This window comes from Micropterus salmoides, unplaced genomic scaffold (assembly GCF_014851395.1).
Source record: "Micropterus salmoides isolate LMB-PRFRI ecotype aquatic unplaced genomic scaffold, ASM1485139v1 Ms_hic_scaffold_1, whole genome shotgun sequence".
In the NCBI taxonomy this organism is placed as follows: Eukaryota; Metazoa; Chordata; class Actinopteri; order Centrarchiformes; family Centrarchidae; genus Micropterus; species Micropterus salmoides.
Window position 1 is genome coordinate 14,948,406 of NW_024040040.1, and position 121,896 is coordinate 15,070,301.

The following is a 121,896-nucleotide window of genomic DNA, read 5'->3' on the forward strand; positions in this document are numbered from 1 at the left end:
TCAGACCTTGAGCTTTTACTTTCCATCTGGAAGCTGAGGTAAACAGTATTTGCAGCATCAGAGCACAGCAGTTGCTGAAGCCTAGTCCTTCAGAGAGACATTAGCTGGCATCCCGCCACAGAGAGAGGGAGACAATGTGGAGTCATACTTACAGCGCCAGTTATTTGTGTATACTTGGATGTGTATGTATTATGTGGATGTGTGTGCCCGCCGAAGAGCTGGAACTGTGCCATGTTGAAGACACAGCACCATACAAGGACAAGTCATGCTGGAGGATCAGGCTGTCTGCAGGGTGGCACTGCTGCAGCTCTGTGATGGTTCGACTCAGGTGGAGTTTAGAAAACAGAGGCTGATATTTTAGAATAACTGATTTTGTGGCTTTAGTTCAGCATCTGTAAAGGAACTGTCTGATATTTTGGGAAATGCACCTGCTTCGTACAAGTGCTCCAACCTAAACAACAAAATACCTTCCAAAATGATCGATATGACTGATCTAAAAACTGTTACTGTTTTCTGATCTGCCGCCTCTATGCCAGAGAGAAAGAAAGAGTGTGGTTAAAAAGAAACGTTGGCTGTTGGTAGAAGACAAGATGTGAACAGTGGCATCCTGTGTCAAAGTCACTTTAGGCATTTAAAACTATTTTGGTTATGTTTAGGGAAAGATCGCAGTCATCTGAGCGGACATGCATGAAAGAAACCAACATGACTATGCAGCTTATGCTACCTCTGCCTTTCGCTCGCAGAGACAACCGTCATTGGCACGACCACAAGAGGCCACTTGTATCCTGGTGAGGGAAGTGGTGAGTCCCACTTTGTGCCTTAAGCAGAGTCGTAAAATGAGACGTTGCGGTTTTAGCAGCAGTTGTGTGTTGGGAGTGTTGTGGTTTCCTTGACAAACAACTACCTGAAGAAGCACCTGTGAGCTGTGTGCACTACTCTAACTCTAAACAAATGCCCGGACTGGATGGATTGGAACTTTGAATTTACTGGAAGTTGTATTATTCACTCTTGACAGCTGGCACTTTTCACTTGCCTTATGTCATTGTGGTAAGCTAGGCTAAATACGTACTGTACCTGTAGTGGACGCACGGGCTCTGGGTAAGTCAACAAACAAGCTGACCCTAAAATGATGTTCAATTTGAACATTTCTTACAGTTGAGTTTTAAAAAGTTACAACAAAACTTAATGTATTCCAGTGTTTCAGTGTTTTCCTTCAAATGTAAACCTGCTGGGTTTTAGGCCAAACAATTGCATCAGAATGTTGATTAAACTATTGTTTGTATCCTCTTTGTAATGTGAAGAAAACTGACACCTCTTTGTTTAGTGCCAGAAGGACTGTTTTTTTTAACCGTTTCATTGACACTTAAGATAGGGTCATTTTTATTCACCTATTTTTTTATTAAATTTTCTTGTTAATTTTCATCGGATCCAGCCTCTCTTTTCTCAAAATCTGAAAAAAAACGCAACATTACCAAAAACATAACATTCAAGATCCACAATTTCAGTCCAGCCTGAAACTACACACAACCATTGTGCCAACCAATGGCCGTTATCACTTCTACAGCAAATAATCAATTAGGCCGCATCATATCCACCTCAGAGGAGGTCAACGTTGACTGGACCACATTTCATTTGAAATAAAAGTACAATCCTGTACAATCAGTCTATTTCATTTCCTGCTATCTGTCTCTGAGTGTGGGTTGCTCTGTCAGTGTTTGAATGTTTTATCAACTAAGTGAGTCTACAGAAGATGAAAGTGACTCTGAAATGGTCTAACTGCTCTGAAGTGAGTCCATATCTCTGTGTATATATGAGAGAGAGAGAGAGAGAGAGAGAGAGAGAGAGAGAGAGAAGTAAGTAAGGTCAAATATCTTCTACCTAATAATAAATCACGCCCCCCCCACCCCATCTCAAATACACAATCTCTCACCCCATCCCCCACCCATGCGTTGACATAGTTTCCATGGTGAGGGGAAGGTGTTGACCAGTCATCGTTGCATTCCTGGGAGCATGCTCTCTCTCTCTCTCTCTCTCTCTCTCTCTCTCACACACACACACACACACACACACACACACACACACACACACACACACACACGGGGTGGGGGGTGGGGTACTCATCAGTACTCATTTCTTTTTACTTAAATAAAAGTAGCAATACCACAGTGTAGAAACACTAAAAGTCTTCCATTCAAAGTACAAACGCTTTAGCATCAGGCAGATTGGTCCATTTCAGAATAATGTATATTATGAAAAGAAGATAACTATTAATGCATTAATGTGTGCATGTCTTATGTTGCAGATGGTAACAGCTGATTACTATATATATATATATATATATAAAGTTGCATTAAAATGGAAATACTCAAGTACCTCAAAACTATACTTTAAACAGTACCTGAGACAATGGTCCCTGGTGTATAACACACTTGGGCTGACTTTTTCTCTGATTACCAAGTGGAGGTCAAAACGGTTCATCCTCTCAGGAAGGTGAACGGTTTGGTCTGATGGTGGCACTAAAAGGGACACATCATTATCATTAATCCTTTGAGAACTTCAATAATAAATAATAAAGAATATCAAGTTTCATTGATATCTGTGCATTAGTTCTCCAATTCTTAGGTAAAAAAATAACCAAAAGAAGGCGCTAGAGGTTCATCTTCTGGAGAGCACACATGCTAAGTAACTTTCATTGCAGTCTGGCTAGTAGTTGTTGAGTAATGTTGGATATCAGAAACCTAAAATTATTTTTGGCCTCTACATTTTGATTTAATACTTAATGTTCAAGTGTTGGCTTTAACAAAGTATTTGCTTTCCTGGCCCCAAACATTTAAGGTCCCTGAGAAGTATTACTGTATGTACTTGGACTATTTTTTCCCCTACAGCAATAGCTGATGAAGGGTTGATCTTACGAATTCAGGCCTGCAAAAAAGAAACACGGTATATGTCTATTGTGCTGCATTTTAATTGTTTATGTTTTTAATTTCTCAAGATATCGGTTGATAAAAGCCAAACTAGAGACAAACCTCTTACAAAACACACACACACACACACACACACACACACACACACAGGATGGTTTGAATCTTTATCTAACCGCAATAATCCAAGGCAAAGCTAAAGGCCTGAGGGGTCTCAGCTTGTATAAACACTTCAGCATATTATCCCTAACACTTCACAGTAGCGCCACATGAATTTGAGCCACTGTAAAGCATTGTGGGTGCAGTAGCACCTGTGGGAGGTGAAAGAAATGAGCATTTATGTGAGAAAGCAGAAGGCCTGTTTCACCTCTCCATGCTGCAAAGTTGAAAGTTAATTGAAGTGAACCACCTGCTGCTGGTGATGAGTGACTCAGCCACAATGACACCGTCAGTGAGATCTCACCCGGGGCTGACTGCTCTGCCATCCTGCAACCTGCTCACCCAGCCTCATCACAGAGTGTGGAAAATTACATGCTTTGGGTGTTGGTGTGGGTTTTTGGATGTCTTCACATCACAGTATCAGTGTAATGTAGACACACCCAAGCAAGTAACACTGCAGTAGCTCCTGTAGGGAAACAGCTGTGACTCATATTAGAGCTGACCTCTGTGCTGGGAAATGATAGGCGGTCATGCTGCTGTGAATTTAAAACTAAAAACATGGATGTTGAACCAGCCTGCTCCACAGCACTACTAGGGGCCAAAAACTCTATGCAATACCTTTAAAATCTGTTATTCTATAAAGTTCCCCATCTTTGAAAAACACACTGCCAGTTGCATACAGAAAGGTCAGATCCTTTGTTTATCAGCATTTCTTCTTAACATCATTTTCAATACACCCAAGTGGTTTCCCAGGAAAAGGATTTTGTTAAGAATTCCCAGAAATAATGTATGCAAAACGAAACGTCGCAGAGCCACCAAAGTCTAGCACTCAAACAATTCATTGAGTTAGTCCATATAACTACATACAGCACACTGTTTTGCACTAACAATTATAACTGTTGCACAATGCGCTTACTCTGGACAAAGGAAGATGATGTGATTTGATGGCAAAAGAGGAGGGAGAGAAAAGATAGTGAGGGACGAAGAGAAGAGACAGAAAGTGTCAATAGCATGGGCTTATTTCAAGCTAAAGAAAAAACAACTCTGTACAGGTTGTGTCTACTGTAAAACAGAACTATGCTTCAGCATCTGAGCAGAAAGCACCCGGTCTACACATCGAGTCCACAGAGCAGACCCAAAACAAGGCAACAGAAACGTTAGCATTTAATGTAAATCAAGATTGCTAGTTGACATGATGGCTAGCAAAAGGTAAGACACAATCCTTAGATGTAAATGTGCGTTTGTTGTCATTGTTCTCCGACTTGTTAGTTTGTGAGTATGGGTTGTAACGTTACAATGATATGAGTAACACAGCTGATCCAAATACCGGGGGCGCCCAGCAGAAGTATTTCTTATCCAATTACTCAATGCATTTTAAAGGATATTCCTTTTAAGATGATAAAGAAAGAAACCATTTTCCAGAAAATTTTTTAGTTCAATCCCCTGGAAACTAATTTTTCCACTGGTGGGAAGCCAGTGAGGGATAGTTGTCGCTGCAACATTGTTTCTAGAGACCTCAGGAGTCACGTTATGGCAGTGTACAATTAAGTGTTGTTGTAGCTTGACCCATACTAGAGACGCCAACTTTATAGAGGTGCAATACATTAGTATTGCACCTCTATAATGTTTCTCTAGAGTACTTATATCAAAAATGGGTGAAAACCTTAGAGACTCTGGCACACTATCAGTTACTCAATATATTCTCAATTATATTCTATTATAAGAATAATCATTTGAGCATCAACACATCGGGAAACAGCAGCTTTTGGGGATGTGGGATGTAAGAACTGAATGAAAATTTGTTTAATAAACTGATCTGCTTATTTCCAATCAAGTATTTTTTGGTGAGTAAAACAGTGATTTTGGCAAAGAGCGAAAAAACACCAAACTATTGTGTCTAAACGGGCGAGAAACAGACAGCAGAGTGGTGTGATGGAGTTGCTGTAAACATCAGCGTTGATTACAATGAAAACGAGAAAACATGTCGGCTCTCGTAGACTCTGGGGAGAACAGGCTTCTTACTTCTTTCTGTGCTCTGCTAAATTTTTCTGTCAGAAATTTTTGTTATGTGGAGCAACCCTCAAGCCGTGACACGTTCGAATCGGAGCCGGGGGTAACACCACAAAATGTGCCATCTCCTAAACAGCGGGAGTGTACAGTGGTGAGAACGAGAATAAAAATTATCCTGTGCTGATTTTCATCACACACACACACACACACACACTCTGCTGAGTTAATTAAGGAAGACAATGGCTGAAGTTGTGACAAGGCCACATTACCAATGATCCATGAGAGGCATGGACACACACACACACACAGACAGAGGGACGAGAAAACTGGGTCAAATGGACCCTGAGAGAGAACGAGTGCACGTTAGAAGAGTTAGAGCCAATCGACACTGGATCTTTTCTTTACCCTCATCTCCATCTTATGTGTAAAGAGAACAAATGGTGGAGGGGGTGGGGGGAAGAGAGGCCTGTTAAAGAGGTGTAAAAATCAAAACCCAGGAGTGCGGCCGAGGTTTCAACCCATCTGCATTTCTAATGACAGCGAAAGAGAGATTGGTGTGATGAGGAGAAGTGGAGAGAGATGCAATAAAAGGCGGAGGGAGAAATTTAGAGAAGAAATGGAGCAAACAGCAGAGAAGTGGAGTGAAAGAGAGATTGGTGACAAATAGAGAGAGAGAGAGAAAGACTATAAACAGGCAGAATATAAATCCCATAAGACTAACAAGAGGATTGGTGACACAGTAAGAAAGACATGGAGGGAAGAGGAAGATATAGCCGTGGTCCAATGTTGAATTATAAAACATTTATTCTGCTAGAAGTTTTTGAAGTTGTTTTTTTTTTTTTTTTCTTCAGATGTTTGGAAGCATAGAAAACCCTGATTGATGGCTTGCCCAGAGACGGAGAAGAAAACCAAATTGGCCCACATTTGTCACAAGTCTCAGAGCAGGAACTCTGATCACGACCACATCAGATCCTCTGGAAAAATTCAGCAGCCACATTTTAACAGGAAGTACGTGGGCCAGTTGAGGGACTATCTCCAGAATTAAGTAACTATTGGTATATGCTTTACCAGGAGAAGCATGTCATACAAACACTTAAATGTTGCTTTGGATAAAGCAGAGGGACTTCAAAAGGAAGCCCAGCTAGCGCCCCCCACAGGCTGCGGTGTTCATTGCATCTAAGAAAACTAGTGTTGAATGGAACGAACAACATACATTATGGAGGCGTACAAAGCGTGCAGCCAAAGTAATTATAATTTTATAATTAGTGAAAAAAAACTTAATTTGCATTTAATTAATTAATTAAAACACTTACGTACAAAAAGATTAAATTAATAATTATAACCATTTAATTAAATGTATTGAAGTATTTAATTTATTTAATTAATATCAGACAGCGGCAGCAGCAGGAGCTCTGATTGGCCAGCTAATGTCTTCAAAGCAAAGTGATGCACATAATGCATAATGCAAGCTAAACATTACAGCAACAGTTAACGTAAAGTAGAACTTAAATTTAAATACATTTAAATGAACTTATTTGGGTGAAATCAGCTAGGGGCCTGAAATTCTTGGCTGTTGCTTAAAGTTCCATCTGTCGTTTGAGCACTGGTCAGCAACTGGACTAATGAAGGAGAGAAATCTAACACCAGCTAGCAAACGTCCTTTCAAATGCCAGATGAACCCAGCGTGTGCAGGAGCTGCTGATGTGCTGAAATAACTTGAACAAAAATTCTGTACTAAAGTTAGTACGGTAGGTTGCTAGCCTTCACTTTTAAAGTAAAATAAAATTTAAAAGCATGATGGGTCCTCGTATGCTTTGAATGAAAAAGGGACTGATGACTTAAACTGCTAACAGTTGAGCTCACATTATGTTGGCTTGTTGAAAATAGTGTCGACGTGCTCCAGTCAGTAGTGCACTATTAAAGTTGACGGCGCAACTCCTAGCAATACCGGCCCTGAAAGGCCAGTCAACTGCTGTCAAGGGGGAAACGCACATTTAAAGACTTTTATAGATATGTCCAAAACACCATGGTTTTGAAAGACATATATGCACAAGCTGTTGTATCATTATAATTTCTTCATACAAAAAAATTAAAATTGAATAGCACCTCCTTGCTTCCTCTCAAGGAGGAAAAACTCACTGACACATTATCTTTTTTTTTAACCTGTACACAAACAGAAATGCAAAAAAGACAAGTTATAGTTTTGAGGGGGAATTAAAACTTTCTTTGTTTATTTTTGTCAAATAAACTGATGACAGCTCTTGGACTGTTTTTCTACAGTCTGTCAGCCTGTTTGAGCAGTAACTGAAAAGCATTTTCAAGACAAAGCAGCACAGACTCGCTTTTGCTTGTTGGTATAATATCAAAAACTTCAACTCATCATCATAATCATCATCATCCCCCCCAGAACATACAAAATCATTTACCAAATGAACACACCTTACAAATCTATTTATTAAAAAACATAATGATTCATCATACTCATTGCAATAAAATGACAAAATAAAAAAGGACACTGGAGAGGCCTTGCAGTGACATGTTCAATGTGTGTATCAAAGCTACGTGTGTGTTGTATACCATTAAGAGCAATATGGCACAGAGCCCTATAATTCACCTGTGTGCTCAAGTACTGTGAATGTGTGGTGTTGTTTTTGTAACCTATTTTGAATACTGCAACAGCAACATCACGGAGAGGCGCACACACCCACAAACACATGGAGACTTATTGGGAGTTTCTGAAGTAACTGTCACCATCAATTGAGCCAAAACACACATATTGAATATTTCTCAAATGGATTTTCAGCTGAACCCCTTCGTGAATAAAACAGAATAGCAGCACTGATGGAACGTCAGATTTCTTAGTTTTTTTCGTTTGCTGGATGAAGCTTGCAGATAACTGCATTCAGACTAAATCTGGTTCAAAAGGTTTAACTTTGTGTCAGACGAGTGCTGCCATTCTAAACGCATCTGAACAACTGAGTAGAAAAATATTATAATTTTAGGGTTGTCTTGGTGTTTCCTGTAGCTGATGGTGTTGTTATGAAATAATAATAATGAAGTTATGAAATAGACCCATTCAATATCACCAATGAGAGATATTTATGAATATAGGCATTGCGTTCTGATTGGATAATAGTTAAAAATTCTGCACCGTCGAAGCTGAGTGGGTTAAAGATGAATTATTTGAATAACATCCAATCAAGAAACAACCATCCTGTTTTAAACTAATCTTAACTTTGTGTGTTAGCTCTGAAAACAGTGAAAACTGTGTGATGATTCCAGATTTACATGAGCTGTGACCTGACTACAGCCTGATATTGCTCGTAAAGTTCTGATAGTTACTAAAAACACCTTTAAAAGCCATTCAACTTCCTCTCTTTGTGTGTTGTCGTTGCTGAAACTGCGATTGCGCGTTCACACAAGTCAACATGATGCAAAAATTCATTAATTTGCTATAAAACAGACTCAATAGCTGACCTTCTGAATCTGCTGGAAATAGCAGATGTTTCTTACCTCTTGCTCTACAGATCTGATTTTCAGTTTTGGCTGTTAGGTGAAAGTAAACAGTTTCCTACAACTTTGCTGTGAAAGAGTAAAGATGAAACATCTTGAAATGATTTGGAAAAGGGCTGTATCTGCCAGTTGAAATCTCTGAAACAACTTTAATGACAGTTTTATGGCAACTTTTCTTGCCAGTTAGCAATGTTTAAGGAACAGTTTGACAAATTGAGAAATAAAGAATCCTTATTTGCCAGCAATAATTGGTCTGGGAATCTTTTAGCCTAGCTTAAAACTGGAAACAGTGGAGACTGCAAGCCTAGCTAAACCAAAGGTGACATAACATGCCTGCAAACAATTTCAAAGTGTCTCATTTATGTTGTATTATGTATTTAAAATAGGATAACTATAAGATCTCTCTCTCTCTCTCTCTCTCTACACACACGCTAGGCTAACCACTTCCTGACTCTAGCTCCATGCTTAATGCACAGATGTGAGATTAATATTGATCTTATTGTCTACCTCTTGGAAAGAAAGTGAATACACGTATTTCCCCAAAAATGTTTCATAATTCCTTTTAAAAAACAAAACTGAAACTGAGAAATATGCATGGTTTTCCTGTTCAGAACTTGTGTCACAGTGTCAACACATTAGAGTCTAGATTTACTGGAGTGATAGGTGGCTTTAAAAATCTGGATTTAAGAGTCATTAAAAAGTAACCATGGAAAAGGCTTGTGTTGCTTATGAATGACATCAGTCTGTCATTACAAAACAGTACATGCAATTCTTTGTCTCACATACTGTAGCACAGTAGTCACACACTAACACACACAAGACCCGGGGGCAAAGAAACAGCTGGATACATTTCTGAATATTTATAAAAAGAGTGTATGCTGTCACCACTTTTAGTGGTTGTTCAAGTGTTGATCTGGCAATATGAACCAAGCACACCTCCATTAGTTCAAATATTGGCACCATGTACAGTATATCTCACACACAAACACACTAAATGCATATCTCCTTGTAAAGCTTAAAAATGCATTTTAAGCATTTTAAAATCTCTCAATTTTCATAAAACTAGAGTTGAGAATAAAGGTAAATATTGTCCTCTTGTTAAGGTAGGAACACTCTGGGGTGGTAGTTCTAGTGCAATACCTTTCATGTGGAAAGCACTGAAGCACTTTCATTTTCTGGGACTTCTGCTGCCCGTATGAACGTGACATTTACTCCATGACATCCTCCTTGACAGAAGTAAGGCTCAGGCTGCCTAAACCGCCAGTCCTTGCAAATACAAAATAACTTTAGCCGTGTGACTTAACATGGATATGTTGAGGCACAGATACATAAATGACAACAATTCTGTCTCTCGATCTCCAACCACCCCTTGATTTTTCTGTGCTTCCTCAAAAAAGAAAATTTCAACGGGGTAGGCTGGTGTGTCGTTACTCTGAGAGACTCAATTGCCATCAGGAAGTGGTTGTACTTTGCAGGAAGCCTTGGCATCAGAAGAAGGGGGGAAAAGCGTGTAGCCCAGCCTGAGCGCTTCATTTGTTATCCCCAGTGGTTACAGAGGCAGCAGATCTGTTATGTGGTCCTTTATTACAAAGTGGCAGTGATGTCTCAGAAGCCTGTTCTCAAAAATTAAACTCCAGATTCGTCAGAGTTTCTTATAGTGCTAAGGTCTAAATGGGGAGCAAATCTGTATCTGTGTAAAAAAAAAAAAAAAAATCACTGGAAGCACCACAGATTTCAATGGATCTTCATAGAAATTGAAGTCTCAAAGGCTGTTTCCCCATTGGTGCTTGTAGAAGTCCCCTGCTCCTCCACTGCAGAGCTGAATCTGAGATCCTGAGCACCCATAAAAGCACTGCGATTGATCAGCCAGGCTTCTCTTTCCAAAGCGATGTGTCGTTTTACTCCCAACATCCGTCGCCTGGAAACAACTGGGTGTCCCAGAAATCATCTATGGGCGTGTGTCTGTTGTGTGTGTGGTGTTTTCTGTGAGCGCTGCAGTGTGTGGGTGCGGGGGAAAGTGTTTGTCAGTCCATCTCCAGGTCCATCAGTTTGTTGCGGGAGCGTGGGGTGTGTGCGGTGTTGCGGCAGCAGCAATGGGCACAAACAAGACCCAGGACCAGAGAGAAGAGGCCCACACCTAAAAACAAACAACAAGGTTAAAGACGCCATATCACCAACACTACTACTACTCCACCACTAGTACCTCGACTAATGCTACTAATAATCCTACTCATGCAGTGATTCCTACTACCATTACTACAACAGGCAGGAGCTGTTACCATGTTCACAACATGTTTTTACTACTTATTACTATTGGAATTACTAGTGTATGCACGGCAGGACTTCTTCCAGGAAGCTTTTAGAAACTTCTTAATTAGAAAAGCCAGGGTCTAAATTTAGCCGCCGACTTGGGGATAGTTCTTTCTGATGAAGTAACTACTGGAGTGAAGTTTGCAGGACAAAATTTTGGTAATAGGACCTTGTATCTGCTACAACTTCATACACACAGTAAAAAGACAAAAACATTAGTATGAAGGACATTTCTTACCGTTTATTAACGGTAAAAACAAATTCATGTTGTTGGCTTCGACAAGTTTAAAAAGAGAGTGATAAAGAAAAACAATAGATTGCTTAATTTGCTTACTGATTCAATGCAGTTACGTAAATACTATTTAGCATTGCTCCTTTGTAGAGAGTCGAACTTTACCTCTGCTTCAACAGCAAATTACAAAGAACAACCTGACTCTGTGCTGTCGTTACACCCCCCCCCCCGTCAAAAAAAATCTCGAACTGTGTTCAAGACTTATTTTCTTGTCTCTCGTGTTGTTGAACTCAGATTAACAAGTTAGCAACTGGTGCTAGTGTACTGTACTGACACTAACGATGCCTATAAACGTTGGATTTTCCTTATTACTAGCTACTAGTGCTAGTGTGTACTAGCACAACCAGTATCAGTGCCAATTAAGGCATTTAAAACTAATGTTTTTTTTCACTATATTAAGCCTAATCAAATTTAGGTTCTTGTCTTAACTGTACACCGACAATGCCAGCTGTCAGACATGTGTCCTAAATAAGCCTGAGCACAGCACCGTCCGCTAGTAAAGTGCAGAGCAGCACAAAAAAAGTAAATCTAGTACATTGGCCAGCAGTTTAAGATGTGCACACTGACATTGAGCATCAGTGAACAAAAATAAATACATAAAAAAAATAAATACATAAAAAAAATAAAATCACTTCACGCCAATATTTTGTTTGTGTGACATTTCAGTAAGCTAGCTCACAAAAATAGGCTCTAAAAGTCAAACAGGAAACTGATGGGTGACTATGTTGAGATGTGTTATTGCTTACAAAATGTCAACCATCTGTACACAATACTACATGACACTGAACAGTACACGAAACTGTCAAACATTAGACATGCTGGAAATTTGCTGACACTTAATATTTAAAGACTTGTACTAAATTAAATATTAACACCTGAAAATACAACATTACATACATATCAACTTTTAATTCAGACTGTGTGGTTACATTACCTATTGAGGCTGCTAGACCATAAAAGAGAGGTAACTGTAGGGACTCCCACACTGCAGAAGAGAGACAAAGAGACATGTGTTTAATGGGAGCAAATAATGTAAAAAAAAAATTACAGTACGTTCAATTGTGGATTAAAGTATCCACCACATGGCAGACATATTTTCCATTTCATGCCTAAATATGTAAAAAAAAAAAAAAGTGCCATCTCCACACTAATGTATCTTTTATGGATATAATCCGCACCCCCAATATAAAATCGCTCTCCTCTGCACAGCAATTCAATAAAAATCTAACAGCGATGAACTCTAGCACACTCTCCTCACCAGCAAATCGGACTGTAAGGAAGATTCGAGTCGACGTCAGCTCCCCGGCCTGAGTCCAAGCTCCTGTTGAGGCAGACAGGTACCAGGGAGTGGCAACACAGTGGTACTCACCACTGTCACTGGGAACAATATCACAAACATGGTAAGACACTGCAGCTGAGATTGTTATAACGGTGATATACTGTAAATCTTCCAGCCATCTTCCACACTCACCTGTCCTGAGTGCCATGAATGTTCAGCATGTAGGTGTGTGTGCCTTTGCGCTCTATTGAAATGTCACTGGATGAGTTACGAGCGTCTTTCCTCACAACGCCGAAGCGGTCCAGGCTTGCCACCTGGCTCGTTGTTGCTCCGCCACGCAGCCTGGTGAAAAACCAACGCACCTCGTATGCCAGGTCGTCTGAGAGAGAAACACAGAGACAAACACATTTACGTAAAGCTGTAAAATCATCTTTAACTGTACTGCTTGCCTGCCAAGAAATGGTTCCAATCACCTTTAAAACTACAAAGTCCTTTCACATTTCTATTTACATAACGTATATACATGTTAAAGAGCTGAAACAATGTGAAAACGAAAGTTGTAATAAAAGCGAATTTTTGTCAGATTTGATGGAGCAAAGCTAGTGGTTTCTTTGTGCTCAACTATTATCTCCATCCTGGAAACACAGATCAAACTCATACTGGTTTTCTCAGCTGACCTTGAGCAAGACCTCAACAAGTAACAAGAAGTTACAATATATTTTTTCATTTTTGTTTAAATGACACTAGAAATAGGTACCCCTTGGATTTTTTTGACCACTAATGGCACTATGGAGAAATGTGTTTATGAGTGGCTCAAGTCAGTTTTATTCATTTAGCCAAGAATTATAGATCTTTTCAGAGTGCTTTAAAATCTGCACAATAGACAACACTCTCTATCCCGAGACCCTGGATTTGGATAAGATAATAATATGAGGTAATAATGAAAAGAAATGAAAAGCACAGCAAAAACAGCAGAAGATTTGCAAAAGACGACAATATCAAGTACATTAAATACTCACGTTTGTATCTTGTACTCTACTGCAACACACACAAGCATGCAGGTATCGTGAGTTACAATCCTACCGATGGTTTCATGCGATTTCACTGATCAACAGTTGCTGGCAATGTCCCAACAAAGTCAGGGGAGAAGAAGACCGCTTGCCAGCAGAATTCAAAAATTCGCTTTACAAATGTGTTATAAGCGGTTCATAACGTTTGCTTGTTAGGCTGCATGAACAGACACCATATGTTTTGGTAAGAAACTGTATGACTCTGAAGATAACATTTGTTTACAGAACAACTCCACCGGTTACCTTTAAAAGGACTCATTAAAAAGTGACAAAATGCGCAATCAACTATTGTGTGTCTAAGTGTTGTTTTCAATCCATATGCAAAGCTCAAGACAAATTAAGTTAAAGTTAAATCCAGTTCAAGATTGGATAAAGACCTCACAATCGGCTCAATATCAGCAGCATTAGTTAAAGGGGAACTTTTAGAGACGAGGTATCACTACTCCCTCCGTGTAATGTATTTCAAGTTAGTGAGGGGTCAGTCGTCAGAGTGGGCTGCAAGTTAAGGAGAAAAAGGGGGGTTTTATTTGATAGAATGAGCAGAAAGGAATGAGCGTTGAAAAGCTTGTGATAACTTTATTGGCTGGACTTTTCAGTTGCTCCCACTTGTGCAGGATGACATAACCATCCTGAAGTGGCTGGAGAGGTTTTCCAGGAAGAGGTAATTTTCCAGAAACTTTGAGTGCCCGTTTCATGAAATCTTTCCTAGCTTTAGCCACCATTTACTTTAGATAATGTGCATGCAATTAGTAATGTTCAACTGTGGTACATGTTTAATTTATCACCAAAATAAATGGGGCTGTCAGTTTATGAATTGTAGAGGTTTAGATGTACCATGACTCATATGACATATAACCAGCTCAAAACATTGCAATAGCTTATACAGAATTATTTATGTTGCATTATGATGTTTTGACACGTGGTTATAAGCACTATATTCCACACCTCATGTCTAATATTTACATAGAAGAGTTTCTGCACTGAAATTGAGGAAGCGAGTGTTATTTTTAGACGTACAACGTAGCCGTAATTTCACTATGATGACGACAGAAACCGTTATCGCCACATTAAAAACACACAGCCGCCTGCTGTTCCTTCTCCCATCAGAGATATAAAAAAAAAAAGAAAGACAGATGGACATAAAAAGAAGGATAGCACTGACAAAAGAAAGAAAACAGGGACAAGAGAGAATTTGTGATAATAGATGTAATCTTTGGAAAAGGGGGGCGAGCGAGCTAATTATTTCCAAGTCGTGTAGAGAGAGAGAGAAAAAGACGGGCAGCAACAGAGACAGACAGAGGAGCACAAACTAGTCATTAGTCTGTCAGGGAGAGACGGACTATTAACACTGTACCTCCCACACACACACTCACACTCTCTCTCTCTCTCTCTCACACACACACACACACACACACACACACACACACACACACACACAGGCGTCTTAGTCATCCTCTGTCATTTAGGAGACAAATAGAGGATACAGATGAAAAAATAAAAACATTTGCGAACGACAACACGGAGAGAAAGAAAAAAAGACAAATGGAGATGAAAAACAATTACAATGAAAATAAAAAGGCAGGAATGAGAGACGGAGAAATGAGGAGAGGGGAAGAAGAGAATGGAGCGAATATAATGGAGAAAAACGGAGGAGAGGAGGAGGAGTGAACTCAGCCACAGCAGAGTAATGAATCACATCTCAATTTCTCTCTCCCTCTCTTCCCTAATGGTTTTAATATTCAAGCCCTACATCATTAAAAATCAGTAGTAGTAAGAGCAGCAGCAGCATTAACACTGGCCTTTAGTTTAGTGTCCCATGGTCTTAATTTTCATCATTATCTGAAAACTTTGCCCCCTCCTTGTGACACTTAAGTCCAGACTCTAGAGCAAGATATCCTCCTACATACTGGCCACGTTTTGCTGTAGATATTCATGGTCTCAAGAGCATGATTCAGGTGACCTATGACCCCTCCTAACAAAACTTCCCGTTGACCAAAGGCACCAGATATCTCAAAAAAATAGTGTGTGCAACAATAAGCAGATATTGGTCCAGCTGATCAGTCCGGCTCCTGGGGCCTCTAGCAGGATTTAAAACTGGCTTTAAGAAAGAAATCAGAGTCCATTGCACCGTTGTGTTAAAACAACACAAGGGTGCGGTGCTGGTGGGAGCGTGTGGCTTCAGGTAGCGGTGAGCCAATGAAAGACGGTCCAGGAAGTCCAGTTTCTCAAATTATGGCCATTGGCAGCACTGATGCAAACATTCTTCCTTTAAAACCTGAAAGAACGCAATTTCAAGCCCTGTATGCACAGTACTGTACCCTGAACCTTCTTAAACACTTGCATACACTTTTATTGATGAGTATTTCCATTTAAGAACAAACAACAAAACAGAGTCAATACTCCGAAATCCTTTGAAGGGACATCAGTAAATTGCACGTCCATTTTGACCAGCCAGTCCAGTTAGACACTTTAACTTTTAAAGTTTGTTGCAAAATCCATTCAGAAATAACACAAAGATTCCACATTATCAAAGTAAAGGAAAAAAGTTTCCACATTTTAATGTCAATTGTCAAGGACAGAAAAATGTGAAATACCTCATCTGCACTCCAAGTAATAAAAAGCCTAAATGACTAAATTGATGGTGACGAGGATGATGAAGATGCATTAGAACAGTGTGGAGAGGGGACACAGTTTTTTTTTGCACAACGACAAGTAGCCAAGCGTTCCATCCAACCAGAGAGGAGGAAATAGGAGATGACACAAAGTGAGGGGTTGAATCGGTCGACTGACCACACACACACACACACGATGAGTAAAGTTCTGACAAAGAGAGAGGACTGATTTGCCAAATTAACAACCTGCAGGAAGCCCACATGGCTCCTCGCAGCAACATAAAGACTGTTACATTATGGAACAACTATCACTCTGACGCACTATAGGGAACCTTCAAGCACTCCAGTCCAAAACAATTAATCAATTAGTTGCCAGAAAATTAATCTGCAACTATTTTGATAATCATTTTAAATAACATTTCAAGCAACGATGTCAACATTTGATGGTTCTAGCTTCTCAAGTTACTCAGCTACTTTTCTTTGTCTTATCACATTAAAAATCTGCGTTTGGACTGTTGGATGGACAAAGAGATTTGATGACACCCCCTTAGACTCTTTGTTTTCTGATGAAACAATTCATTGAAAAACATGCTAATAAAAAAGGACACTCGTTTCCTGGAATGGCTTCATGTTTCATGACAGATATGTCAATGGTGTGTTTGTAAATTTAAGCAAATTTGTAAATTTGAACATAAAAACTGTTGTGTAACTGACATTGCAGAGTAATTATGCTGACTTTGTGCTACTGTAACTATATATTAGCATTCAGCATTGTTCCATTACTGTCACTTGTGTCCACTGTTCACCAGAAGTTCTCCAGGCTTTAAAGACACACTGTAATACCCTTAAACTTTCTGGAAAATGGGGAATCTTCTAAGGTGACTTTATCCTGCACACTCAGGTCTAAACTAGAGTTAAAACATGACTTCTAAATTTGACTAAACATTTTTAAATCAAGTATTTCAAGCTGTTTTCCACACAGACATATTGTCCACATATGGGTCTTGCCTCAAAGTAAGGCTACACTCCACTGAGACCGTCTGCATGGGCGGTGTGAAGGCTTTTCTTCACCACCAAACCTGATGTATTAGCCGGGGCTCCCTTCGGTACGTGCTACAGTAAAAGAAAAACAGGCTGAGCTCATGTGCATGACGAAGGACGGGTTTGGTGAGAATGAGGATCTCTTGGGGTGTGGACTCGGTGTGACCTGAATAACGTCTTGGACACATACCTGGTACAAGTGAGTATGAAGGGACGGATTACAACAAAAAGTAAAAAAAAACACAAACAAAAATACCCCCACACTAACAAAAACAAGTGCAAGACCCACTGTGAACATAACTGGCGGTTATTTTCATTACCATTTAGTTTCCAGATTCGTTTTTCGATCTAAGAAATGTCAAAACAATTATCAATGCCAAAATTGTTGATCAACTAATGATTTAATTGACTAATTGACATTTAAGCTTAAAATAGTATGCCCCAAAACCCAACACATGAAATTCTTTTAAAATCTGATCATAATTCAAATTATGTTGATTCCCAACACATGTTAATGTATTATTCCAGTACAATTTAGGTCTTTGTTTTCCTACTTTTAGCCATCTTTCCTATTATTAATCATCACATTTTTGACATATTGCTCAAGAGAAACATGAGTAGTCAGATGATGAGACACTTTAAAAAAAAAGTAAAAAAAAGTAAAAAAAAGTCCCTTGGGGTTTGTTGAACTTATTTGGGAAAGAAAAACATGAAGAAACTGCTTCTTTACTACCAGGTCTGACTGTTTCTTGACTCGTTGTGACTTTTTCTGTAGCGATGTTGATCTCGGTAATTACTTTAAATAGTGAATGTGATCATAACTGATAGAAATGATGTTCAAAACTACAATAACAACCAAACTGTAATAATAATTGTAGTTATCCTTAAAATAGAGAGTTCAAATCTTTAATGCTTTTATTTGTTGGTAAAGTTGCATTTTCTATTAAATTTTTACATTCAAGTAAAAATATCTTGTATTATTATAATAAATACATTTCAGTATATTTTCTTGAACATAAATGGTTTCTGATGACAGGATGTATGAAAACTATTCTGATCCCTTTTATAATCACTATGACTATATCCTTATGTAATCACATCATTTGAAAACTGCCTAGCTGACAGTCACAACGTACGCGTTTCTCTGACGTTCTGATAACACCAGGTTAGTGTCTGACATTGCCGTTAATGATCAAAGACACATTTTGCATAATTCCGCAGGACTGACGCATGAACTCCGGTTGCTTGTTTCAGCGACGACACCCATATTCGAGGACGGAGCTATAATTAGAAAGCACTCTTTTTTCTCACAGTTAGCCTCCATCCTTTACTTTCTTTGTTCTTGACGGCAGAGAGGACGCACAATGAGGAGAGGGAATGAGGGAGGGAAGGGGATTTGAAAATGCTTAGTGAGTGAGGAGATTATTTTGTTTATCTCGTCGCCATAAATCAACAGCAAAAAGCACTCATCTCAAGCTGTGTCTTTGGAGAGCATGTAGTATCACCAGAGACACCCCCACCCCCTCCTCGTGGGAGGTGCAATAGGAGTATCTGTTCCCTCACCAGCAGACCGACTCACAGCGTCTTGCCCACAGCTGTTCCTGTGCTGAATGCAGACTCTTGCCGTCCCCCCATGTGGACCTTTCTACCCCTCTATATGAACTCATGAACTCACAGACTCCCCAACAGTCACTTGATAAGCTACAGGCTCAGTTTACACAGCCTTACTGCACAGCTATCCTGCACACACAGAGTGAACAGAAACAGAGGAAATGCATGTGCATGTGTTGCTATGTAAGCAGGTGTACATAACATTTCCCCACTTTTTCATGTCAATAATAAAAATGCAAGACAGACTGAAGAAAGTGTGGTCACAGACCTTTTGGTTTTTTTTATGAACACAAAATCAAGTGTTTGCTATGAGCAAGGCAACCCTTTCGTAGTTGAATGTGGGATAATCCTTGGTGCACAATATGACATTTACATTTATTCATTTAGCTGACGCTTTTATCCAAAGCAACTTACAATTGCTATACATGTCAGAGGTCGCACGCCTTTGGAGCAACTAGGGGTTAAGTGTCTTGTGGGGGATTGAACCTGGTTCTTATCCATTGCGCCATCATCCCCCGCCTATGACACCTATGATCACAACCTATAAGGACTCCGTATGCTTAAAAACCTTGGATCATCGAACAGCGATTGCACTTCTCACTTAAGCTCTCTTTTTTCATTTACACAACTACTTCCGTCACTTTCCTTGTGTACAACTGAGTGCAACGCCACAATGCCTTTAAGGAGAAACTGTCCCAATGTGTGCGCCTTTATTCACATTTGTCTAAGCCGCCGCATCAAGACTACACAAAAGACTTCTTGGGGGCAGGCCATCAAGACAGGCTTTTAGCACCACCTTTGAGTGAAAACATGCGGTCTGACCTAGCTTGTTTCAAGTAACCCCAACCCTGCATAAAACAACCAATGTGTGACAAACAATGTGTTGCAGTCTTGCCTGTATAATGGGGCAGTGAAGCTCTCCTGTCCATGGTAATCCTACGTGTTTACAGTGGCGTCACAAACATCAACACAAAGAACATTGTTAATGGGTTTGATGACTTCCGACTAATATCTGAAGGGTGTGTCAAACTCAATTAAGAAATCGTCAGATTTTTGGGTGCGACGAGGTCCTTGCTGGTGTGCGTGTCCCATGTACAAAGGCTTAGACCTTGCAGCAGCTGGCCTGGGTTTGAGTCCGACCCGCGGCCCTTTACTGCATGTCGTCTCCTCTCTTTACTCCCACATTTTCTGTCAGTCTCCAGCTGTCCTGTCATAAATAAAGGCTATCTATATCTATCTAAATAAATAAAACAGATTTAGAATATGTTCCAAAACTACAAAAACAAAAAAAAAAAAACACACTTAATGAAAATTTTCACAGAAGATATATGCTGGACTCTAGTCTGATGCCAGTTGCGAGACCTTTCCACTTATGCAAAAATGTAATTCTGTAAGAAATCTCTGGTAATTTAGTTTCGTGACTCTTGCAGTGAAAAAAACCCAGAACAGTTATGGCTGTCAAAGTTTTGGCGGGAGTAATGAGCTGAGCATTCAGCTGACAGACTCGCTGATAACATGGTCTGTCAGAACTTCACAACTATGTTAGCTTCATTACTAATAACACGGTTTTAGGTGGTGGAGGAGCTTCAATAAGCAGGTGGGTGGGTGTGTGTGGTGTGTGGTGTGGGGGGGGGGGGATTGGATGGCAGAGGAGAAACTACAGTGCATCTCTAATAGAATATCTGGCTCCTGTCTGAGCTAATAAAACTAAAATGGCTGTCTGTGGAAATGAAGACCGTCTGATTGGATTTCTCTGGATTAATCCCTCGAGATTCCAAGGCGTAAAACTGCCTGAAACACACACACACAAAAAGACTGACAATTACCACCAGTGCTTCTAATGAAACTGTGTGTGTTCTCTGCTTCATAAAGCAGGACAGCACCGGCAGAGTGGAATACTAAACACTATAAAAATGCTATTTAGCCTCAAAGCCACTGTGAAGTTAAGTTTCCCTTTACTCACTTACTTTCTTAATAAGAATGATTAAATGCAAAACATGTATTTTCTGTGGCTAAATGTTGATATTCAAGGATATCAAATTCTAGATATGTTTAAAAATAGATCTGATAATTAGCAGAGTACAAAAAACTAATACTGTATGATAATTTCAGTGGTATGGGTTCCTGTATTCTGACTGACTGTATATAAAGATGGATGACATGACAGCTCCCCAAAAGCGAAGCCAGAACATCTAGAATAGAGGTGGCTACAGTGTAGCTCATAAACCCCCTGCCTCCATGTGGATGGGTCATGGTCCCCCCCCACCCAGTCCTCCCGGTCTGATCACACGGAAATCGGCCATTTCTAAGGATTCTTTTAAAGCCGCATCTCTGCTCCCATTCCTGTTTAACTGACCGAGACCTAATGGAGTGTAAATGATGGCACTACTCTGCTGTTTGGTACTATCTGCTCAACATTTTCAATTTGTGTTTTACTATCACGCTGTCCTTTCCTCTCCCCTTCCACTCAGTTTCCTGATTTTATACCCCTCTTCCATCTCTCTCTTTATGTTTGGTTAGCTACCATTTGCTCTAGTTTTTTAACCACAGTATAAATATCCAGAGTGAGACAGTGTTTGAAGTTTTGAGTCAAGACTCTTCCTTCGCTTCTGCTGAACACCTAAAAAGAAGTGGTGATTTTATGCAGTCATCTAGAGGCCAATAAATATTAGGAAGGAATTTTTTTTGACAACAAATGAATAAATAACTAGTGAATAACCTGCAAGAAACCTTTATCTGAATTCGGTACTTTTGAAACTATGTAATGGGGTGAACAAATAACAGAACGAGAACATCTTTTCCCCCTACAACTGAAAAATAACACTAGATTTGATGATTTAATCACTTCACTTACAGTTGGCATTCAAGTACATAAATATCCAAATAGAATAAATGCTAATAGGAAGTTTTCACTAAAATGGGCCTTTGGATTCTTGACAAACAGGTTCTTGACAAACAGGTTAAATCTACTCTTCTAAATGTTTAAAACGGTGTCACTGAGCTAATAGCTTTATTAAATCTGCTTTATGAAATGATGACACTGGTGGGTCGAACTGGAACCATTAAAAAGAAATAAGAGAATTATCATCCATAAAGCCAAACAATAGTAAACAATGTGTATCCCACTCATGGCTAACAGTTCTTACATTTTTTCCACCAGACATGACGTAACAACTTAAACTTGTCGTCGTTGGGACGTATAAAACTGGTGAAAACTGAACAACAATCATTTAGCATTATATTGGTAAACTGCTGCGATAGACAGCAGGAAAAAGGTATGTGCCAAATATTCAAAAAACCATGAGCTCAAATTCAGCTGGGTTTATTATTATTATGTACAGTTATGCATTAGTTAATAAAAGCAGACATACAATAAAAACAAGGCAAAAAGTATAAAAGTGCTAGATGAACTAAACGACCATGTGAAATATATTTATGTTCTCAGAGCCTTACAGGGTTTCTCTCCTCAGTACATGTGTTAGTGGAGGTGGCAAAGGCGATACATCTCGTTGTCAATGTAGCCACTAGATGACAGTTTAAAATGATCACACTCATTAAATACGTGGATTTTACTGTGTGATGTCGTACCACTGTGTCTTTTTCCACACTCCTATTATTATACTTGTACATGATCACAAATGTAATCATTTCTTCTGACGTTATTGGAGGCGCTCTTCTTTCAATTTACATTATAAAACACTCGTCAATCCTAGATAATACATCTAACACATAAACGAATGGCAATGTAATAAATTGTACATAAACAGTGTGTTGAAAAATAAACTGTTCAATAATGTGAAAATACTGTATAAGTCTACACAACGAGTGTCTGGTGGGTACCTGAGCGGCCTTGAAATGTGTGGGCTCGGAGGCACCTGCAGCATCGCCGAGGTGGCACACTTGCCAACAGTTTGTAAGGGTTGCGTCTTTGGTAATGTTATGCAGCTTGTAGCTGTGCACTCGTGATGTACAGAATTCACTTAAGTTTGGCCTAATTCTGATGCTACAGGAAAGTTACCAAAACAATAGTTTGATGGTAATCTGGTGATGTTAGACAGACAACCAACCAACATCACCAACTTTAGGTCCTACTGATCTTGAAGCAAAAATCATTACAGTATATTGGATTAAACCAGTGGTTCTCAAACTGGGGGGTGTAGAGCCTCTGTGGGAGAGAGGTTGGGTGGACAGACCTAAAGCTGACCTAAAATATGATTCAAGTGGGCACACAAATAAAAGTGCTCTGATGCTAACAAGGCTATTCTTGCTAAGCTGAATCTTCTCTTCACTTCTGCTGGGGTGATATAATTAAGGAGGGGACATTTGATTAAACAAATATACAAAAACTGAACTGACAGTTTTTGAACGACTTCAGTTTTCTGCAGCTGTTATTGGTTCACCAGAAACAGTTAAGGGGGTGGATTATTTAGTCTTTCTGTCGGCCCCTCTCATCCCCTCACCACTTCATATTCTTAACTGTTCATCCTCTCTTCATCCCTCTCACTCCGCCTCTTTGCTCAACAACTCTTCCCATTCTCTCCTCGCCACTCAGTTAGAATTCCCTGCCTTCCTCTCCTCCTCGTCTCTCTCTTTAGGGAACTTCGCATGCCGTTCTCGAGCCACTCTTCCTCCATTTACTGCCGCCTCTATTCACTCGCTTCCACTCTTGCTCACTCTAACAATCTGTTTAGCTCCCTCCACTTTTCACCATTCACTCCCACCTTCTCTCCCCCTCTCTCTCCCCATCTCGCAGCCTATTCTTTCTCTACCTCGGTCTGTCTCCCTGGCCGGCTAACGGAGCGTGAGATTGGCTAATTAACGGCTGCCTGTCGGCCCTGCAAAGACAGCTGGGTAATTTGGTGAGAGTGGAGAGGAGGGAGGAGACACTGAAGAGGAAGTGAGGAGCCAAAAGAGGAGAGAAGGATGCATCATTATATTTATCCCAGAGTTATTTTTAAATATGTTTTCAGGTGTTGATCACCTGTTCCTTTGTGTATTCAAAAAACTAGTGCTGTAGTCCTCATTAAAATGCATACATATGATTTGCTTTACATGGCTACCATTAGTCAATGCCTGAAAAACTGTTTTTTTTAGCATGTGCGTACTTAAAGACGATACCTACAACTCTTTTTATTTAGAAATTATTCTACATATGAAACAAATCTTTTATTCCTAGTTTGCATCCTCATCTATTTGAGAGGGCGATTTACAATTGGAAAGCATTAGGATCTCCAGTTGAAGGTTTAGTTTACTTGATTAGTCACTTGAACACCAAGTTTTACACAGGAATCTAAAATTAAATAATCATGACAGAATTATGGCTGTCCAACATTAGCCTCATGTTTCTCTTTTCCTGTATGGTTGTCTTATTTGGAGGCTAAAAGCAGTGTCTGAGTGTGAACTAGTGAAGTACAAAGATTTATTTTCTCCCAGAGGAACAGAGATATATACTGTTATTTTAACAAAAGAATATCTAAGCAGAAAAAAAGGGATGTGTTGAAAAGACCCAAACTGTCACAGTTTCAGTGGTAGTGCTTCAAAAAGGAGAAAAACATCTCTAATGGTGATGTCATCTCACCACCACTGATTTCAAGTATGCAGCATCTCGCAAACACACACTGCAGTAACATGCCAGTCATTCCAGTCGTAATGAATGCTGTGTGTCTGCGTGCAGCAGCATGCTAACACATCAAGGCAAAACAACACAGGGTGAAAGGATGGCGACTCAAACACACCTTGCTTATTGTACATGTTAGCTAAAACGGTATCAATGATTTTAAAAGTTACTGTGACTGAAAGAGGATAGTTCTAGTTTGATTAGGAAATAAAATCAATAAACCAAATACTGACACAAAAATTAAAAGATATACGATATCTGTGGCTGTCACACGACAGCCAGCCTGTCCCCTGACTGCCTACCTGTCTATCTACCAGCATGCACTCTTCCCATGTCCTCACTACGAATGAAAAGGTGTTTTGGGGGAGTGGCTTTGGAGGGTGGTCTGAAGGGGGGAGAGGTGATTTTTTTTTTCCTACACTGGATAGGCTACCATCTCTTGCTAGGGCTCCAACGTCACCTACCCCAGCTTTAACACTAATGACTAAAAGAACAAAGAATCCATTGATCACAAACTGGGGAAGAACAGAACACGCAATCCTCAGATTTCACATATTTGTCCACATTCAAATCTGGTGTCAATATCATCACTAGTGAGAAATCTCCAGACAGGAAGTGATGATGAATAGTCACTACAACAGTATATTCTGCAATCTGCAACTTAAACACACATAATATTAAAAGTTTGAAGCCTTGCAAGAAGTCTCTAGAAGCTACAATGTTCGCACGCAACAAAATACAAGTGTTGTATGTAATAAACAACATAATGATGATTTAGCTGTTCTTAGAGCTCTAACCAGGCAAGAGTCTACAGCCATGCTAGCAGCTCTGTTTTGATGCACTGCTTTGAGCTAAATGCTAACACCAACATGCTAACACACTCATAATGACAGTGTTAAAATGCTTATGTTGAGCAGGTATAATATTTACCATGATCACCATGTTTGTGTGAACAGATGAAAGGCGTAAGGGTTAGCGCGCACACACACGTCATGGCAATCTAACAATATGACAAAAGATATCTTGATATTTTCAACTGGACATTTTGGTCTGACGATGGCGCTACAGGAAAACTACTTTAATACGGAAATTGTTCATCATCTTGAGAGCAACAACAAGCAATCCGCAATGGATTTAGATATTGCTTGTGTGGAAGTAGACTTTTGTTTTTTGATGGTGGTTCTTAGAGATCAGGCGGTTCAAAATAAATATAGTATATCCCTAGGTTTTGCTTCTTGTTAGTCAAAAACTGACAATACCATAATAAGTAAAACAATTGGAAACCTGGTGAGTCTCTGAAAGAGAAGAATGATCTTCATCCTGCTTGTTGAGGACATTTTTATATAGACTTCCCTGCAGCCTTATACAGGTTCTAGGTCCCTAATCTGAAATCTCTGCAAAGGGTTCCTTGTAGCACCACTGCAGTTCATGTAAGGCCATGTGTTTACCAGTGTGAAGTCAATAGCTTCACTAACAAAAGGCTTAAATCAGCACCAAAGTAAACATGATCACTAACTGACTAAGCAGTGATGCATAATGAGCGATACTTTGTGTATGGGTGTTTCACCATGCCCATCATAAAAACAAGCTCCAACAGGAGAGCCGTTTTCAGCCATCTCCAAGGAATGCGTTACACACAAACACACACACACTTTCTTTTGCTCAACCCTTTCAGAAATTTCCTGAAGTTCCCTTCTTGTCTTATTGTGTCAGATCGACAAGCTACAAAAGCTGAGGTAGTAACTACTCCACCAATCATTTGTTTAGACCGTGTCATTTCCTCAGGTGTTCTTACACACACACACACACACACACACACACACTTACTCAACCAGAATAACTATTGACCTGCAGCGTGAACACCAGTACATGCACAAACAAGGTGCACAGTAATAAGTCGTCACACCCAACAAAAAGATCTTTGTATTGTGTGAGTGTGTGTGCACATGTGCTAATGGTGGTGAGTTGTCAAAGATATATCAGAGATATATGAAGGTGCTAGCCCATGTCTGGCCTTTAATTACTTTTAAGGCCAGACATGGGCTAGCATCTTCATATACATCTGAGCTTTTATCCCTCTGTGAGCCAGAATGCAGACTGAGATCTCTGGTAGGCCGTTGCTCACTATTCCAAGGTCTAGGCTAAAAACCGAAGGAGACAGGGCCTTTGATGTCAGGGCCCCTACACTCCACTTCTTAAGACTCGTTTATACACAATAGCTTTCAATGTGTAATGTGTAATTTATGTCTCCATTATATGTATTATATGTATATTGACTATAGACTTTATGTTTTTCTTTATTTAATCCAAACCACTATGTGATGCATGATTTATTTTTGCTTTGCATTGTACATGGGCTTGTTTCATGTTTTATTCGTTGCACACCACTTTGATCGTCTATGTTTTCCACCGATTGCTGTAAAGCTGTACAACAATGTACTGATCTGACTAACAAGTATTGTCTATGTATCCAAAGCCTGACATATCTTATTCCTCTGCGACAGACCTCCATTGTTGTCTAAAAACTATTAAATATACAGCGGGGAGCCACACTGTTGCACTGGGTGACGTGTTCTTTTTTACCTTGAACATTCACACTGTACTTTATTTTGAGTCACTCCCACACACACCGTCCTGCTGCTTTGAATATGCTCACTAGAGCGCCAAATGTGTATCAATCCGCAGCTGAATATAGTCCCCAACAAATGCACCACACACTCCTGTCTGAGTAACATTTGCTCTCAACTACAGAGCCCAGCCGTTGTAGGAGCCTTTTAAAAAATTAGGAACTTCATCTCCTTGGTGGAGGTAACTTGTCAACGTGTGAAAGTATATCAAGTGTTTAGTGAAACAGATTTTTGGCTTAAATGTTGCTACAAAGCAAAATACCTACACTGGCATACAAAGTGGAACCAGATGTACTGCCTCGATTCAGGTGGTTGTGGAGACTGTGATGCCAATCTTCTCCTCAGGCACAGAACTATGTCCTCATAAGCACTTCACCGTTACAACAACATGTGTTCCTACTCTGGTATTTAATTACTGTATTACTAGACGGCACTTAGTTACAGTTTAGCTTGAAACCTGACAACAGGACACACACACACCCCCACACCCTGAAACAACATGAGTCACGGTGACTACAGAGGAAGCAGCCTAATGAGCAGGCTGAATTAATGGAACGACACTGTTTTTTTAAGAGGTCAGATCACCCAAAACACACAAAAACTTTTCATGTCTCGCTGTATCCAGCCTTGCATTTTGATTCATTTGATGCATAGGTTTTTAGATATCTGTCCCTTAAATTGCGCCACCACAAAGAAAAACAATAACATTTGCAAAACTGTCTTTGGGAACACAACATCCCTGATAATCCACAGATCTCACAGGGAACACTTTATAGAGACTTTTTTAGTCAAAAGTTTTCTCAGTGAAAACTGCTGGACACTGTTGTCTGCAAAGACACATTTCTACCATATTTTTTTTATCACCCCAACCCCCAATAAAAAATCCCTAACACACTGCTCACTTTGTGGCCTCTCTTGCAGAGATATTAACCTTTCTACCCTCTTGGTTGAACACTGCGCCTCACCTATTGAACTGTTTCATGCTGGAATTTAAGAGACTGCTGAAATCCAGTACAAAACACTACAGAGTACTACACAAAATATTATATTAGTTTGAAATATTGGGCTGTCTGCTGCAGAAAATTTCCCATGGGACTGAGAACCTTTTGAGGAACTCAAGAACTAAACCGTGTTTCGACCGGAGGGGCCAGAGACTAAATTTAGTTCCTCAATGATAAGCGCCAAAAGAGAAAGTCTCTGTACTTCCCAAAAGGTTCAGGAACTATCAGGATAGAGTTTGCAGGGCTGAAAATTGTTGATTGGTGACCCAGCAGCTGCTTAAACTTGCTTTACAACTGCCTTAACAAAAAAAGGAAGAACTGTGTGATGATGTTTCAGATGGTTACACACTCAAGCAGAAATAAATACCCATATAACTTTGAGCAGAAATTCCCCCTCACCTTTTCCACCTGTGCATGTTTCCTTTTCATCGAACAATGAGCAACATGTAACAGAAAATACAAAAGACAAAGTGATATTTCTGTCGTTTCCGTGGGTGTTAAATCTGCGTCAGGACAGGAATCTGTCATCGGTCTAATCTTAAGGACATGCAGGACTTGTGTTTCCAGTTTTGTTCTGGAGTTTATTTCTTTTGGTTCCATAATTCTTGGAAATATTTGGTCAAAAAGTTGTCAGTGAGAAAAATGTGTTTTTGTTATTCTGTTGTTATTTTGATGGACCCTACGTGGCCATTACAAGCTAGTATATGACAACTAATACAACTTCTAAAAACACTATGCTCACTGCTACACTACTGCTGCCAATAATTATAATACTACAGTATATTCCTGTATGCTATAACACTTGCTCCTTCCTTCCCATTGTGAACACGTCCATGTGTAACTTCCCTATCAGCTGTGATGCTGAGGGGGAATTTCTTTCCATGGTGCAGCTGTCTGTGAGAGCACGCTCCACAACCACCAAACCCACCAATCCCTGCAGCGTTACAGTGCTGCAAGTGAATATTTGTGTTTATGTATGGGCATACATTACATGCATGCACAAACATACGTTCCTGTGAGGACACAGGTGCAAAGAAACATGTTCACATATGTCCAAACATTACTGGAAATGGTACTCTGATCTGGTTGTCTTTGCATAATTATTTCCAATCAACCAAACACACCCCACCCCACACCCACCCTGAGGTCTGTAATGGGTTTTATCTGCTCACTATAAGGACATAGTATAGAAAAGACATGTTGGACAGTAAAGGAAGATCCACAGAGAATGAGATAGGGAAAGATGGTGACAGATGGAAGGAGCGATGCATGACGTCATGTGATGTGTTAAAGTTAAGAGTATGGAGTGAGGATGAGAAGAAGGACAGAGATGGATGGATGTTTAGATGGATGGATGTTTAGAGTGAGGGAGAAAAGGAAAGCAGGGGGTGGGACAGAAGGAAAAAGGGGGGGGGGGTTATTAACACCACAGATGGTCAGTTTTTGAAGAAGGGAAGGAGTGCAAATAATTTCTTTTAACAGCATCAGACATTTCTATTATATGGGGATTTTTCATTGGTAGAACACAACCAAGAACATTTATTGTACTTTAGATATACATGTACTTTACTCGAATATTTCCATTTAATTGTATCACTCCTTTTGCTTACTTAGGGAAAAGTTATATATTTTACTCTACTACATTTATCATACAGAAGTAGTTTATATTTACTTTAAAGATTAATATTTTACATACAAAAGATGTGATCAGCTTGATGCATTGATTTAGATTATTAAACCAGCTATATGTAAAATTTGCACTGCTGATCAGAGCTGTGAAACTGAACTGAAACAATAAAGTTATGGGCCTTACAATCAAATCAATGAGTTGAAAGATGCTAAGAAGCTACGTGGAGCTTGCTAATTCTCTGTAGGTTCATCACTACGAGTGACATTTAACATCACATCAGTAATTTGAGCCCTTGCTGATAAAAACATATTGATTAGAACTGTTTTAAGCAAAATATCTATGTAGTACTTCCACCACTGGGAAATTTTCATGGAGATAAAATAGTATTTAATACAAATATCACAAACTCCGTAATGATAAACTATTTACTTACTCATGAGAATGAATATTCAGAACGTATCCACAGGATAAGAAAGCTTGGAATAGGAAAATTCTCATTTAATTACCCATTGCTCATAAAGAAATTACAAGGTGTAGTGCAGCAAATCCTCAGTTAAGAAGCTGAAATCTGTGAATTACTTTATGAGATATCTAGTGTGCAAATGTTTTGGCCTGAGGGCGGAGCTGGAGGAAGCATCATTTAGGGTCAAAAACTGAAATGATTTATCCTCTGGGGAGAATCAATCTGCCAGTTAAATTTTTTTGTTTACAAGTGGCAGTTTTGGCCTGATGGTAGCACTAAAGGTCAGGGGTATGAATAAAATCATTATGAGTTATCCTTTGGGGAGCATATAAATCCAGTGCATCTTTTAGGGAAATCTGCACTATAATAATCAAGATACGTTGGTCTGAATCATAGTGTTGCACCATCGATATGTTATGTACAATAGAGAATAACTGGGCCGTTAATGTCACGTTTGATCACCCAAGTTTCTGTGAGATCCCAAGTCCCCGGGAACCGGCATTCTGAAATCGACTATTGTGAGATCCCGCATCTTGACTGAATCGTCTGGTGTGTGGGTTATTACGATTACAATATTTAAAAAAAATTGGTTCAATCTGTTGGTATGTCTCATAATTTTTTAAAAACAGTAAAGATTTGAAAATCCTCTAGTGTGCACCATGCATAATGAATCTATATGCAGGTTAATATGACGCCATAATGTTGTTTTTCCTGTTTACCTGTAGTTTGATTTCTCTACATTAATCTGATTAAAAGCAACCCTGATCTGATCTTAAGCTCATTACAGATGCGAAAGTTAATAGTTATAGATAGATAGATGTCACTATAATCTACAGCACAAGTAGAAACCAGTATTTCAAGTCGCAAACACACACCCTAAAAGTGAGAGAATATAGAAAGCTGTGTGTGAGAGTGTGAGTTAACAAGAGCGAGAGACAGAGAGCCTATTTCATCTATACAACCATGTGAAATGCAGAAATCTCATCATTCTTATTAGCATTGTTGACAAGTTGGCAGGCAAAGAACGCAGCAGAAGTACAAAGTGTGTGTGTGTTACGGTTGAGTTTCTTTTTGCATGTGTGTAAAAAAATAGCAATAAAACAATGCAGAGAATTAAAAAGAAAAAACAGTAACAGTAATTGATAGTGATTTACTGTGTGTGTGTGTGTGTGTGTGTGTGTGTGTGTGTGTGTGTGTGTGTGTGTGTGTGTGTGTGTGTGTGTATTTTACCAGTCTTTGGTGAGGATCCAGAGACGCTGAGCGAACACTCCATCTTGGCCGTTTCCCACGGATAAACACTGCTGACGTCAGAGTGGATGGTGATGGAGAAGGTCGGGCCTGCAACACCAGCAGATCAGCTCAAATATGCTTTATTCAAAGGAAATTTGACACGGACGGCAAACATCACAGAAACTCAACTCAGATCAAAAGGACTCATTTAAACACTGTTTTTAAACCTACATATGCTATAATTCTGCATTCACATCCCTGAGGAATGCAGTAATGTGAGCATACTGGGAGAAAATAGCGTTCAGCTCAGCTTTCAGGTGGTAAACATTGCTTTAAAGTCACAGCCTGAGATTCCTCTGATGTGCTGGAATCAAACGGAGCAAACAGCTGTGGTGTAGGTAAAAAAAGTTTAATTTAAATACACTGTATTAGGATAATTATATTAATAGCATTTATCATCAGCAATGCAGATAAAAACTAATAACATTTTTGGGGTTTGAACGTGGAGTTATGGAGTCGAACCTACAGGTGGATTTCCACATATTCCGTCAACAAAAACTGTCTCCAAATTGGTCTACGGTGAATTTGGCTCTCTGTTAGCACTCTGCTGCCCACCAAAGTAGAAGTTCTGTTTGGTTATTTTCTAGTGTAATATATACAAATAAGTTTTCTGTTTGCAGGTCGAGTGTTGCAAGATAATACTCAATCCCAGTGAGAGGAGTGAAAGAGAGCATTAGCCTGGTGAGCCAACAGTCATGAATGGATGAAATACAGCAAAAATATTGCTTTGAGTTTTGTTCTGGTCACAAATTCAGTGAGTTGAGTGTCTTAAAAGACATGGGTATGGCCGGGTTTGCCATCTTAGTTTTCAGAAGCATGCTTTCTGTGCGCAATGCTACAAAAGGTATGGTAGCAACCCTCGAACTCTGGAGCAGATAAATGGAATTTAGTCACCAGGCTTTTCCTACTGTGGCATGTAAACATGTTAAGGTCTATTACATTTTGATCTTTCTTGTCAAACCCAGAGTATTGAAAATCTAGAGTCACATAAGTTCACCACTTTTTGACAAGGAGAAACTTCGACGGGGGTCACCAGGAACCATCCTGATCTTACCAAATGTCACAACGCTCTTGTAATATTTAGCTCTGGACTCAAGCATTGGGACAGATGGATTGGCCGACAGACAGATGGGCAGACAAACCAACTGCTGTTATGTAAACCAACATACTGTATTATACATACACTCTAGTTACATATACACTAGGTGGATAGATCTAAGTGGACCATCTTCCAAGGGCAAAGGTGATCTCTAAGTGAGCTAGAAAGTATTTCCTATAAAGTAAGTCTAACAAGAACCACTTAAGGCCCAGTTCTGCATAACACATTGCTACGAGATACTATATATATTCATTATTCCTTCTTTGGGGCACTATGTAATAACTTTGATGGACTTATTTATTAACAGCAGCAGTAGTAAATATCAGCGCATTTTTGCCCTTCATAAATATGCTTGAAAACTCACCAACTTTGCACAACATACAAGTCCCGTGTTACGTGTCATTTGTTTTTGCGCATTGGTGTAGCAGAATGGCTTGCTAGCACCCCCTAAAGAGCAGCCCCCGGGCCACGTTGCTCAAAAATGTATGAAGTGTTTGTGGCAGATGTATCATATCCAAACCTACAAAAAAGCCTCTTGGACCAATGCCCTAAACCCAACAGGAAGTCGGCCATTTTAAATTTGATGGTCATTTATGTCGATTTACAAATTTCGTACTTTACTCTTCCTACACAATTAATCTTAATGACTTAAAATTTTTGCTGCGCATTTTGACGATGAAAAGTTGTGCCATCTGTGAGTTTTTGTCGAAAGGGCGTGTCCGTGGCGTTGAAAATTGATGATTCGCCATGAAACAGTAAGTTGTGATAACTTCAGGGTATATGTCCATATCTGTATGAAACTTCGCATGTTTGATAAGAGTCCTGCTCTGAACACATCTACAAGCCACAATTCAAGCAATGTCATAGCGCCCCCTAATGGCAACAGGAAGTATGCTCTGTGTGATATTCTTCATTTGATTTATGTGAAATTTTCAGTGTACACTACACTTGATGTACTGCTACACAACTTAGCGGATGTTCACATAGCGCCACACAGGAAGTGATGTTTAACTGCTTCGTGAGGCCTCAAAAAACACATAATTCAGAGCCTTACTGATGACCTCTGGCAACTGTCGCGATATGAGGGCCTGTCCAACGCTGCCTGCAGTTTTAATTAGCTATAGTTTCTCTTCACTTTGTGTTACTAAAAGTGTTTTCTGAGCGGTCCTTGCCACGAGAGGATCGTGTTTACTGGAATCTGCTGTGAACATGTCTTCTTGCAGCGCCGCCTTTATCAACAGCTTTTGGCTGTGTCAAAATCAATTCGAACCGAACGGCTCCTTTACTAAAAAACAATGCCTTAAATGTTCATGTATTGTATTCAGTGTCATTGTTGTCAAGATGGAAAAGCCTTTGGAACAGCTTTGAAACCCCTCCAGGGCAAAACTCACAGAGCAAGACGAGCAATGCAGAATTCATTACTTTTACAATAAATAATCAAAATGCATCATAACCACATCACAGCATTTCAGAGGCTATTCACACTATTTTCTTTTTACAACGTGGGCCTTCTTTTTTGTTTTCGGTTCTACTATTTACTCACCAATTTCAGCACTGAGATCTGAAGACGTCAGGCTCCAGTTTAACCAAAGTATGTAAACCACTTATTTGGAAGTGAAAATCAAAGAGAACACACCCCGAACAATTATAGTAAAAACGGAGGGTCAAAACAGAGGGCGGCTCGGCAAAATCTAATGAAGATTTACATTCATTTGAATAATAGGTTCACCTTCCTTTGAAATTCTAAAGGAACAACCCAAGGGAATGTTGAATGAACTTTTAAAAATACAGAATTACCCTTTACAGATTTGGGATAATTGGAAATGTTTGAAAGGTCAGACTTAAAGCCATAAAATACAACTTAGGAAGCAGGACATTGGTAAATCTTTTAGCTGGCACGTTTTCCTCTGGACACTCCATATTTATGTTGCCCCTTGTCTACAGGAATCACTTAAACGCTGAATTATTTAATAGTAAATGTGTAGTAAAAACTGCACGTGTCCTCATAGAAGATCCCAGTACAGGCAGAAATTTCACAACACGTCTGAAACATTCAAGATACAGCTGGAACCTTGGGAGACTTGCCAGTTTGTGGATGTACTAGTAACACACACAAACACACACACCTACGACTGAGTGCACAGAACTTCCATCCCTTAAGGCAAGTATAAGGGGTTCTTGAAAACTGCTCAGCTTGAAGCTTTGAATGCTGAATGCTGTGTGTCTGTGTTGGGGGGGGGGGGGGGGGGGGGGGGTTCTGTGTGGGGTCAACTCAAAATGTTCAACATGGATACACACACTTGAAAGATTACACACACACACACACACACACACACACACACACAGAGAAAAGGAAAGCAGCGGTGCAGATCTCCGCAGCTGGCTGATTGGCCAAAGGGCTTCGCTTTGAAGATGTCCCAGAGAGAGGGAGGGAGAGAGAGGGGGGGCGGGGGGGGGAGAGAATGAGAGGACGGCGGAGAGAACGGGGGAGGAAGAAGTGATGGAGAAAGAGGAAGTAATGCTCAAGGGCTGCTGCCCTCCCCAGAGAAAGATATTCTTTCAGTCCGTCTTCCCTCCTATCTTTCTCTCCTTCACAGTCATCTTTTCCGCAACATCTCTTTGCTCCTATAGTCTTAAAGCGTTTCTGCCTCCTACAAACCTCGTTCAGATGGTTCAAAATGCTGCAGCCCATCTTCCAACAAAGTAATGGTTAGGGAGGAGGGACTACAGGGGGAATATTTCTTAATCGAGTTGAACCAGTGCCTACTCCCAGTATAGTTCAACATATACTGCACTCAAGGCCAATCTAAATATGAGATTTTTTAAAAATGTTATTTATTTAACATTATATTAGTTTTTAACACTTAATATAAGCAAATAATTTGATATACATCCCTTAAATTTGGTTATTAAAGAGCTGTGACCAAGATATTAAGCAAGACATTTAACAGATTAAGAACAACCAAAACATAACTCTGCATATATAACAGTACATTTTAAAGGGTCACTGGAAATTGAATTAGTAATCAATAACCTATGTATTCAAATATATAAAATTGCAGCCTATAAAGCAGGGGTGTTCAATTAGAATTCAAAGAGGTCCAGTTTGAGAAAATTTCCAGAAGCGAAGGTCCGGAACATCAAAACGACTAACTTGCGTTATCATTCAGTACCATAATGTATAGTTTTATCAACATATGTTTTTAGTCAATAACGGACTGTCAAATCAAATAATATTTGAAGAATATTTACCGTTTTCACATCAAACTGGAGGGATAATAAATAATAACTACTCTAATAATAAATTCTAAATTTAAGTAAACTAAAATAAAGTGCCTAATCTTTTTGAAATAATTAAATAAAAAGTGTACCTTGAAGTGATGAAGTGTAGTCTTAACCAATTTTATAATAAACACTCAACACATCATAACAAATGAACAGCTGTAATGCCTCCTCTTCTCTTTCATTCCCTCTTATAGAGCAACCACTTCCCTACTTTATCTTGTTCAGTGAGAAACGTGAGCTCTAGTTTGTCCTGCCAGCTAGGATTGGAGATCTATGCGATATTCTGGTGTTGAACTGCCCGTGGGAGGAATGTACATGTAAGAATCTGTACATTCTTGATTAAAAGCCATGTGAAATCTCTTTTCCCTTTTGTCTCCTCAATTCGTGTGTGTTTCCAAAACGTCTCTGGTGAATCTCGCGGACTCGACTCGCAAGCATCGGAATGCAGATTTGATTGGCTGAGCAGCGTCACATGAGACGATTGGAGCACATGCGATTGGTCTGTGAGTTTCCTGGTCCGCTAAACCAGTACAGTAAGTGCAACAAAAGCTGCGCGGGTTAAAATAGAAACGCTCCGTCAATAATAAATTGGCTGTAGGTCGGCGGTCCGGAGAGGACAGTGGCTGGGTCCGGATCCGGACCGCGGCCCACCTATTAGTGACCTCTGCTATAAAGCCTCGCTTTACTGATAAGAAGGCGACAGTGAGTTGACCATAAAGTTACAGAGAGGAGTGGTCAACACAAGGTAAGTAATGTTAGCTACAGCTAATGGTCCAACTGGCTCCTCATTCCTCCAGGTCACTGAAGCCATTTGCAGTTTAAATAACAGAGACATGATGTGGGTAATGTTTTAGCGCCCACATGAATGTTTTCATGTGGGCGCTAAAACGTTACCCAGCGTATCACTGCCTGTTATCTACCGTTAACGTGGCAGAAGACACATTTTTCTCAGTATCTAAAGTTTTAGTAAATTATGGATTCATTTTAGTCAATCTTTTAATATAAAAAAATAAATACGTCTAATCCTGATACCAGCTGAATTGCAATTTTAGTGAACTACAGGAAGCATTAACTTAACTAGTGTGTTTGTGGACAATCCTTTATTATATTATGAATACGCTAAAATATACTGTGCTTCTTTAATTTATCCGTCATCTGTTGGGACTTTCTATCTATGTAATGCTAGCAACAGTGAAGCTTTCTCCCACCATATTTATGTCTACAGACTTTTGCTCTAATTAAAAAACATTTTCAAAGCATATCTTGATGGCTTTTCTGTGCTGCAATTTCTGGTTCCTTATTGGCCGAAATGTGTCAGTACAGATGCATCTGTGACAAGCTAAAATCAGTTTATGCAGAAGAACATTAGCTGCGTCTTTGCCTCTAGAATTTGGTATACCTTCAATTCTCAAAACTCTCAACATTTAATCATCTTATTCACTTAACATCTTGTTTAAAACTTTAATTTTTCATGTCTGATCTTTGTCGTTTCTGAGTGTGTTATTATCCCAGCCGCTTCAAGACTTTTATTGAGAAGCACTTTGTAACTTTTGTTTTGAAAAGCGCTATACACTACATTTTCTTTCCCCAACACATCCTCTCTTCCAGTTTTTTTCCCCCATCACATCCCCCACATGGTACTGTCCTTCCACCTTTCTTCCACCCATTCCTCCCGCCCATATTCCCTCCTCCTTTCTAGCTCCTCTTTGCATCATCTTTTTTTTTTTTACATCCCTCCACCTTCCCCCCATTTCTATATCTGTCAATTACTCCCTCACCTTCCTCTACCATTTCCTCACTTCCCCCTTTCCTCTCCTTCTGTTTCTCTCCCTGTTGTTCTCCCTTTCCGCCTCACCCTTTATTCTCATCACCTTTTCCTTTTCACTTTCCTCCTCCACCTCGCCCTCTCCTCGTCTTCCTCCTTGTCGCCTCCCTCGTCTTCCTCCCTTCCTTTCTGACGCTCCTGTTCCTCCTCCTGTCTTCCACTTTCCAGTCAGATGAAAGAAAGTTAAGTAGGCCAGTGGCTGTGGTGGGCGTCAAAGGGCTTAAGGTGTGTGCGTGTGTGTTATTTTTGCACATTATTAGGGAATTTGTGTAGCTTATCATTAACACTGTGTGGGTGGAGGATATGTGTGTGTATAACGTGCCTAGAAATGTACCAAACAGAACTGCTTAAATATTTCTATTAATAGACAGTTACTAAAGGGTTTCCAGGATCACTTACATGGACTTATTCTCTAGTACTTGTTCAGATTGTTATGAAAGTGAATAGGTGTTTGAATGACTACACTTCAAATTAGTGATATTCTTAGCTCAAGGTTAGTCTTCTATTATGCTCTTTGTATACAGCCTGGTTGCAGGAAATTTCATTAAATGAGCACAATGTCTAAAAAAGAACAAGTAAGGAACAAGTAAGAGAAATCTAATGGGTTACATTAAGATTAAGATACAAACGAGAAGTATTTAACTGTCGGCGCTCAGAGTAGCAAAGTGGGCAGAGCTGCTGGTTGTTAAGTGTTTTTTGTCTTAATATGAAAGTTTACTTTTACAGGTAAACTCAATGTTCCTCCACTGCTTACATACTGTTAAGAAATGGAAAGCTACATGTTGAAATGTAGGCAAAAAATCCAATTTTTTAATACTGGAATATACAGTTTTGTGGAAATTCAACAGACAAACTATTTATAGATAAAACAAGAGGGAACCGTCTGTCGGCTAACTTAAATACCTGAAAAAGTAAAGTAGTTCATCACACTGATGCAAAAACCCTGTAAAAACTGAAGAGCAAAATCTACCTTATATATTGTCTTATTAACCAACCCTAACTAGAATTTGAAGCACGTTGATTGGATGTTTAATTACATGTTCTTTGGGACTAGTTGATTTTTCTTTTACAGCTTTTTACTTGTACTTCAATATATTCTCTCCGCGAACAACAATTCTGTGGGTTCTGGGGAAATTTCCCAGTGTTGGAAAAAACACATGATTTTCCAAACACATGACCGGCCAATAAAGTTGGGTATCGTTTAAAATTTACAATACCAGTACCCTTAAAGTGATACCAATAGAGTGCTTCATGCGATACATTGCGTAAAATGCCACCTGTTGAAGCCATAATAGTTGGTATTATTATTTTTATTATTGTTCATGTGATATTTTTTCTTTCTTGTTATTGTTTGAAATAACCGTTACTGCTATTAATATTGGGAATTTGTATCGATCGCTCCTTATCCTTATTAGGTCATGCACTCTATTTTCAGAGAAAGGCCATAGCTTGAAAGTTGTTTTTGAATTTGAATAAGACAGGAGGAGAGAAAAAGTTTAGTGATCACCGAGTTAAACTTGAGACTTCCTGAGACTGAAGCCACTTCAAGGGGCTGTTAAAATGAGGCATGGGCTAGGCGCATGCAGGCACATAAGGTGTGTTGCTTGCGTGTTTGGCTGCAAATAGCCCCCCTTATCTGGTTACAAAAAGTATCGCTTGCAGCACTGGACACTACGGGGAATCACCAGAGGCACTACGATCCGATGCCATCATGATACTTATGTCACAATACGATATTACTGCGATTTTAAACATATTGTGATATATTGCAATTTATTACCTTTTTTCCAACTTCAAATTGTGTCCCCAAAGGAAAACTCTTAAGTTATTATTGTACCAAAAAGTAAAGTTCTCATGTATAATTTATATAATAAAAGATTGATACTTGACGTCCGTGTATCGACACAATATTGCCACGGAAAATATCGTGATACTGTTCTGTATAAATTTTTGCCCCCACCCCTATTGAAGATGTTTCGATACTACTCAATACTGGGCTATTTGGGTAGCAATGCCCATGCCTACCGTCCAATCAATGTTGATCAATTTAGTCAAAGTATGAAAATAGTTTTGAAACTCTGTGTGGACAAACGCGCACAACACACACACCATTTTCTTGAAAGTCGATCTTGACTTTGTTAGACTCTGCGTTGGTGGCTCTGGTCCAAGTCTGTCCTGGTAGCTGTTTTGTCCAGGCGGTGATGTCGCACCAGTAGAAACCTCTGTCAGACAACTGGACACCAGCCAGGCGAAACCGAAACTCAGTAGCACCAGACTTTGTCAGAACCAGACTGTCTCTGAGCAGGTGGAGAGTGAGAGATAATATATTTCAAAACCAGACTCCAGTGCATTGTGCAAAGGTTCATGTGTTAATGTACATATGTAACCAGGTACGTACCTCCTGTTGGGGTCTGTGGCTCCTCCGTGCTGCAGGACGTTGTCCGGGCTGAGAGTCATGATGGTTTTCACGTTGCTCTGAAGGTTGTCCTGTGTTTGGATGAGCACTGAGTATCCCGCCTCCCCAAGGTTATGAGTGGTCACAGTGCAGCTCATCTCAAAGGTCGCCCCGCCCACTGAGGCTTCACGGGTGACCTTGGCCACAACGTTTAGAGAGGGACCTGAAAATACCGCCAGTCGATCAATTAACGTTAAGACAGGCATCATTCAGCCCACCAGAGAGTCCAAATCCCACAACGGTGGCCAACAGGAAGTGAAAAGCAATTACACCATGAACTTATTCTGATTCAAACAGGATTTCTCTCTCTCTCTCTCTCAACACACACACACACACACACACACACACAGCAATGTGGTTACATCATGGCTCAATTAGCTAAATTGAGGACACGAACTTCAACATGTGGGATTGAAATAGAGAGGAAGCGTGTGTGTGTGTGTGTGTGTGTGTGTGTGTGTGTGTGTGTGTGTGTGTGTGTGTGTGAGAGAATAAGAGGCTGAGACAAGAGGTCTGTTGTTACGTTGAGGGATTTTACTATGAAGTCTGGAACTGATCTGCAGACAGAGCTTATTCATGAAACTTAACAGCAGGGTTACTATGACTGGCTGGCAGCGTATTATTGGTTTTCTTAATCATAGATGCGAGTTAATGGTTCTGTGTTTCTGAATTTCTCCCAGAGGTACCTCTTTAAATCACAGATTATGACCAGGAGTATTAGGATAAATGTTGTGTGCAGACAGAGTATTAAAGTAAATAAGTTTAAAAAGAAAAATATAAGTTTTAGATCTGACTAATTGTGAATCACAAAACATCAGATGACTCATAAGGCTCCTTACGTTTGGTATCCCACCGCACAGTCAGAGGCGAGCTCTGGTTCTGAGCGGTCTTCACCAGGCCCCCCTGGCTGTTAATGCTCCAAGCAGACACAGTGCAAACGTACTGGCCCATGTCGATCTCCTACAGACAGAGTGAAAGTGACTCAATGATCAACATTACTATTGTTGCTATAATTAAACCAACAAATCATGTTTCCTTGTCCTACTTTACATATAAACAAATGCTGTTAAATTTTCCAACTCACATTAGGAAAACTACACTTATAGTGGCCACTTTGAGGCAGTGGAACAAGCTTAGAACACAACATTGGCACCATTACAGTTTAATGTTCTTGTGGCTAACAGGTTAACAAACACTGCCTATTTACACATGCACAGAAAAACATTAGCATTAATCTGGAGTCATGTTTCTCTTCACCTGATGAATGTAATTCCAATATTAGTTGGTTCAATGTTCACTCTACTTTTAGCTCTGTTTAGGTCTTCACTCCTCAGAAAAATATGTGGATGTTTAGCTGCAAAGTGTTCACTATCTTGTGCAAACTGTCTGTTGTTGTCTGTTTGCAGGCCGGAAAACCAAAATAATGAGCTTAAAAGAGCAATTAAAATACTGATTTCTGCAAACAAGTATGGCAGTATCACATATAGTCTACGTATAAAGGTATGAAACAGATGTTGGTTTCATCACATCAGCAAACAAGCAGATGTGAGTAAAATATCAAAACGTACCACGTTAAAACGGTCTGCACATTCCCCCAAATTTACACACACACACACACACACACACACACACACACACACACTTGGTAACTCTGGAAACTGAATAAACATATAGTAATACCGATATATAATAACAAATCCAGTTTTAAATAAAAAACAAAACACGTTATACTGGTCCCTTAATTTGGTAAAAAAAAAAGATTCTGCCTACAATCCTGTCATCACATAAATCACCGTTTCCATCAGTCATTATGTTCACAGAGCTACCTGTGTGCGGAGGAATCGCAGTTTGAATGTGTTGGGCTGGACTCTGGTCAGAGATAACAGGCCGCTCTTCAGCCTGTCAGAATACATAGATTCCGGCAACAGATTGCCATTGCCGTCCAGGGAGCCAATGGGATGTGAGGTCTGAGGATCGTCCCCTATACCTGCAGGTGATTAAATAGATTGAAAACAATGACTTTGTCTGTAGGAGGTTTAGTTTAAGTAATTCTGTGTTAGAATGCATTAAAGATTTTGACAAATGAATTTAAAGTACCAGGTAGTGTAGTGTGCTCCCACGTGACACCCAGACGGCCTCCAGGGGGTAGATGGGTAATGTCAATCACATGACATGCCAGTTCTGTGGGTTCAGCAGTCATCTGGGGGCTCAGGACAGCTTCAATGGTCAGCTTGAAGCTCGGTTCTGGGGAGAAAAATTAATAAAGTATAACATTAAACCCAATTTGATTCATTCTGTAGTTCAAACATTTAATAACGCAAGTATTAACTGGGTAACTAAATGTTCAGCAGCACTGGTGGGTTGTCTGATAACTCTCATAATCTTCGTCAGTTTCTGAAGCAACACATTGCTAATTTCAACAAAAGGAGTGGAGATGAGGTGGAACAAGCCACTCTAACCACCATGGCTGACTGTGACACCCTGAGACACTTGTCAGTAGCAATAAACACACCCCAAAACAGAAGAATGTAACAAAAGCCCAACCCAAAATCTTTATGAAACTCAACAACTGCTGCTGAAAAGCAGGGTATTATACTGTACTACATAGTAAAGCACTCTTAACACAATGCAGCCAGTACATTTCAGGTATGGTCAGTCTCATAATCCTTGGTTTCCCTTACCAATAAGATCCTATCAGACACATTAGTATGAAAATGTGCTGGACATTTTACACATTGGTATTATGTTTAGATAAGACCCAAAGACATATTATTTATAAAAAGACATGACGGCAGACATTTCCATCCAACACAGCTCAAGGCAGAATTTAATGCAGTTAACTTAATGTAAAGGATACAGCAGCACAAGGTTAAATATACTGAGAGATCTAGTTTGGCCTTCTTAACCCTTAAACTGCAAAATAAGGGTTAAAATCCATCGCTGATTATGCTTTCATATCATTACTTTACATGTTGCAGTTCTATCCATAAAAAAGGTCCTATAGAGACACAGCAGACAAGCTACGTAAGAGACCTATGCTTGAAAGCCCAAAACTCATTACTTTAATAGACAGATAGAAGCCAGCAATGTTAACAGATTAAATGTTTGAAAAGGGCTTTAAATTAGGACACCTTTTTATGGGAAAGAACCATGGCCTCATAAACCCACTTGCGACCAGTGATCCTGGTCCAGTGAAGCTAAAAAGAACAGCATCATCCGCAAATGTGAAGATCCACCCCAAAGCCCTTAAACTTGACTCAAAGAATTTATACACCCATCACTACACTTTGGTACTTTTGGAAGGAGTAAAGGAAATATTGTCACAGAATCAATGATATTTTAGACAAACTCTTTCCTGTTACTGATTACATTGCCGTAAAGCATTAAGCCAGGTGCATAAAGAAACGGTTTTCCCAGTGTGGTGACAAAGAACTTGACTAGCCTGCATAGAGCCCTGCCCGCAATCCCATCCACCACGACTTGAACACCAACCTTCAGCTAGACCTTATAGCCCAACATCAGTGTTGGACCTCACTAATGCTCTTGTGGTTGACTGGGAGCAAATTCCAGCAGGTCTCCAAAACCTTGTGGAAACGCTTCCCAGAAGAATTGAGGCTGGGATGATGCTTGATGGAAAAATGCTTAATAATCACGTATTGGTATATACGCACACAGCTTTCAAAAAAAGTCCCTATTGTGCTGTAATGATTCCCATCCCAGCAGGGCATTACTTTCATAAGACACTGCCAGGTTTTGTCATTTTACAGTCCAGAATCAACGGTAACAAATGCAAAGTGAATCCTGTTTGTTTTGTGTGGTTTGGTCCTTACATAGAGCTGAGTGAAAGAGCCAGACAACACAAATAGACCTGAAATAACATGAGATGAGGTGTGTATCAGTGTTAATAGTGTGGGTATGTGGTGAGGCAGATCCTCTCATCCAGATTGCACCTTCATGAGTCAATGAACACGAAACAAACACATACACAGAAAAAGATTTCCACCTGCCCAACTGTAAGATATGCCACACACACACACACACTCTGTATATACAAGTAGCCACTTACACAAACCAAAGAGCACAGGCATACCGATATGTACCAACACACAGCAGAAACACTATAAATACAAGTACATACACACACACACACACACACACACACGAGTGTGTTTGGCAAAGGAGGAGGTCTGCGTGATGTCATTTGGACGTCACACACACAAACTGACTCATGCACAGTCACCATCTGCTGTAACACACACACACACACACACACACACACACACACACTTTGATCGATGAGAATATGTGAAGCTTGCCAATTAGCCACGCGCCTCTCTCTCACACAGAGAAATGTTGCCTTATTTAGTAGAGCAACATGAACACTAGTCACCACTTCAGGAGCTCTGATACTGTATAACTCTGTATTGGATTTGGCTTCAGAAGCAAATACTTACACAGGTATATATTTTGTTAAAGCGAATACTGACACTGATTTTTTATTTATTATTATTTATTTTTTTTACACCTATTCTGTGCCAAAATCCTACAACAATTAAGTTTTTTCCAAAGATGCAATTAAAAAGGAGCCCCCAAGTTCCATCAAATTAGACTTTAAGCCTTTTGAAAAATCTTTAAAAATAAGAATAAAACTCAATTTATCAAAAAATGCTGAAACTCTAAATAAGACTTCTATCAATGAATTTTGCTCTATTGAAGCCTATTTAAAGTAAAATTTATATGTTTTTAAACCTGGGCCCTATTTTCACATATTTTGGTGTCGAAATAACATGTAGGTACAAAAAATTTGGCATTTGTGCAGTAGATGATGAGTTGTTGAAGGAAATGCCGATGAAAACGAGGGAGAGGAGTTCATTGCCCTGAAGGAATATGCTGCAGCCAGTTCGTGACTGACTGCTGAAGCCATCGACTGCACCGATTCCAAAACCTTTTGTTTACTAGTCGTTTCGACAGCAAAATATGTGAAAATAGAGCCCATGTTTTAAAATACTGTAAAACTTTGAATAATAGCCTGAGCTTTTATTTGCTTAAATCACTGAATTGACCCTGGCTATACTTGGGACAGGCGTCCATATGGGACAGGCCTTTAATTCCTTTTGCACAAAACTGAAACTACTATGAAACAGTTTATTTCAATACATGTCATTCATTTGATGTAGCTCCAATAGACAGCTTACGCGCTTTTATTTTGAAGTAACATCACGACAACAACACAGTGCAGGATGAGAGAAGTTATGCAGACAGAGAGCAATGGACTTCACATGACAGGATTCACAACTTGGATGAATTTTTATGAAAAGCTGTTTTGATTCTTTTGATGGGTGGACCCTAACAGACTAAAGGAATAGGCCTATAAATAATCAAGGAACGGACACATTCGGACTTGACGAGCGGACTTAATGAGTGCTTTAAAGGTAAAGGCAGTCATCACTTTATTTCCTTTCCTCTCTTGTAGCCTACTAGGCAGGTTGCACCGGTAAATCTATAAGAATTAGACTTTGGGGCTTGTTGTTTCCCTTAAATGAACTGAACTATTGAATTGTGGAGAATCTAATCCATCTAACAATGTGTAGCATGTTCATATGGACATATTGATAATACAAATATTAATCTTTAAATGTATAAACAGCTTATAAACAGCTAAAGTGGGCGACCCGCTGGGTTTAAGAGGTTTTATACATCCAAAGAACTTCTATTAAAACTAGACCAGGTGTTAAATCTAGGCAGGTGTTTATTTGTCAAAATGTGTTCCCACACCAGGCCCGAAAACGGGATAGGCGGCTACTTGGGACTCGGCTATTAAATGAAGTTTTACGGTACCTAAATTATCCTTTAAGGATCATTTATTACTGTAATTATTAACATACTGCAATTTCAGACATTAAAAGACATTTCAAGGACATGCAAACAGCCTCAACATGAATAATTTTGGGTTATGAAGACTATAAAAGATTTAGGACAAAATACTTGATATTCAGCTACAGTACTCACCAGAAGTTACCCAAATGAGAAATGTATTCTGATCTAGCAGGTTTTTGATCATTTAAAGAGTGTGTGCGTTTCTTTTTCAAAGCAACAACATATCCCACTGATTTTATTATTTTATTTTAAAGGTTAATTGGCCATAGCTGTTGGCAACTGGTGTTTCTTTACATGCAGAATACAGTACGTGTAGAGCAGATGAAACTGGCACTCAATTTGGGTACACATTACTGCAGATACGGTTATCCCTCAAAACAGCTGTCTTATTGATTATTTGTTTGAAACAAAATGAACCAATTGTTAATGTACTGTTAAAATAGGTATAATACTAAACAAGCGTGATCATTTGCTCCTTTTCTCCATTTTATAATTCAATAAGTTCAAAGCATGGATAGTTAGTCTGACAGAATAAGTCACTGGAGGGCCTCACTTTGGGTGTGCAACTTTATAGATTAGGATTAATAGAAAGAATTAATTAATAGATTTCTCAATAATTATTTGTTACTACACAATATTTAACAAGGATTTTAATGATCGCCCTTTGCACAGCAAAATTAAACTGGCAAATGTTTAGAGGGAGTGTGGTGACTTTTTAACTGTATGACAAGTCTATTGGAGTTGCTGTTGGTAAAGATAAAGTCAGACCTAAGACTTCAAAAACAAAACTGACATACTTGTGCTTGGAGTGGCAAGATAAAAAGAAAACTTACTCTCCCCTCTGACTCATTGTGATTAGTGATTTTGCTTTTCACCACCACCAATGACTCAATACAGATGTTGTCGTTGACATAGCTTTCTCTTTTGATGTCAAGTCGCCTGAGTACAACAATGATTTGATCGCAGGTCTGAAAACAGTAACTGCACAGGAAATTAGTGGTTTAATGGTTAAAACCAACATCAATCATTCAACACCCTGCGATTTCTATGAAAAACCCCAAAACACCATCACACAGTGATGCTGCTGACCGCATGTCACGTCCTCAAAACTGAATCTGCTGCTCTTCCTGCCATTCCACCCTCTGTAGAGTCTAGCAGAGCAGAAATTGTGTAAAAACAAGCTTTAAAAAAGGAGATAAGGCTCTATTAGTGTGTGGCTCGGGGAAGCAGAGTCAGGAAAAATAGGTCAATGTCAATAACACAACAAATGGCTTTCATCTGCATCGCACTGCATGTGTTCATTTTGAGAAGCTACATTTAGTTGGAGACTGTTAGTGTGCAGTGGATGAAATGGTGACATTCATTTGCCACTGACTCCTGTGTTTCATTCTTTTTCTGATACCCACAGTGCAAATCATTAGCAAACACACTGACTGTTCCGTTTGAGAGTGAAAGCACTTCTATTGTAGGGCTGAAACTAATGATTATTTCCACTGTTCATTAATCTACCAATTATGTTATCTAATAATTATTAAAAATGTCCTCAGAAGAGGTGTGTCTAACAAACAGTCCAAAACAAATACATTCAGTTTACCATCACAGAAAAGCAGACAAACAGTGAGTGAAATATGTACTATAGAATATAAACTGAAATGCCGAGAGCCTCAAGGTAAATGTCACCTTCCTTCTCATAGGGATGGCTTCACAAATAATTATACCAGACTCTGCAGTTCCCCTCAAAAGTTTATGTTTTCTCTAAATGGGCAAAACATCCTCATCCTGCGTACATTTTTAGACACATATATTTAAGAGTCCAAGGGAGTGAGCCATAGTCTGCATAGCACATAGACACACAAACACACATCCACTCTCGCTATGTAGCAGCAACAGGGAAGTGCAGCCTTCAGATGCGTTTCAGTGGGAGTTCAGAAGCCGTGAAGCCGGGCTTTCACTGGTCAGTTTGTTTGCTGCTTCGGCTCATTTACAGGTGGGCTGTATGCCATGATAATAATAATAATAATGTTTCTGACAAGCAGAGGAGAGGAAGGTCAATCTTGGCAGCAACCGTGCCATTGAGCTGGACAGGGAACTCCACTCCCAACCATGGCCAGTCATTTCCAGCAACAGAAGAATGCTGCCAAAACAACCAAAGGCATGTGTGACGCTCTGGTTTCACTGGAGAGAGTGTGAGTGTGTGTGTGTGTGTGTGTGTGTGTGTGTGTGTGTGTGTGTGTGTGTGTTAGAAAAAACAGATATGAGCTGTTCCCTCTTTCTGTCAACACACTTAGCGTCTCCCAGGACAGAGGGGAAGTGGGAGCTGACACACGCTGAACAGATGTACTTTTTACGTCACAGATTACAGCTAAAACAACACATAATCAGATTACTGTGTGTGCAGGCTGATTACAGTCATCTGTTACTACCCATGTCAGGCTTCCCGATGACTTTGTTATTACAGACACCCATTTCAACATATCCAATATCATTTTTCATCCCATTGATGTAGAGTGAAATTCATTACTAAAGATTTAAAAATGAAATATTAATCATGACAGTTCTGCAAGTAGACAATGCACATTTTCATGCTGCTTGCAATGCATCATATATACAGGCCAAATAATAAATACTTAGGTAATGGATGAGGCAGTGTGAAAATCATGCCAACATTTGCTCCACATACAAACTGCAGTGGTTAAGTGAATGAAGGTGGAAGCTCTCCAAAGGGAATGAAGGCATTGAAAAGTATAGATGCTAAACATCATAACACCACAGACTGGAGCTTCATACAGCCTGTGGCCATGTACGACCTCCTTAATTTAGCTCCTTTATATTTTACTGACTGATAGATCCGAGTTTAGGAAACCGCTGGAGAGCTGCAGGAAGTATCTTAAACTGCTTCCTTAGGGAAGAAAAATGTTTTTCACCCGTCAATTCTGCATGAAATAAAGTTAGTGTGGCTGAAAAATCATTATGGTTTCTTACATTTGACAGATGCTTCTGTCTAAAACACACATTGGGACCAATTTGGGATTCAGTGTCTTGCTCAAAGACTTCAACATGTGGGCAGGGCAAGGTGGGGGTGGTGGTGGGGGGGGGGGCGATCGAACCAACAACCTAAAAATGAATGGCCGTCAAAACACCTGGTAAGGGTCCCATACTCTATAAGCATTGTGTAATTTCCCCCATACGCACTGCAGAATGAATGAAAAGTAAAGTGTGGTGAAGCTGCTTGGTTTCTCCAGTCAGCCGTTGCTTCCATCCAAACATTCAGTGAATTTTATGCAAGCCTTTGAAATGTTGCAAAAAACTGCAAATATCTTCTTCAGTTTGGTTGTTTAAGCATTGATTACTGAAGAAGAAAGCTGGATTAAAGGGATAGTAAGTGATTGTAATCAAATGCACTTTTTGTTGAATATTTCCTCACGGTTTGCTAGCTCTGCATTGTGTGCGTGCTCTGAGAAAACAAATCTGGAGTGATAGGCAGAGGTGGGCAGTGTGAGAGAGAGTTCTATACACCGGCAATCAAACATGCCAGACTCCAGGAACTGTGAAGGAGGAGAGAGGGCAGAGAAACATCCAAAGAGGAAAAGGTCTGAAGAGTAGAAACAGAGTTATATGACCAGGTAAGGGTGAAGGTTTCAGCGCTCCAGAAAACCTCAGACTTTAAAATTTGGGGGACGGAGCTTGTATCGGAGCTGTATTTTGTCACAATAACCGTTTTTTTTGGCCACTTGGGGGCATCATAACAATCTTCAAAGTGTCTGCTGGATTTCATTCGACTTACTGATAATATGTCAATGTTGTATTTGCAGTCATGTCACGATCTGATTAATCTAATACTTACTCTCCTTTTATCTCCGTTTTTGGTCTCCATCAACTCCTGAGAAACATATCTGGCTCTTTAGCTGCTAAATGCTCCTATGTTCACCAGCTATTATCTTAAATAAAAATGATAGAATTTTTTTTATATAAAGCAGTGCTGGTATGCAATACAAGGACCAAGACACGTTCCTTTGTATCATTTTCGCCAGCAATTTCCTCAAGCTCCACCTGGCCCTCACAGGTCAGCTGGGAGACACGATCGCTACAGGGTGTCTGCACTGAGGTCTCGAGGTCTCATATTAGTCATGCTGGAACACTTCCAAAGGAGTGGGGATGTGACCTGAGTCAGTGCCTTAACCACCTCCCCTTGCTCCTCTCAGTGTGGAACAGCAGCTGAACTGCACAGACATCCACTCAAATCACTGAATCCCTCGTTGTGGCGTGGCCTCAGGCCAGCCACACATATTTGTCATTTTATAATGAAGTCCTTTGACGGAGACAGCTAAAGATGAATACAATAAAAAAGAAGCAGAAGCTGAAGTTCAATTCAGGCTCACGGGAGTTTTGGGGCACACTGATCTGCTCCTTCAGTTGGGCTCCTTGGATTATTAGCAACATTTCAGGTGCACTGACTTCTGGTTTTACCGTCAAATAAAGTGGTTTGGATAATGTGGATAAACTATATAAAGCCAGTGACAGTTTAAGATTCTTGCCTTTTAGGATTCTGCTGTAATGAAGCTGGCGTAATACTAGACCTTAGCAATTACTCTTGGGAGTATGATGCTGCCATAATCAGTAAGAAAAGAAAAAAAGAATCTTCTGCTGTTCTAAATTTGAACTTCACTGTTGCAGTGTTGATACATTTTAGTCGACTAAATGTGTCCAACATGTGTAAGAAATATACAGTATATTATAAAATAGGTTTGTGGTTTATGAGCAATGCATGATAAACTGAGAAAGTCTAAACGCAGCCTCACAGCAGGATGACTGGGACAAACCTGAACCTGAGTACTAGACATGTCACGGACTTTCTGGGTGAAAGGAGCACTACTCTTGTTTTCTTCTAGTTTAACGTGAAAAACTCCATAGAACAACAGCTACATGTATGAGTGCAGAAATACATTCATCTCCAGTAACTGTAAAAATCTGCCATCAATACCAAGTAGATGAGCAAAAAGCCATCTATCCAATATTAATATATACAGACATTCACATATACTGTACATATTGTACAGTGGGTACGGAAAGTATTCAGACCCCTTTAAATTTTTCACTCTTTGTTTCATTGCAGCCATTTTCCAAAAATCAAAAAAGTTCATTTTATTTCTCAGTAATGTACACTCAGCACCCCATCTTGACAGAAAAAAACAGAAATGTAGAAATTTTTGCAAATTTATTAAAAAAGAAAAACTGAAATATCACATGGTCATAAGTATTCAGACCCTTTGCTCAGTATTTAGTAGAAGCACCCTTTTGATCTAATACAGCCATGAGTCGTTTTGGAAAAGATGCAACAAGTTTTCACATCTGGATTTGGGTATCCTCTGCCATTCCTCCTTGCAGATCCTCTCCAGTTCTGTCAGGTTGGATGGTAAACGTTGGTGGACAGCCATTTTCAGGTCTCTCCAGAGATGCTCAATTGGGTTTAAGTCAGGGCTCTGGCTGGTCCATTCAAGAACAGCCACGGAGTTGTTGTGAAGCCACTCCTTCGTTATTTTAGCGGTGTGCTTAGGGTCATTGTCTTGTTGGAAGGTAAACCTTCGGCCCAGTCTGAGGTCCAGAGCACTCTGGAAAAGGTTTTCGTCCAGGATATCCCTGTACTTGGCCGCATTCATCTTTCCCTCGATTGCAACCAGTCGTCCTGTCCCTGCAGCTGAAAAACACCCCCACAGCATGATGCTGCCACCACCATGCTTCACTGTTGAGACTGTATTGGACAGGTGATGAGCAGTGCCTGGTTTTCTCCACACATACCGCTTAGAATTAAGGCCAAAAAGTTCTATCTTGGTCTCATCAGACCAGAGGATCTTATTTATCACCATCTTGGAGTCCTTCAGGTGTTTTTTAGCAAACTCCATGCGGGCTTTCATGTGTCTTGCACTGAGGAGAGGCTTCCGTCGGGCCACTCTGCCATAAAGCCCGACTGGTGGATTGCTGCAGTGATGGTTGACTTACTACAACTTTCTCCCATCTCCCGACTGCATCTCTGGAGCTCAGCCACAGTGACCTTTGGGTTCTTCTTTACCTCTCTCACCAAGGCTCTTCTCCCCCGATAGCTCAGTTTGGCCGGACGGCCAGCTCTAGGAAGGGTTCTGGTCGTCCCAAACGTCTTCCATTTGAGGATTATGGAGGCCACTGTGCTCTTAGGAACCTTAAGTGCAGCAGAAATTTTTTTGTAACCTTGGCCAGATCTGTGCCTTGCCACAATTCTGTCTCTGAGCTCTTCAGGCAGTTCCTTTGACCTCATGATTCTCATTTGCTCTGACATGCACTGTGAGCTGTAAGGTCTTATATAGACAGGTGTGTGGCTTTCCTAATCAAGTCCAATCAGTATAATCAAACACAGCTGGACTCAAATGAAGGTGTAGAACCATCTCAAGGATGATCAGAAGAAATAGACAGCACCTGAGTTAAATATGAGTGTCACGGCAAAGGGTCTGAATACTTATGACCATGTGATATTTCAGTTTTTCTTTTTTAATAAATTTGCAAAAATTTCTACATTTCTGTTTTTTTCTGTCAAGATGGGGGGTGCTGAGTGCACATTACTGAGAAATAAAATGAACTTTTTTGATTTTTGGAAAATGGCTGCAATGAAACAAAGAGTGAAAAATGTAAAGGGGTCTGAATACTTTCCGTACCCACTGTATGTATTCATAAATATTATGTTAAGCTATGAAAAATAAACATGAGTTTGCATGAAATATAAGCAGTCCTTTTTTTTCGTGGCTCCACTGACGATAATTCCAGCTGACATAACAACACGCACACTGGGGAAGTGTAGCCATGGGTGAGAGGAATTACACCCCCTTAAATGTGTGTGTTGTGTATGTGCTCTTGCTGTGGGGAGCTCCTAAACAAGTTCTCCAACTCTTTTTGTGCTTCCTGGTAGGCTGTGCTTGTGGCAAGCGTTGTGGGAATAGGAAGCAACCTCAAGGCCGCACATCAATAGAATCGGAACTGACTGGTTGACAACACACACACACAAAGTTTAAGCTCATATTCAAGAGGAATCAGGATGAAATATATATTAGGCAATTAGAAATGTTGCTCTCATGGTGTGAGTCGGCATATGCAGTATGAAGGAATGTATAGCCCCAGGCAAAAATGTAGGAGTTCCACTAGTGAGAACAGCCTCATACCCTCAGTATGTAGGACACACACAGTGTGTTTGAAGCGCGCACGCACACACACACACACACACACACACCACAACAACAACAACGCAGTTATTGGCAAAATGTACTCCTTGATATTTTAGGCATGCCCTCACGCTAACTCACTGCGTGTGTCCATAAAGCCTGGTTGATTTTTCTAAATGTAACATAGATCCTCGAGGCTTCAGCAAGCTTCTGTGTATCTAGAAGAGATGGTTGCTATTTTAACTAAAGGCTCTAGTTGACATTCAGGATGTAGGAATCTTTACAGCACTGCAACCAGAAAACACACTTCGTCCACCGTGAATCACTCACTTTGGTTTAAATGAAATGCTTTAATTTATTTGTTAGTTTAGAAATAGTCGAATAAGGATTAGGGTTTCGCCATTTTATACCAATGTAGATGTTATGTACAGTAAATTAGCGAAAATAGAAAAACAATCTGCATGTTTTTCATTGTTCTTTTCTGAAAACAGTTTTAAAAAACTGCTATCAGTCCTACAGAATATCTTTACTGTGGGGGTGCAAGAGATAGAAATACTACACCTCCCATGAGTCCCAAATATGCTATATGCTGAATGCTAAGGAACCTTTGTTTAATTATAAATAACTTCAAAGTTGCAGCATCGTGTTTAGAGCCTTTCAGTGTTGATGGAAAAACTCAAAGAAAAAAAGAAACCCTATACATGACAAATTAGGTAGCGCAGTGAAAGAAAGTTGAACACAATCAACCAGTCGAAGCAGATGGCCGCCCACCAAGAGCCCAGGTCTGCTCGGGGTTTCTGCCAGAAAAAGGGAGTTTTTCCTTGCCACTGTGGCAAATTGCTTGCTCATGGTGGGAACTTCTGTTATGATTTGGCACTATATAAATGAAACTGAATGAGCACATTTTGTTTGTTTTGTTACCTCAAAATTGCTTACAAAAATGCAAAATGTAAAAAAACCCTCAATATTAATTTCTCCTATATGAACACTGTACAAGCACCTGCTGCAGTCCCCTGAACCATCCAGGACTGGCAAAAATCCAGTCCAAATGGCCAGACTTAGACAAATGCCTTTATTTGTAAAAGCATGGCATTCCACAAATGGGACCTTTGCAGTCAGTGTGAAAATAGCCTTTGGATGTTTTTGCACAGGCTGGATGTAGCCAGCTTTGATTGCTCTGTGGCACAGTCAACCACGCCAACCTGGGACGGTCTCCTCTCTAAAACCAAGCCATGTCTTGCACTAAACTCAATCTGTTGTGGCCTTCTGTTCCTCTTTGTACTTTTAAATATAAGAAACATTATGGTGTCCTGCTCGCTCTCTTACAGGCGTATTGGAGATAAGTGAATTTACTGCTTATGCAAACCAAACATTTCCTGCTTCATATCGAAACCTTTTCACTGGCAAACCCGCATGAGGCTTTTTTCATGAAGCAGCAATAGGAAATGAAATTAATTTGTCACCAAAGAGTTATGCTCAATAAAACTGGTCTACACAACATGATGTAGAGATTTGATTAGTTTTAAATATTGATGGGAGGAATATTAGAACAGTATAGTATAGTCACAGCAATAACAATGCAGGAAACAAGTAAGTGACAGCAAAGCCACAAAAACACAGTAAAGAGACCCGATAAGGAGCTGATAACAGTCAGTTATGAAATATCAGTGAAGTGGTCCTGCTCTGATTTCATAAAGGTCAACCCCCCACATACATCTAATACACTCTGTTAAGACTGCAGTGACATTTTAATCACTTTCATACATTTTATTAAATGTCATTTTTATTTGATTAATTTATTTGTGAAATGAATTGGGGATTCCTTACCATTGAATGTGTGTGGCGAGAGTCACATGGTCACATGGTCCAGGATTTGTTTCACAGGCTTTTTAAGAATGGTTGTGTTGAAATGAAAATGGTAAAAGTGAAAAATACTGTTTAAAAACAAAACAGCAACTTTAAAAAACAAAAAACACCGATCCTCCCACTCCCAAAGTAGGCAAACAAAAGGAGTATGGGAAGTAGAATCTGCCATGTACTAATACTAAATAAATGGAAAGAAATGACCATGACCAAGAAAACTAAAAAGGCACCATGTTTTATCATTTATGTTAAAAAATTATTTAAAATAAAGGCTGATTTAGTGGAATTTCAATCCTGACTTCAATAAAGTCTTGAGGAAACCCTAAAATTGGATTAGATATGGTGAAATTAGTCACTGTCAGAAGATGCGTTTTCCAATGTCTTTCAGATCTAATTTGCTTAAGTGTTAATACACAAATGATTGCATGAAAGAGGAGAAAAGATGGCCGCTTTTGACTGAACAGCAGGGATTTATGGGTAAATGACATGTTATTTGAATGTCCAATATATACTTAAAATTTGTCTGATTTCCTTTTGATGTCAGTATCATATGGCACCCATCCATGCCAAACTCCTGAGGGGGAAACGGCTCAGTGAGGGGTGTTTGAACTGAACTGACAATATCATGGCCAAGAAGCACCAAAGCCAACTAGACACCATAAAAGTCTTTTATTCTGTACACAGAGAGTGGGGAGTGGGGAAATTGAAGCGTCCCCAAAATAATATGACACTTGGGTTAATGAGCTCACACTAAACTTTTAGGGAGTCAATCTGCCAAAACACTTCCTGGAAATTCCCTAAAGTATTAAATATAGTACTGGTACTGTAGCTGAACTGAGAGCAATTATGTAACAAGTAATTATTTATTCATTAAAGTCCATTTCATTGGGAAATGGGAGTTTGTCAGAAATCCAACTTTTATGACATAACCACAGCTGGCTTTATGATCAGTCGAAGCGCTTAATCTGTCCGTCTCTCAGTCACTCAGCACAGTGCTCCTTTCTGTCAAAGCTAACATGCAAATAACACTTATCTGCCTACACTTATACTGTGTATGTCGCAGTTTACTTTGCAACGACTCGCAGTCTGTTTTTTTGAAGCCACACTTCCGTGTTACATTCAGTAACAGTCCTAGCTCATTATTGGTCCTTGCAAAAAAATTTGGTCTGATTCTTCGTCTGCATCACTTTATTCTTTCGCCAAATCTTCTGTAACTACGGAATAGACCATCTGCTTCATGTTTACACCGGCACGCACGTGGCCAGTGTACGTGAACAGCCAATAGATGTACGTTTTCAGTCGTTGTAATGTAGACGGAGATCAACTCTAAAACGCTGGTGTGGACAGAGATCGTTTTAATTCACCGTTTATAAACTACAACGGAGTAGTGTGGATGGGGCCTCAAAGTGTTTTAACACCTAACTTGTTTATAGTAATTCAAATTTTGGGTCGTTGAGGTTGGTGTGAAGCTGCAAACTAAACTCTTGTCATCAGTTGCCAGTGGAGACTCCGGAAAGTCACTGACCTTGCCAAGAAATAGTTCCAGGATGCAACTCCCAGTAAAACGACAAATCATTCAATTAAAAACACGAGGGCTAATGTGTTAAGTAGTGAGCTCTGGAGGTGGCGTTAGGCGGATTTTGTGACCTTTGACAAGAGCTGCCCCCCCCCCCCGGCTTCCAGTCTTTATGCTAAATTAAGCTAACTACAGCTTCATATTTAGTTTACAGATGCAAGCCAGGTATCGATCTCAATCTTACTCTTGGCAAGACAGCAAATTAACATAATGTGTGACCATCCGAGCCAGCAGCAACACAAGTTTAAGCTTTTCACATTCAGCTGACGTGTTTAAGTCTGTGCAGCCCTGGAGGCTCAGTCATCTGTGATGTGAGCTGATAATTCCTGGTCGACTGCAGCCTCTGCTTGTGTATACAAAGGCAGTTGGCACTATGGACTGCCGGAAATATGGGTCTGAAGGAACATTATAGTGCAGCTCAGACCGTGTATCAGAAGCATTTAGGTGATGCTGTCTCAAAATGTTCAGCATGTTTATGGAGACATAATCAACAACTCTTTGTCCAGTGTGGCTGTAACTTACTGAGAAACCATATGTCTTCCAAATGACTGATTTAAATGACACCGGCTCTTTTTCCAGCTTCTCATTTACCTTCGCCAAATGATCTACATATCCAGGGGCTAACTCCAACTAGCACGGTCAAGCTAACAGATCATGACCGTCTCACTGCCAAAGCTTCCTGGGTTGAACGCATGCAATTTTATGTGCTAAGATGTATAGTTAATTAGATTGTATTATGCCAATTCAACAGAAATTATTCGGTTCTTAGGGTATAAATATATGTAACAATGTTTAAGAAAAGAATGTAGATTTTATTTGATCTGCCCGTTATAAATCTGATCGGAACATACTTCTTCAGAGTCAAAATCAAAGAGAACACACAAAAAATAAAAGGGATGAATGAGCATCCTAATTTATTTCATTATGTTAATTTAGGAGGAAGCAACCATACTAATTCCATATCTACTTGCATATCTAATACATCCCCATGCAAGCCAAATACATTCCCCTTCACTACATAAAATGCAACATAATGTAAAATTCAAAAACCAGAGGTAATTCAGAAAAGAGACAGACCAACGGACCACCCATCATGTCAGTAATTAATTTGTTTGACACCACTGCGAAATCCACACACACACACACACACACACTAACAGCATACCCAGAGGTAGCAGAGTGCAGGACAGGCATGACTAATCAATCGTCCTCGCCACAGGAGTCAACAGGCTGACTAGAGGATTAACGAGTTTCCCCTTGAGACTCCAGATTCATCTGTGGCACCACAGATCTGTTACACATCCACAAATCGTGACATCATACATGCACATGGTGCTTTACATCTACTTTTCTATTATCCCCCCCCCCCCCCGTTTGCCACTGTGTTGGACAAACTGTCCCCAAACACACCATGCGGGTAAAAATGGCCAACCACTCTAAAGTAAAGTACTCAACTTCTCCCCAGAGCTAGTGCCAACCAATATAGACAAGATTGAATATTTTGGTCCACAAACCTTGGCAGTGATAATGTGATATTTTAGGGATAATTCTACATTTTAAATAAGCTATTTGACATACAGTAATTAAACAATCCATGGTGACCACTTCCAAGAAATCTAGCTCAGAACACCATCAAATGCTAATTAGCAAATAAGCACCATAGTTAGCTGTGTCACATCACAAAACCTGGAAACCAAACACTAAAATTAACCCTGACTTTCATTAAACTTCCACTCAACAAGAACAGGATTGAGAGCAACATCTTGATCAACAAAGTTCCAGATAATATTCAGTTTCATGTCAGGGTGACATCTTAGTCAGCTCTTCCCAAAGTAGTAAGTTATTAACCGTCAACAATTTGGATAACTGAATTGACATCAAGAAAAAAATGCTAATTATTTGCTGGTTTCAGCTTCTCAAATGTGAGGATCTGCTGTTCTTTATCTTGGTAAATTCATTTATATTTGGGTTTTGAACTGTTGCTCAGACAAATAAGCAACCCGATGACATCACCTGTGATTCTGGGAAACTTTCACTACTGTCTGACATTTTATATACAACAACTAATTGATTAATTCAAATAAGGTTATTTTATATCAAATCGTTGACCTCATTTAGTATTTAAATCAAAATTATGAGAAAAATCATTAAAACTATATTTTAAGTGAGAACTTTAAATACAAAAGATGTATTTAGCATATGACTGTATTTCATTATATTTATAAAGGTCATAACTATGAGAGACTCAATTTCCATTTTTTGGGGAGAAATGTGCTTCTATTTGCAACTGACTTTTTTGAAACTCATGTCTTTATGTTGCATTAATCATCCGAACATCTTAAAGCAGCATTAAAAAAAAACACCAACATTTGTTTCACTCACTGATCTGCGACACCTTCACAGTCAAAGGGCTGGACGTTTTCTCGGCTGCCATGTGCCACCTCCTTCCTCCTTTCTCGATGAAGGCTCGGATGCGGCAGGTGTACGCCCCTCCGTCCTCCCCACTCACCCCTGTCAACCCCAGCCTGTATTCTCCAGCTCCCGTCCGCTCCAAGGTTGCCTCCCCTCGCTTTCCTTGCGCGCTGCTCGAGGAGGTGTTTGAGATCACTACCCCGCTGCGCTCCATGGTGATGATCTCGCGGCCGTCAGCCAGCCAGGTCACTTCCAGGGCGAGGGCGGGCAGGTTGTCGGCGGCGATGGAGCAGAGGAGGCTCAGTGTGTTACCGGGGGAGAGGAGGAGAGACGTGGAGGAGGGGGAGGAGGAGGATGAAGCATTCACGCTGAGGGACCGACCTTGAGAAGACGGAGACAGAGTTAGTCCCTTCATCATTATGTGTACAGGCAACATAAACAAGATGATGGCTTAACACAAAGACTCCTTTGGTCCTTAATAAGTGCTACAATTTTAAAGATTTGTCCGCATTACTGAAGTATTCTGCACAAAGACAACAATACCAGACTCTGCAATCAAATCAATGAGTAGAAGAAAAGGTATGGCGATTAGTGGACTTTCAGTGTCTTTAGTCTGGGCTGAACATGTGTAAGGAAAGCCGTTTTCAGTGTCCACTGATTTTTATCCAGAAAATTATTAAACAGTTATTTGGCTGTTTAATCAGTTAACTCACACAAAAATAACTGATTCTGAAATTCAGATGATGATACTATACTGATCAGACTAAACAGTTCAACATCACATACGGACTGCTGACAGAGAAAACAACTGAAAACTTAAATGATGAAGCCTTTGAGCCATATGATGTTGCTCCACTATCATTCCCTTGGGATGCACTTTTTAAGCAAATTACATCAAATCAAGTTCAAAGAGTTAATTAACAGAATAATTAAATTCTGATAATGAATTATGAAAGTTAGTTGCAGCACTTATGTATATTGTAATCAGTGGCGGCTGGCCAAGAGAGGGCGCCATCCTCCCTGGTGGAAAAGTTTAGATTTTTCTTTTTAAAATAAGTTAAATTTAAAACATTTTTGAAATAAACAATAATTACTTGTTTTAAGTATATGTGTGTCTAAAATTCACAATAATGTGCAATATATAAAATATTGTCACCCTAAGCAGAGTCAGTCAGTAGAGTAGGGACACCTGACGTTATAGATAATGATGAATGCGGAACTCAAGTCAGTGGCTTTCAGCCGCCCACAAATTCAGTAAGATCTGATCTTCAAAATCCATTTGAGAGGAGAACTTTGGTAGAGAAACAACATGTCAAGAGCTTGTCAACCTGACATCAAAATCAGCCAACAGGATAGCGAGAAAGGTAACATACGTGCGAGGCTTCTTCCGCCATTGGCACAATAGAAAAGCTTGGCTAGTTGAGCTGGCCTTGCTCTACCACAATGAGACCGAATCCTTTGACAACCCTGGCGTTTTCAGTAGATCTTGTTGCCTCGGTGGACAGTGTGTTGGAGGCGCACCTTAAGACAGCTACTGTTTTCAAAAGGCATCTCAACGACTGTGCAAAACAAACTTTTGGACTGCATGCTGTCAGTTCTTAAAGATTACATTCTCGAGGAAGTAAAAAATGCTGAATATCTTTCTATTCAGGCAGATGAGACAACTGACATTTCGACCCACTGACAGCTGGTGCTTGTGCTACGGTACAGCGGTTGGCTACAGAGGTAAGCTGTATAGTTTATAGGCAGCTCTGAAGTGTTAAGATGTAGTCATTTCCAGCGGTGGACAGTCACTTAAGCAGGCCTACTGTACTGAAGTAAAAATTAGAGGTATTTGTACTGTACTTGAATATTTTCTTTTCATGCCACTTTCTATGTTTATTTTCGTAAGTTTGTTTTTTGTAAGAAACTTTTTAATATTGGCATTACAGGTGCTGGTCATATTAATTAGAATGTCATCAAAAAGTTGATTTATTTCAGTAATTCCATTCAAAAAGTGAAACTTGGATATTATATTCATTCATTACACACAGACTGACATTTCAAATGTTTAGTTCATTTAATTGGGATGATTAAAACTGACAGCCAATGAAAATCCCAAATTTAGTATCTCCGAAAATTAGAATATTACTTAAGACCAATACAAAAAAAGGATTTTTCGAAATGTTGGCCAACTGAAAAGTATGAACATAAAAAACCATCACTGATTGTGGAAACTTTACACTGGACTTCAAGCAACGTGGATTCTGTGCCTCTCCTCTCTTCCTCCAGACTATGGGACCTTGATTTCCAAAGGAAATGCAAAATTTACTTTCATCAGAGAACATAACTTTGGACCACTCAGCAGCAGTCCAGTCCTTTTTGTCTTTAGCCCGACGCTGTGTCTTGTTCAAGAGTGGCTTGACACAAGGAATGCGACAGCTGAAACCCATGTCTTGCATACGTCTGTGCGTGGTGGTTCTTGAAGCACTGACTCCAGCTGCAGTCCACCCTTTGTGAATCTCATTTTTGAGTGAGTTTTGTTTCACAATCCTCTCCAGGGTGCGGTTATCCCTATTGCTTGTACACTTTTTTCTACCACATCTTTCCCTTCCCTTCGCCTCTCTATTAATGTGTTTGGACACAGAGCTCTGTGAACAGCCAGCCTCTTTAGCAATGACTGTGTGTCTTGCCCTCCTTGTGCAAGGTGTCAATGGTCGTCTTTTGGACAGCTGTCAAGTCAGCAGTCTTCCCCATGATTGTGTAGCCTACAGAACTAGACTGAGAGACCATTTAAAGGCCTTTGCAGGTGTTTTGAGTTAATTAGCTGATTAGAGTGTGGCACCAGGTGTCTTCAATATTGAACCTTTTCACAATATTCTAATTTTCTGAGATACTGATTTTGGGGTTTTCATTAGTTGTCAGTTATAATCATCAAAATTAAAAGGAATGAACCCTTGAAATATATCAGTCTGTGTGGAATGAATTTATACATTATACAAGTTTCACTTTTTGAATGGAATTACTGAAATAAATCAACTTTTTGATGACATTCTAATTATATGACCAGCACCTGTAAATCATTTCTGACTATTTCACAGAGCACTGGCACAGTCCCACCTAAAATATTTTTCACCAGCCACCACTGATGGTAATGATTATGTATAGTTGAATATAAAAGTCAGCCTATCTATCAAAATAATGGAGACAGAAAACAGGCGAACAAAAGATAGAGGGGAGAAGATTGAAATGTGAATCCGTTTAGCTTATAAACCATCAGAGGCAAAGTTAGTTGAAACTTAAGATAAGAGTATATATTCTTTAAAGACAATGTAAACAGTCATCCTTAAATGTCAGCGATTTAGAGGAGAGCACAAGAAAACTTTTGATTTCCAAAAGCACCTTTCATCAGTGGTGCTAAAGAAGAACTTTACAACCCTCTCTATTAAAAAGTCCAGCAAATTAAAAACAGTTGTCAGTCTCTTCTGTGAATCTTCAAACCAATTGGATCAGGGGTTTGGATACGGTCTCCAGTAACAACCTAGGCTGCAGTATGTGGGAAGAGTCTCTGTATGGTGTCTGAAAAAGGACAAAAGACACAAAGCCCACTCGGTATGGCTTTTCTTATCCTCTTTACTCAAGTCAGTAAGTCAATATGAACAGACTGGGACACAATGGACGGGAGACCGAGACCTGTGTGTCCAGCTCATCTCTGGTTTCATTACAACCCACTGGGTGTTTTTCCAGCACTTTAAGAGGATATGGTAGACCAGAAAGATCTAAGATATGGTGACCACAGCAACCACTGTGAATGAGTGAGAGAGAGAGAGAGTGTATGTGCGTGTGTGAGTGTAGGGGCCTCTCTGAGGACAGAGTGAGACAGAAAGACAGACAGTGAGGGTCACGGGCCTCGTGGGACAGAGCGAGGCAAAGAGGAAAAAGAGTCTCACAGAGGAGAGGACTCTATTAAAGTAAAAGACAGCCACACAACAGAGAGAGAACTCTCCCACGTCCCTCCCTCTCCTCCTTCATTTTCTTCCAAAATCACTCCATATCCAACTAAGTAGCACAGGAAACTGTGAAACACATACAGTGTAGTTATCACTTTCATCAAGAACCAAGAAAGAGGCTTGAAGATTATTGATTGCTCCCTTTAGTGTAATTATCATCTCCAAATTTCGTAACAATACTACTACTTCATTTATAATTACTTATTATTAGTGAAAGTAATATAGTAATGTAACGAGTAATGAAACTAGTTACTTTTATCAACCAGTAATAAGTAAAGTAATTTTGCTTTAAGGAGTAATAAGTAACGGCTTACAATTTCTGAGTAACTTTGGGGAAGACGGTGTGGAGTGAGAAGGAAATGGCTTTACCATTTTCTAACTTGTAGTCTTCAGTCCTAATGGACACTAACTCAAGTCACCTCTCAGGTATTTGGCCATAAACCAAAGTATTGGGCAACGTGATGATGACGCTAGATGAAAAGACCTTCATCTGTCACGATATTTCATTCTGGACCACAGTGGTGGTCTGACCTACTGGCCGACATTTGAATCCCTAGAGGCACGTCAGTAGCTGTGGAAATCGTGGGAAATAAAAGCATTGTATTATTTAAGAGAAATAAAATGCCAGAAACTCTTCTTCTAAACTAACTGTTACTGCAACTATTACTGCATTTACTACTGCTACACTGATAGTGATGCTGCTTCTGCTGTTACTACTATTATACTTTTGCTGTTCTTTTTCTTACCTGTAGGAGTAACAGCAACAGTGCCCATCTCTTTTGTGCTCTCCACGATTTTTATCCATTTGCCATTTTCATGCGTCCATTCCGTCCCGTTGCATTCATAAATCCCTTCGTCAGACGATGTCACTCTGGAAATCACCAATTCAAACAATCCATCCTTCCCAGGAACCAATCGAATGCCTCCGTCGGCGTAGCGCCGGGTGTACTTCAGCCCTGTGACCACGTCTCCCTGGGGGCCAAATGTCAAAATTTCCTCCGATGTCGTTCCCTTCTTCACCGACCAGGTGACAGACAGGTAGGTGGGGTGGGTGAGTTGCCGGGTGATGTTGCAGGAGAGTGTCATGTCACTACCTTCTGGGACAACTGGGGGCGGGGTCTGGGAGGAGACCCTGAGGGTGTTGGGGATGACTGACGGGAAAAAGAGAAAAGATTTTAGGAATACACATGAATATCACCGAACACAAAGACAAGAAACTTCAAGCTCTCAACACACATCCATTTCTTTCTTTATTTGCCACTGTGGAGTGCTTTCCACCTTTTACAGTGACAGGACACATCTGCCAGGCTTGAATCAACTTACTTGCTTTTAAAAGTAAATATTTAGTCTAAATACAGAGAATTACTGCCTGCATAGAAGATAATTTCCATTTGCTTGGTGTGTCCGTAGCTAAAGATACTTCTGCAGTTGCTTCCTTTGCTCTGTATTCTTACAGCTGCTTCACAGTAAGACCTTCTACTGATGACAATTTACACTTTTTACTAGGAAACTACTGCAGAAAGTGTGTGTGTGTCAGTCGAAGAGAGTAGTTTGATTTTAACTGAGGTTACAAGTTGGTTTAATCTACTTTCAAATGCTGGACGCACCTTTTACAGTTTAGTGTACATCAAACCTCTTGCTCATTAAAAAAATAAAACTAAATATGCTTATATTGGTGTTTGTTTAGATTTTGTCTTTTTTATTACTTTTGTATTCTTCTTTGTTGTTACTGGTACAGAGTTTGTATAATCAGCGGCACATTTGCATTTTCTCCCCATTTGTCTTCACTGTCTATTACTGGAGGCATATTCAGAGCTGTGTGCAACAAGAAGGTCTTGATTACTGCAATGATCTGTTTAAAACAATTTCCACTTTTACAAAGCTGCTAATTCTTTAGCAAAAAAACAGAAGCAAAGACATAACGACACAATCAAGGTTCTTTTTCTTTTTTGTTCTGCCCCCCCCTTCCTTCAGCACTTTGATGTTGAGCAGGGGAAAACATTGTATACATGTAGGAAATGAATGATCCTGACAGATAACGTGTTGAAATGGACGTATGTGCATGTAAAAACAAAAAACAACATCAAAAGGGAGTTAAAATGTAAAACAAAAAGAACTACTAAACTTCACTCAAACTAAAAAGTTTCAAGATTCAACTATTAAATGCAGGTATTTATTAATAAGGGCTTACCAAATTTATAGGTCAATGTGTCACAGTTAAGCTTCCTAAGTCAGATTTTTTTTATATATATATATATATATATATATATATATATATATATATATATATATATATATATATATATATATATATATATATATATATATATATATATATATATATATATATATATATATATATATATATATATATATATATATATATATATACACACACACACACACAAGATTAACGTAAACTTCCAGGACATTAATATGTCGTAATATTACGCACAATGTAAAACTCTTGTACTGTTATCAAGGTCACTGGCTGAATGAGAGTTAAATAAACAAACAGCTCCTGATAATACAGTGAATTTGTGACTGTGTGTGTGTGTGTGTGAGAAACACACCCAGGGGAGTGTCCATAAAGGTTAATGACTTGCCTGCTCAGGTAACACAGTAAACTATTTCACTCTCACACCAGCAGATTTTCCTCCACTCTCACTCTGCGCTTGTTTTTTGTTCCGACAATGAGAAATTTTTTTTTTAAAAAAGGTTCCTGGTTAATTTGAAACTCTGGTCTCTTCCTGAACTGCACCGGCTGCTAAATGTGACATTCAAGAGTTGGAGCAGGTCTTAACGGAGCAGCTTTTGCCATTGCTTTGTTTCTTTTCTTTTCTTGTTATGACACATAAACAAGGATCATGAGTCACTCAGCGAGAGGAAATAAAAAAAAAAAAAAAAACTGGGGAAGTTATCACTGCTGGATATGCTGTTGGGAGCTGTGCCTTGCTTTCAAATGCCTCCACAACAACAACACCACAAATAAGTTTCACCTCTGCTTTTCACAACAGGGAAAGTAAAGGAAAAGACATTAGATCCTTTGACGAATGGCACGTCTGCAGTGAAGACGCGGGGGGTTAATAATAAAACTGTTAGGCTCAGTAATGTTGATGGATGACTGTTAAACACACATTACAGGCTTTGCTTTATCATCACCACAGATTTCTTTTGATCCTTTACATATGAAAAACACTAAATTACACCAAAAAATGTAAAATACAAGTAAAGACTTCAAGGTTCACATCTACAAAACTGACTTCAGGTCTGATATCTAATTAATAATCTACCTATAAAGACATATAAAAAAGAAATATAAAACCATCTACTTATAAGTAATCATAGCCCTAAACCTTTTCCAATTTGAAGTTTCATCCCCAAATTTACATAAATGGTGAATTATCCTTTGGAAGCTAGTTCTAGTTGTGTAACAAATGAATCCAAGAAACAGCAGATGGCTGGGAATGAGGAGTACGAAGCTGTGTATTGTGGGAATTACATTTATGCCATATTCACGTCCTGTGGGAAAGATACATTTTTTAAGTGTTCAGAAAAAAACGTTTTTTTGTCTCAGCTATAAATGTTGAATAAAAGACGTACTTCAGGAAATAATCTAGCACTTTATCCATATTCAGGTGGCAGCCTTGAACAACTTTATCGAGGAGGTGGAGAAAGAAGGTGCTGGCTGTGACACAGTATTAGAAAACTAAAGGATCCTGCGTCAGCTCTAAGGAGTGGCAGTTACACGTCCCAGTCGGATTGGGTAAAGCAGTAATATACTACACCTACTCTACCTGTTCGTCTACCCAACAGGCTTTTGGCATAGCTCTTAGTTTGGTTATGGCATACATATTATTTTCAAGATAAACTGGCTAATCAGATGGAGTGTCAGTGGTAGCACAGGTCTTCAACACATTGGAAATACAGCTATATAGATGATAGTGTGTGTCTGTGTTCACAGTAGAGAACCAAGATGGGATGCTTTTAAAAATGTCAAATGAACACTTCTTAGATTTGTTCCATGTTTCATATAGAGGATGGGGTTATGCTCATTGTCAGCGGTGTCTGCCAGTTAGAGAAACAGCTGGCCAATGAGAGATTTGTAGGGGGGGATAAAGAACGGGCACATCATCTTCCTACATAGCTAGCTAGCTAAAACAGTGATAGCAAAATGGCAGCAAGCTGTGGATGAGATTGATGCAGTTGAGCAAGCTGTCATAAGCCTGGCTGCTGTCAGAAGATCCGTTATAAACTGTAGTGCGCTTGTTTTAATATTCTTGAACTAGTATTTTACATGTTGTGGCACAGAATCAGTTGCTCAGAGAGTGCTATGGCACTGAGATAAGGTTTCTTCAAAGGGTTAAAGTATTTTAAACATAGGCAACTATAAAGTTCGTAACAGGGCGATACTGGACACCACCAAGACTAGTGGAAGTTGGAGTGCATAGTACTACTGCTGCTGTGCTGCAGTGATTTGAGTGTCTGTGGCAGATAACGAAGGCCGTACGAATAATCTGCGTTTTGCTCTATCAATTAAAATTAGCCTGAAAGGAGATTTCAAACCCTGAGCGACCTGTACTTCACTTGCTTCTTACATAACCAAAAAGCCTCAGTGGGGCGATGGAGGCAGCGCGTGGTTGTGTGTGTGTTTATGAAAGTGAGTGCCGACGAACGTGATGCACAAGCCTCGACTGGTATACACCCTCCGGCAGAAAAATCTAACTCCTCATCTCTTGTTAACGACTAACAATCTCCTTCACACACACATTCTCCCCTTTGGACACTACAAAACACACTACTCACTAATACACTACTGCATGTGCTCCACATATACACGACACAATCTGTCTTGCACATAAACAGCGCTGCCTAGTTAATTCAGGTCTAAATTTAACAAGGTGTCTGGGGAGCCGTGCTGGGAAGCAGAGAGCAGCAGAACATGATGGTGCATTATGGAGCTAACTAACCTGCTGTCAGACAATCCCTGTTTGTGACTTCATCTTTCAAATCTGAGGGCTAATAGCATGAACTCTTCCTGAAACCCCTCTTTCTATAAATTAAAAAAACAAACAAACAACAATTTAAACAAATAAAGTTGTCAAAATGGGTGTGTAATAATTACTGACTGGATAACTGCGAGTGAAAAACCAATTAAATTCAAAGGAAAATGCTGAACATGGGGTTTTTCCTCTTTCCCTCCGTTTCAGAAAATAGTCCAAATTAAAACTGTACACAGTAAGGTCCGTAGAGGATCCTATGGACCAGAAAACTGTTTCTGGACACATTATCACCTCTACAAATAAAACCCTAAACTTGCAGAATTGGCTAGATATCACCAGGAAAATTTGGTTCATGGTGCTGGTGAACAGCACACATTGCCATGGATGGAGATCTATAAGAAGGCTACTATAGACCATCAACCTGTTGGTAAGCCTGTAAATATTAAGACATTCCTCTCTATTTCCTACCTTCATTTAGTAAACTAAACAAGTCTGATTATCGGGGTTTGAGGCTGGAACAGTTTGGGTTTTCACGCTTAAAAATTGTACCAATGCTAGTTTTAAACTTTAAATGAGAGTACTTTAAGGGATTTATTTGTTTGCCAGGAAGTTAAAAATGTATACTTTTCTGGTATATTTGTATTACCCGGTCTCCTAAAAATGACATTTGTATAGTACTGATTTTCAAGTGCATATACTGCCCGGATTATGTTTTTTTTATATCGAACGTGTCTGCCAAGAAGCGTTATATTTAGGTAACTTAAAGCACTTAATAAAAGTTGAGGAACAATTGTGGTACTAGTTTAATATTAAATATCTCAACACTGACTTAAAGCACAATACAGGAGATCTCTTTTTTTAATATTTAAGCAAAACTATAGTCATTCCCCTATCATGACCACAATGCTAGCGTAGCTTAATGCTAAACAAACATGGGATGCAGGACACACATATACTGTATGTTATTTTTTAACAGACAAGTTGGTATGAGGAAGTGCTGTATCCATCCATATCTGACCAGTAATGGGGTTATGCAGGCTGTAGATCAGCTTCCTGCTTGTTGACTTGTAAATGGCTGCCTAGTCCAGGCAGTTAACTTTCTTGTAAAGCAGGTTGCGTTTTTGGTTAATCTCATCATCATTCATGCTGATGATTTCCTCCCTGCTGTGCTGATCTTCAGCTGCTGTTCCCATAATGGTGCTGAATATGCTATCAGATGTAATGTCCACAGGAGTTTTTCCTACTTAAGTGAAGGTGTTCTTGAAGTAGACAGTGAGGTCTAATATCTTCATTTCATAGATGATTTGATCAATTGTGATGTTAGAAATATTCCCAAGTTAATCCACCTGCACAAATGGCAATAAAACTTAGACAGAACTGAAACACCGACAAAATCTTTACTCTGAAGTTCTGAGGGTCTGTTGCTATTTTTTGACAATTTATGGTTTAAGCAGATGAATAAAATATCAATCTGCAGATTAATTGACATTTAACTTCACCAGTTTCACAGTAAAGGCTTTCCACTGTCTTGTCATTTAAATGCATTTATTGTGAACAAAAGCAGAAAGTAGTGGTGTGGCATCAGCAATACGTTTACACATCAACAATAGCTCACTGCAGTAAAAAGGACCGAGTAGATCAGAAATGGACTGGACGTTTGGTTGATGCCTGACTTTCCTAATGAGATCTTTACTGGCACAGATACCGATCCAGCAGATCTGACCCGTGCTTCCCTCGTTATAATCATGACGAATGTTAAATACAATAATATAGTTTGTAACGCTCTTAAAGGCTCTTCTCCCTCATCTTGATCAGGAAAATTATACCAACTATTACCAACTGTTGACAATGTTGCGACTCAAACTGTTGAACACTGGAAGCCATGTAACTTAACGTTTGTCCCTGTGGGGTGCTTTGATGATATGCCACATGACGGTATTTATATTCTCTCAGTCTCCCCTGGCCCTTATTTGACTCAAGCCAAGTACTCCCACCTGACATCTGCTCCCCCACCATGAGGGTTTGAATGTGTTGAGGTGAGTTGTGTGTCAGTGTGAAAGCCAAATTATAAGCCAGTAATTGTCTAAAACCAGCGGGAATGTGTGTGTGTGTGTGTGTGTGTGTGTGTGTGTGTGTGTGTGTGTGTGTGTGTGTGTGTGTGTGTGTGTGTGTGTGTGTGTGTGTGTGTGTCTGGAGGATATATACATGGTCAGTAGAGCATTAGTAAGTTATGGGGATAGCTGTTAAATGAACCATCATTGCCAGCTAGTGTCACACAGACCCACACACAAAAACATGGTTAAGACTGCTAGCTTCACATGCTATTAAATTGTTATAGTTTCTTTATAGATTTTGCTCCTGGAGCAGGATTTAGATCATGATCTAAAGTCACATGACAGATGTAATTATATAAATAAATAATAATATTAGTCAAAGGACAAAATTCTCAATACACACACACCTGTGAGTTTGACCTGAGCCTCGTAGTTGCCACTGAAGGAGGAGTCTGTACTCGGCGTTTGACACCAGTAGAACCCAGCATCAGTCGACTTCACCTCCGCTATCTTCAGCTCCACCTCGTCGTCCTGGAGCCGCTCTACCGCGATGTCGCCGGATGCGACACGCTTGCTAAACAACGGGTCGGGGTACCCGGTGTCAAAGGTGGAAATCATCTTTTTCTGCGCCCCGGTCGCCTCCCTGGACATCATCCACTCAAAATCCTGTAGTGGCATTACAATCATCCACATGTCGAAAAGTAGGTAAATGTGTGACTTTAATGCTCTGAAGAGGATGAGCTAAGAATTTAATAAAAACGCTACAAGCTTTCCCCTGGAGCCAACCTCAGGCTAAACTCCGTCAAAAAAAGACATCAAACAGTGGTCAGCTGTCCATGAGCAACCAACATCACAGTCCTTTTGATGTATGTTTAACACAACAGGTTTGAGGTAAGAATATTTCAAGAACCAGTTGCCGCTCCCTCCACGTTCAAAAGAGAATACTAAAAATGCCGTACTCATGACAATTAAACAGCTCTCTAATTGCAGGGAACTCTGGGATCTAAAAGTGGGACAACAGTGCAGAAAAGGCTGAGAATTTTGTACTATACAGACAAACATACAGTCAACTCCTGTTTAGCTAATGCTTGCTTAAAAAATATTTCCCAGCTGCATTGGGAATTTAACCTTTTTAAAAACTATATATTTGTGTCCCATTTTTAAAAGATTTACATATCTGAAGATCTAAACATTTTCAGTAGGATCCATTGGACCACAGACACATTGTTGGTTCTAGTCTTTTCATCAGAGTTGTTGACAATAGCAAAAATACAGAACATCACCAGTTTTATCCTTTAAAACTGATCAGTCTGTCAGAAAGATAACATGCACCCAGATGTGATATGGAGTTATAAAAGAAATGTACCTGCTCAGGAGGTCCCGAGTAGTCCTTGACATCACATGTGATGGAGACAGGCTGACCCTCCACCCGGATTAAAGGACCAGGAGACACTGTCACCACCCGGGCCAAGCACCCACCTTCAGGGACAAGAGAGAATTTTTGTAAAAACAAAACATAAGAATAACAGAAACAAACAAGTGTACTGAGGTTGGGTCTAACATATCTATCTTTATAAAATTGTAAAATTAAATCTTCCGTTTTTATAGAATGAATAGGTTGTATTCAGATATTGTTTAAGAAAGCATTATGCTCTATTGCATATCTCTGACATGCTTGTGAGCTATGAACTAGCTAGCCCCTTAGGTCATCTGGACCAGTCCGGCTGGTTATTCCCTGACTTTTAAAACCTTCCTTTTTAGCTGCGCCTGTCAGAAGTCTGGTTTGCTGGTCTTAACTAATATTTGATTCTTACTCGCTTCAGTGGTTTTAACACAAACTCAAATTTGTTATTTGTATCGGTCAACTGTTGGTCTAAATTATAGTTCAAGTCTTTTGTCTTATCTGTCTGTTTTAATGTGTTTACTGTACAATCTTTTTTCGTGGCTGCAACTTCCGTGGTAGCTCCCGCTCTGTGCAGCACATTGTGCTTTCACCTGGAATGAAATGTGGTATATAAATAAAGCTCTGCTTTTACAAGCAAGCATAAGCCTGATGACTAGTAACAGACTAAAAGGACTGTCAGCATTAAAGCATTAACACATCTGTAAGCTAAATGCCTCACTGGCTGGGATGATGTTGACAACTCTGGCCAAAACTTACATGGATACCAATCTCACTTAGACACACGCACCAACACACAGCATGTTGCAACTTGTGTAGACCTGAACAGTAACGACAATGATGATGCTGCTAAAACCTGAATTGCATTCGCCGTATGCATGTATTTCTACACACAAATACTTGTGCCCACATCATTTTGTTTGGCACGGACTCTCACCACTGGTTACGTATGTCAGCACTCTGGCAGATTTCAAAGATTAGCAGAAAAAACAAGAGAGCGTGAGGTTTATATATAAAAGTAACTCTCTGATTTTGTTTCCATTGTTCACCATATAATTAGTGCTCTTTAGTGAGATTGCAAGGTTTGTGGTTTTATCAAAATCTAACCATCTGGTTTACATTGTTCCTCAGTTGAGTGTAAAACTCTGACATTCCAGCTGAGTGAAGCGTGTAGTGACAGAGCAGACTGACTGAGCTCAGCAGAGTTAGTTGGCGCAGTAACCCGTTGCTTCCATGCTGGTGAAATCTGGCTGCAGGCCTACACACTCCCAACTCCTACCCTGATGTCTGCACTCAGATAAGCTAAAAGGTATAGTGGAGATGCTACATGCTGCTGGAATTGTTTGCGTTACTAAACTACAGTTGAACACAGTCGGTTTCTTGGCAGGTTGCTCACTACATTATTCACTTTGAGGATAATAATACGCTCAAGGTTGTGTTCAGGTATTGACTTTATGTACTTTTTGTAACAGAAATCTTTACCACCTGTACAAGTAAAAGTGTCAAGTAGTAAAATCTGGCATCAAATGTTCACATTCTTAATTCTGCCAGTGTTATGCAATTTGATGTAGGTAAAGCTCTGGTACAGGTGCTTGTGTTGAAGACATTTTTCTATCATTTACTACATCATAAGTTTTGTTGTTGTAGCTCTGTATTCGGGATGCACTGATCTAATCTTTTCTCTCCTGACACAACATCTAACACTGGGTATCTGCCGATACAGAGTACCAGTCTGATACTGGCGCGCTCTTTTCTCCCCAAAATTTAAAGTTAATACATCACTAGAAACTAAAACATTTTAGAAGTGTTTTTGTAAAAAAAACAAATGTCTTCTTCCATAGTCTTATTTTAACAAAAATCTGCATCAGCTTTGTTTTGTTTTTTAAAAAGTGCTTCATAAACAAGTCCTGAGCTTGGATGGTCCATCAATACTTTTTGGCAGTTGGCCTGGTGTTATGCGAGTGAGCCTGCTGAGCGGGAGCTTTTTTCTGCTTTAGTAAGTAGCAATGAAATAAGCAGCACTTCAAACCTACTGCATGTTTCTGCTTCTGTTTAGGGTTTTCTGTCAGGAGGACATGTGGTCTAGGGTTTACTTTATCTTTGTATCAGATAAACCAGAGGCCGATGGATTCCTCACACTTCTGACAGCTACAGTGAAAAACAATGACTCATTTAACACTTGGGAGCTATACGATGTCACACAAGTATAAAACTTCAAACTGCACCATGGGGGTTGTTGCCATTCCTCAAGTTAATATGACAAACTGATTCACCCAACTCGAGAAAATCCAGCATGAAGAGTGCCTGAGGTTCAGCATCCCAGACATGTCTGCAGGTTTTTCTGTACCACTGAGACATCAAGTTGAAAAAGGTTTAATTCAAAAATTAAGTTAAATGGTCACTATATGTGATTAATTCCAACTGCTTAAGGAAAACCTTTACGTCCTCTCTACACTTTACACACAGTCCTGTCCTGCGCATTAAAAGGCGCAATAAGATTTCTGCTGTGCCATGTCACAAAATGACCATAATGTACAGTATATACCGGCATGTTGGTGAGGAGTGATAGGGCCATTCATCACTAAAATAAGAGACTCAAAGCTGCTGGGCCAGGTGCTGAGATTTACAGTTTTCAAACTCAATTTCCAGCCTAACTGTGTCTGTCTCTCCTGGAACGAATACTGCACAGCCAGCGGAGCCTGAAGACACCCAGAAAGTTTAATAATCAAAGCAAGAATCTGATCAAAAGTTGGACAGTGTGACATTTTTATGCCACCACGGCCTGGGCGGGCATGTGCCAGCTCGAGGCAGAGACGGGACGTGAGACGACCGGAGGTGAAGAGGGATTGGTTCACTCCCCCGACTCCCTCCAGGCACCAGTCCAGAGTCAGGTTAAGTGGATTTGGACTGGTTAAAACTAGACCGCAAGTCAGTTTTCTCTCTACTTCTCAGGTTGGAAATCTAATTTCTCTGATGTTGGGTAACCACAAGATAAAACTCAGGGGTCACACGATGATTAAAGATCAAATTACTTTTCCTGATAAGATTGACAACTCATGTCTGTGCGGTAAATGTGAAGCTACAGCCAGGAGACTGTTAGCTTAGCATAGCATAAAGATAAGAAACAAAAGGGAAGCAGCAAGCCTGGCTCTGTCCAAAGGTAACAAAATTTGCCTGCCAGTGCCTCTAAAACTCACAGATTAACATGTAATAGCTTGTTTTTTAATCTGAACAAAACCAATGTGTAAAAATTACATGTTAAGATTTTACGGGATTTTACTATTTAAAACAAGAGCGGACCTGTGCGAAGCCATTTCTTTACTGATAGATGGAACAAGGTCAGTTTGATTTGATGGGAATTACCACAATAAGTCAGTTTAGGTATGGATCTAGACATACGCTCATTTGAACACTGAAAGTCTGAAAAGTACAAGTTTTGTGCTATGAATTCTTCAGTGTTACAGTAGATCAGTTTCATGGTTGAGCCCTTTCAGCCTTTCACCAACAATAAATCAACTCATTGCCCGCATCAAGCAGCTATTTCTGGTAACTGATTAGATTTTTTGGATCTACATAAAACACAACAATCAAAGGGGTAAGAACACTTACTTCCAACATGGTCAAATGAAACAGATTTTACAAGCTAAGATATAATCATAAAAACATGTCAGACACATCTGTGCGACACTACGCTAAAAACATTAGGGCAGCCGCGATTGTCAGACTAAAATGCAAATGCTGTTACAAGAAATGAAACTGAAAGTCTGGTGGTCACATTGAAGGGGAAGTCAAGGTCCGACCAAGCGGCTCTTCATCCTCTTGGGAATTTGAATGTGCAAAGCAAATTTCATGCCATTGTGGCCACGATATGTTGGCAACCCAAGACACTGCAAAAGTGATAGTTCTGGATTTTTAAGAGAGACTGTATGAGGTACTTATCCGTAGTCAGTGTATTACCTGCAGTAGATGGCGTCCCCATTTTGAATAAGCAGAGTTGTACAAGTACGGAAGCTAAACAATGTCCTGCTGTGGACAGAGTCAACAGCAAAAACTATTTTAGCCCCCTAAAGGCCCACCAAAAAAACTAAAACAAATTTGTATCAGTCCAAGTATACGCTATATTTGGAATATTTTCAGCGCTTAACAGCGCTTGAATTTTGCAGATGCTCTTTTCCTTTATACTGAGCGCAAGTTGTGTTTATGCATAGAAATACTGAAGGTATAGGAAAAATGTTGTACCAAAGGAAATGGCTGTCTGATGGCAAGGTAAAGCGCTGAAAATGTTCAAATAATAGGGTACACAGATTTTTTCCCTTTGGGCCTACTTTTAAGTGGCTGAAACACATGTTGCTGCTGACCGTGTCCACAGCAGGACATTGCTTAGCTTTGGTACCTGTACAACTCTCTGCTTCTCCAAACTGGGGATATGCTGACTGCCATCTACTGCAGGTAATGCACTGACCATGGATAAGTACCTCACACAGCCCCACTTCAAAAATCCTGAACTATCTATTTAAGGACTAGGTCCCAGAGCAGGTTAGCAACATCTTCAGAGTTATTGCATGCTGTCAAGAGTGTAACGCGGTCTGTGTTATTAGCGTTGAGTTTAGCTGAAGCATGACAGACCCCACGTTAGTTAAGGACGTCATTGGGACACTGTGGACCACTTTAACATCTGCAGCGTCAGGATCATGGTCAGGATACACTCACACACACACACACACACCTACAGGAAAACACACCACAGGAGAGCTGGCGACATTTGATCATCTTACACAGCAATAATTTAAGCCATCTCACATACACAGACACACTCACATGACAGCTCCTATGACGTTCACCGTTATGCTCACAAACATATGGCAACTGCATTGGTAAACCCTGTTTAGCCTGGTTTGGCCCCGAGGTAGGCCAATGAACAAGTCCTGGATTGTCCCTGTGGTGAAAACCAGCCTGATAATTAATCAGCAGGGTTTGACTCTGGTATAAATACAAGGCTAATTGTGATGACCAGACCAGTTGGACTTCCAAGAGTACTCATGGGACCTTGTCAAAGCTGGTCACCTCATGTTGGCCAGTTGGTCTTAATGGAAGTTCAGCCTTCTTGACAATGAGGCTGACTGATAATCAGACTTTGACTACTGTATGTTCTCTTTCTCCCTTAAAATAGTATTTTCTCCTCCCCATGACAGAACTGTCACTCACACAGACTGTTTTCCATTTAAGTTAAATAACACAAAGGAGGGTTTTATGTCTTCAATTCACTACATTAGCTAAACGCAATTGTACAGCAGCTTCACCACAGTTAATTTAACCTTACCGATAGGTGCAATTCACCCTCCCAGGGTGAATCATGCCAAATTCAGTTTAATATTATGGCGTATGGCAATATTGCTTGTCGTCACATGCAGACATCTCTGACAACATATGTTATTAAATTATTTTAAAAACCCTGTATTCACTCTTCAATTCGGCATAATCCAACACATAAAGCAACGCTTATGTTTCACTTACATTTGAACTTTTTGAGTATGTTTGCTTGTTGAACTCCTGAACTTCTTCTTCCATCAGAATATACAGCGCATGGCAGCAGCAGTGTAAGCCAGTTTAAAAGGGTTTTAAATAAATTGAAATTAAGTGTTGTATGATGGATTGGCTATAAGCCGAACTGGCTAATAGGTGTGAAAGATATGGAAAATGTTGGATATTTTACAACGCATGTAACTTACGTGCGCCGACAAGCAAGTGAACATTTAATTGACGTATTTCTAAATGCAGTTCAACATTGGTTACTCGCTGGAGAATGTCGACACGTATGGCAGTTAATTAGCTGCTTGTAGTCAAGCAAAGAAACGTTTCTTACCGAGCATTAAAACACCAAACACGAGCGTGAGGAGGCAGTTATCCATTTTCATTCCTGTCCTCAACCACTCTTATCTTTTGTCCTTAATTTCCCCCCGTTTTCTTTGTCCTGTGTGTTGGGGGGTAACGCCAGTCCTCCCCCGCCGCTGTCGGTCAATCCAATAAAACTCTCAGATCTGAGCAGTCAGTCCGCACCGGACACCGGGCGGAGCCGCAAAGCAAAACGGATGCACGCCGAGGTGGCTAATCCAGTAAAACGCAGTCCAAATGCCGACGGGAGCGTTTACACACACTGACACTGAACCGCTCTAATGTGTGCATTGAATGAGGGCGAGATTGATAGAGAGGCTGAGAGAGAGAGAGAGAGAGAGAGAGAGAGAGAGTGGCCGGAAGTTAGGTGACGGTTCTGAAGGAGGAGTGCAGGAAAGCAGGGAAGTCCCAGGTAGAGAGAGAAATAACCCCAAATCAGTCTGTCACAAAGTTTATGGTGCAGAGATTAGTCTTCGTTACATGTCAGATATTGTCCAGTAAGTGTGGAGCTCCTCTGATGTGATTGATTCCTCGCTCATACAGATTCAATTACTCCTGCTTGTCTATAAATCTCTTAGTGGTTTATCTGAACGCTGTTATGAATTTGAATCTTGGAATTTGAAAAAAAAAATCAATCATGACCTCCAAAGTGCCAAATGGTACAACATTTTTTGGGAAAATACACTTAACCTCACATGTCTGTATGGTAAATATGTAACTGGAGCCAGCCAGTTAGCTTAGCTTAGCATAAAGACTAACTAGATCTTCCTAAAGTCTCCACTGTCTGCCTGGAAACTGGTCCCCTCTATGAAATAGTCACACAACTTCCCAAATTGTAGATTTTACCCTTTTTGCATGGCCCAAACATACGAAATATAACGTGTTCCTTTGTGAGCTTTAGACGTTCTGGTACTGTTAACCTTTGTACCGAGCCAGGTTAACTGTTTGCCCCTGTTTCTAGTCTTAATGCTTAGCTAACTGACTGCTGGCTCCTGTTACATTAATTTAACAAGCAGACACTAGAGTGGCTTCAGTCTTCTTATTTAACTCTCAGCGAGAAAGTGAATAAGAGTATTTCCCAAAATCTTTATGTCCAGCGTAGGCGTTATGCTGGTCTATGCTGATTTTCCAGCAGGGTCACTTTGATAAACACAGCTTCCTCCATATTTCATAATGTATGCCTACATAGATGTTGCTAAATTTTGATACTGGATATTTTAAGTTTAGAGCATGGTGAGGTGGAGTGTTAATGTGGTGTGTTTAGGGACAACAGGAAGAAAAGCCTGTTTTGGTGCCCTGTGGAGTTTCCTTGTGAACAAACAAAAGTTCAGTTCAGTTCGTTTACATTCAGTCTTTCTCTGTGTATCCTTGAGGTTCTAACAAATGTGTTGAACGAATTTCCTTTCTCATAAAAGATCAACAACATAAAAGCATTTAAATCCAGCATTGTTTACATCCATGTTCACTTGCTAGCAGCCAACTTCTTCTTCTCCTTTTTTAAACACTTTGAATTTATGCAATTAAACCTGCTTTACAGTTTCCAGTAAGCTACTTTTTTTTTAATCATAGAGGAAGAAGCCTGTCCGTTGGATAGATGCAGGTGGTTATTGTAAAAGCCGCAAACTCAAATTCTGGTTTTCAATTTTTAACTACTGACAATGCATGACCACTTCATGTAACTGGCAGCTGCATTGTGTGGGTTCGTAATGAAGACACTGTGACACCAGGACTGTCTCAAAGTGAAATGTAATAAAGCAGAACCTCACTGTAAAAACAACTGTCCCACACAAATTAAGTAGTTACATGACTGCGTATGCATCATCAGTGCCAACAAATACAATATATATAACAAACCATCAGAAACAATAGCATGAATTTTAAAGTTAAATGCTAGAAATGAAATCCACCTCTACCAAGAGTAGAAAGGGAGGAGATGGAAATAATAGCAGGCACCAGAGAAGAAGAGATGACAGAGGTGGGGACTAAAATACACAGTTTACACATTCTAACAACGCTATAGATGTTTTTGTAATTATACAAACAATATGATCATACAAGTGACCCAGTAACACTGAAATAAATTCCTGTGAGAACTACATATTAGAATGAATTGCCTTTTAAAAACGTAGCTGTTTTAAATGGTTTGAAACAATATTCCAACATCCATATCTCCAAAAATGTTAATTTCCCCTGCATGCCGCTTTCTTTAACAAGGTTGACACATGCCTGTTGCCAGTTCCAGTCCTGTGACCGGGCCCACGCTGTGTATTTACACAGACCCACCACGGCAGGGCAAAGTTCACCGTTCAGACAGAGAGGGGAGGAGGAGGTGAGATGTTTGGGTTTATAACCTCCGGGTCAAAAGTTACATCATGGTGGGTCAGCTGGTGGGATACATTATGTGAGGATCCTATTTTTAAAATGCGTGTGGGGCACAGAGGAATCAAACCAACGTGTGACACATACTACTGTATGTAGTCTCAACACGGTGGCTTCTGTTCCTCACACAACATCTGTTCAAACAGACGCACACAGACACACACCGGACACAGTCTTATCTTACTGCCTACTCCTCCATCAGTCATTAACCAGGTCAAGGCACTGGATCTTAATGGACTAACAGTCTTTTATTTCAAACCAACCATGATGCATTTCAGATGATAAACCAGACTTGAAATCTCTTTACCATTTCAGACTTGTTTACTGTAAGAAAGCAGGATCAAAAAAGCTAAAAGCTGCAGGCAAAGAATAATGTGGTAATGTACAGAGTCAGAAAACTATAAAATAAAACATCATACCAGCATCAAAAAGTTTTAAAACCTCAGTTTGAATGTTTGTACTTGCAGTAGTAGTAAGCTTTAACATGGATTCAATCTTTTTATCTATACAGGCAGATCTGTTCTTGTTATAGCAGCAATGCATCAACCTTGTGAAAGAGGCTAGTTTGGTCATGTTGTATGGTTGGAGGTAAAGGGATTTATAAAGTTGTTCAGAATTCATTGATTTAAAGTGAAATCTGACAACTTCTCCCCCTCACTTTAATGATTTAATTTTTAAAAGCTTGGGTGAGATGTGACCGTTCTGCACGGTTTGGTGCATTTTCATTCTTTTTCAAAAGGAATTTTAAATGATCATTCAACAACAACAAAAAAAAAAAATCAGGATTGAAGAAGAAACCAATTTGAAAAAAATGCATTCATGCAATAAACTTATATCACTGAACATCAATGAAAATATTTCTATTGATCGTACACCTTGTGTCTGCACGCTGAATTAATTTGTCTTCTCTTTATGCATTTGGGTTCACTGGATGGTGATTTCAGTGAGAGGAAAAATAGAATAAAGTTAGATTAAACTCTTGGGACAATTACAGATCTAAATTCACTATCACTATCAACCTCAGTTTGTTGTGGTGCGACAATTCACCTTAACATGACCATGCTGACCTATTGTAGAAAACATGGACATGTAGCACCATCTTCTGGAGCTTGGACATCACAGATTTAGGAAAGTGCTATTAATGCATAAAACCTTAAATCTGGACAGTAATCTTAAAGCAGGGTGAGGATAATTTTCTTGGACTTGTTATATGTGTTTTCTCTGTGGTCTGTGTCATCACCATCATGACTTATATCACCTAGAACTTTAAAACAATTACAACTCACTTCTAATATATTGATCTGATCACGTTTATAGATTGGCATTGGCATGTATTTTTTTCTTTTTATTAAAGCCAGTGAGTTTTGAAAGGAGGATTAGGGGGTTGGTGATTCACTAAAAAGGTAACACTTTAGTTTGACTACTGTTACAACTGATCCCAAACTTCAGCTGACCGGCTCTGTGGACATGAAGCTACAGCACCATCTAGTGGAGATAATAAGTCAATACAAGTAAAAAGCTGAAAATGTGACGTTTTCTTTTAGTTTGTTCTGGATGCCTTTTGATAGATGTTTCTAACTTAAATTTATTCCACTGCAAAATGAAACAGTATTAAATAAAAAGGTGCACGCTGTGTTACCAATAAATCAATGCCAATAAGGAATCAATATGTCTACTGAGGAACTGAACGCTAACATCTACCTGTAGTTACAGCTGTAGGAAAGAATGACAGAGTATTGGCAGAACAGCAGGATTAGTGACATTAATAATAAAGTAAGTAGCAAAGTACAATAATTAGACATAGAAGTAGAATAAACAGAATAAATCCCTGACAATAGAGACTGATATGTATAGAAAATATAGTGCTTGTACATCAGTATTCCCCGTCAAGGTGATAATTTTATGCAATGTGTGGCAAGGTGCTAGGATGGTGCTCGCATATATTAACAATGAATACAGTTTTAGGCTGGTTTGTTCCTGGCTGATGTGTTATCAATGAATCCCATAGGTCTGTGGTTCCCAATCAAGGGGTTCGGACCGCCTAAATAGGTCGCAAGATAAAAGTCATGTGAAGAAGGAGATGATAAATTATGGCTCTTTTGCATCGCCATGATGACTCATTATTCATTATTAAACAGGAAGTTGTCCAATCTGCCCCACTTCTAACATTTTGGTAAGACTCCCACATTTAAAAAAAGTTTGCTGTGTCTCCATTGACATACACATTTTTTCTGAAGTAAATTCCCATGGAAGGGGAGGGACTTAGACTCTTAACTCTAGAGTTACAGTCACTGTGCTACCTACTGGCAAAAGGAGGTAAGTGTTGTGAGAATCATCCTTTCATTTACATGAAAATTTCCCGATGTGGTCCACACTTGATGTACTGCAACATTTTTATGCTGTAGTATTATTGTATAATTAGTGAATGTTCTGTAGGGACATTTAAGTCCTTCCAAAACACACTAATTTTCAGAGCCGTTCCAATAACTCCTGTTGTCTTGTGAAATAATGATAAGTTTTAGGCTTCTACAAAATGTTTAAACAAAACAATTTGAGAAGTAAATAAATTTTAGAGTCATCGATGTGCAATAAACGCTCAACTTTTGGATCAATGTTTAAAACAACTGTTCACACATTACACTGGAAACTATGACAAGAGCATAATATATTAAGAGGGAATGAAAGGTGTGACAATCATTAAACAGCAGGACTGCGTGGGTGTGGTGTAACAGCAGTAAAACATTATGAGGCAGAGAAGTAGTGAAGAAAATTAAAATGCATTCAAATTCATGAAATAAAAGATCACTTCAGAATAGCTGCAAAAATTTCTTTGATGGTAAATTTGGTAATTTTCTGTTGATATAAAGCTGCAAGCATACAGGAAAACCTCTCTCTCTCTCTCTCTCTCTCTCTCTCTCTCTCTCTCACACACACACACACACCAGATAATAATCATGCACTCAGCATGTAGAGCTCGAAACCACAAACACATTTGAGCAAGAAAAGACACAGGATATGCAACTGATACACACTCACACACACATCTACCAACCCACCTACACACAGACACATACCAACGCTGTCTGCCTGTGTATTCAGCCTGAAAAACAACGAGTTGCAGAGGTGAAGATGACGCAGTTTGAAACCACTTGTATTTTACTTGAAAAGTCGCATCGTAGTTTACACAACTGATTTTAAAACTTTAAGACAGTTTCAATGGACATTTTTACATTAAAAGCATATACTTCAAGGGATACAATGCAGATGCTTTTGTATGGTGGTCTTGTAGATAAATAAAAAACGGTTCCTTGTATGTTTCTTGGATATAAACACATGTATGACATTTATTTACATTGTTATTATTATTATTATGGTCATCTCGCAGGGTTGTGAGATGAGCAAGTGCCTTAAAATAAAGCAGAAATGAAACACAGTTTGTCAGGAATAGAAAATGTGACCTGTCTCTGTTTGATTTATCACAGTCGTAAACATTTCTTTTATTCATCACTTCACAACACAAATTCCAAAAAGATATTACAAAGAACTGCATAGTTTGTATTGTTGTAAAACTTACACTAAAAAGCTGCCCTGTAAGTGATTCTTACAATAAAAACATTTCATATAACATTCTTTTTTTGCAGCCTGTCTGGAAATAAAAATAAATTTAAATGAAACTGAAGCAGTGCACCAAACCGTCTGGGACAATGTAAATGCAACCTTGAAATACATAATGGAATATACCATTTTCCACAACTGTGCTGTGCAAACTTCCTTGCAGATAGCAAATAAACTGTAAAATATAATTGGTTTTTGTGAAATTAAATGCCAAACAAATTATTGTTTAAAGTAACAATTTGAGAAGGGAAGGAAAGAAGGGAAACAATTACCCAAATTCAAGTACCAGCACCTCCAAAGACTGCTGGTTGCTTTGAAACCTCTGGGTGACATATGAACCTTGTCTGACCATAGACCTGCTGTAAAACCACCACATGTGGATTTCACATTTTAGTCTGTCTACAAATTCTACAAACAAGATATAATGAGTTAATTAGTGAGCTTTAGAGGCGCTGGCAGTTGGACTGTTACCTTCAGACAGAGCCAAACTAACGGTTTCCCCCAGTTTTCAGTCAGTTCAGTCTTTATGATAAGCTAAGCTAACTGCCGTATTCAGAGTACCACCATGAGAATGGTAATCACTTGTGTTCAATGTAATAATTTATTTGTGCTACTGTCACTTTTTCCACAACTGAAAATCTAGTCATGAAAGAATGAAAAACAAGTAACAAGGGAGAGGATATGAGCAATCTGCAAGAGCCATGGATCGTAACGGGTTTTTGACCGTGTTTTGCAAAAGAGGGTTGAGTAAATATGGTGGACTACACTGTGCTGGTAATGGACCGGGCCTTAAGTAAACTCTGGATTAAAAGGTACTCTCAAACCTTTTCTTGACTCTTGTGGATTTTTATGTACATTGGGTACTCCTGGATTGTGTGTACGACACACATAAGTGTACACGCGTCAGGCTAAGATAGACTTCTTGCAGAATAGTGGCCTTGGACTTTGTCATTGGAAAACGGGCACAATATCAGGCATGACACAAGTTTTCTTGTTCATACAAAGTTCATACAACTAAATGTACTCCCTGGATTTAGGGGTTAATTCAAAGCTACCTTTACCTTTAACTCACGGTGTGATTACCAGTTGTGTGTTCGAAATCCTATACAACCATACTATTTTGTATGCCAGAAAAAGATTTAGTATGTCCCAATACCTAGCGTGGGAATGAGCTTGTCATTTATATAACATTACATTTAGTTGACGCTTTTATCCAAAGCGACTTACAATTGCTATACATGTCAGAGGTCACACGCCTCTGGAGCAACGAAGGGTTAAGTGTCTTGCTCAGGGACACAATGGTGGATGGGTCACAGTGGGGGATTGAACCCGGGTCTCTCACACTAAAGGCAGGCGTCATATCCATCGAATGTAATGCGAGAGTGTGAGGCAGATTATGGGTTAGAGGTCTTGTATTTGTCTTTATGTAAGTAAGAACATTTTGCAGGTGATGTTATACAAGTACACTTATTGTTGTTGTTGTTGTTGTATGTTTTTTAGTTTTTAATCTTTAAAGTGTGCTCTTCCTGTGTATTTGACATTATGTTTGTTTATATGGAAAGGAAACATAGCAATAGCATGTTTTGTTGTCTCTGGAAGTGATGCTTCACAATAATAATATTTGAAATATATAATAAAGTAATTTAACAATTTAATAGTTGAAGTGATTTCAAGATTATAATGAATCACTTACATATTTTACAAAGTAGGGCAGTCTAGGTTTGCTCATCATGTCATAATAAAACGAAAGCTTAATAAGATTAATAGTTTGAGTTTAATAAGCATCTTTTTGTTTAGTTTTTATTTGATAAAACTGTTAGTTTGTTTAAATTGATTTTCACCACATCCTGATGAAATCATGATACTTAATGCCAAGGAGAGGCCAAAGAGGAGAGAAGTGTTTTTAATGTGCTTTTCCTGGCGGAGTTGAATTCATCTTCAGAAGATGAGAAGAAGGGAGGAGAGATTCAAAACAGGATTAAAAATGATGATTAGAAGAAGAGCAGGTGAACCCAGAAACTAAACTCCTCACAGGGTGTTACACTCTTGGCGTTTTGGGGGCTTTCTTCCTGGGCTGAGGCAGAGGAGGAGGCTGCTCATCATCAACGTTGTCGACCGGTTTGGGTGCCTGCTGGGAAGTGAACAATAGGGTGTCCGATCAGATGCCACACTGATAACCTGCACCATGATGCTAAAGAGTTATTTCCTAAATGCTACAGATTAACAACACATGGTTTTCATCATCTCCTACCTGCGCAGCTCTCCTGGGGCTGGGCAGAGGGTGACCATGGTCGGGGGCTCTGGGACGCTGCTGGTCGCGGTGCTGCTTGGAGCGATGTTGGCGAGGACCAGTGTGGCCGGCCGGCTGCTGCTGGTGGTGGTGAGGATGGTGGTGATGATGATGATGTTGTTGATGTTGTTGATCGGCAGCGTATTGATGTTGTTGCTGTTGCTCATTGGTCCATGCCAAACGAAGCTCTCCCTCGTCTGTTAAGTATGAAAAAAAGCACAGATGACAGACCAGACAGAGTGATTTATCGTATGTCTTTATATTTATCCATCCATCCATCCAACCATCCATCCATCGTCAACCGCTTATTCTGCGTACAGGGTCGTGGGGGACTGGAGCCAATCCCAGCTTACATTGGACGAAAAGCGGGGTACACCCTGGACAGGTCGCCAGTCCATCGCAGGGCGTCTTTATATTTATACATATTATAAATAACGATTTATTGCTATACCACTACAAATGCTTTATCTTAGAACACGGCTTTGAAGGTTGAGGTCAGCTAAACCAAGAATTTGATCTACATTGTGTTTAGCACACATTGGGCTTTCAGGGGGATGTTGTGGTCATGCTGGAGCTCATATGATTATTAACCACATGTTTGTATTCTTTAAAGTCTCAGACCACCAACCTTTTAGATCTCAGACTATCTAGCTTCTCTCAGTCAGGTGTGGATGGTTATTTTCGTCTTACTTCTGTTAACCTGGAGTGCAGAGGTAATACACAGGCACTCCTCTCAAGTTTATTGACTTTTTTAGAGACTTTATTCTATAAACTGTTTGTTCTTAGTAGTCCTTTTTTAAAATGTGTTTATATTTAGATAGTATAGTTTCCAGCATGATTATCTCTACCAAAAGTTTGACTTGAAACACTTTCCATTTCAACCTCATTAATCAAAACTCAGCTTTGTGATTAAATCTGAAATTCAATAGTTTGTTCTAAACAACTTAGAAGTTGCAGTTCCTAAAGCATTCATAAGATGTTGTGACATATTGTCAAAGCAAAATAAATGCATATCAATGTTTGTTTTTCTTACAAATGTAATTCATGTACAAAATAAACAATACTGGGCCCAACACTGAATTCAAACATTCAAATATTACATAGAGAGTGGGAGGAGCCCCACCCGCTCATTTAATCAGCTTACACTGTCGAAATAAAGCTGCTCTTCAGTTTGTTTTATTAACAAACATTGAAAAACAGAAATTGAAAACATTGCTGCCCATAAATTCAATTTGTGGTAGTTACAGTGTGATGAGAAGTAACATATACAGGGTTGCAAATTGTTTTGTCTTAAAGAGGTGGTATTATGCTCATTTTCAGGTTCAAAATCCTATTTAGAGGTTGTACCAGAACAGGTTTACATGGTTTCATTTTCAAAACAACACCATATTTATATATATATCGATTTAGCTATAGAGTGATACATCTTGTCTCTAAATGATCTTTGTTGGGAGTTGCACATGCACAGTTCCTAGTTAAGGACTACTAGCCAATCAGAAGCAGAGAAAGGTGGGTCAGCGAGAAGACGGTAAACAGCTTCGATTCAGCTGTAGGATACATGTTGCTGACCAGCTTGGCAACATAGACTGGAGCAAAACTTTCAGAGTGGTGAGTTATTAATCTGTAACAAAAGTATCTTTCATCCATAAAGTTTTAACTGAGCTCTGTCTTTACATCACAGTAACAAATGTATGTACATGACTGCCTGGAGGGTAGCTAGTGTTTGGAAGGGAGAGGAGAGGTGTGTGCTGCAGCCAACACATTCTCATCTCAATGTGTCATAACTGACGCTTTCAGACAGCATTAAAAAAGCGTAAGGTTTTTACGCTAAAGGTACCCTTCAGTGTCCGTATGAAACGCCCCCCGTTTGCTACGTTGCAGCAACACAAAGGAGGCTAACCCTACCTGTTAGCACGGCCGATGTGTAGGGTAGGGTTAGCCGGTCGACATGCATAAAGTCAGTGACTTAGGTTTAGGTACTAACATTTCTGATGGTTGTGGTAAGAGTAGGGGCTTCAGGGGGCTGTCAACACCTTTATCACAAACGTAGCTACCTAGCTAGCACCCGGTGCGTCTCACACAGTGAGATAACTACAAATAACTACGCTTTGTCACTCTTTCTCAAATCATCGGTATATGACACCCTGAGATGAGAACGGGCTCGCTGCACCTCAATGTTTTTCCACTGTGTTTTTGAGGGCGTGTCAGACTAGTTGCTCGGCAAGCATTATGACACGTATTTTCTTGTGACATCACAAGAAAGCGGAAGTAAAGGCTGGACTACAAACGAGCTCAGAGTTCAGAGCAGAGTTTTCTGTGGGAGATAGGAACTCCCTTGGGGTGGACTTTGGGCTTTTTCACTTTTCAAACCTATTACATGCACCAAAAAGATATATAAATCAATAAAGGAGAGGGAAAAAGCCAAAAAGAATAATACCACCTCATTAATATGAATTATGACAACAAGCTGGTTTCAAACAAACAAAAAACTCTTTACCCTTCAGTTGCAAGTGTTTTCTCCTTCTGGTTGTGATGCAGCAAACAATGACGATGATCATCAGCAGTACAACAACACCTGATGAGGATGGATAATTACAATAATTTTAAAATGTCAACTCAACAATTGCATATTTCAATCAAGTGTAATTACTTTAATCATAATTCCATGGTATGCAGTTAGAAGAGATATATACAGTTAAAAGATGCATTAGAATATACACTCTGATAAAACATACTGTCTCCGTGGAGGACAGCAAACATACCTCCTCCGACAGCAATGAAAACCCAGATTTCAATTCCATATAGTTCTTCATATAAAAAAGCCTCTTAAAGGGGAAAGAGGAGAAGGAGAAAAACATTGAATAAGTATTAATTTATTGTATTTCTTTTGATATGTGGTCAAAAACTATGACATTTGGAAAGTGGAGCTATCTAATGGACAGTTGACAAATGTGCCTCTTTTCGAAACTTCTTAAGTAATCGCACTGCAACTTATCCAACTCGAGGACACTGAATGAGTGGGCTTATGTTATAATCATTTGATAGATGCAATTATCCTACTAAATTATTTTTAGCCATCAGTAAATTTGCAATTTTCTTGTGTGGAAATTAATGTGATCAAAATGTTTCTGATGAATTAAATCAATAAACAACCTGATCAATATTGAACAGTTCTTATCCATACTGTTTTGCATGCAATTAGGTCTAGTATATAACACATCTGTGTGATTTCCATCAAATGTGAGGAAACGGCCACAGAGAACTGTGGCTGTAGTAGCCAGTGGATCATACTCACTGTGCGTATAGCAGTGTTGGACAACAGGGTCACTGGTCTTACTGCTGACGAGGTTGGAAACTTCGCATTTGAAGGAATCTTTTTCCATAGTTTCAGCATTTCGTGTCAGAGCACTTTTGTTATCCTTCAACTCCTTGTTATTTTGAAACCATTTAAATTTGTTATCCTTGGACTGCTGGGTTAAAATATCATTAATAGATGGATTAATAAAGGCTTGTAAACAAGGGTTATAAGTGTAACATAAAAGACCCGGAGTAAAACTTTGCAGGATATATTATTTGAAAAACTCTGGACGAGACCACAAAGTCAGCTCCAAACACTTTTTAAGGACACATGCTATTTTTTTTAGTGTTTGACCATTTAGTTATCTAATATCCTACAGATTGGAGCTAAACTAGGTAGCTAAAAAATCTGGATATCCAGTACAAATGCTGTGTTTTTGCATTTTTTAAGCTCACATCTTTCTCAGGAATTTCTTGTTATGTGCAGGCCATATGCAGTTAGCTCAAACATGAAAACAACTTGCACACAAATGGTTGAACACTACAGTGTGTACAAAAACATTTTTATGGAGGATTCATTCGGAAAATACTCCACTTATGCACCTTTGTAAATAAAACATATTGTAAATTCTCACCTGACCAACATTGCAGGTTAAAGTAAAATGGGTGTTTTTGACACAGCTGATCGTCACGTTAGGCTTCTGGACAGGGTCTGAGTAGAGTAGATTTGATCAGAACAAACATTATTTGAAGTAGTGCGCATTATGCATTATAAAAACACTGTGATTATCACATCATGACAAACAAAACATGGAAACAAATGTGGTGATCTGAAGTAATGACAGGATATTAAACCACATTTTGTTTTCTGATGTTTGTTGATTATAATGTACAGCTTCTGATGCATCACAACACACTTAAAGACAACCCACTCTGAGATTTAAATCAACGTGAACATATTCAGCACATAAGATGAAAACTTTGTGGCTGCAGACAAAGAAAATGTATCGGAAGTTGTTGGTACCTACCCAGTATACATAATTGTATGCTTTTCAAATTCTGTATTGCTTGTCCATTTTGACCCATGAACCTCGGGGGTGTATATCCCTGTTTTGTTTTTTGACAGACTTTTCAGCTTCAGTGATCCATTTTCAGAAACATCCTCTTTGGACCCGGTGAGATATTTGTTGATCGGTTGTCGATAAAAGACTGTTACATCATTGTGCTTCCATTTCAATTTTTCTAAATTTCCGAGCAGTGTGTGGTTCAGAATCAGAGTCAAGTCCCCGCCTGTAGCTGCATACTGGTCACAGCTAGCCTGAGAATCTGTGGAACAGAAAGAAAGGTGAAGAAATACAAAGAAAAATCAGATGGCACTCATTACATTTAGCAGTCATGTTATTTATGACCCCAAAAATCACATGATAATTCATTTACAGAGTACTGTGATATTTTTGTGCATGTCAACTTCAGTGCTCCTGATATTTTTTATGTTTTTGTTGGCTGCAGTGTCTTTTTCACCATAAAACATTTCCCATATCCAAAAGAAGATTCTTATTTTCAGATTAAACAGCATTAGTTGGGCATGAAGCAGAGTCAAGTTGCTGAAAAGACAAAAAGCAAACCAACAGAGCTCTTACATGTAGTGTGACGTCACTAGAGAAGACTATGTACAACAGTGCCAAATTGTGTACCAATTCGTCTGGAAGATGTTGAGATATTTTACTAGTCAAACCTCTGACTTTCTGGTGGTGCTATAGGAAAAGTCAGGGGATCATAAAAACCTATGGGATTCATCCTATGGAGACTATGAAGCTTGGTACAATACCTCAAGGACGTCCATATAATAGTTATATTAAACATTCTAGTCTGTTGATAGAGTTAGTCCTCAGCTCCTGAGAAGCTGACAGGACAGTGACCAGACTGTCTTCACAACAATGAGTAATATCCATCCATCGATCATCAACCGCTTATCCTGCACACAGGGTCGCGGAGGGGCTGGAGCCAATCCCAGCCGACATCGGCCAAAAGGCGGGGTACAGGACAGGTTGCTAGTCCATCGCAGGATGAGATAATATCAATATAAGTTCCAAAAAGAAAAAAAACTAGATTTCAAGTAGACTCTATGAGGAGTATACAGAAAGAAAATGTCACTGGTTTTATTTCCCCAGCCCACTGTAGCTAATCTCATCATGAAAGTGGGAGATTTAGACATGTGATGGACAAAACAAAAACACTTTAAAACAAGCTGCCGGTGTGGATTAACCTTAACCAGGGAACAATTTAGTGCCATTTTCTCGACATCTATGCTTTGATAATTACACTAACAGCAAATGTTATGAATACAATATAATTATGAACTTATAAATGAAACACGATTATCTCATGTTTAACATGTACTGCTGCAACACTGAGCATTGCAGTTCTTATGTATGTTGGTATGGTTGCTAGTAATGGTGAGGATTTTGGCATAATTTGAGAAACATTTATATTTACAGATTACATAAGTCTACTTTCTTATATTTCCAAGTGTATGCATCTTCTTAGGCACACAAAAAAATTAATGGCTTGTTTGGATTTTTACATATTTATTGGCTTTTTAGTTGTTGGGATTAATTTCATTTTTCATAAATGTCACTGCATGTGACCACGTAAAGAATAAAAACTTTAACCCGCTTGTCTCCTACTCCTTTGTAAGTCTGTATGTATGTGTGTGTGTGTGTGTGTGTGCTGTTCTGTTTGTAAATGTGAAACTGACAAGTCTATGAAATGAAACTCTGCAACCAGACTGCACAGATCGTTTCAACTTGTCACAAAGCCTGAGAGCACTGAAGATGGATGATGTGTATAATATCCTGTGGTCTCTGTTCAGACCACAGTCTGCTGAAAAGACACACAAAGCCAAACAAATTCCCATATATGTCGCCATTAATATCCAGCCTTCACTTTCAAGAGCTTTATAGTTATTTATTGTAAATATATTTAAATGATGTGTTCCATATTACTGGTTTCCTTTTAAAAAAATATACAAAAATTTGATTTGTTTAATTTTTCTAAAAGAAAAATAATGGTGACATGAGTCATTGTTCGATGAAGCAGAACACTAATATTTTTCCACAGAACTGGTGATTTAAGGCCTTCATTGGAACACAAATTTGAGTCACTCGTCAAGACAGGGTTCTTCATGTCAGTGGAAGTTTACACAATGTGGCCTTAAAAACAAGCATTTTCCTTTCCTCCTAAACTTATTTGGCAAAACCATGTGCATGTAGGTAATGGTACATAAATGTAATTTTTAGGAGACAGGAGTGCAGCGATGAAGATGACCCCTTTACTTACCACTGCTCCTCACAGAGTGTGTGAACACCTCTGCAGAGTTTTAATCTAGCAGGAAAATGAGAAGTGCTTTTTGTTGAAGATTATAAGGAAGCCATGAGCTTTTCTCAGCAAAATTTGAATGAATGACTCTGCTGAAGTCTTGAGCAGAAACAAATAATACTACATCCTCTTTCTGTGACACCCACATACTGTTTTTCCATTAATCATCTTCATAATATTTTCCACCAGAAACTGTTTAGTTTTATCAAAAATCCTTTGGTTTCCAGAGAAACAGTTGTATAATCCAAGATCCACAACACTGATTGGCTGGTAGTATTGCTGGCATCACTAACGCTAACCCTTTGTGTCACTATATCTGAATATCACATCTATGCAGTATGCAAGTTTAAATCACCAAAACAGAGAAGTTAGATTCTGAATAAAATTACTTTTTTACCGATTGTGACATCAAACTGAGAGAAGTTATATTGTGCAATTCACACACACCCAGCTTCATACTTCAACGATTTTACATCTCAAAGAGCACAATCAAACATTTCTATTACCCATGATGCCCTCTTAAACACTGTTCCTCTCATCTATCACAATTAGATTACTGAAGCTATCACGTGTTCTAATGTAGTTGTGACTTAAAGGGCCCATATTATATTATGCTTTATTACTAAATATTATGCACTTTTTCATGTCTTTTCATCATAAATATGTGTTTCTGGTGTGCCTAAAGTAGAGCCCAATCAATATGTGATTTTTAAGACAGATACCTATTTTCATGTTTGAGGATCTTTCTTTTCAGAAATGCTTAACAAACAAAAACTATCCCTGGCAGTTATTATGAGACCTCATCAAGATAACATGACAAACTTGTCATAAATAGCACTTTGCACAAAAGTACAGCTGATTGCTGAGTTTTGAGGTGGATCTGTGGCGTCCCAAACATGTGTGTTGCCAACAGGAGGGCTGTATGCAATGATAACACTCATGACATGACTGAAGGATTCTTCCTGTATCTCTCCATTTCTTTTTAGTCATTTATCAGCTGTTAATATTAGCTGTTCTATGAGCACAATACTGATTTATCTGCAATTAGCACACACACACACACACACACACACACACACACACACACACACACACAGCTTTGATGCTGTAACCTGTTCATGACACTGGCCAAACATCAACTATGACATTTTAAACTCAGAGATAAGAAGATCCTCGGTTCGTCTGCAACACCAAAAACTACTTTTTGATGATTCTATGTAAATCATTTGTCTTTCTGTGCATGTACCAAATGCATTTTTGTTTATATGCAGTTACATAAATAAGTAATAGCTGGAGTTTACCTTACAATTGTTTCTTGTAAACAATGATAATATTTTAAAATGTCCTTGTTTTTATCAACTCCTGATCAGATGTACAGGTCATGCAGCAACTCTTAATTTGAAAAGTTTTGAAAACATTTATTACATAGTTCAGCAAAGTGTGATGTTTGACCAAAGAAATATTAAAAAGAAAAGGATTTTAAATTTGAAGAATATACTTGACAGTTTGTTTTTTACACTTTTTTATATTTCTAGATGTATCTGCGCAGAAAGTCTGTGTTTAGTTAAACCATCTATATTTTGTATCACTCAGTACATAACTGTCTCAAACGTGGCTATTATTTGATGCATTTAGAAACATTTATTTCTAGTACATGTGTTGTTTCTTATTTCAGGTGTTGAAATCATATTGTTGCACTTTTGCTTTGCTTCCTGTTCGTCCTCTTTAACCTCATTTCAGACCAATTTTACCACATCAGCACACACAGTTTCTGGTGCAGGTAACGTTCTGGGGTGATTTCTTCTAACTCTGATGTATTGTATTTCTGGCAGAGCTTTCAACTCACATTCACCCGCAATCACAAACATTTTGACAAAGACGTTAACAGAAAAACAAATATAGAACAGATATTTATACTAACAGTATAGTACAGTCAATTTCACCAGATGCTGTTTCAAGTCATTCAACATCAACTTCAGTGGGAAATTGGAACCTTAACCTGTCCATGTCAGTGACTTTAGCTGCAGTATTGTTTTTGTGTTTTGTTGGTTCCCCTTTAGTGCTACAGTGATGAAACAATTCAACACTTTACTGATTCAGTTAACCGCCTTTACTTTTAGATCTAATCTATTATTTTTTGCGAATGTCTGTCAATTCACTTCTCACATTTACAGCATCAGTCCAATGTTCTTGCATGTTTTAGCCCATTTACAGTACATTATGTATACAATACTTAATTAATAAGTTTAAAAACATATTTTTGCACCATACTGATATAAAGGTAAATGTTAAAATTTGTTATAATATAAACTACTACAGCATGCACTGAAAAATATTGGTAACAGAACAACGGAACAAATATCTGGGGCTGAAAACATGTTAAATCACCTAATTTAGAAGTAAAACATTTGAAAAGCAGTAAAGAGTTATTTAGCTGGCCAATGTTTTTTCTTTAAAAGAGTTTTGCTTTCAAAAAATATATGAAAATGTTAGGAATCAGCACTGTTACAAGAAGAAAGTCAAATTGAACTCCTTAAAATCCTCTAATTATAATATTAAGGACAGTACCTGTGGAGGTGATGAGGCAGCAGAGCAGGAGCAGAGTGATGGTGGAGACAGTAGCCATCTTTATCATCATCATATTCAGCTGAAAAGAAGAACAGCCGCTTTCCATTATCAAGGTTATTTCCTGTCAGAGCAGAGTGAGATCACCTCCTTTGTGTGTGCGTCTGTGCATGTTTATGGTTTCTAAAGGAAGTGATCCAAGAGGCCCTATCTTCTTTCAATGTCAAAGAACAAAACACCCAAAGCTAATGTTATATTTAGAGCACACAACGAAATCTTGTTCTACTCTTATTGCTTCAGTAACTAATAATATAATCTTCACCTCCACTTAAAGGTCATTAAAAGGAAAACAAATCACAAATGCCAATCAATTATGTTTTTAAGGTGCACAACAACTTATATTTTAGACTTGAAAGCATTCATTGACATCAGTTAGAAACCACTTCCTCTTGTACTATAGATGTTTTGGGTCAGAAAAGATGACATTATAAACTGACTTAACTTGTTCCTAACCGCCGCTGCATGCCATCATTTCTTTTTTTTTAACCATGTAATGTCAGATCATGCACTTTCCACTTGCATGGCCTTGCTGAAACCTCCTTCTGCAGCACACATTCATATATTAGCCCTATTCTTAACAGTTATTTCATTGGCAAATAACAATTTCATCAATTTTATACACAAAACAGGAAATTATTTATGTAGTTAAGAGTGTCTAAAGAAAGGTAAAATACACAGTTGTAAAGGCTGAACACAATTTGAAACATTTGTTAAAAATGCTCTGTTTTGTATATCTGACCACATCCTCATGAGATTATAGGCTTTTTAAAGTTTGAAAAACATTCATTCATTTTAGCTAATCTGTGATAACTTGAGCACTCTCAAATTTATGTTTTCTCTGAACAAACTTTTTATTCAAGAAGTTAAAAGTTTTGTCAATAAAATTGACATCATTTAAAACTTCTGTGACTGTAATCTCACAGATAAAGTGCAATTTTAATTTTAGAAGAAATAAGTTGCTATGTTTATCAATCCATATTTTGCAGTTTATAAGTTTAAAATTCAGGTGTATTTTTCCAGTTTGAAATTGACTTTTACACCCGCTGCCACAAGGTCAAACTCTAATCCATCTGGAAGATTAAAAATCTTACCTTGCAGGGTTTGACTGGATGAAATGTCAGAACACCATCATCGCCACACAACTTCTCACTTTTAACTGTAATGGTGGCAGATATTGTGCCTAAATAATTTGTTTAGATAGGTTGTGTGCCTTCTCCTGAGTGCCTGTTGCCACACTATGAATGCAGGGGAAATGTGTAACCATATGTAGCTTGAAGTAACGTCAGCTTGTGGTTTCCCTCCACGATCTCTGAGCCATCATGAGACAATAGCTCTCTGTACTTCATAAGGCTAGTTTTAGTCATTTATTTTAAATGTAATCATTGCTCTTGGATGGCGTACATTTAGGGAAACTGTAGGAGATGACACTACATAGATCTTATCTAGCTAATAGTGTAAAATAAAATAAAACAAGTAGCTAACAGAGATATTTTAGCTGTTAACCAGGAATGCGATCAGTTCCACATGTCCTATTGTTATCTAGCAAATCAGCATCCTCAAAATATTTTTTTGCACACAATTAAAGGTGTAATACAGTGATTTAATCACAACACTCAAAATGCATACTAACTGTTAAAAATCTGTGATCTCTAGCCCAAGCTAAAAGAACCCTGATTACATAAATATGACCATCAGGGTTATGTTCTCTAATTTGTAAAAGCGCCTTCAGAGCCAAAGACATAGAGACATCATTCAACTGTGTTCACAGGCTGAGAGAGATAACATACACATAAGACACACACACACATTTTGGTTTGAGTGTTTTTATGGAAACTATTGAAAATAAGAAAAATATAGAATATTACGTCACACTATGTATATACAGTGCTGTGCAAGATTTTTAGACAGGTGTGGAAAAATAAAGTAAGAATGCTTTCAAAAATAGACCATAGTGTATGATTAAAGAATTACACCAATCAGGTGCTAATGATCATAAAGTCAACTGAAACAGCTGTGTGTTAGGAATACAGCTGGGTGAGGAACAGACAAACTCAGTGAACAAAGTGACTGAGTGCAGCAACAAGATAACAAGGTAGTTCAGCAAGGGCTCTCCCATGCTGAAATTTTAAGGAAGACAGAGGTTTCCATATGTGCTGTCAAAGCACTTTTTAAGAAACACATAGAAACGGGCAACACTGAGGACCGTAGACACAAACAAACTTACTGCAGCAGATGAAAGACACATCATGCTTACTTCCTCTCACAGTTCGCAGATGTCCATCAGTGCCATCATCTCAGAGCTAGAAAACAGGAACTGGGGTACAGAAAAATGGAATCTCTGGACTGATGAGTCAAAAATTTTAATATTTGGCTGCAGCAGAAGGCAGTTTGTTTGCCGAAGGGCTGGAATGTTGTACAAGAAAGTGTCTGCAGGCAACAGTGAAGCATGGTGGAGGTTGTTTGCAAATTTGGGGCTGGATTTCTGCAAACAGAGTTGGGGATTTAGTCAGAATGGATGGTGTCCTCAATGCTGAGAGGTACAGACTTATTCATCATACGATACCATCAGGGAGACATCAAAGTTTATTCTGCAGCATAAAAATGGCCCCAAATATACAGTGAAAGTCATTAAGAACTATCATTAGCGTAAAAAAGTACAAGGAGTCCTGGAAGTGATGGTATGGCTCCCAAAGAGACCTGATATCAACATCATTGTCAAAGTTTTGGTATTTTCCTGTTTTCGTGTTTTATTATGTGCTGATTGTGCTCTTGTTCTGTGTTATGTTCATTTTGTTATGCATTCGTTCCATGTTTTCTGTTTTACTTCGTTAAATCTGCCCTCTGGTGTTTTCACATGCTTTACTTCCTGTGCTATTTTGTAATGATCAGTTTCATGTGTCTTTGTCTAGCTTTTTTCCTGTTGTGTCTGATTAGCCCCTCATGTCTTCCACCTGTTCACTCCGTTCCTGCTCATTTCCTCTGTCTGTATTTAAGCCCTCAGTTCTGTTCTGTCTTTGTTGCATCCTCATCTAATGTTGAGTGTTCTGTTCCTGCGTTTCCGGATTACCCTGCTTTTGACTTGCTTTGCTCTGTTCTTTTTTTTCTCGTCACACAGGTTATATTTTGTTAATTGATATATATAATCTATTTACACGTTTTGTTTCTTACTTCACAGCAGTTTTCCACACTTGCCTAAAACGTTTGCACAGAACTGTACACACAACAATATTCATTCTAAACACTTCTTATAAGTGTAACAGTTAGGTTTATTACATTTTAAATTCATTGTTAAATAAATTTCAAAGGGTCCATCTGTAGTTTTTAGTGGCATCTAGCAAGAAAACGAAAATGGTTAGAGAGCTAGACTTATACAAAAAATTAGATTGTTGCCACTAGGGCTGACCCCCAATAGTCGAAGATTTGATTATCGTTTTTAAATAGCCGGCTACTTGAAATAGACCCTTGAGGAACCGCGACGTGCACGCCGTGCTACCACAACGGCATGTAAAACCGAAGGGCAGGCGAGTGACAGACAGAGAGAAAAGGGTCGCCCGCCGGGCTCCCCTGGTCCGCTGGACCCTCCGGGCTCCCCTGGTCCGCCCTCGGGCCGCTCGCCGGACCCTCCTGGATCCCTTGGTCCGCCCTCGGGCCGCCCGCCGGGCTCCCCTGGTCCGCCGGACCCTCCGGGCTCCCCTGGTCCGCCCTCTGGCTCCCCTGGTCCGCCCTCGGGCCGCCCACTGGACCCTCCTGGATCCCTTGGTCCGCCCTCGGGCCGCCCGCCGGGCTCCCCTGGTCCGCCGGACCCTCCGGGCTCCCCTGTTCCGCCCTCGGCCTGCCCGCCGGATTTCCCTGGCTCCCCCTGTCCGCCCTCGGGCTGCCCGTCGGACCAACCTGGCCCCCCTGAACCCCTTGGTCCCTCTGTTCCGCCCTCGGGACGTCCGCCCGAACCCCTTGGTCCCTCTGTTCCGCCCTCGGGACGCCCGCCCGAACCCCTTGGTCCCTCTGTTCCTCCCTCTGGCACCCCGTCTGAACCCCTTGGTCCCTCTGTTCCTCCCTCTGGCACCCCGTCTGAACTCTCTGCTCCTCCAGCTCCTCCCTCTGGCACCCTGTCTGAACTCCCTGGTCCCCCAGTGCTACCCTCTGGCACCCTGTCTGAACTCCCTGGTCCCCCAGCGCTACCCTCTGGCACCCTGTCTAGCCCTGAGTTTTCAGTTCAGCCCTGCCCGTTCCCCTAACCCTTCCCTGTCCTGAAGCCCTCCCTGAATTCCCAGTTTGGTTTTGGACCCTGGACCCCCATCAGCCGGACCCCAGTACATCTTCCTCCCCCCCGTGTTCGTCTGCCAAACCCCTTGTCCTACAGGAAGGCCGCCGGGAGGCGTCCATTGAGGAGGGAGCCCTGTTGTGGTGGCAGCCCGGCTGACGGTGAGTGTCCTGGTTTTTTCTACTTTTTATCAGTTCTTCTGCTTTTTTCCTTGATTTCCTGTTCTCTGCCCGCCTCTCTGTGTTTTCTCCCCCGTGTGCTCTCTCTCCCTCTGCTCCTGAACCCAGCCAACTACCTGCACCTGCAACCCATCATCCACCTCGTCAGCCTGCCACACCTGCCAGTAATCAACCTCATCCCAGCCTGTATTTCAACCCCGGTTCTCCACACCATCCTGGCTTGATCGTCGTTTCTCCTTACCCGGTGCCACCTCTACGTCCAGGCTCTCATGTTCCTAGTTTTTTCTCATCTTCCCTGCATTTTGTCGCTCCAGTCTCTAACCCTGTCTTTCTATCTGTTTTCCCTCCCAGGTTCACTCACCCTCGTCATCCGTTCAGTCGGCTGGGCTCATCCTCTGGTCCTCTCCTCTCGGGCTTCCTCCACGGCGCCCTCCCGGCTCCTCCCTGCTCCTCGCCTCACCACCAGTGCCTCGCCCGCTCCTCGGTCCTCCGTGCCCGCGTCCCCTGGCGTCCACCTCTCCTCCCTCACCTCTTCCCTAGCCCCCCCCGTGAACCCTCAATAAAACCTCCTTCCCTCTGAGTGTTGCGTTTGGGTCCTTTCTGTCCCGTCTCCTAACACGGGGGCTTGCATGCAAAAAACAACAACACAATTCCTTCACATAAGAAGCAGCACAGTGGCTGTTTCAAGAGAAGTGTGGTTAATTTTTATTAGGTTTCAACCATACATTTATTATAGATTATCAAATCACAAGGCTGGTTTCTCAGATGTGTCACAATATAAGAAGACAAGCCCAGGGACCTCATGTATAAAAGACTGCGGCAGCTTTCATTCTGAAAGATGGCATACTCACAGAATCTGAAAAGTGTAAGCACAGAAATATCCACATGCATAAAACCAGGCATAGGCCAGGTCCTGCGCACCTTTCTTTTATACACTCACCTAAAGGATTATTAGGAACACCATACTAAAACTGTGTTTGACCCCCTTTCGCCTTCCGAACTGCCTTAATTCTACGTGGCATTGATTCAACAAGGTGCTGAAAGCATTCTTTAGAAATGTTGGCCCATATTGATAGGATAGCATCTTGCAGTTGATGGAGATTTGTGGGATGCACATCCATGGCACGAAGCTCCCGTTCCACCACATCCCAAAGATGCTCTATTGGGTTGAGATCTGGTGACTGTGAGGGCCATTTTAGTACGGTGAACTCATTGCCAATTTGAAATGATTCGAGCTTTGTGACATGGTGCTGGAAGTAGCCATCAGAGGATGGGTACATGGTGGCCATAAAGGGATGGACATGGTTAGAAACAATGCTCAGGTAGGCCGTGGCATTTAAACGATGCCCAATTGGCACTAAGGGGCCTAAAGTGTGCCAAGAAAACATCCCCCACACCATTACACCACCACCACCAGCCTGCACAGTGGTAACAAGGCACGATGGATCCATGTTCTCATTCTGTTTACGCCAAATTCTGACTCTACCATCTGAATGTCTCAACAGAAATCAAGACTCATCAGACCAGGCAACATTTTTCCAGTCTTCAACTGTCCAATTTTGGTGAGCTCTTGCAAATTGTAGCCTCTTTTTCCTATTTGTAGTGGAGATGAGTGGTACCCGGTGGGGTCTTCTTCTGTTGTAGCCCATCCGCCTCAAGGTTGTGCGTGTTGTGGCTTCACAAATGCTTTGCTGCATACCTCGGTTGTAACGAGTGGTTATTTCAGTCAAAGTTGCTCTTCTATCAGCTTGAATCAGTCGGCCCATTCTCCTCTGACCTCTAGCATCAACAAGGCATTTTCGCCCACAGGACTGCCGCATACTGGATGTTTTTCCCTTTTCACACCATTCTTTGTAAACCCTAGAAATGGTTGTGCGTGAAAATCCCAGTAACTGAGCAGATTGTGAAATACTCAGACCGGCCCGTCTGGCACCAACAACCATGCCACGCTCAAAATTGCTTAAATCACCTTTCTTTCCCATTCTGACATTCAGTTTGGAGTTCAGGAGATTGTCTTGACCAGGACCACACCCCTAAATGCATTGAAGCATTTGCCATGTGATTGGTCGATTAGATAATTGCATTAATGAGAAACTGAACAGGTGTTCCTAATAATCCCTTTAGGTGAGTGTACATCCCAATCAACGTGAAACTGAGCGCACATGCAGGAGCCACATTCCCTGCCTTGGCTCCTCCCATAAATTACTATGCAAATGACCATAAATGCGCCAGCGTCACCTTCTAAGGTCCAAATAACAACGGCCAATGCTGCTGCAAAACATGTGAAAAAGAGAAACTATACTGAGTGTGAGATCAAGGTGCTGATCACTGGAGAGAAAAAATATTTCATTTGATGGTTTGAACTCTTTGATCAGCAACAAACGCAAAACGACGGAGTGGCGTTTGTCTTGACTCATACTGGCTGAAATAAAGAAAACACGGTCTGACGTAAAGTGGATGTCAAAAAAGACGGGAAAATAGTTTTCTGATACAGAAATCTATGTGGAAGTTAGAAAGTTGTTTGATGCAGCTTGTTCACAAACAAAAGAGAGTTTTATAGTATTATATTATTCCAAACAAAGACTGAAGGTAGAAAGGTAAACACAATATAGGCTGCTGTTGATCCCATCAGACACACACCTGTGGCACGGTTCCGCCAGGTTATCTGTCAAATGCTAGACTCTCAGCACACAGATCCAAGAGCACGACTCTAGGGAATCAAAATCGAAGTATCAGCCAGTCATCATCATGGGCCAGGAAATCTTAATGGGCACTATCCTTCCACTCGCGTTTTCCTCTGCAGTGCATAGCGCAGCCATGCAGCATTAGCACGAGTGTCACACAGTGTTTGTATGTTTACAGCTATCATACAGAGTAGGCTTCACACCTTGCCAAAATGATGGCTTCAGTCAGTGGTATCCCCCACCCTGGGAGATCATTTGAAGATTCAGTTTTGACAGATGAACACATTTTTAATGTCGGAAATTCGGTTTGGCTGCATCACGAGGACTGATGATGAGGATGGAGAGTAGCGATTATGGGAGAGCTGTCCCTGGCTTTATTTCAAGACATTTTTAATTTACACAGTCCATATGTGCAGGTGGTGAAGATGTGCCGGGTGAGTCGAGGTGAGAATGCAGATCTGTTTGTGTGCCACCGCGGCGGCGCTCTGTGCGCCTGACAACACAGTCTGTTCACTGCAGCGTAGATTGAAAACTAAAAGGTGATATATGCACGGAGGATATTATTAAAAACTACTACTAACATCTGAATTACTCCTAATTGTAAATAGGTTTTGAAGAGGCACTATCTGCAGAGCTGTGTGACAAAAAGCGTCAACTTTCAGGGTTTACACTTGAATAAAAATACATTTCACACAATAGGATGGAGAAAGATCTCACAGGCTGATTCTGTCAGAATTTATCTCACACACTGACAGTTCTCTATTATGTTTCACATCCTCCAGCAGCTTTATTTTTCTTTCGGTTTTGGTTTTAGTTCCTGGAACTTATTCCTTGTTCTGTGAATGTGTGTACAGAAATCAGTCACAGTAAATTTCACTGTTGGACAATGAGGATAGCGCTCAGCGTGTCGACAAAAAATTGTCATTTTTGTTCCGAGCAGATATAAATATATTAAATAGCCTATATGCAATATGTATAGGGATGGATGGAATTAGTGCGAAAATTCCCGTTCAATTAGTTTTAAGTGGGGTGATGAGTTGTGTGTTTATTAGATGTTAGTATCATAATCACAGACAATAATATACTGTGTGGGTGTTTTATCAGCTCCGGTATTTACATGTGAAAGGCATTCAGCATCCAAACACCCACCCACTGAGGATATCAATAAGAACACCACACAGCAACACCTCCGTCAGTAAAAGCAACTGCCTTAAAAAAGGGGCTTTTCATTCTATTTATGTAGTGGTATCAGAAAATACTTATAGTACTTTTATTAAAGCTGTGTTAACTGATTGTTAATTGAGCCTTATTATATGTGATATACCAATTAATTAATCTTTAGGAAGGAGATAAGCTTCTGCTGTATTATTTTTTTATTTATTTGGGTATAACATGGTTGAGGTGGCCTGCTTGAGTTATCCATATAATAAATTTAAAATACCATACTATCATTTCAGAGGAATTGACAAAAACTTCACTTTCATAATACAGCCTAAATGTCAGAGTCAAACTCTGTACTGTGCCTTACAGGAGCCTACACATGAACCTGGATAATGTTCTGCAGTCTGACCTGTGCATAAAGAAATAACGTTCTTTTTCACAGACATCTGAAAATCAACAACAGTGAAGGAGAAGAACCATGAATCAGTTTGGTAAACAGTACTATTCTTAACTGCAGTTGCCCACAGGGTGGCACCATTAGATAACATGTGCATGTAGTTCAACATGATTCTACTGTACATCCACCAGCCACTCTTAAACTATCAATGTGATGTTGCATGAAATATGTATTTTAGTAGCTGCATTTACTGGATGAGTATTTTGTCTACTTTCACTCTTCCACTGTTGAATATCTGAGATCAATTTGTGAAAATGAATTAAACTCAATAAAAAAAAAAAAATTGCGCACTGTTTATCTTAAGCTAGTAGAAATATACAGATCGCCAGATCCACATTTGTGGATATCTTGGCTATTGGTTTAGTTTAATCATCCTCGTTTCACACACTATTCAGGCACCACACCTAACTTTTGATTATTTTTTGAAACACCAGAATATGGGTGGCTGGTATTATGTGTTTTGTTTGACAGGTCATTTTAGTACAGTGAGGTAGGGGTTTGTTGATTTTGTTATTTTCAGTTTGTTGAAGTTAGTAAGGTGAGCAGTTAACTTGTAACTGTTAATTATTTCTTGCCTGCCTGATTACATCTTTGATATGTTCCATCCCTTAACAACTACTGGTTTTAACAGGGGATCACCTCATTATTGTAGGCCTGGGTGACTGACAAACTGGGAGGTGCTGGCACAGGGGACAGACTTATACACTGCATGTGGCTTGGCTTACATAGACTTCTACAGTACCAAACACCAAAACCAGTATGGGTGTTTCCAAACCAAAAACCATGGCTGTACAGAAGTGTCGAAGGTCGCTGCTCGAGTGCACGTGATGTTACTTTCAGGACGGGTGACATGCTGGCCAACAGAAAAAAGAGAACCCAAAAAAGATCATAAGAGACGGCAAGCACAAGTACGACTGGCGCATTGAGGCTCACATTTAAAAAAAACCCATGTGAGAGGCATTAAAACTGTAACAGACTACATGAGCAGCACCTCACAGATCAGCACACTCCTGAACCAGTTCATCGCAGAAGGGGAACAAGACACTGCGTCAGTGATGACACTATGAGAACGTCTCTGGGCGAGGCAGGCATGAATGAAACTACTCCAATCCTATTGGCGTTGCTAGAACGGTAGTGTGCCGGCGTGCTTATATACGCCTCCAGTTACGCCGTTACACCGGACACATTAGCTCTGCCCCCCAGCGGTTCCGTGCAGTAACCCATAGGCACCACTAAGAGGAGAGCGCACGGGTGCCGGGTGCAGAAGGAAGGTCCAGACTGTAAAACTGGATGAAAGTGTGAGGAGTGGCCCAGCCAGCTGCCTCACACAAATCCTGGAGCGAAGCCCCTGCGAGGAGGGCCCTAGAGGCCGCCATGCCTCCAGTAGAGTTCCCCCTTACTGCCATAGGGGAAGGTAACCCGCGCACCTGATAGCCCAGGGAAATAGTCTGAATGATCCAGTTGCTGATTGTGTGTTTGGAAGTTGGGAGCCCAGCCTTGGGGGACCCGAAACAAACCAGCAACTGGTCTGCTTTCCTCCACCGGGAAGACCTCAGCGCTCTGACAGGGCAGAGCAGATGAAGTCTCCTGTCCTCCACCGTCACATGAGGTTGGGGATGAAACGCCTGCAGCACCGTAGACCCTGCCAAACTGGACGGAACTTTAGGGACATAGCATGGACAGGGGTGCAGGATGGCTCTGACCCTCCTCGGGGCAAACACCAGGCATCGAGGAGAAACCGAAAGTGTCCGGAGATCCCCCACCCTCCTCAGAGAGGTGATAGCAAGGAGAAAGGCCATCTTAAGGGTCAGGTGCTTGGCCTCAGCTGACTCCAGAGGTTCGAAGGGGGCCTCAGCCAGCGCTTCGAGAACCACTGCCAGGTCCCAAGTGGGAACCCTGGAACGAGTCATGGGTCTCATCCTCCGGGCTCCACGGAGGAAGCGGACGACCAGTGGAAGCCTCCCCAGAGGCCCATCCCTCAGAGGGGCGTGGAACGCTGCAATGGCAGCCACATACACCTTGAGTGTGGACGTGGGAAAGGCCAGCAGAGAAGCGGTCCTGGAGGAACTCCAGTACCATAGTCATCGGGCAGGTAACTGGGTCCACCGCCCGTTCTCTACACCAGGTGGCAAACACATTCCACTTCAGGCCGTACATCCTTCTCGTGGACGGGGCTCTGGAGCTGAGCAGCTTCTCGACTGTTCCTGCCGTCAGGCCCGCCTCAAGGAACTGGGCCCCCTCAGGGGCCAGACCCACAGTCTCCACAGGGTGGGGCAAGGGTGAAAGACCTGGCCCTCCGTCTGAGTCAGATTGTCGGTCCTGACAAGGACGTGGCGACCGTGGAGAGCGGGCAGAAAACTCCTCAGAGCTCTGAAAACCACCAACATTTCCAGGCAATTTATGTGCCAAGAGAAATGATGCTCCTGCCAGGAGCCCCTCGCAAAGCGGCTGCCTATGACCGCGCCCCACCCCGTGAGTGAGGAGTCTGTCGAAATAATTATTTGGCGACATGACGCTCCCAACATGGGACCCTGGGACAGGAAACAAGGTTTCCTCCATACTGACAGGGAACGAAGGCACCTACTCGTAACCCGTATCAGATGGAGCGGATTTCCCCTCGGGGAGAATCCCTTGGATTTTAAACACTACTGCAGGGCCAGACGGGATTACGCTGGACGCTGCCTCCATGAGACCCAACACCCTCTGAAAGTGTTTCACAGTGATGGTGCGGCCTAGCTTCACTCTGGTCACTGTGGACAAAATGGACCGGACGCATGCAGGAGACAGGTGGGCCCGCATCGTCATTGAGACCCACACCACCCCTAGGAACGTAGTCCGTTGGTCGGGCGTCAGCACGCTCTTCTTCGCGTTGAGCCGCAGCCCCAAACGCTGAAGGTGGGCGAGGACGACATCTCGATGCCGAACCGCTAACTCTTGCGACTGAGCCAGAATGAGCCAGTCGTCGATGTAGTTCAGTATGCGGATGCCCTGGAACCTCATCGGGGCCAAAGCTGCATCCATGCACTAGGTGAACGAGCGAGGGGAGAGTGCTAGGCCAAACGGAAGAACCCGATACTGGTACGCCGCGCCCCGAAGGCGAACCTCAGGAACTTCCTGTGAGAGGGACGGACGGAGATGTGGAAATATGCGTCTCGCAGATCTATCATGACAAACCAATCCTCGGATTGGATGTGACTGACGATGGCGGGGATGGTGAGCAACTTGAACCTGAATCTCCTCAGAAATTGGTTCAGGGACCCCTGATCTAAAATCGGACGCAATCCTCCGTCCTTTTTGGGAACTATGAAGTACCGGCTGTAGAACCCGGACTCCCTGACTGGCGGGGAAATAAGTTCTATGGCCCCCTTTTCCAGCAGAGAGCAAACTTCCTGTCCCAACACCTGGCTCTGCTCTGAGTGCACCGCAGTCCAGACCACCCCGTTGAATCTGAATCCCCGCTAGATGCCTCAGGACCTCGAGACTGAAGAACTGAAGAAGGTCCTCAGAGCCACTTCGAGTCCCAGGGGTGTGCTGAGGGGGACCACGAGAAGCGACACTCTGGCTCTGGCGGTAGGAGCCTTTAAGGGACAATGCAAGTTGAGAGATAGCTGGCCAAAGCATCCTCTACCCGTGGCATCGTCCCATAGCCGAAACCCTTAACCCCCTCAACGTTGCTGTAAACCCAGAGTGGTCAGATGTGCTGAGAAGGGCTTGCCCCAGGATTTCCAAGAAGAAAGGCAGAGCCCGGAGCGGAGGCGGCGTGCTGCGACACAGGAAGCGCTCATCCAGCTTACTCGCAGCATGTGTGTCTGGCACAGCCTGCGGCCAATCGAGCTGGAGCTTGGCCACTGCCCGTGTCACCAACTCCAATAGCTCATCATAGCTAGGTGCTGACTGATGACGTTGGTCCGGCTCCCGGTAGTCTTCCTCCTCCATAATGCTGAGCACATCCAGTTCCTTAGAACCGGACAGCTGCAGCCTCTCTGGGCTCACACCTCGAGCGGGAGAAGCCGAGAAGCTGGCTCCCGAACGGGGAAGAGGGGAGGTCCCGATGCCTTCAGAGATGTGGCGCTGGGAGCCCCATGACCGAAGCCGCTGCCTCAGCAACCACAGGCCCCGAGCCATGGGGAGAGCGCATCCAGCCGTCTTCGGAGAAAAGAGCTGCATGGGATCTCAGCACCCTCAGGGACAGGGCCTCGCAATGGCAGCCCCCTCGAGAGCTGCCTGGGCATGTGGCATCCCCAGACAAGAAACACACAGGGCATGAGAAAACATGGGAAAACACGCTGCCTGAACTGCTCACCAGCCATCTCCTCTGCCAGACTTCCTTCCAGGTAAGAAAATTCCTCTCGTGGTTGCACTTTCCTCTTCGTAGTCTCAAACATGCCAGAGTGCCTGCTGAATAGAAAAAAGCTAATGTGCCGGTGTGCCGGCGTGCTTATATACGCCTCCAGTTACGCCGTCACACGCTACCGTTCTAGCAACGCCAATAGGATTGTAGTAGTTTCATTCATGATTTCAGCCCTGCCACGCCCAGAGGCGTTCCCATAGTGTCGTCACCGACGCAGTTCGAGTTCCCTCGAAGGGGAACTGTACAAAGGATTGTGGGAACTGTGCTCTAAACCTGGACACAGTTCACGCTAGCTGTCTACGCAAGAGGGCTAGCAGCTTCAGCATGAACCCAACCCCAGGTCACAGTTTGTTTGTGCAGTTTCTGTCTGATTTATTGGTCTGATACATCGCGCCACTGGGTTTAAATCATCATGTAAAATCTGCTAGTTTGTCCTTCAATCTAACATGAACTTAACATTACCACAAACATATTTATATTTTACTCCGGAAGGAAAGTGGGCAGTGAGTTTTAGCGTGTCAGAATACCACTTTTAGATTTTTCATTGAACGTAAAGTGACACATTGATCTGTATAAACAAGACGAGGCATTACATGCGTCTTTGAGAGAAAGGATTTCTACTTGGACACTAACTTGTAACACTGATACTACTGTGAAGTTTAAAAATGCCCCCATTTCAATTTATAAAATCAAAGTACAATTGAGCTCATTTATATTTTTGGGAAAAAGTTGCTTTATTTGAGCTATAACAGTGGAGTTAACACACTTTATGATTCATTTTCCCAGCAAATCTTTGTCTTATTTTACAGATTACACAAAGAACTACGAGAAAGAAATGCAATAATGACTGATTAACTGCTCCATGCAATATTTATTTGTATTATATATTTTAACATGACATGAGAGTACAATTAAAATCTGAATTAGCATATCAAACAAAGCATGAAATGGAGTAATATATAACAGTGGCACATAAGCAATATATTGTAATAAGTGCAAAAAATAAAATGTGATATTACATATATAAAAATATATTAACAAATACACATCTTGAGTATCTTCTTCAGTCTTTAAAACCCAGGCCACATTATCCAACACAAATCGATTGGTGCAGTGATGAGCAAAGTTACATTACAAAAGGGACATTACAACGAAGGCAAAAAACCAAGAAAGAGACATTCGTTTTCAAGATGGATTGGGATCAGATACACAGGTTCATCTCTGTTAGATCAACTAAAGCTTCAGGGTGAATTTCCTGTTATTTAAAGTTAGAGTGAGGAATCATCAGCAAAGAAATGAAAGAGATGAAATGTGTTTACCTATACACACAAGTATTCTGGTTATGATCAGGTTTTGGAAAAAACTGCATAAACCCTCATTCCAGTTTTTAAAAGAACTTTTTGGGCAGTTTTATCAGACAGCAGGGAGATGGAATAAAAGGTCCCCAGCTGGACCATTAGACCAATACATGCAAGCTGGATTACTTGCACAGAAATGGGAGAACTGAGGATCTGTAATTGATGAAAAGTGGCAATAGTACAGTATGATACTCCATAAACACTCCATCAGCTACAAATAAAATTTTGATTAAATAAAAGAATTTTAAATAATTTTAATTTTGTTTCATTTTAATGTTGTGGTCAGCCAGAAGCCAATTTAAACTCTCTCTCTCTCAACAGTATTTATATGTAAAATCAGAGATTAGGCACCCCCATATAGCCAAAACGGCATGATCCTCATTTCATAACGCATCCAATCTTTGACTATTCGGGGTCACCCCTAGGTTAAACAATTATACAATTCATCCTCTGTCTTTTCCTTTGTCATACTGGAGTAGAAGAATAAAGCAGCAGAAAATAGAAATGCAAATTTAAAGTACTTAGTTTCATATACCATATCCAAGTTTCTTACTTAGTAGATTTTCAGTAACAAACAAACAACAGGGGAAAAAAAACAATATAAAAGATAATAATAATCATCCCCTACATATTTTCGAGATATATTATTATGCCAGCAAAAGATAACCTGCCATGTTGGATGTTAGTTAGCTTATGCTAATGTCTCAATTTCACCGGCTGGTCCAGCAGCCACATTCCCTATAATATTGAGGTTACACCTGATACTCTGGCTGTTATAGTAGAGTAATATCAGAAATAGTTGAGCAGCTACAGCAGAACACACAGAACCACACTGCGATAGCTACTAACTTTACATAACAAATTAAAAGATAAATGTGGATAAAATTAGGGTATAAATATAATTTTAATTATAGAGAAATATTAATTGAATATTTTAAAATATCACAGTGACATTAGAAGTTAGGCCACATAGCAGAATGTATATGTGATATGACAGGAATGTAATAAAGAGCTTCTATTGAAATCTAATTCAACATTGTTTTTTTGGTACTTCTGTCTTACTTCCTTTCATCTTCTTTGCTTTCCCTTCACGCTTCTGTCCTGGTATTACTTACAATGTGCAACTCCTGTCAGACAAAATGAAAAAGGAAAGACAACAAAATGGTTAAGACGATAAGAAGAGCAGGTGAACCCAGAAACTAAACTCCAACACTAACAGGGTGTCACACTCTTCGTGTTTTGGGGGGATTTCTTTCTGGGCTGAGGAAGAGGAAGAGGCTGCTCATCATCAACTTGTCAACTCGTCTCGGTGCCTGAGGGGGAAGTGAAAAATTGTCTGTCCAATCAGATGCCATTCTGTAAGCAATGTATGCAAGGATAAGAGAACAGTATAAAAAGCTCTTAATAAGTCCTCATTAATCAATGTGACGGAAAGGCAAGAGCAGTCACCCCACCCAGATTCGAACCCAGGTCTACAGGGTACCAAACATGCAACTTGACCGCAACGCCAAAGAGCCAGGCTCATTAGTATGGCAGTCAACCGTAGTGACAATCAAACACTCTGCTTTGTGATTAAATCATAAAGTCAATAGTTTCTTCTAAACAACTTCAAAGTATTCAAAGAATATTGTGACTTATTATCACAGCAAAATAAATGCATATCATGTGCAAATATTTTTATTTTAATGGTTTGGAAACCTTACAAATATAATTTGTGTCCAAAATAAACAATACTGGGCCTAAAGCTGATGATACATGGAGCAACTTTTAGAGCAATCGTGCAGGGCAACATTGCCATCAATGATAATGAGTAAAGATTACTTACGTAATCCCCTTCCCCCACCATTCCGCCACCCGCCCCTATCTGTTCAAAACATAGCCGGACTTGCCACTAGCAAGATTGCCTAGTAACATTGCTCAAAAAGTTGCCCCGTGTATCATCAGCTTAACACTGAGCTTTGGGGTACCCTAGAGGCAACATTCAAGTATTGCATAGAGAGTGGGAGAAGTGATGGGCCCACCAGCTCTCTAAGAGCCTCAGTTTGATTTGTTAACAAACACTGGCAAACAGAACTTGAAAACATTACTGCCCATAAATTCAATTTTCTACAGCTTGAGGAGAAGCAACACCTACAGTGCCACAACTGCTTCCTCTGATGCTAAGCATTACCTTTTTAATTCTTCAGGACAGTGCCATAGTGAACTTAGTTAACTGTAAATCTAAATATTGGCATTTTAATCATCATTTGATCAAATTTCTTAGGTGTGCATTTTGGGTCTTAGGTTAAGGATAGGGATAATGCAAAAGTTGTGGTTAATGCGGTTAATATGAATTATGAAAAAGAGGTGTTAAAAGAAATGAACCAAAAAAAACCCTTTACCACTCAGTTGCGAGCGTTTCTTCCTTCTGGTCTGGCAGCAAACAATGACGATGATAATCAGCAGCAGAACAATAGCTGATGAGGATGGATAATTACAATAATTTTAAAATGACAACTAAACAACTGCATATTTCAAACAAGTGTAATTACTTAAATCCTAATTCCATGGTATGCAGTGAGAAGAGATATATAAAGTTAATTAGATGCAATAATAAATATAATATATAATAATATATCCGTGGAGGACAGCAAACATACCTCCTCCGATAGCAATGAAAACCCAGATTTCAATTCCACACAGTTCTTCATATAAAAAAGACTCTTAAAGGGGAAAGAGGAGAAGGAGAAAAACAGTGAATAAGTATTAATTTAATGTATTTCTTTTGATAGTCAAAACTGTGATTTTTGGAAAGTTGAGCTATCTAATGGAGAGTTGACAAATGTGCCTCTTTTCGAAACTTCTGAAGTCGCACTGCAACTTATCCAACTGAGGACCTGAGGACACTGAATGAGTGGGCTGAAAACAACACAAACTGCATGGGGGGTGCGTGGTGAGGTGGTGGTGGTGGGGGGGGGTCACCTTTTAGAGTAACATAGTCTGCTGGCTGGCATTGTCAGCATATTGGGTCCTACAAATGCAGTTTCAGTCCTAGCAGAAAATGCAGCCTCTGGTACTGCTGCTACATGCTACTCCATTCATGGCGTCTTCAACATCTTGAACATGTGTCTGTATGTGATGGGCTGGGAGTGAGAATGTGTTGGTTCTGTATGCAATAAGTCTAGTCTATTACTAACACATCCCACTGTTTATAACAGGCCACAGAGACCTGTGTCTGTAGTAGCCAGGATAATACTCACTGGGCCTATAGCAGGGTTTGTCAACAGGGTCACTGGTCTTATTGCTGACGCGGTTGGAAACTTCACATCTGAAGGAATCATTTTCCACAGTTTCAGCATTTAGTTTCAGAACCGGATCTTTCTCCTTTTCCAACACCTTGTCATTCTGAAACCATTTAAATTTGGTATCCTTGGCCTGTTGGGTTAAAATATCATTAATAAATGGTTTATAAGATGGTTATCATGAAAATATGTAGACAAAATAAATCACAGACCACAGACCGAACTTTAACGCCACAGCAATATCTATATGTGAGTGCCTTTAGTGAGCACCAACCTCAACTCATGCTTAGTTTTAGGAGGGCAAAGTAGATCACAGATAAAAACATCTTTTTGGAGGAATCATTCACAAAATACTCTTCTTATAACGTGGCCCTACGCTGCTCTGTAAATAAAACATAAATTTGTTCTCACCTGACCAACATTGCAGGCTAACATAACATTGGGTAGGGAACAGTTGAACGTCACGTTAGGCTTTGGGACAGGGTCTGAGTAGAGTAGATTTAATTAGAACAGACATTATTTCAAGTAGTGCTCATTATGCATTATAAAAACAAAAACAAATTTAGTTTTTCTGATGTGTATTGGTTATATTGTACAGCTCCTGGTGCATCACAACACACTTAAAGACAGTTTTGAACAGATTTTAAAAATGGAATAACTTTTGCATGTTCACAGCAATGTGAACATATTCAGATATTCAGGTAAGGTAACACGACAAAAACCTAACGTGGTTGCAGACCTTTGTTTCTGACCAGGTTAGGCATAAAAAGATATATCAAGATATACTTCAACAATCAAAGGAAATGTAATCAGAGATTGGTTTTACCTACCCAATATACATAAATATATGCTTTTCAACTCTTTTGCTTTTCCAATTCTATCATAAACCTGGGGGGTATAATACCCTGTGTTGTTTTTCTTCAAATTTATCAGTTTTAGGGATCCATTTTCATAAACATCCTCCTTCTTCACTGTACCAATCTCATTGTTCTGTCTTCAAGCAAACATCGTTTTATAGGACCCAAATGTCTGCATTTGGGTTACAGGCAGACACATGGACTAAGTACAACACACGACATACGATGAGGACACATCGAAGACTGAACAAAACTGAGCAGCTTATACAGGGGCAAACAGAGCAGAGAGGGAGTGAAGAGGCTAATCAGACCAAACAGGAAATAAAGCTAGACAGAGAAGAGACATAAAACCGAACACTATAAATTAACACAGGAAGTACAGCATGCAACAAGTGAGTGTAACACACTACAAGGCATGCATTATCAGCAGACAAAACCTAAATAGGAACACAGAACAAGAACACCAAGTGATAAACACAGGAGAAAACAGAAACCCAAAACCCTAATGAGTGTTTTAAAACTAACCACAAACTCAAGAAGGAAACCTAATGTCAAAGTTCTGAGTTTTGTTTGCCCACCATCCACTCCAACAACCCCCTAGACTTCTGTGTGCTAGAAGAACAAACCACAAGGAAATTACATTTTCTCCTAAACATATTGTTATTAAACCATGTACTTGTATGTAGTAGTACAAAAATGTAATTTTTAGGAGACAGGAGTGCCGTGATAGAGGTGATACCCCTGCCTCTCAGAGAGTGTGTGAGGTCACCTTGGCAGAGATGATATCGGAATGACAACCACTAGCACTATTTTTAATCTAGCAGGAAAACGAGAAGTGCTTTTTATTTATGATTCTAATGGAGCAATTAGCTTTTGCTCAGCAAAATTTGTCATGGATGACTCTGCTGATGGCTTAAGCAGAAACAAATAATCCTACATCCTCTTTCTGTGACACCCATTTATGGTTACTGTCTGTCTACTACACATTTGCCCATTTAGCAGTTGGCATGTGCCTTCTCTATTGCACAATCGCCACCCAAAAATCTTCATAGTATTTTCCACCATAACGGTTCACTTTCATCAAAAATCCTTTGCTGTGTGGGGTTGCACAACAGTTGCATAACACATGCTCCGTGACACTGATTGGCTGGAAGTATTACTGCCCTCACTAACGCATAGTCTTTGTGTCACTATATCATAATTAGAGTGTTCAAACAATCACATACTGTTTTAATCTACTTTTGACATAAATGTAGGGCTTTAGTCAATCAATGAACATATTGGTCAACTAAAATTCTATCTACTTTTCAACCAGTCAACTGGTAACTAATAAAAGTTACACAATATTGTCAAGCTAATAAATTCCTGCAGTTTGACCAATTTTTTAATCACACGTAGCTATCAAGTACATTTACATACAGCAGCAACACACACACACACTCCAGCCAGGATCACGGAGAACAGGCTTAATGATAATACTCACTGGGCTTATAGCAGGGTTTGTCAACAGGGTCACTGGTCTCATTGCTGACAAAGTTGTAAACTTCACATCTGAAGGAATCTTCTTCCAGAGCTTCAGCTGTCCCATTCAGAACCGGACCTTCCATCTTTTCCAACTCTTTATTATTCTGAAACCATTTAAATTTGGTATCCTTGGTCTGTTGGGTTAAAAATATCATTAATCGATGGATTATTAGAGGGCTGTGGTGAAAATATGCAAACATTGAGGTGTAACATAAAAAACCCGGGGTAAAACCTTGCAGGACAATTTAAATTTGAGAAACTGTGGACGAGACCACAAAGTTGGCTCCAAACACATTTTAAGGACACAAGCTATTTTCTTAGGGTTTGATCCTTTTGTTATCCAGACGAGAGTTAAGCTAAGTAACTGCAACATATGAGGCTACTGTGTTTTTTGCAGCTTGAGATTCATCAAAAAAAGTTAGATATGTGGAGGCCATGTGTGGTTGGAGAGCTCACACATGAAGAAAAACATGAGCACAAATGGTTGAGCATTTCGCAAACAAATGAATCACAAATACAAACCTTAACGATGAAGCAACATCTGTAGGTGAGCGCCTAAATGAACTCTTGCTTAGTTTTAGAGACGGGGAAAGTAGACCACAAACCCTCTCTGCCTACAGAGTCTACAAAAACATCTTTATGGAGAAATCCTTTACAAAAACTTCACTAACAGCGTGGCACTACGTTGCTGTAAATAAAACATATTTGTTATTTGTTACATTTGTTCTCACCTGATTAACTTTGCAGGTTAAAGTTACAGTGGGTGGGGAACACTTAAACTCCACTTTAGGCTTCTGGACAGGATCTAAGTAGAGTAGATTGATTAGATCAAACATTGTTTGAAATACTGCTCATTATGCATTATAAAAACACTGTAATTATCAAGTCACTTCAAACAAAACATGAAAACAAACACGGTGATCTGAAGTAATGTTGTTTTCTGATGTTTGTTGATTATACTGTACAGCTTCTGGTGAATCTACTATTCAGCAGATAAGGTTACAGGGTAATATTTCAAGGTTCAAGGAAGACCTTTGTTTCTGACCCAGGTAAGGCATAAAAAAGGAAGACAATAAGGTATATCAAGACATACTTGAATAAACAAATAAAAAGTGTAATCAGAAGTTGAAGTTGTTAGTACCTACCCAGTATACATAATTGTATGCTTTTCAAATTCTGTATTGCTTGTCCATTTTGATCATGAACCTCGGGGGTGTATCTCCCTGCTTTGTTTTTCGACAGACTTTTCAGCTTCAGAGATCCATTTTCAGAAACATCCTCTTTGGTCCCGGTGAGATATTTGTTGATCGGTTGTCGATAAAAGACTGTTACATCATTGTGCTTCCATTTCAATTTTTCTAAATTTCCCAGTGTGTGGTTCAGAATCAGAGTCAAGTCCCCGCCTGTCACTGCATACTGGTCACAGTTAGCCCGAGAATCTGTGGAACAGAAAGAAAGGTGAAGAAATTCAAAGGAATATCAGATGGCGCAAAATTTTGCAGTCATGTTATGTAGGCCCGCCAAAACATCACATGACAATTCATATGCAGAATACTGTGATATTTGTGTGCGTGCTAACTTCAGTGCTACTAATATTTTTTAGGTTTTCTAAAGTCTCATTAGTGATCTCTAGTTGCTGCAGTGACCATTACACCCTAAAAATACTCCTGCAGTGACTTGACACCGATACCTATGGTGTGCACAACTCAAGTACCCTCGCATTTATACTTGTGAGTTTGTGTCTGTGTCACTCTGCAATTACACCCCCAGTTATCGGTGAGGCCTCTATGTTCAACTATGTTGACTTCTGCCAGTGAGCCAGCTCACTCCCTGTTTAGCCTTCCACTAACTTGAATGGTGTTAAAACCTTTATAATGTGGCTCTTCTAGACTTTCCAAATGTTGACGACCGAATGGATCAAATTCTGATGGTAGAACGAGTTGTTTCACTGAGGTTGTGATGCTCAACAAAATGTATCCACTGTTTTACACCAGCATGTCTGGCCTCCACCTGCTGGCATGTAAAACTGTCTGCTCCCAGCGTTGTTCCAAAGACTTCTATTCCTGTCATCATCACGCATAGACCAGTAAACCGAAATGTGCACATCCCACACAGAAATATTAGTAATCTCTTAAGGATTAGGACAACTGCACCAACTACAGCACCTAGAACAAACACATTTAAAATGGCTCTCTTCAATGAGAGATCTCTGTCAAGTAAGACTTTTATCTTAAATGATTTTATCTTGTCTGCAAATCTAGATTTTATGTTTTTAACTGAATTCTGGTTGCAAATGAATGACTATACCGAGCTAGCTGAACTGTGTCTGCCGCAATATGATTGTTTTAGTCAACCGAGGGTCAGTGGTCGTGGTGGTGGGCTAGTGAGCGTGTATAGGAAATATTTAAAATGTCATCAAGTACGCTGTGATGAATTTAACTCCTTTGAAGTTCTCACTCTTAAAGTTGGAGGGCTGCAACCTATCATATTTGTTATAATTTATCACCCCCCAAAACCGCCTGGAGGAGTTTTATTAGAACTTCCTGAATTTTTATCTACTCTGGTTTTAAATTATGACAGAATTGTTCTTTGTGGCGATTTTAATATTCATGTTGATGACCTCACCAATGTTAATGCAACTGACTTTTTAAATATGGCCACTTCTTTTAACTTCAAAAAACATGTCAAAGGGCAAACCCATAACCGTGGTCATACACTGGACTTAGTTTTTACCCTGGGTGTCAGCATTTCCTCTGTGGAATTAGTGGACATGACCATATCTGACCACAGATGTATTGTTTTTAGCTGTGATTCGCCTGTTACTCATGCCGCCTCACCAAGCTCTGTGTGTTCTCGCATCTTTAATGAACTAAGTGTTTCAAAGTTTTGCAAATTCTTTCAGAGCCAAAGCCAACACCTGTCTGATTCCAACACCAACAATCTGGTCGATCACTTCAATCATATTTGCTTGTCGTCACTAAATATTACTGCTCCTCTAAAGGTTTGGCCTACGTCTAAAGCTAGTAAGCAACCCTGGATAAATGACAGCATTCGCAGCCTAAAAAGGGAATGCAGGAAAGCAGAGCGCAGATGGAAAAAATCCAGTCTCCAAGTCCATTACCTCAGTCTGAAGGATTTATTAATTAACTACAATAACATGGTTAAGGATGCGAGAACACACTATTTTTCTGAACTCATTACTACACATAAACACAATCCCAGGTTTCTGTTTAAGACTGTGGATCAGCTGGTAAACCCAACCCCTCCTTGTGCCTCAGCTGGAAGTAATGATGACTGTGATGTGAATTGTTTTTATCTTATTTTATCAATAAGGTGTGTCAATCAGAGCCTCTATTACCCCCGCGGCCTCTTACTCAGAGGTTCCTCACCAGCAACAAGAGAGTTTTAACCAGTTTTATCCCATTGACTTGTCTGAGCTTTTAAAAACAGTATCACAAATGAGAGTGTCCTCCAGCCCACTTGATGTAATACCTACAAAGATTTTACTGAAAGTAATAGATTCTGTTGGGCCCCATTTGATCTCTGTTTTCAACAGCTCCCTATCTACTGGTTGTGTCCCTGATTATTTTAAAACGGCTTGCGTGAACCCACTTTTAAAGAAACCTGGTTTAGATCCCTCCCTCCCACATAATTTTACACCAATTTCAAAACTGCCTTTTATTGCAAAGATTCTAGAAAGAATTGTGTCCAAACAGCTGCTCACTGTACTGGAAAATAACAAAATATTTGGAAAGTTTCAATCTGGTTTCAGGAAGTACCACAGCACTGAGACTGCCCTGCTTAATGTCACCAAATGACCTTTTAATGTCTGCTGATGAAGGCATGTGCTCAGTCCTGGTACTCCTGGACCTTAGCGCTGCTTTTGACACCATTGATCACAACATCATGTTAGACAGACTGAGTCACTGGGTGGGGATCTCTGGTACTGCCCTAGAATGGCTTTCATCCTACCTGTCAAATAGGAAGTTTTGCGTGTCTGTAAACAACTATGTCTCTTCGTTCTGTCCAGTTAAATATGGTGTGCCTCAGGGGTTGGTCTTAGGACCCATTTTGTTTTCCTTGTATCTGCTTCCCCTTGGACATATTATCCATAAACATGGCATTTCTTTTCATATTTATGCTGATGACACACAAATATACTTGCCCGTCAGATCCACAGACTCTGGAATGCTGAGTTCACTTAACAACTGCCTTTGTGAAGTTAAAAAATGGATGTCAAATAATTTCCTCCAACTGAACTCAGACAAAACAGAAATCCTGGTCATTGGGTCCCAGCAGATGGCAAATCAAATACTGCCATCTGCTGGTTCCCTAGTAAATCACATTAAGCCTGTGGCAAAGAACCTTGGGGTTTGGTTTCATAGTAATTTAAATTTCGAGCAGCACACCACAAAGCTTGTTCAATCATGTTTTTATCAACTTAGAAATATAGCAAAAATTCGATCTATGTTAACTTTTTAGGACACCAAGACCATTTTACACGCCTTCATCTCATCACGCCTGGATTATTGCAACAGCCTTTTCACCTGTTTAACCCAAAAATCTATTGATCGACTCCAGACTGTCCAGAACTCAGCTGCTAGGCTTTTAACCAGAACAAAGAAATATGACCACATTACCCCTATTTTAGCTTCACTACACTGACTCCCAGTATGTTTTAGAATTGACTTTAAAATTTTATTGATTAGTTTTAAAGCTCTTCATGGCCTCTCGCCTTGTTATATTTCTGAACTTTTAGTCCCATACACCACCAGCACGTACCTTGAGATCCTCGGGCAGAGGTCTGTTGTCTGTTCCAGAGTCTCGACTGAAAACTAAAGGGGACAGAGCGTTTGCTGTCAGGGCCCCGAGGCTCTGGAACAGCCTGCCTGAGGAAATCAGGTCAGCTGAGTCAGTGAACTCTTTTAAGTCCCTTCTTAAAACATACTTTTATAGGAGAGCCTTTCCCGATCTTATTTGACTTAATTTTATCCCTTTTATTTTATTCTATTTTACTAATTTTATAATTATCTTAAACGTGTATTTTAGTCTTTTCAATGTTTTCATGCTTTTATCTTGTATTGTTTTTGTATTATTGTCTCTTGGGTATTATTGTCTTTACACTTGTTAAAGCACTTTGTAACTTGTTTTTGAAAAGTGCTCTACAAATAAAGATTATTATTATTATTAATTTGAAAAGTTTTGAAAAACATTTATTACATAGTTCACCGAAGTTTTTGACATGTTTGACAAGTAAGAGATTAAAAGAAAAAGGATTTAAAATTTAAAGAACACACTTAGTTTTTTACACATGTATTTATAGATGTATCAGTACAGAAAGTCTGTATTTAGTTAAACCATCTATATTTCACTCAGTACATAACTGTCTCAAACGTAGCTATTATTTAATGCATTTAGGAACATTTATTTCTAGTATAGTCATGTATATTTGTTATTTGAAATCACGTTGTTGCTTTTCTGTACTGCATGGCTGCAGCTTCTGTAGGTCACCTAGACTGAAGCGCTGTCGCTTTGCTTCCTGTTTGTCCTCTGTCACCTCATTTCAGACTGATGTTACCACATCAGCAGCGTGTTTTTGCTGTAGTTATCTTCCCAGGTGATTTCTTCTAACTTTGATATATTTCTGGCAGAGCTTTCAATTCACATTCACCAGCAATCACAAACATTTCGACAAAGACGTTAACAGAATATTGAACAGATATTTATACTAACAGTATAGTACAGTCAATTTGACCAGATGCTGTTTCAAGTCATTCAATGGCAACCGCAGTGGGAAATTTAACCCTTAACCTGTCCATGTCAGTGATTTTAGCAGCAGTAGTGTTTTTGTTTTGTTGGTTCCCCTTTAGTTCCACAGTGATGAATCAATTCAACACTTTACTGATTCAGTTAACAGCCATTACTTTTTGATGTAATCATTTTAGTTTGAGAATTTCTGTCAATATAATATTCACGTTTAAAGCATCAGTCCATTGTTCTTGCATGTTTTAGCTTATTTACAGTATACGTATATACAACACTTAATAAGTTTAAAAACAGATTTCTGCGCCATACTGAAATAAAAGTAAATGTTACCTTGTTATAAAATAAACTACTACAGCATGCATTGAAAAATGATTGGTAACCAAACAACGGAACAAATATCTAGGGTTGAAAACATGTTAAAGAACCTCATTTAACTCTAAAAAGTAGAAGTAAATTATTTGAAAAGCAGGAAATGTATTCACTGGACCAGAGCTTTTTTTTTTCTTTAAAAGAGGCTTTGCTTTTACAATTAATAAGAATCAGCACTGTTACAGGAAGTAAGTCAAATTGAAAACATTAATGAATATGAGGACATAATTATTTAATTGCGCAGTACCTGTGGAGGTGATGAGGTAGCAGAGCAGGAGCAGAGTGGTGGTGGAGACAGCAGCCATCTTCATTACCATCATCACATTCAGCTGAAAACAAGAACCGCTGCTTTCCATTGTCAATTTCCTGTCAGAGCAGAGTGTGCATGTGTGTGGTTTCTAAAGGAAGTGATCCAACAGGCCCCATCTACTTTCAATGTCAAAGAAGAAAACATGCAAAGCTAATGTTATATTTAAAGCACACGTAGAGATGTGCACTCTATAAAAGTAAACAAAAGCCATGGTCCTGACAATATATGTGGTTGTTTACTTAACTATTGCGCAAAAGATCTAAGTCCTTACAGATACAACATGTACCCAAGCTTTGGTAGGATTCTGTGGTTGTACCTGTTCGTAAGTCCAGCTGTCCTACCACCCTAAATGAGTTTAGGCTGGTTGCTCTGACCTCTTTCTTTGAGAAACT

At 40.0% G+C, this 121,896-nt stretch overlaps 3 protein-coding genes across 6 annotated transcripts; all 3 read right to left on the reverse strand.

The window, feature by feature from the left end:
- Positions 1 to 7,308: 7,308 nt before the first annotated feature.
- Positions 7,309 to 77,670, reverse strand: si:ch211-132g1.7 (prostaglandin F2 receptor negative regulator). The gene is made up of 15 exons (XM_038719567.1): positions 77,334 to 77,670; positions 71,435 to 71,547; positions 70,476 to 70,734; positions 63,758 to 64,162; positions 58,993 to 59,403; positions 42,208 to 42,354; positions 41,937 to 42,097; positions 40,950 to 41,070; positions 40,054 to 40,273; positions 39,765 to 39,952; positions 31,387 to 31,494; positions 12,677 to 12,863; positions 12,464 to 12,582; positions 12,140 to 12,190; positions 7,309 to 10,740 (listed from the first exon to the last, which is right to left on the reverse strand). The coding sequence occupies exons 1-15, from the start codon at positions 77,383 to 77,385 to the stop codon at positions 10,628 to 10,630; spliced, it is 2,655 nt and encodes an 884-aa protein (XP_038575495.1). The 5' UTR covers positions 77,386 to 77,670; the 3' UTR covers positions 7,309 to 10,627.
- Positions 77,671 to 82,876: 5,206 nt separating this feature from the next.
- LOC119903450 (T-cell surface antigen CD2-like) lies at positions 82,877 to 96,199 on the reverse strand. 2 transcript variants are annotated; one of them, XM_038719639.1, is made up of 9 exons: positions 96,038 to 96,199; positions 94,890 to 94,968; positions 89,972 to 90,269; positions 89,579 to 89,655; positions 88,942 to 89,113; positions 88,409 to 88,471; positions 88,144 to 88,221; positions 85,608 to 85,843; positions 82,877 to 85,487 (listed from the first exon to the last, which is right to left on the reverse strand). In XM_038719639.1, exons 3-9 carry the CDS (start codon positions 90,027 to 90,029, stop codon positions 85,395 to 85,397), a joined length of 777 nt encoding a protein of 258 aa, XP_038575567.1. In that variant the 5' UTR covers positions 90,030 to 90,269; positions 94,890 to 94,968; positions 96,038 to 96,199; the 3' UTR covers positions 82,877 to 85,394. The 2 variants fall into 2 exon arrangements, with proteins under 2 accessions (XP_038575567.1, XP_038575560.1); XM_038719632.1 differs by having other exon boundaries at positions 88,942 to 89,116.
- A 12,686-nt stretch (positions 96,200 to 108,885) lies between these two features.
- On the reverse strand, positions 108,886 to 121,578 carry LOC119903440. Of its 3 annotated transcripts, none has more exons than XM_038719611.1 (9): positions 121,442 to 121,578; positions 116,205 to 116,498; positions 115,791 to 115,864; positions 115,019 to 115,193; positions 113,090 to 113,163; positions 112,637 to 112,811; positions 112,037 to 112,099; positions 111,779 to 111,853; positions 108,886 to 110,524 (listed from the first exon to the last, which is right to left on the reverse strand). In XM_038719611.1, the coding sequence occupies exons 1-9, from the start codon at positions 121,548 to 121,550 to the stop codon at positions 110,505 to 110,507; spliced, it is 1,059 nt and encodes a 352-aa protein (XP_038575539.1). In that variant the 5' UTR covers positions 121,551 to 121,578; the 3' UTR covers positions 108,886 to 110,504. The 3 variants fall into 3 exon arrangements, with proteins under 3 accessions (XP_038575539.1, XP_038575549.1, XP_038575528.1); XM_038719621.1 differs by having other exon boundaries at positions 108,886 to 110,710; XM_038719600.1 differs by having other exon boundaries at positions 108,886 to 110,753.
- Positions 121,579 to 121,896: the final 318 nt, after the last annotated feature.

Bases quoted from the DNA above. Each gene is read 5' to 3' on its own strand.
- LOC119903440 (XM_038719600.1), bottom strand. From the start codon at position 121,550: ATGGAAAGCAGCGGTTCTTGTTTTCAGCTGAATGTGATGATGGTAATG. The intron at 115,865-116,204 runs GTAGGTACTAAC...TACTCTACTTAG, and splicing joins CATACAATTATGTATACTGG to ATCCTGTCCAGAAGCCTAAA. The intron at 112,812-113,089 runs GTGAGAACAAAT...TTAACCCAACAG, and splicing joins TAGCCTGCAATGTTGGTCAG to GCCAAGGATACCAAATTTAA.
- si:ch211-132g1.7 (XM_038719567.1), bottom strand. From the start codon at position 77,385: ATGAAAATGGATAACTGCCTCCTCACGCTCGTGTTTGGTGTTTTAATG. The intron at 42,355-58,992 runs GTGAGTGAAACA...TTTTCTCCCCAG, and splicing joins TGTGAAGGTGTCGCAGATCA to AACCGAGCTTCAAGCTGACC. The intron at 40,274-40,949 runs GTAAGGAGCCTT...CGGTATTTTCAG, and splicing joins TGTGCGGTGGGATACCAAAC to GTCCCTCTCTAAACGTTGTG.
- LOC119903450 (XM_038719632.1), bottom strand. From the start codon at position 90,029: ATGGGTCAAAATGGACAAGCAATACAGAATTTGAAAAGCATACAATTA. The intron at 89,117-89,578 runs GTGAGAATTTAC...ATTTTAACCCAG, and splicing joins TAACCTGCAATGTTGGTCAG to CAGTCCAAGGATAACAAATT. The intron at 88,222-88,408 runs GTATGTTTGCTG...CATCCTCATCAG, and splicing joins TTTCATTGCTGTCGGAGGAG to GTGTTGTTGTACTGCTGATG.